Below are 144,179 nucleotides of genomic sequence, written 5' to 3' on the forward strand. Positions count from 1 at the left end.
ATATTCGACATCGCTTTTACGGACTTTCTCAATGAATCGACATTGTGACCGGGAGTAATCTCCGTCAATTGACATAGCGACCGCGAGTAATCTCCATCAATTGACATAGCGACCGCGAGAAATCTCCATCGACGGTCACCGCTGAAAGCAACACCAGCAACAAGGCCACGTATCTCATCCGCCGAAGTTTTGTCGGCGACAGTCGCGCGCAGCAAGAATACATAATTCTCCATTTAAATAAATTACGGGCCAGTCACGCGTGCAACTCCTGAACCTGCCAGATGGTTTTTTTAACTTTGCCAAGAAATGTTGGTGAATTTTTGACATGTTTTAGAATAATTTCACTCTTTTCAGGTAGAAAAGTTGACGGAATGCGGAATAGCTTGACTTGATAATGGTAAAAATACAATGTGGACGTTAAAATGAAAAAGATAAAAGATATTTATTTACATAAACATGTGTGAAAACATATTACAAAGCAACATGATTTGGTCTTACAGTTTTAACAGGTGATAGGTACAACATGTTTTACCAAGATATTGGCATGTAAATTATATGTCAAGTAAGAATGTCAATAATACATGAAAACCACTCGTCTATTTTAAAAAGTATGAATTTCAGACTTGCAATAACGTCTAGTCTAGTGTCACATGAAATGCCTTGAAATAAAGCTTTTGAAATAACATTCATTATCTAGTAAAACATATCAAAGCTGACAGCTCAATAATACTCCTTGTTCCGTAAACGCCTCAATTTTCAGCAAACACGTGTAAAAACCTTCAAATTTTGTAATCCCTAAAATCGCTGAAAATGCCTTCGCTCCGTAAACAATCTCCCATTGTGTCCAGAGCGCACCCCACAGAATGCTCGGCCACCAGCGGACAAGATAACCCAATGAGCGCGTCTTTGATCAGCCAGCCGCGCCACTATCCCGCTGGGGCATGGGGGTAGGGTGGCTATGCATTGAGCATTTTTTTTTCTTCAGAAATAGATCTCTATATTCACAATAAACAGCTTTTTTTTAAACTAAAGCCAAGTTAACTCTAAACAAAAAAAAAATATAAACTTACTACTCAAAAATAAAAGTATGTCCGCGAGGCAAAGAGGCGAGGATGTTGGCTGCATTTCCTCATCATCATCATCATCATTTCAGCCACAGGACGTCCACTGCTGAACATAGGCCTCCCCCAATGCTTTCCATGTTGATCGATTGGTAGCGGCCTGCGTCCAGCGCTTCCCTGCTACCTTTACGATGTCGTCGGTCCACCTTGTAGGTGGACGTCCCACGCTGCGTTTTCCGGTACGCGGCCTCCATTCCAGAACCTTTCTGCCCCATCGGCCGTCAGTTCTGCGTACTATGTGCCCTGCCCATTGCCACTTCAGCTTGCTAATACGTCGGGCTATGTCAGCGACTTTGGTTCGTTTACCGAAACTCCGAAACTGTTCACCGCTGCATTGGAAGACGCTTTCAAACTCCTGGAATGGAAAGGATTCGGCATAAACATTAATGGCGAGTACATCACTCACCTTCGGTTTGCCGACGATATTGTGGTCATGGCAGAATCGTTGGAAGATCTTGGCACAATGCTCGAAGACCTTAATCGAGTTTCCCAACAGGTAGGCCTGAGGATGAACATGGACAAAACGAAGCTTATGTCGAATGTCCATGTTACGCCCTACCCAGTTTCAGTTGGGAGCTCAATTCTCGAGATTGTCGACAAGTATGTCTACCTCGGACAAACGATTCAGCTAGGTAGGTCCAATTTCGAGAAGGAGGTCAATCGTCGAATCCAACTCGGCTGGGCAGCGTTCGGGAAACTACGCAACATCTTTTCGTCCAAATTACCTCAATGACTGAAGACTAGAGTGTATAACCAATGTGTGTTACCAGTGATAACTTATGGCTCGGAAACGTGGCCTCTCACTATAGGCCTTATACAGAAGCTCAAAGTTGCACAGCGTGCTATGGAGAGGGCTATGCTTGGTGTTTCTTTGCGAGATCGAATCAGAAATGAGGAGATCCGTAAACGAACCAAAGTCGCTGACATAGCCCGACGTATTAGCAAGCTGAAGTGGCAATGGGCAGGGCACATAGTACGCATTTCCTCGCTGGATAGTAATACTAAGCCTTTGATAGATAGGTAATTATTATATTTGGCAGAAGGTACATTATTAAGCAAGTAAACACACAGAAAAATAAATAAGAAATGTAAAACAACTGTTTAATTTGCCCCACTGACAAAAAGGCATGCAGACGTCATTGGAAGACACTGACTTAAAATTTTAACTATTTTTTAATGGCGACCATGCATCGGCAGACCTCCTAATCGGTGGTTCGACAACCTAGTAATACTCGGACTTGTCGTTGTCAAAATCTTTGGGGAGGCATTTGTCCGGTAGTAGCCGTCTTTAGATTAAAAAGATAGATTATTTCAAGTTTAAAGGGTGAAATGTCATTCTTGTCCAGTTTCTTAGCAATTAAAGAGAAGGTCAACATGTAACAAGGACATATTAAGTTGAAGGAGTTAGAACTTTTGTACCATAAGTAGTGGGTCGTCTAAGGAATTGTGCATGACAACAAACAGGATGGAGTTTTACTTAAAAAACGTAGGTACTTTGTCTTCCTTCCTTCCTTTCCTGACACTGCTAATCAGTTTGTATATTCACCATTTTTCAAAATTGTGGTCGCCCTACTCCCGTGTCCCGAGGCTGCACTAGCGATTTGGCGGGACTTTCGGGACTCACGCGACACCGACCTTGTTAATAAGATTGGGGTCGCTCGGTTTTTTGTTGTTCTATTTTTACAAAAAAAAAAAACACCATTTGTCGTCCGATTTAATTAAATTCGTGCCAAGTTAAGAAGTGCTTTGATGACGTTACTATTAATTTGTTGAATAGCAGCAAAGTATGAACAACATACAATGTAATTCGGCTATTTATTGTTATATTTTTAAAATTACGGAGCTCTGAAAATAATGAAGCTTTTAATTTAACTTTAACAGCGCCATTGTTATTTTAGTTTGTAAAAACTACAGCATACATGACTAAAGTCAAACGATTTCATGGTAAGTCACTCCACTCGAACCATTTTAATGAAAAACTCAGTTTACAGGTGAAATAGACGAATAAGTTGCGCATAAATCCATAAAAAATAACAAGGGCCAGGGGCGTACCGTATCTGCCATATCAATGTTACGGGGCCCATGGAATACAAGGGCCCCTGTGCCAGACTTTTACGAACAGACTGAGTATTCGTAGTAGGGTGTTGGGCTGGTTTTAGTGTCACGCGGACCGTCCGGTGCGGACCCGCTCCGCACGGCCAATCTGTATGAACTTCTAGGGAGCGTTTTAGAGTAATGTGGTCCGGAGGAACCGCTCCGCTCCCTAGCAGTTCATACAGATCGGCTGTGCGGAGCGACCTGCACTGACAGTTTGCGTGACACTAAAACCAGCCTTGAAGGTAGCGGGAGGTGCATTTTTTTTTACCCACGAAAATGGCCTATCCATACCTACCGCCGGGGGACGGCAGGTTATGTGGGGCTCGAACCCACTAAAAAGGTGGGAGGTGCCTGGATGCGGGCGGCGCAGGACCGGTCATTGTGGAAATCTTTGGGGTAGACCGTTGTCCAGTTGCATTGTGGACGTCATTTGGCTGAAACGAACGAACGAGTCGTTTAGGGAGTTCTATAATTTTGCAATGACATTATAAGATGAAAAGGGCCCCATGATCTAAAAGATCTTTTTGATATAGGGCCCGCCTAAGGCACGCTACGCCACTGGCTACCACCCAGTATTTACATAGGCAGTCCATACCACCCTCGTAGGCTTCTGCATCATTAACAGTTTTATGCTGGCGCACTAAACAGTTCCACCGCTTATGGCCTGAAATTGAGTCGTTCGAGGGCTTAAATGAATTATCGAGTGGTAGAAAATTGGTTAAACAGCGTTCGTGTGGTGTTTAAAGGTAGGTAGTGTTGCATAAGTTAGAAATGAGAATTACTAAGGACAACGATGTACAATCTATGTATCAAACGATGTCCAGGTAAATAGTTTTAAGAATGTAGCAATGCATTTTGGGCGAACTTTTAGCTGTATACCTCCTGTCCACATAGAAAGTAACATTCATGATTATTTCGGGCACAGTTTCGGGCGTGGATCAAAGGGCGTGCTAAAATGACGGGGTGAAGTCTAGGAACGGTTTTGTCTTCAGAGATAGCAATGCGAACGCGAAACCAAATCGATGACGATTGTTAGATTTTCCAAAATGCATAGGATTCGTTATTTCGTTCTATAGATCAATATTGTCGATAGTCAAATAAAGCTACATCATACATCTCTTAAATCAAGAAAATCATAGAAAACAAAGCTCTATGCTTACATGGACTAAGACGGAAAAACTTACGACACCCGTATTTGCAAACATTACTATGAGGTCTCACAGTACGCGTGGACGCATAGGGTGACAACGCTCTATTCAACGTTGTGCGTTTAATTTGCTGTGCTTCACTTAAGCAAGTATCGTTTGTGAATACGGGAATTAGTGACTTACTTACCTTGACGCGAGGCGGCAGCACTGCGCCAGTCTTGTTCCTCTATTACTGCTCTATACACCTGCTCGAGTTGAAGATCTAACACTGAAAACAAAGAAATTTGATCATGTTTATTAACAAAATACATGATACTTCTAAACTTAACACGTTTACTTATCATGTGAACTGCAATTATTGTGTAGAATTATTTATTTGTATTTTTCTGAAAAGTCATAACGGTTACCACTTTAAATGCATTCATAAGCAACTAATATTAAATGATTACCTTTTAACAAAAACAAAAACTTACAGGAGGTTCTTGATCTTGTGTATTTTGTCATTGATCGCATCAAAACTTCGGCACAGTATAATGTATAAAATTTTTAACTACTCTTTTGACACTAACGAGAAACTAGTAATTATTTCTTGTAAAACAAATGTAAACTTTAACGCATTAACAATTAAATAATTCCATAGCAATGAAGACCTAATGCAATATTTTATTTTACGAAAACATTATTTTGACATTTTCCTTTTTAATCTGTGGAAAATGCACGAAAAGCGGGAAGGTACTTTTCTATCGACTCTAACATTGGATACTTTACTATGTCTTGTCAGTTTCCAAAATGCGACTTGTTCAAATGTTTTGTAATAATTGTTTAGATTGTGTTGTGGATATTTAAATAATAATGTAAATTCCATAACAATAGATGGTTAGAATAATTGAATATTTTTAATAAATATTTATTTCTCTATGGGAATATGGAAAACTTACAAGATTAATTAATGCCTAGGATGGAAAACAATCAACGGATAAGGAAAAAAGAAGATTTTGAACAATGTAACGCAGCTTTTCATACTACATTCATAAATAGAGTTTGTTCAATTTATGTCCTCACTTTGCAGCCGCCATGTCTGAAATTAGAAAATGTAGGCATAGTTATATCGCTTTATCGATGTTTTGTTTTGCATTGTATGTCCAACCGCCCACTTTATGTCAAACTAAAATATTGAACGAGTGCAATCGAGCCGTAACCGTAACTAGCTTGTTTGCCGAAGAAAACGTTTTATTAGTTAACTGCGGTAATACGCCCCCTCACGTGTGCCCTTTCTTTTAGTGATGTCACACGTGTCTTTCTAATCGATTTAATGAAGATAATCGGAATAATCGATCACTAGTAAAATTTTGCTAAAAATAATTAAATATTGTAATGAGCATTGTTTTGCTTGTGGCAGAAAAAATAATTATATTCTTTTCACTTTTTTTCTGTAACGCAACATAATCCTTTAATTTGATTTCAGAATGATTGGCGAATTAGACATTGATTTAGCGTCTAACCGTCAGGAAGATAGAATAATATAATATCGAGTATCGAGTATTCAAGCATCACATCACTAGTAGGGAGGAACAGGAGACAATATACTTCGAATGTGGTAACTTTAACAACACTTACGAGTTCGCAAGTAGTTTTTAATTGGCCGCACGAGTCGGTATTGAACTAAAAGAACGAACTAAGTAATATTTATTTTATTTTTGTCTTGCAGTTCGTTTTCTGCCTTTCCTAGTTATGACGTTGAAAGTTTTAAAATATTTCGTTTGGCAACACTGAATAATTTCGTGATCGTTACCTACTAATATTTTGTGTTTATTGAAAATGGTCAATGCTCTAGCGGGTTTATTAGACACTCTATTTTGTAATCAGACTGCGTATAAAGTATTTCGTTGTTGTCTTTTGTCTTAATTTAAATTAATCCATGTTACGCAGATTAGCATTCATTTTTCAAATTCTTGCTACGTGAAGGTAATATTATTAAAAAAAAAACTTACGCTCAGTAACAGCAGGAAAAGGCAAAGGTATTATGCCATACAGCCTAATCTGCAATTATTTACTTACATACTACATCGAAATCGCTTGGGGCAAATTAATTGGCAATTTTTTTATGATTATGATTTTAGTGTAAACTAGCGGCCGCCCGCGACTTCGTACGCGTGAATCCCGTTTTACCCCCTTCATCTATCTTACGCGGTTTAGATTTTTCATACAAAAGGATTTTCCCGCTAATTCCCGTTCCCGTGGGAATTATTCCTAAGTATCCTATAACCTGCCCAGGAGTATGAAGAATAATTGTACCAAGTTTCGTTAAAATCCGTCAAGTAGTTTTTGTTTCTATAAGGAACATACAGACAGACAGACAGACAAAAAATTTACTGATTGCATTTTTGGCATCAGTATCGATCACTAATCATCCTCTGATAGTTATTTTGAAAATATATTTCATGTACAGAATTGACCTCTCTACAGATTTATTATAAGTATAGATATAGATGTGTCTAACTAAGTAAATAATTAATTCTAAATAGAATATTAACAAATCTGGTTTTACCTACTACTTTTTATTAAATTAGTGTGTACTCGTATTTGACGATTTACATTCTACCCGCTATATTTATAAAAAAAAAAATTTAAGTCGTCATTAAATGGAATAATTTTTTAGCCTTTTCTCGTAAACTTTCTAGTACATTTTATGAGAACTACATTGATACTGCGGTGCCGGCACTCTCATCATGTTGTTATCAGCTTGCCACCATAGCTGCTACGGCATCCCGTAGCACCGTGGTAACTAACTAAAAAGGCATTGATCAACCTCTGCTATGGCAATGACCGTAGCCGGCATTGCAATTGACCGCACCACGTGCAGACGAAACCTTCCTGCACCCTTCTCGCTCCCACCCACACGTCACCCCACAAACCACATTTTCCTACCCTCTCCAACGCGGAAAACTGTAAGGGCAGTTTGCAACTAGCTCAGTTTACGTCGCGATCGCGCGGCGGCCGCTCGTGTGGAACTCGGCGATTTTTTCCCTCGTCCCGCGTAACATTTTGCATAGTCTGCGTAAGTTTTTTAAACTTCACCACCGTGGCGAAGGCAGATAACCATACAGCCTGCCCATCGTCTGTAGGCACCTGAGTGCACTACGTGGACCGCTTGTGCATTGTGAAGGAACGCGTGTTGTATATTTTACGTGATAAAGATTCGACTTTTGAAACGGTTGTGTTGTGCCAATTCGTGGATTCCAAATTCGAATTACGAAAGTTTGAAAGTAGCGTCGGAACTAGATTTAAGTTAGTAGTGATTGTTGTATCAGTGTTATTAATCAGTGTAGTGACTTATCATTCTCCAAGTTAAGACTTTGTTAATTTGGTGAGTAATTTACTTTGTTTTGTGTTTATTGTAGCTCGGTTGTGGGGTAGTTTTGATTATAACCAACAGAAGATTTTATTTTTTATGGAACTTGACTGTTTTTGATTTTTTCTCATTGTAGGTTAGTTAAGATTTTTTTCTCATTGTACCTACTTACGGTAGGTCGGTATAACCTACCAGCATTATTTTTATTAGGTGAATGCGGTATTTTTACGAGAGTAATTTATACCGTACATTTGTCACATTCACAATATACCCACTTACTCGTATATCTTCTTAAGGAAAAATGCAAGGTTGATATTTCATTTTGAAAAGTTTATTTTTCAATTGCCTTTAGGAAAAGACCCATTATTATTTACATGGAATGTAAAACGTGTATCACAAATTTAAGTAACAAATACCTTCATCAGTTCATCCTACATACGATTCGACGATGCTAAGAATAGGGTATTCTTAGTGTTAACCCTGCTACTGCCAGATTTCGCTGGTAGACAATAAATTTTAAATGATTTTGGCTTTATACACCGAAAAAAGGTCATAATATTTTTTATTTTCGTTGTATTTTTGTTGATCAAATGTATCATTGCCTAGATACCCAGAGGAAAACAGAATTTATCTCTCACTATCCCATTGTAATCTTCGTGCAAGCCTTTGAATATTTTAGTATGAGATACTGAATTTCTTTTTCCAAAATACCTACACTTTGTTTTTCCAACTGGCTTTTGCCTGTGACTTCGTCCGTTTACAATGTTACTTAGCATCTAATTAGTATCTACCTTAGGTATGTCTCATCCTGGTCACGGCATCACTTTTTTTGTTCTTCAACATTTACCGTGCCATTAATGGTGGTGGTAAATCAACGAGAGTTCGAATCGCAAACCTTTTGGGACATTTACCATTAGGAATTGGTAGATCTTAGGTTTTACTGCAATTCGAGCTTTTACAGTAACATATACTAGAAGAAATAAATATTCACCGTACGTTTGATGATTTGCAGTTTTTCCAATATTTCCAAAATTTACATTGCTTGGCCGGCTGGCCGTTAAGTTGAAAGAGCATTAAGACACTTAGAAAACCCAAAGACTGCCGACGACTAGGTAGATAGGTACCTAGGTTCACAATCTACACTACGTGAATAGGCTCCGAAATCACTGGAAAGATTTTAAAAAATCTTTTACCAATTAAAATCCTCCATTATTTCTGATAATTAATAGTCGGTATGAAGTTCGCCTCCATAATTTTATTATTTTATTAGGTAGGTATAAGAAGTAGGTATACAATAGTTATGTTTAATGCATCTGGTGTAGGTAAAAATGAAAATTGGAATATTTCAGCGTACTATTAATGATAAATGGCCTTCTTTTGAGGCAATATAGCACAGAAAGCTATTTAGGAACTTTTGAAAAGCTCGTAAATTGGCCCATTTTACACTGCTTTAGGCTCGTAAAGCAGTTTATATTCGCGTTTTTCATACTGAATCAGGTTAATAGTGAAATTAAATGCATTCAAATTGACTACACAAGTACTACACATTCTTTTTGAACGGTAAATTAAATAAAAAAATGTACATTAGGACCTATGAAATTTGTTTTTTGTAAGTATGGGGAATTTAACGAAAATTGATTTTCCATACAAATATTTTTGAAAGTCAACTCCTGTTTTAAAGATATTCTCTAACATTAATTAACTAGTTGAGATTTCTATTAGATTAAGTCGCTCACAAAAAAAAATGTAGTGATAATGATCCGAAATCGAAATTGTTTGGTATACTCGTAGACAATACGACTATACCGACTGATTTCGATTTCAGATCTCTCAGAGACAAACTCGAAGCGCAAGTCGCAACACAAATTGCGCTCCTTCTTTTCCTAATAATTTTATTGTGAGTAAGATTATGGAAGTACGCTACTATAATAATAATAATAATAATATCATTTATTTCAGATAAACAGTATCCATATGGGTTAGTAACAATTTGTGCTTAAACAATAAATGGTTAGTAAAAATATTTCAAACAAAATTAAATTAAAATTAAAATGGGCATCAAACAATTAAAATTAAGTAATATCAAATTAAAATCAGATTAAATTAGAATCAGGAATTTAAAATTAAATGAAAATCAGAATCCAATCAAAAATAGAATTAAAATTAAATAATAAATAATTTATCAATTGAGATCACAACAAGGCGGGCAGGTTCCCGTGATCACTCTCTGCACGAAGCATTTCCATAGCGGAGATGTTAACCTGTCCGCTAGTGTCTTGAGTATGCTGTTGCGACTGCCTCGCACCCTGTTAATAAGGGATACTGTTTTTTTGCGGATGATAGCATTGAAGCCATCAGTTTGGTATTCCGCAAACATCCCCGATGCACTACAGAAACGTGGCAGCCCCAACATCATCCTAAAGACATTATTATATTGGATGCGAAGGGTTTCTAGCGATCTTTTGGTATGACTTACCCACAGGTTTCCCGTGTACATACTCTGGCAATATGCCTTAAAGAGCGTAATCTTTACTTCTTCTGTACAGCGGGAAAATCTGCGAGCCAGCATGTTACCACGAACTGCCAGAGCCCTTCGCTCCCTCTCAATATCAGCATTAGCTACTGTTCACGTGAAATTCAGTTTGCCACAAAATCAAAAAATCAAAATCAAAATTATCTTTATTTGTGTAGACTAATAAAATTAGTAGGTACTTACAAATCGTTAAATGCTCTTAAGGGCTGATTTTTCAACCGTCGGATAACTTTTAACTGAAGAATAAGTTTGGCATATTGACAGTTTCAGTATAGGAAATATATCAAAATGACAAGTATATTCTACAGTTAAAAGTTAACTGATGATTGAAAAATCAGCCCTTAGGAGCCTATACATGTCTCATTATTTTTTTGTCACAGATCGTTATTAAAGTTTCATGAAAATCCGTTAGTAGCTTTCGTGAAAGAGTAACAAAAATTCATCAAGCCTCACAAGCTTTATTTATTTATTTGTAACTTCTTCTCAAGCAATCGCGATATTTATTTATTTTTGATTCCGTCACACCCCTACCTTCGGCTGGGCTTGTCTAACTTCAGCCCACGGCTGGGCATAGGAATCCTCCATGTTTTTTCTCTTGACTGCTTCGACTGCTATTAATTAGATTTAAATTTAAATTATTTTATGGCTTTTATCTGCGTAATTGCGAGGATCTTGTGAAGGTCGCGGGAGATGCCTGGATGCGAGCGGCGCAGGACCGGTCTTTGTGGAAATCCTTGGGGGATGCCTTTGTCCAACAGTGGACGTCTTTCAGCTGAAACGAACGAACGATCTGCGTAATTATTTTGATGTTAATTGATAGACTATCTAACATAGGTATTTTTAAAATAATTTTATTTATCAGTAACGTTACTGGGTGTGTTTAAGCTATAATATTACCTAGAATCGTTCCATTCCCGGGAGGCGCGCGACAGTTTTTCCGATAGCAACCGAAATCTACCTGACAGGCCTAAGAGTAAGGTAGAACAAACTTAAATTATTTATTCTATTTTAGTTCTAGAAAAAGGTAGGAAATTCCTTGTATTATTTACCTAGCAAACAGCTCATATTGACATAAAACTATTCCTGAAAATGTTCTCTAAATCGACAGACTTTAAGGTTATCTGTAACTTTTCTTTATGTTACTAATATGGAGTTCGATCCTTTAGGTATTTTATTCTCTTTTAGCATGTCGTCCGTATTCACAAGCGATACTTGCTTAAGTGAAATAGAAAATCGAATGCACAGCATTGAATAGAGCTCTGTGATTGGTTCATGCGTCACCCTGTGCCTCCACGCGCACTGTGAGACCTCATAGTAATGTTTGTGAATACGGGCGCAAGTCTTCTAAGATTTATTTGTTTCTGAAAAATGTACGTGTATTAGCAGACAAACATTATACATCAACTGTTTAATTTATTTAAGGCGTACAAAAACAAACAAAGACACCGGGTTCTTTCACATTTATCCGATTAAATAGGTTATTTTGTCTACTTAGCCAAAGCGCAGACCACCGATAGTTAGGTCGGGCTGCTAATCAGTGACTTGATGTGACGTGATGGGGCAGAGGGCGTCCACAACAGTCTTCCATCGCGTTCGGTCTTGAGCTTCGCGTTTGATCTCGCTCCAGGTCTTGCCGATTTTCTTCGCCTCGTCTGCTACAGTGCGCCGCTAAGTTTGCTTGGGGCGACCACGTTTGCGTTTTCCTTGGGGGGGAATCTTAATCAGTATGAACAGCTATTACACCGATTTGGTATGTGCCGATTCTTCATACTAATTAGAATCGGGCCCAACTATCGGTCGACTAAGTCTGTATGTAGTCTTACGGGTAGGTAGATGTGTATTAGCACGGCACTAAAGAAATATATTCAAAACTGCGACGCGGTCTCATGTTAGATTGGAGTCTTAAAGGCCACGTTCTATCAACGGGAGCGCGTGGTAAGTAACTTGCTTCTGAATGTATTGTAACTTCCTACTTTTTATATTTTTAAACCGGCAGACAGTGGTGACAGGGCAAAAAAAGAATGAGACATGTAAGGCTCCTTAAGAGCATTTGACGATTTGCAAGTACTAATTTAATTAGTCTAAACAAATAAAGATTTGATTGACCTAATACTTAAGGATCTCACAAAATATCATTCATACAAACAACTAACTACCCTTAGTATCGGGAAGTATTACCTATTTATTTATTCAGATGTCGGTGCGTGGGAAAGATTATGTAACATACATATTTGAGTAATAAAATCAACCCTTCTCATGTCAACCGTTGTCATTTCATAATGGTAATAGTATTCTGGCCACTGCGACACAAGATTAGTATAGTGACCTAAAAATGTAAATCTCTAAGTCTGGGTTGCACTTGTGGTTGTACCATCTTAATTTGACTTTAATAAATGTAAAAAATCTTCCAAACTCCATACAAAAAACATCGGTTATCGTTATAGTCATTGTTAAAGTTAGGTGGTGCAACCCAGCCTAAAATGTAAAGACATCTTTCAGAAGTAAATAAATATTATTGTACTTCTTCATTTATTTAAAAGTTGCTTGCACATTGAACAGGGTACAGAAGGCAAACTTACGAGTAATTCCATTTATGGCATTTTTCACCAGTTCTACACGTAGTAGTTTCGTCGGGCTATTTAATTAGTATGAACATGTATGAAAGTGCAGACATTACACCGATTTGATATCGGCCGATTCCTCATACAAATTGATAGCCGACTAAACTATCGGCCGACTAAAATAATAAATAATAAATATCCTTTGACATTTTACACTGCGCCTCTAGTCCCAAACTAAGCAAAGCTTGTGCTATAAGTACTAGACGACGGGATAAACATACTTAAATACTTTTTTTTGTAAATACATACATATTATACATAGAAAACACCCAGACCGGTCACAGAAATTAAAACTCATCATTTAAATTTTTGCCCGGCCGGGAATCGAACCTGGGACCTCTCGGCATAGAAGTCCGTTCTGAACCACTACACCAAACGGCCGACTATGGTTTGTGGGGTATCTTAATTGAAATTAGACTAGCTGTATGCTTACTTAAATTTTTTATTACTTTAATTTCTTGTATCACTTAATCAACAGCAGACTCTTTATTAAAGAACTAATCAAATCACGTAAACAAGCCCCATAAGTATGGCGAACTCCATTACAATTTAACAGCAATATAGTATCGACCGGCCGACACTAGATACGGAAGCCCCTCTACCCTTTGAACGGAGACCCGAGTTCGATGCGCGGCGAAGACGCGAACAACTATGTATTAAATTGTTTAGGGCAATAAAGGGAAACAGAATTTGTGGTGTGATGATTAATTTGTGGTGGAGAACGTCGTTTTGTAATAGGGGCTAAAGTTCAATTTAAGATTAGCTTCAAATAAAGGCTACATTTGCAGTAAAAATTACTTGAAGCATCATTTTAATACAAACCTTATTAAATAGCTTTTTTTAAAATATTTGTCAGTGTTTCTTTACTATATTTTTCATGAAACATTTGAATTGTACCAGATTATCAACTGGGCAAGATCGCATCTGATCTGCATCCGAGATTAATGATCAGGGAATCATTTTAAAAGGGTTCATTTCATTACTTACATACATTACATCCTAAAGGGCTTCGTAGATTCTCTACATGTAATCATTGACACTTGGAACAATCTATCATACGAATACGAATTGTCTGATTATGACCTTCATAATTTTTGACTAGATCTATGCTATGAGGTCCTCTAGTTTTGAAACTCGTTAGAACTTAATAGAAACATTAAGTCGTACCGTCGCACTAACGCTTAAGTGACGAGCTTAACGTCGCGTACAATGTTGCAGTTGTTAAGTTGTTAGTATAGCCAGTGTCAGAATTTAGTTTTCTACACTATCTACACTAATATTATGAAGAGGAAAACTTTGTTTGTTTGGTTGTAATGAAGGCTCAAAAACTACTGGACCGTTTTTAAAATTCTTTCACCATTCGAAAGCTACATTATCCACGAGTAACAAAGGCTAAATTTTATTTTGGAAAAAAATAGGGTTCCGTAAAATATGTAGATAATGTAGTCCACGCGCGCGAAGCTGCGGGCGGAAAGCTAGTAGATAATAAACTCAAACAGAGATTAAACAAACATAAAGTCAATATTTTTTCAATATGCAATCTAAGGTAGGTTTATTAGAATTACTGGGATCATAGAAAGTTCATTGCTCTTCTTCTTTTATCGTGTGGATTGTGACAACTGAAGTGACAGCTAGTGTCAGACTTAATGAAACGCCAAGCTGTCAGACATAAGATGGAATTCTTAAAAGTAAAGTAGGTAGGTACATTCTAAATTTTTGGACTTAATTTTTTTTCATTGCACAGAACTTCAGCTGAAAAGTTTAATTTAAAGACGTGCATATATTTAAGGAGTGCCCTTGAAGATTCTAATTTAGCCGAGCCGGCTGTATTCGCAAACATTTATTAGTCTGAAAAACTGGAAGCAACGCAAAACAAAGTTGGAGAAAATAAAATCTTGAAAGCCTGTCTTGGACTAAGATTTCTCGTTGGGCCACTGTCACAGTCCACGTAAGCTTATTACAGAAGGTTCTGTAATTTTATTAATGCGTTTCAACAATTCTGGATTTCAGATAGTTAAAATCACAGATAAGTTTTTTTATGGCAACCAAAATTTACTCCACTTTGGGAGGTTTATTTCTGTCAATGTCGAATAGTTTCTTTAATATTTGTAATTTGTACAATAGAACCCCATGTTCTTTAGTTCTATTGCTTTTCGTGGATTCCGTAGAATTAAGTTAGCCTATCAGGGACTTTTAAGCGTGTGTTGAAACATGCCCTAAATGTTTGGTAGTCCCATTGGTAATCCACTGAATGCATTTATTATAGATTTAGGTTAATCTTTGACTTCAATCTTAGACTTCGTTAAACAAACCTAGATGACATGTTTTCTTACATGCCTCTTACTATCCTATGAGTTCTCTACCGTTCTTGGTTTTCTGAATTATAAGGGCACCCGGATTTTATAAACTGATTCTACCGTCAGTAACATTTGTGTTGTGGTGTCATAAAAACCTAAATTAACGAACTTGTCATCCTTCGGTAAAAAGCGAGAAACACGCGAACGTCATTTGGCATTCATGGGCCGCTTCGGTGGGCGTACTTCTAATGTTAATATCGGCTTCTTTCGATACTCTAATAAAATAATAAAGATACATCCCTTTGCAGTGTGGGGTGGGAACACGCACTGAGGGCTACCGCTGGCTGTTCGTGTACACTAAGGCTGAGTTGCACCATCAAACTTTGACCGTATCTACTAATAACCGGTGATTTTGTATGGAGTTTGACAGATTTTTGACGTTTGTTACAGTCAAAGTAAGATGGTGCAACCAATCCTAAGGCTTGTTAAGCTAAACGCTGTGGAATCTCGTGTAAATGAAATGTAATAAGATGCGATTTTGAAATTAAAATGTACTATACATTTTACAATAAGCAGGCGACCAGGTACTATCTGTTTCCACATGGCTGGTTCTCTAATCAATCATCATTTTTTTTTATTACTTGTAATGTAGAAAAAAAAAACCGGTCACATAGCAACTGTGATAGCAACTGTTGAGCGTTACGTAATGGAAGCCAAGCAGGTTGCTGGTTTTGTAGTTGCAGTGTGGGTAGGTTAAGTATAAAACTACACTTGAATTTGAAAAAATATAGCATTTGAGCGGTTTGTTATTACTTATTTTATTTTAACTTCATTATTTTCTGTACCTAGTTTCATTTAATACATAAATGAAACGAGCTTGTCTGTTGCGTGCACTTGCTGCTTAGTTATTATAAAGTGTATTCTGTATTTTTCTTATAAGTGAATATGATTGTATTCTTTTAGAAAAATAAATATCTAAAACCATAAAACCATCCAGGCAATTCAGATCGTATATTTGTGTCAGACTACCAGATATTTACATCAGTAACTCGATGGCTCCTACGTATAAGGGCGAAACTGCCGCTTACGCCTTTTTCCAATTATTTAAGCAATGATTTCACTTTGCTCTAATCTATAACTTCAGTAAGAAAAAAATTTTTTTTTTCCATTAGATACAAAATAAAATTTTAGGCAAATAGGCGTATGTGCAAAACTACGCCACGTATAAAGCCCAATCATACGACTCGTCAATCTATACGAGTAGTTGCTTACATAAACATATATTTTTTATAATCCAAATCTTAAATAAAGCCATGAAAATATTTAGCAAATTGTTTTATTTATAAATTATGACACATTATATAATTATTTAATTTTTAGCGTTAAGAGTCGCATCTCAAACTAATTTGAAAATTATAAATAACTTGAAAAAATCGAACTGCCTAAGGCATCGTGGGTTCAATTCCCGCCTTAGGCAATTCGATTTTTTCAAGTTATTTATATTTTTTAAAAATATGACACATTATGTTAAAAGACCTAACTAAATCTCGAGCACAGTATATGGGCGTATTTGCGTTAAAACGTAAAACGGTACATTAAACGACTTTTTCTAACTGATTTATTATTGATATAGCACATGATAACAATTAAAATAATTACATGCATAAATAAAGAGAGTAATCGCTTAAAATATTATATTTACGTTGTCATTTAAGTCTCTTTACGTTGAACAATATACATGAAATTATAGAAATATGCCGACGTAAAAGGGCAATGCGTAAAATCTCAAAATATATAAGAAAAATATAAAAATTGATAACAGCAGTAGCAAAAGCATTACATGTTAAGGCTAAATGTGAAATTTCATTAAATTCGTTTTAGTAGGTCAGAAGATATGACCCAAAAATATGGTTCTGGCCACTAAAATGGCTCTCCTGTAAAATTTACTTTTTTCACTTACGCCAGTATACGTAGGAGCCATCGAACTAGTCTCATTGAAAGAAGTTTTCCTCCTGATTTGACATTAGAATTAAATATTACAAAATCCTCTCAGAAGTTTTCCAGTTTCCAAGTACAGAAATGTATTTTAAAGTATTTTCAGCGAATCTTGTCACAATTACAGTTTTAAAGCAATTCGTTAGGTAAACTCAGGTACCTTCTTTGTTTGTTGTGATCCAAGCATCTCTTCCGAGGTATAGAAGTCTCTAACACTACTTATAGTTTTTTTTCTCGTGATTTTCCACGATTCCTTATTAACGTGACAGCCCTACCTCGGTGCGGGTTCGAGTCCTGCTTCGATTAGCTGCACGCATTCGATTAAGTATCGATTTCGGTGAAATGTTTTTGGAGTTAAGGGACGGAGGATCGCCCCGGAGTTTACTCGTTGGATTTAGGTATTGAGAAATAAATTCTGTGCTCACGGACTTGCGGTCAAACAGAGTTATGTGGCATTATGTCGAATAGAAAGTTTTTATAGTTTTATTATTGTATTACCGAGAATGGTTTGAAAATAATACTTTAGCTTCTAAAGCTTTCAGTGTTGTAATCTAAAACAGCGCAGTTAACGTGTCTGTTTAAAATTGTTTAGTCTCCCGGTTAGAGTGTTTTACACAGTAGTCGATTTGTTTCTTATAGCCGTGGCTTTGTAAGCCACATAATATTACTCGTTAAGGACGTCGCACATTTATCAACCCGGAAAGGGGTCGTAACCATAACAACTCGAGGCGGTCAGTATTCTTTGCGTGAAACTCCATACTGCAACGCACACGACTTATCCGCAACGTAACGTAAACGCCTCGCCTCGCAATTGACAGCGCGCGAAAGGCGATACAGTGTTGATCCCTTTCCGAGTTGATAAGTCTGCTATGACTTTAGAGTAGGTTTTAACACTAGTAGTGACGGTTTGATATCCCATTTACTTAACACCCTGTATTAAAAGTCTGCATTTTTGCTCCACTATTTCATCGCACAGGTTGACGTAGACATAGCGTAAAAATTGGTTATGTCTGAAAAACCGTGTTTTTCTACTAATATTATTACAAGAATACCACAACAATCAATATCTTTATGAGCAAAGCAAATTCCTCAAGTGCCGTGGTATGAAGCAATTCATAATTTCATAACCTTTTACCGAAATATCGTAAGTTATTAATTTCACTTGTGATAGCGAGAACAAAGATGAAAGTGAGCTGACAAAAAGTAATATTCACATACTTTCATGTACAGGGCGATTTATTTTATTTGTCATGTGACGCTTACGTAAGAATTGTACAGCCAAGAATACATCAGATATTACCTATATTTTTGTTGTAAAATAACACTTAATTCAATCATTTGATGACGCAGTATTAAGCTTCATTGATTAATTTATATCTTATAGCTTGGGTTACTCGTGTAATAATCTAAAAGGCGGCCAAAAGTAAACACTTCGTGTTTAGATATTGTTTCCGCACCTTTGACATTATCGGTTTATCATATAAATAAATATTGTTTACTAACAAAATATCGACTTTCAGCTTTATCAAAGGAAGTAGGTAGAGATACATTTATGGTGCTATATCGTTATTGTCATGTACAGTCACGGAATGAAAAGGTTCGTCAGTTTTCAAATTGATTCCTTCAACGAATCGCGAGCACATATTACCTTTTGAAACTATGTTACAGAATAATCTCGAGTTAGAGAAAATAATCTTTATCTGTTCGTCACTAAAGTTCAAAATTATTCAGATCAAAGTTGTTTGACGATTTATCTTGTCAAGAAGATTATTATGATTGATAAACTAAAACCTTCTTGTTGGTTCAACCTGCCATTATTATTTCTATTAAATAAAAAAAAACTTGTCAATTGGTCAATGTCATCATTGCATTGCACTGATGGGATAGAAAAATAAACAAGCAAAACCTTATTCGTTAGCAAACGTCATATTTATTTAAATGTTAGCAGCACTGTTTCTTGCACTGTTATGTTGGCAGGTTTGACTCTTTACAGTGTGCTTACCATGAGTTTACGTTCGGAGTGCTCGCTAGCGACTACGTAAAAAATTGACATTAAATGTATGACATATTGTACAGCGCCCCCTAGCGGCTACTTTCAAGAAACAAAATCTTCATAGATTTTTTTGACGTACTCGCTAGCGAGCACTCCGAACGTAAACTCATGGTAAGCACACAGTACCTACCTAGTGCAAGCGAAAACCGACACTAAGGTGACGAACCTTTTCATTCTGCGACTGTACTATATCAGTAAATTTCATTCCTAATGCCTTTGAAAAGTTATCAGGCATCTATTAGGCAGGCTTGTGCCATCCTAGACGGTTTCAAAGAACATCCCATGGTTTGAATATTATTAACTTGAAAAAATCGAACTGCCTAAGGGCTATATTTCACCGGAACACCATGGCGGCGCAACCAGTCGCCGGCTACCAACAAAATGTATGCAGCTCTATAGAGAGTTACTCACCTGGTGTCAGTTTGGTTGCGCAAAGCTGTATACATTTTGTTGGTAGCGGCGACTGGTTGCGCCACCATGGTGTCCCGGTGAAATATAGCCCTAAGGCGGGAATTGAATCCACGGTTATCTTTTTGCATTAGTAGAATATAGCGGGATAGAATTATACTGTCGTTCCTAAACTAGGCTAAGCCTGTATATTGGGAAACCAGAATGAAATAACTTTTTTTTCCACAATATCCGCCCTTCTAATCACCCTGTACAAAACAAGCCTCGTACTTTATCTCGAAGGAGTTGCTTAATCGATATTATTAATATCGCGGAATACTTTCGGCCGAAGTTATAGCAGCGTTCCAGCCGACCCGCGTAAATAAAGAAAATCGTAAACCTGCAGGAATGCGATAGCGTTAGGGTAACCTTTGCATAAGTTATGTTTTCCACCTGAAAACATAGTAGGTATTGGGAAAGTGTTACAGGAAAGGCTTTAGGTTTTTTATAATGACTGCTGAAGTGCGTGGAGCGCTCGTAACGTAGTGATTCTGCCAATGTAAGGTAGTTAGACAAATACATTGGTATTGAGCAAATTAAATGACCGATTTAATTATGTGGGTAGAAATTATTGTTTTGAGTTGTTATTATTTCTATACCTCGTCAACAAATACATATTATATCTGTCTAGAAGAGGCTTATTCGGATCTCGCATTCACTTATTTTCTTTGCAGGATTGACACAAGGTTTAAAAACTCAAATCTCTCTATCTTAAGTCTGTCTTTGTTTGAGGTAAACATTTTTGATTTTTAAGATTAAAGTTCTATTGGAACAATTTTTTTTAAATTAATAAATAAATTAAAAACATATCTCTCTCAAACATACCTAGATCTCCAAAAGATCCTTTAAAATATGAAGGCATGCATTGAACCGATGACTCAATTTTCAAAGTGCTTAAAAGCATAAATTGAGACTGTCGAATAAAAAAGCCAATTAAACAATCGACACAACAAAAATGGATTAAAATGAAAAACGTGAAAACATTAATACCAACGGATCGCACCGTGGCAAGCGGTATTTGGGTTCCTTGGGCAAATAAAAATCCCCTGCAATAAACATCTCAGTCAATGAGGTGACTGGAGGAATAGTGTGGATAGGGGAGGCGTGTTATTTGGTAGCGATAAATTTTTTTTTCTCTTTCTTTTTATTTTGTTGCACCCACAATTTGTGAATTGGAGAAAGTATATGACACTTTACAGTGACTTATTGCAATTATTTTGGAAGTCCTTGAGGAAGCCCTTGTTCAGCTGTAGACGTCATTTGGCTGAAAAGAAGGAAGACAATCATTCTCACAACATTGCACAGAGAAAGCACATTATGTAGGTACTTATTTGTGCATTTTTCATGATACTAAATTACAAACTAAAAATTACTCTATAGTAGGTATATTGCAACTACGAGTAATAAAATAGGTAAGTATTAATAAAGTCATAGTTCTATAGTATGGTATACCTAAATCCTATGAATACAGGGACCATGAAAATAGGTACAAAAATATTTAAAGTACGAATTATTACAACTATAACAGCAATATTAATACGGAACCCAGTGTCAATTGTTAAATCGCCATGTCCATTTTGCATCTGACGCCGCGAAACCATGAGATGACCGCCATTTTTCACCTCGCACATAAAGGAACGTGTGATTTAATTATATTTCAGTTTCAGTTGTGAATCCTTTGGGAGGTTATAATAATACGAGTAAATGCTATTTTTAATACCGGACGAAAAAGTTTAAGGGGCGTATTTTGTGTTTTTAGTGTTTTGAGTGTTTGTCTTTACCTCTATGGCTTCATAACTCTCCTAAGGATGAACTAATAATGATGTAACAACATGATGCAATAAACATTACAATGACTATGACTAATACCTACTCAAGTAACATCTAAACATTTAGTCTCAAAACCTTAACCAAATCAATATGACTCGCTATATTCCTTTGCAAAAGCTTTGTACTGTGCTTCACATAATATCTTATGTCAGAATTTCATAGCGCTATCAATAAAATACAAAAGATTAGGTTGAAAATGTTGAAATATCGGGCTACATTTAAATGGCAGCAATAAAAGCTATCAAAAAGCCAATTTTATCTCTGGCGTTTGAAATTTTGTGCTCGGTTTATATATCGACTATTTATTTGTTCTGCATCCTTTTTTCCATAGATAATTTTTAAACATCAAATACGAGGCTACTGTTTTGCATCTTTTGAATCTGTGATTTTTTTATGTTGTTTGGAAAAAAGAATTTAAGGACCAAATCATCGTAAATATCGGGCGGAATTTTATTTGTTGATCGAAAATTTTCTTACACAAAATAATTATGTTCCCACACTTTTATTTCACTAATAATTCCTGAAAAAATGTCTATATCGTGTGACAAGGCCTTTAGTCGTTGAAAATGCGAATATTTAACATGCGAATGTAAACAACCTGTGCGTGACATGTAAACAAAGTGAATTCCGATTGTGATTGCCGATGCCATGTCTCGATTGTTGACGATGTCAAACCTTTGACTGATACAGTTCACTTTATAAATATTCAATTTTAAACCTTACTCCATTGACTGACGAACTCATACGTTTAAGCGATTATGCTCCAATTTCAAGTTATTTAACCGTTTTTCAAATTGTAATAATTGTTTTTTATTGAGAAATTTTGAACGCTACGAGCCATTGGATTTCACTTCAGTTCTGGTACCTACGCGTACATACCTATTATGCTCGTTTGTTATCAATTAGTACAGTTGTGTTAAATAGTGAACAAAGGTTTTATCGGGCATAATTTGATAGTGAATTCGATTACTTTGATTTTTGTAAAACTAATAACAAAATAAAATTATATTTTTACATTCGAGTTACAGTGTTATTGTTGCATTCGAGCTTTGAAGATAGAAGACTTTTGGGTTACTTTAAAATTGTTCCGATAATCACAATGTTATGTAAACTTGTTTTGCCTCAAAAATGTAGTCAAATGCTGTCCACTCTATTATAGGGAATAATGGAGTGTCACACAAAAACACAAGTAAATAAAAGGCCAAAAGAGATAACAACAAATAAATTCCGCCCAGCTCCTCATCGAATAGGCCCACAAAACCTTACAAGCTTACTAAACCACTAAGCCATTCCCATAAAAAATAAGCACAGAAAAAGTTCGACCCTTTTTCATTGGTTCACATTATATGGCTGATAGTTTTCCTAAAATAACAAAACGGACACTATCGCAAGTCTCTCCGGCCGTTACCACAAGTTTGAGGTACAGTGGAAGTGAATAAAGTGAGTCCATTACTGTAAAGTCAAGAAAAATCTGCAGAAAAATATGATTCTGGCTCACTGTTTGGTTAACTGTTCTAAATTGTTTAAGTTCGTCTTACAGCTCTTTCTTTTCATTACTCCTAACTAATGTATTTGGGACTTGAGCAGAACATATGGTTTTTCTGGTAATTTTGTCGCTTTCGTGGTTTTTATTTTATGACAGAAATTAATATGGCGCTTCACGCTATGACCATCATCAGGTCATTTATGCCCGTTTTCACCATTAGGTAATCCCTTATTTTTAAGTGACCCCTTTGAAAACAAAATTCATGGTAGGTTATCATAGGGGTCACTTAAAAATTGGGGATTGATGGTGGAAACGGGCATAAGTCTCTTGAAACCAAATGCAAGAGGAAGATTTGGTCACACGCTGGCCAGACGGGTTGGGGTGGTCTGATGTTCACATATCTGTCACTTAGTCACTTTTACTACATCTACGTGAATAGAGAGTGTGGGCAGTGAAAAGATATTGCCAGACCACACAAACTTTACTACGTATAATTAGCATTATGTACAGTCGCGGAATGAAAAGGTTCGTCAGTTTTCAAATTGATTCCTTCAACGAATCGCGAGCACATATTACCTTTTGAAACTATGTTACAGAATAATCTCGAGTTAGAGAAAATAATCTTTAACTGTTCGTCAGTAAAGTTCAAAATTATTCAGATCAAAGTTGTTTGACGATTTATCTTGTCAAGAAGATTATGATTGATAAACTAAAACCTTCTTGTTGGTTCAACCTGCCATTATTATTTCTATTAAATAAAAAAACTATTGTCAATTGGTCAATGTCATTATTGCATTGCACTGATGGGATAGAAAAATAAACAAGCAAAACCTTATTCATTAGCAAACGTCATATTTATTTAAATGTTAGCAGCCCTGTTTCTTGCACTGTTATGTTGGCAGGTTTGACTCTTACAGTACCTAGTGCAAGCGAAAACCGACACTAAAGTGACGAACCTTTTCATTCCGCGACTGTACTTTAAACATCAAGTCTTTTAAGGAATCTCTCTTCCTTCATATACTTTTACGTGACCCAATTCTGACCCGTCCAAGTAGGTCTACTCTCCCCGTCCCCACTGCGGTAATAGTTTCCGGTCTATTGGGCGGGCTTATTGCATCTTCTTCCAGTCGGCTGCAGGTGGCCGCGGCGATAATCCATTACGGCGGTTAATTGGATACATGCCGCAATCAATTTTTCGAAACATTATATTAATAATAGGGGTTATAATGGATCGTGAAATGTTCATTATATGAGTTATAATAATCGTTATGTGTAATTATATGAAATGTTAGTTGTTTGTGTTGTATTATTAGGTAGTAACCTTTAGTGGTCGATGGGTCGATGGTTATGCGTAGGTTTTGTTTCGTCATAAATACATTTAAGCAATTGTACGAGTATTAGTCAATTATAGAAGATAACAGTCCAGTAAGCCTAGGATGCGCGCCGCGATAAGCGGTTATCACGCCATTTTATCGATTTTGCCCATACATTTTGACGTTGATAAGAGTATATCACGGCGCGCATCCTAGCCCGGCAGGACGTACCTAAATTCTTGGAAAAGTGACAAAATACTTCACCTTGGCGTGGAAACAAGAGTGATATCCTAATTTAAATTTAAAGACTGACTTTTGCTGCAATTTTCATTTCTCACCGTGTGTTTAAATTACTTTAACCATTATTCATAAAGATTCCACGTATTCATTAGAAACTATTAAAAGGTCCACCCATTCATTGCTTGGAATCCACGATTAAAAATAAAAGAGCTCAATTAATGTTATCTACTTACTTATCTGTAATTCCCATTGAATGCCCTTCAAGAACCGAGCTTTCGAACTAACTAGAAGGTGCTTTTGAGAGATGCTAAGCTCCAGTTAAGCCAACACTAATGGTACATTAACATTTCGTTCACCGCTCGATGCAGTTACTGGAACTTACTTACTTAACATTCGTAAACATTTGCGGCTGCGGAACCATAAACAAGCGCAGCGTTCCGGAACGCTTGTACTTAAAACAATCGACTGCACAACTCCGAACTAAGATTTAAGCCCAACCAAAACTGTGGACTCGACCTTTAAGGCTGGGGCTACAATGGTGAGGACAACTTCCGAGAAAGTTTCAATTTCTTGAACACTCCCTAAGTTATTAAAATTCTATCTTTCTCGAGCAATAAAAGTGGTCGGAGGTTCACAATTTTATGCAAATAAAAATATTATAGTGCAATTCTAGTGAAACTAATGTTTACTTACTTACTTGATGAAATTTAGCATTAGTGAACATTTTATGACTCCTTACTATAAATAAACACAAATGTCTTCTTTAAAACTTTCAACTTTAGCTCTAAGTAAACTATTTTTTTAAAACTATTGAAATACATGGAAGTCTATGGGAGACGGTAATCACTTACCATCGGGTGATGCGTCTGCTCGTTTGCCTCATATTCGTGAATACTTTCAGCAACCTTCGTTTTTTGAATTTTTTATACCTTTGTATATTTTTTTCTAATTCAAGACTTCTTGGCGGCTACGTTTTAGCTTGGGCAGTCCCAATAAACAGTTTTATTATAGGTAGGTATTTCACAATGCTATTAAATAATTAACAACTAACAAGTTAGTGTGCCCTAACCTTAAGTCCGAGTTGCCAGTGACTTGCACTTGCAAACTATTCCAAATATGGCGGGTATTTGTAATGGCTCCTCAAACATGGCCGACTGATATTAATCGGGAACCTGACACTTACTGATGGCACTTGTAACTTGTAAGCAAAGTTCTCGTGTAAACAGGGTTGAATTACACTCGTGTTGGCGGTGATTTGTTGATTAGTTACATGTGTATAATGCAGGTGCTTTGGGAAGTTTAGAAATGTTACGTTTAATTAACAGATTGTCAATCACATATTTTAAACAATAAAAAAATTACAATGTTGTGCTTATTTCGAAAACGTCGAGATATACTATATACCTATATCCATAAAAATATCCAAGCAACAAGAAAAAAAACCATTCTTAATTTTTTTTTAAGTTACAGTCATGTTCAATATAAAAAACCATACACATTACACACGCCTAAATACTCAAAATATATTTTTATAATAATCATATCCTTACCCCACAGTAAGGCTTTCCGTTCCCACGATCATAGCAAATACTATACACGTTCAAGCCCACACTTCAAAGTATTTCGGTTAAGTCAGTAACCCGCACTTATAATCGAGTTCATATTGATAATATCAACAAGATATCCCCGGGATCACGTACTTAATCCCGTTTCCATACGTCTTGGCAAAGGCCATATTACTATCGGATTGTTTATTCATAGCTATGATAACCGTGCCACCTGTAAGATTCGCGTTCACGCGAAAATATGCCTCTTTGATGTAAATGTTGGATTTCGTCACCTACTGTATGTTGTGTGGGACAAGTTCAAGAAATCTGTGTAAAGCAAATAAATTTGTAAACTAATTCACCAATATTTAATATTGTTAAAAAAATAATTAGATTATTAATCGAATCGAAATCTTATAACCAAATCTCCCATTATTATTGAAGCGCAATGCGCCACTAAATGGCACACAGAAGTGCATCTGTCAAAAGGAGTAAATTAAAAGTTAGTCTTCAGCTCAAAGCTACGAACGAACTCAGTGCTACGGCTCGATGTTATGAGCTCATTCAGTGCTACGAGCTACGTGCTACGAGCTACGATCCGTAGCGGGGCAGTCTTAATTCCGGCACCGCGCGGTTGATTTATTAACAGAGTGCAGCGCTAATCGCGAGTCATCTCACGTCTCGCTCTAATATCGGGGAAAAGCTTTCGAAAGAGTTACAACTGTTCTTGAAGTTTGTGGCCTTTTGCTTCCGTTTGTTTCTCGGCTGACGTTTTCATTTCATTTTCTTGGGGAATATAAACAGAAACAGTCTTCGTCTTCACCTGAATTATGTTTCTTTTAACTAAATTAGTTCTTTTGTAGTTTCGAAGAGCTCAAATGTTTTATTTATCTTTTGTTTTTGTTTACCAATTATAACATTTATTACCTTAGTATAGGTACTTGTTTCAATTGTAACGTATGTATGTAACGACAGTTATAATTACCACATTTTATCTACCTCAAATTATGTCAAACACAGCCTAACTTAACACCCTACCATAATATTTTCTGAAACATCTGTCTAGAGGTTTTCTTGCCTCTATAAACGCCAGCTTTCCGCTGGTTCCTTGAGCCCTGCCCGTGGCGCGTTATGAATATAAATGCGTGCGATATTGAGATTGTAACGATGCTCATGCGCCACTGATTTAGAGTGTCGCGGCGCAACCGAGAGCTATGGCGGAGAGAGCGCCTGAATGGACACGAGGTAATCGTCTTGTTAAATGTACCGTGTTTACGTAGGTAACTGGGATATATACTGCAATAAAGGAGCAGTTCTAATAATTCTTGATAAAGTTTCATATAGTTGTCTGACATAAAGATCAGCATCATCAGCCGGGCTAGGATGAGCGCCGTGAAAAAATCTTAAAGATGATTTTAGACGATAAATGTACTGGCTTAATTGTCATTAAAAATCGACAAAATAACATCCTAAGCATACAATTCATTTGGTCACTATCACAAGAGCAGGATCCTCTTTAACATACCAAAGACTATTAGAGGCTTTGCCTAACTTATCTAACAAATAAATGTCTAGCTGAGACAATAATGTTAGGCTATCTGACAGATACGTTCCTAATAACGGTTTCACTGATAAAATAATCCCTTCAAATTTTAGACTAAGCACCGGTTTTTCTACCAATCGGTATTATTAATTTTACCAAGGAATTTATCTTTCTTCCGATCAAAAATGAAACACACAACACGAACCATATTACAACATCCATCTTACAAATATTAACTCAACGTGGGCAATAAAACAGTAGCGAAAGGTGAATTCATGCACCTTTAGTATTGCAGTAAAGAATTTACGAACCGAACTAAAGTAAAATGTCTGGAGACCACAGACTCGACGCCGTAAAACCTAACCAAGTTTACTTCCAAGTTATTATGGAGGATTTTCTTCCTTCATGTGCGCACAGTCGAAACAGGTTCAGTATTCGTAACTCAAAATCTGTCACATTACTTACTTACTACATCATTCGTCAATGAGATTTATAAGTAGTATTTTATGCACTAAACTTTGTTATCATCTCGTTTAAATACATACACTTTGAATACGACCTACGAACTGGACACTATTGTAATTAAACTATTTAAATACTTGTTGCGAAGGTCTCTCTGAACCGTTGTTGATAGCATCAAATATTAATTAATGGTGTTGGTTTGAAAATTAATTCTATAATTATGTGATGTACGTGATTGGGATTCAATTTCAAGTATATTAATTTACTATACTTAGTATTTGCCTTTTTCTATACCAAGTAAATTAATACTTTTGTCTGTACCTACCCAACTGCCGTACGGTTTAATCATATTGTCATTTGGTATACCTGCTGGCGCCTATTTATACTGTGTTGTGGCTGTAACTGATGGCTAGAGTATTGTCCAATGTCCATTTTCAGGATGAGATATTTATCACCATAGAGTTTTCTACTTGATGTTTCACTTCCACATGTTTACTATTTAAGGTTTTTTGTTGTGGCCAGTTGCTTCAACCTGAGGAATAAATTTTAGTTCATTCGTTTCAGCCAAATGATGTCCACAGCTGGACAAAATTATTTTTGGTTATCGTCGGCTTGCCAATAGATAAATACATATAATACTAGTCCCATAATAATAAAATAAAAAATAAAAAAATATTTGTAACTAGTTACCAGTAAAGAGGAGACTTGCTCTTTTGGGTTGGTTCGCTTGGATGATTTTTCAGTGAATGGAAATATGTAGACCAGTTATGGTTATGTTATTTGTGTTTGTTGCCAAATTAATTTTTCCCCACTTATTTTATACTCGTAAGATGTTATTTTCTTGTCAAATTGCGCCTTATTAGAAAGTTTTCGTTATGGTTTAATCACGTATTTTCTTTCCAACTACTTCATATTCTAGGATTAAATGCCAATCACCATTTATTTCTTCAGAAACATTGAAACCCATGCCTTAAGACCAGCACGCGTGCCCCGTCACGCTCGACGGTGGCGTGTATCCCTGAATGTTCGATGAGGGGAACCCATCGATCGACAGCTATATTAGTGGCCGCCGGGCCTGCCTCTCGAGGTACATACTTGCCGGAATTCTATAAAGGAAGGGTAAATCCATAGAGGTATTGGGGCCATTTGATGATTAAAGAGAAAGGAAAAGTCTGGATCGAGTCTTGCCGATAAAAAGGGTAAATTGTATATTTACATTTTTGAGATACATAAAGTGTAATTTTAATTAATTTAAGGCTTTGCTTTGTTCTTAGTAGTTAAAGAGATGGTTAAGTAATTACAATGAAACAAAATTATAAGCAAGTAGCTTTTGCCCGCGGCTTCATCCGCGTGAAATTTCGTTTGTCACAGATCGTCATAAATTATAGCCTATATGTTATATTCTGGGTTATAAACAATAATACTGTAAAGTTTCATCAAAATCCGTTCAGCAGTTTTTACGTGAAAGAGTAACAAACATCCAGACATCCAAACTTTCGCATTTATAATAATACTAGCTTTTGCCCGCGGCTTCACCCGCGTGAAATTTCGTTTGTCACAGATCGTCATAAATTTATACCCTATATGTTATTCTGGGTTAAAGAAAATAATACTGTAAAGTTTTATCAAAATCCTTTCAGTAGTTTTTGCGTGAAAGAGTAACAAACATCCAGACATCTAGACATCCACACAAACTTTCGCATTTATAATATTTTTATAATATTACTAGGAAGTAGGATATTAGTAGGATTCTAGTTTCAGTAAGAATATTGTACTTCGCATGCATTGCATTATTGCCTCCACCATTATTTTTGTTGGCACCGAGTGCAAACAAAACAGTTGGTGAGCTACAGGACGCGGTATTCGATGTAAGTTCCAAGTGTAGCCAAATGTAACAGTAAAGGCACATTCACATGGGATCTAAAAGTCATTTATTTTCTGCAAATAGGTTTTTAAAAAGTTCTTTTACGTCGAAGCGAACATAATATTTTATTTTTTCTGTGAGAAATCCGTGGTCGTGCTAAAATGAAATATCATCTTGCTGTCAACATTACACCAGACTGGATCCTTGAATATTAATTTGGCCATAACTTTACACCTATTGATTGTGATACTATAGAGGGCGTCCTTCATAGTTCTAATACGAATGCTCACGTACTAGTAAACATACGCATTCATCGGTTGTTATGCCCGTATTCACAAACATTACTATGAGGTCTCACAATGCGCGTGAACGCACCCACATACGAACCCACATACGAACCAATCACAGAACTCTATTCAACGCTGTGCGTTCGATTTGCTACTTCACTTATACTTCGTTTGTGAATACGGGTGTTAGTATAGAATAGGGCCGGTCGTATGTGAACATGCCTTTAACCCATCCGCATGTTGTCTGTACGCAGTGCGGCCTAAGTTCCAACATTAACCTTTCAGCCGGCGGCGGATGTTAACCGACAAAGTTAATTTTAAACTGCTCCAACCCAACCTATTTAACTTAACGTTTAACTTCACAGATCTTGGAATTGGATCGCGTTTTATTGTATCTTCTTAATTCGTTTTGGATACTCCTAAGAGGTAGTTTCGGGTTGGGTAATTTTGTAATTCGTTCTTGAAGTTACGACGTTTTCAGCTCGGCAGCAGACAGGTTAATTTATGGAAATGAAATTCGTTATTTAAGACGTCTTTAGAGTTTGAAATATTCAATGAAGAGCTTCGTTGGAGATTTAATATGGCTCATAATATGCGTGTAATGTGACGCGATGCGGTGACAATTTTCAGTAGATTTATTAGAATACAATTTTCTGGCCGCGGCTATGCCTGCATGGACTTCTAAAATCAGAAATTATTTTTGAGTCGTATTAGGTATTCTCCTGTATTTTTTATGTTACTTTTTCACGCGTAAGCCGTTTCACTAATTTTCCTATTTTATGGTACAGAAACAAAGCTTACCTTCAAATTAGTCTTTGAAAAAGGTTATTATTTTAGAGACTAGCTTTTGTATCAAAAAATTGATGGGTGTGGTTTGTTAGGAGTTCAGCATATAATTCACCACTATGCTGATGGCAAATATTGTTTTTAGTTGTAAAAATTTTACAGCAGTTGGTGGTTTTAATCGTGGGACTAAATCCATGCGGGCCAAGTTATAGGAGTGTTGATTGTACGTTAGCGGTACGCAGGGACCCTAACAAACTTATTAACCAATACCGAACTCATTATCAAATCTCGGCACACGGCTGATCGAATGAGCCGCGCGGTTGAGCCGCTGTTTGCGCAATGGGCCGGCTCAAGTTTATTGGTTTATTGGTTTAGGACCGACCTCAAACAGAGCCACCAGCCGAGGCTTGTCTAATAACAGTTTACTGCTCAAATAATGTTCGAGTCTTATTGATAGATGTTGAGTTTAATATTTATACGTGTGAAAGTTATAGAGTAGGTATACCTTCAACTCAGTAATTATAGAAAGTAATATCCGAGAGGGTTGTCATTTTTTTAATAAATAATAACACCAAATGTCATGCCAATTACCTAGCGTCAAATTAACTCTAGATATTATAGTGGTAAAGAGACTATGTATATGAATGTTATATAAGAAAATGGTTGCATAAATTATGATTTACTCATTTACTAAAAACATCCATGAATTTGATATAATTACGGTAAATGATTTAATCGATAGCTTAGTTGAAAAGGCCTAAATTGAGTTAAAGTTATGTTTAACTCAATTTAGGCCGAAAATAATTAACTCGATTACGAGTAATTTTCTTTACTGACACGTTTATTAAGACATAATTCTGATTTGAAATTGTTTTACGGCCGTATTTACAAACATAAGGTCTCACAGTGCGCGTGGACGCGTGGACGCACAGGGTGACACATGAACCAATCACAGAGCTCTATTCAACGCTGTGCGTTCGATTTGCTGCTTCACTTAAGCAAGCATCGTTTGTGAAACAAAAAGTATTGTTATAATGATGTATCTACATCAATATTTCAACGTGTTTCGCAATTTATAGTTTTAAAGTAGTGCCCGGACCACAGCGGGGCTAAGTTCTACGGGCTCCTCCAATTATTTCTTAAAACTGCTCGTAACTTCATTTCATATTTATGAGAGTTTAAAAAACTTAGGAGAGCAGCTTCGGAGTTTATTCATGTAATAAGGTATCCAAGCTAGATTTTGTAACTACCGAAAAAAGGTAGTTATATCCAATTTAAAGAGAAAGAGTATGCGTCTACTTCGAATTGACATTTCGTAATAAACCTTTAATTCAGCTTGTGGCAGACTTACGGTTATAGGATAGTTACTTTTAAACTTATATCTTAAAAACAGAAGTAACTCTGTCTGATTGTTATTTTTTAACATTTTCATTTAAATTAAATTAGAACAAAAGGGAGAGAAACTCATAATGTATGCAGCATTATGAAAATTAATTTGTATATTATGCTGGATTGCATAATAGAGATTTACCGTAAAATACGATTCCGGAATCCATGTTAGTTAATTAACTAGACTACTTTTATAATAAAGCCTGCTAAAGGTAGGAACGGTATACATTTTATTTATTTATTATAAACGGCTGCAAGGTTACATACAGATGAAATATATTTTATTTCTATAAATACATAATTCTATTTCTAACTTGACCTAAGTATTTCATGTAAACCGCACTAAGTAAATGTCAGTTAGTTGGTAATCCCTTCATAAAAAGAAGGACCAATTTCTGTACTTCAGATTATGTCAAAACTCCAACAGAAATACGCTTATTCTAATTTTTGGTTGTAACTTTTATTTTTGTAACTGGAGTGGAGGCCACCCACAAGATGTACCGACGAACTCATAAAGATAGCGGGAAGGCGCTAGATGCAGGCCGCCACCAACCGGCCATTGTAGAAATCATTGGGGAGGCCTATGTTCAGCAGTGGACGTCCTGTAGCTGAAATGTTGATGATGATGATGAACTTTTATTTTTATAAGCTAGACATTACTTGGTTTTCTAAGGCTTATAATCAAACGTTCCCATCTTCACTTACCCATTGATTCGTACTGCAGAGCCTGTAAAATACTTCCCCAACCGGAAGTGCGATAAGGCAAAAAGAATGGTGTTGCCAGATAACGATCGCGGCCGGTGCTAACTGGCCATTATTTGAGGAGGCACATAATTCCCACTATCGGAGCTGGAGCGGCGGATATCTGCAGACCAATTTATAGTTTTATCGATTAACGGGTACAAAAACCGTGAGGTTTTACAGGTAGTTCGTAGATGGAATCTTCCTAGTTGTTATGGTATTTTTTCAGAGAATTTCAAAAAAACTTATGAAAGACTTTTTTTAAAACAAGGCTTATTCATCAGAAATATACCTTTCACCGACTCACTTGCATTCTTCAGGCTCAGATCGTATTCTTTTCTGAAACATCTAAGGAATTAAGCCATTTACATTGTCAATTTTGAAACTCTGCCGCGACCGGACCATTTTTTTGTGACATAAAAATAATATTTTAGCTTCTGAGTTCACATAAGTACGAGTATATGTATAACAAAGTTCAGCTCAATCAAACTAAGATAAATTTCGGGACAGCTGTAACTAAATAAAAGTAAATAAAAAAGCAATTTTATTCCTCCGGACGGACAAACGAAAACCATTCCAAATAGAAACGGCAAAAATGAATGTCAAAAATAGATTGGGTAAACTGACTGCGTTGGTGCATACTCGTAGAATAACAAGTCTCGTAGCACGCTACGAATGTACTACCAGTACTACGGCTACTACGCTGTAACATACCTCTCGCTCTCGCTATACTACGAAGTGTCGTAGTACCTACAGTGTGCTTACCATGAGTTCACGTTAGGTGTGCTCGCTAGCGAGTACGTCAAAAAAATGTATGAAGATTTTAGTTCTTGAAAGTAGCCGCTAGGGGCGCTGTACAATCTGTCATACATTTAATGTCTTTTTTTACGCAGTCGCTAGCGAGCACACGTAACGTAAACTCAAGCACACAGAGGGTTTAGTGTGAGTTTACATTAAAAGTCGTCACTAGTGAGCGCGTAAAAAAATCACATTAAATGTATGACGGATTGTACAGCGCCCCTAGCGGAAACTTTCAAGAACTAAAATTTGTATATATTTTTTTAACGCGCTCTTTAGTGAGGACGTTTGATGTATATTTACACTACGCCCCCAGTTATAATAGCTACTGCTCTAGCAGTCGCACTAAAACTTTAATAATGCAGCAGCTTGGGATTTCAGAACCAAATTTAATGAAAAAGAAGGAAGTTACATGAGATTGTTTCCCTGCAATTGTAATATTATATTCTAGTGTGTCGTTTATAAATATCTTGCTGCTCTGTTTCAAGCGAGAATACGAAAATATATCAATTTATGATAGACATTTTATAATAAAAGCAACCAAAAAATGATCCAACTGTGTGGCGTTGCATTGAATTGCAAATGGAAAAAAAACTTTTTCGTTTTCTCACATGCAATTTTAATGGCGAAATTACAGCCTAATTTCTGGTGTCAATTCCCTTCTCACAGTATGTTAATCAAAGTTATTTCTAAAGCTGATCCCAATCAATGAGTAGTCTTCGAAAAATGCAGGATTAAATTGAAGTGTAAAAGCTAATAAGTTTCCTCTCAATGTTTTCATTTCACATATCTCCCGGTCCAGGATAAATGGGCGGTATCTTTTCAATTATCTCCTTCGCCGTGATTAAGCGTTATTGGCGTTCGTAATTAATATCTTCCGTTGCTAACAATAGGAAGTAGTGAGAAAATGTTGATATTTTCGTGCTGGTGTTGATTGTTCTCACAAATTAACTAATCTCGTTATCAGATTGATTTGATTAGGAAAACAATATACGAAAATCTTGGCAGACAAACCATTAAGAAAGTGAACTTGTGAACCACAAAATGATTTCGCAAATAAAAATGCTTCGTCCGTTCGTTTCAGCCAAATGACGTCCACTGCTAGACAGAGGCCTCCCCCAAGGTTTTCCACAATAAACTGCCCGCATCCAGTCTCTTCCCACGACCTTTACCAGGTCGTCGGTCGACCTAGTAGTTGTTTAATAAAATGCTTGTTTAATAAAAAGAAGCTGCTAGAATAAACGGTATCTATTAAATTGTAGACAAGAAAACTTTTTAAAGAATGCACATCATAAGAACCCACACGATAGAGAAGAAAAGAGAAAATGACGACCTGATTAGCGAAAATTAATAATTTATACCGTTTTAAATCAATTAACGTTCACCAATCATCAAAATATCACAATGAGCCTACCAAAAAACTACATTAGTATAAATACGTTATTAACTCTCTCAATCCGATTACGCTCTCCGCTCGCACCGCTTAATTTCACGCGTCCATGTATTTCAACACTACTTTGCGATTGATTCATTGGACGGTTCGCATTCGGAAGCATTCGTGTGACATTGGAGTTAATTTATTTGTGGCTTTTTGGTTTTTACATTTCCATTATACAAGATGAATTAATTAACCAAAACTAAATCAGTTAAATAACCCATCCGTTCCAATTAGGTACGTTAGCGCAAATCCTTAGGTTGGATTGCACCATCTTACTTTAAAACGTGAAAAATGTGTCAAATTCCATATAAAAAAACGGTTATCGTTAAAGTTACGGTTAAAATAAGATAGTGCAACTCAGCCTTAGGGTGGGTTGCACCACCTATATTTAACGGTAACTATGACGATAACCGGTGCTTTTTGTATGAAATTTGACAGATTTTTGACGTTTGTCAAAGTTAAAGTAAGATGGTACAACCCAGCCTTAGTGTTCTCTTTCAGTGACGTTTTCAGTGTATTTACAAAGCAAGCGTCATCGTGTATGTGTTACACGACTGTGAAAAGTGACTATACTACCATGGCGTAAAGTTCATAAAATTTACCATAAAACCTTATTTATGTTGTTAATTTTTGTGCTGTAGTAACTTTTTATATTCTGTTAAGCTTAATTTTCATCTTTCTGTACAATAAATAAGAATAATGTCAAATAAATCGTGCCAGATTTCTGAGAAATACATTGCACATTACTTATGAATGACTGTCATGCTTAAGTGAAAGAAAATACGCCTTTTAAAAACGCGTTTCTAAACAAATAACTGGAAAAACTGTCCGTGAACAGAGACCATTATAATAATAGTTTGTTTATTCAGTGGCAGTTAGCATATTGTTATTCCCTAATGACAGTCATTACTGTCTAAGCCCTCGTCGAGCATAACTAAGCAGATTGACTGGCGTACCTATTACAAACTAAACTTAGCATTTTATTAGTAGACTAGCGGCCGCCCGCGACTCGTACGCGTGGATCCCGTTTTACCCCCTTAGGGGTGGAGTTTCGTAAAATCCTTTCTTAGCGGATGCCTACGTCATAACATCTACCTGCATGCCAAATTTCAGCCCGATCCGTCCAGTGGTTTGGGCTGTGCGTTGATAGATCACTATGTCAGTCAGTCAGTCACCTTTGAGTTATACAGGGTGTTAGGTAAATGGGTATATGAGCCGACACAAGCCTATGTTAACATGGGCATATAAATGGTATGGTGAAGTCAGAAAATTGATATCTTAATTTTAATTATTTTAATTTTCATATAAATCGGATTTTATAAAATTTATTTTGTATGAAAATTAAAAAAAATAAAATGATNTAATTATTTTAATTTTCATATAAATCGGATTTTATAAAATTTATTTTGTATGAAAATTAAAAAAAATAAAATGATGATATCAAATTTCTGACTTCACCATGCCATTTATATGCCCATGTTAACATGGGCTAGTGTCGGCTCATATACCCATTTACCAAACACCCTGTATATTTAGATTTTGTCCGTGGTTTGGTTTATGGAGTTTTATTTGTCTATGCAAGACTATGTTGCATTAAAAGAGAACAGTTGCTAATGTTACCTCCATTGAGTCAATTAGGTGCTTCTACTGAATCCAACTAAATTAACTCGCTCATTCAATTTATCGCCCATTAAATGTAGGTTAGGCTTGAAACCACAAGCATTAACAAGACTTTAAAAGGCAGGCAACCGAAATGTTGAATAATTCATCAAGTCATTAATGTTCATAAGACGACTAATAAATGATCAACGTCAAGAGTTATGAACACTTCCTAACTTCATTAAAGAACGTTCTCCACTCGAAATTCCTTTTTCATTCGACTATTCCGAAGATTAGGAGCCCCCTTTTACAAATGACCGACGATCTATGACCCTTCCGAATTATTATAATAGAGGCCTGTTTAAAATCTAAAACAGTCAATTTGGTGGGCCCTCGCACAAAAGGTTGGAGTTGGAGCGATTTAAACTAATATACGATTCGGAACGCGCCTCTAATTGTGCAATTAAATCGTGCTATTTTCGTTAATGGAATTATTATTCGTCTTTGCAGATGAGGCGATACCTTGAGGAGATGGGGATGTTGTGGAGGCTCCCCTTTTTTGGGCCCAATTAATGGACGAGCAAGATGGAGAGACGCGAGGAGGTGTACCGTCACGGCTGCATCGCGAAGCAGACGATCTTGACGACGCACCCGAGTGGTTTGCAGACGAGGGTGTCGGTGGAACTGGCGAATTTCGACGCTGTGTGCGTGCACTCTGAATGCAAAGGGAGTCCTCTTAAGAGACCGATGTGGGAAGGGAGTCCGTTTTTGGGGAGGCGTGGGCTGCTGGGTGGGGTGTCTGCTAACACTACACCGGTGCTTGGCAGACGGAGTGATGCAGTCAATGAGGGGAGATTGTCCCAGCAGTGCACTCCTGTTATGCGGAGAAGGGAGATGCTGGACAGCCCGGGGGGGTCTCCACTGCCGTCTAGAAGGGGCGAGGAGGAGTTTGAAGAAGGCTGCGAGGTGGACAACAGCGTCATCAGCGGGTGGCTCAAGTTCCGAGACAGCAAGCGGGTAAGTTATTTTTACTGATTTTAACCTAATTTTAAATGTCATACTATACAACTGATAATATGATACTTTACATAAAAACTAAGTGGCGTGTGCAGTTTTTATCGTTATTCAAAGACATTAAAATGGTTTAGAATTTATTGTAGTAAAAATAGCGTTCTTGCAATTTCTAAAACGATGATTAAAACCAACGGATGTTTTTTGTTTCAAAACTTCTACCTGAGCTTTTACAACGCCATATATTCGTAGTTTTCATCTCAAAACGCTCACGTGTAGTATGTATTAAGGTGATTTACTATTATCTCTCGCCTACAGCGCTATTGTCGGAATTATTCAGGGCTCGAGTAAGATGTACGACGCTGGCAACACCGGTTCGGATTAAATATTTGAATTTGGCAACACTGCTGGGCTAGGATTAAATATTAAAATGTTGAGAACATGTTCTGTCGTGTCGTCTGATTATAATTTGATTTGTGCCGAAATTAGTTAATTAATTCATGTAATTGCCTAAATGATGAAGATTAAATTAATTCACGAAATGCTCTAAATTAGGAATTCTAGACGAAGTTCTTGTTTAACTGAATATTAACAAGAGTTCATAACATTTAGGTGTACATTTAAGTAATTTTATAATCCAAACGACGATTTTGCAATAAACTATAGAATTCAGAGAATCAGTTACTTTAATAGGCATTGCGCAATTTTAAAAATCTTAAAAAATTTCGTTTAAGCACAGATAATATTTGTAATAAAAAAATATGAACGCCGAAATGCCTGAAGTCTAGAAATATGATATTCTTCTACATTTTCAAAACTAGAATCCACTAAACGTAACATTTTACGAGCAAGCGCTTTACAAATTTCGTATCGGCGTAGGTCATCGGCCAAGCCCTGCATTGCGCAACTCATTACCTCCGTTAATTACTACCTCTACCTCTTTCTACCTCGCCTGGGAAGGAAGCAATAGAGGCACAAAAGTATCAGGAGCTGAGACGAGAGCGTGACGAGAGCGCTGCAACTGGGCTAAGGGCTTTCCACCTCTAGGAGTAGGGATGTGCACGAGTCGATGTAATTGTCGATGAAATGGATGTAAAATAACTGTGAATTGGACAAAGGCATCCAAAGTCAGGAATCAAGTCTGACCTTGAGCGGCCTTTGGATTGGATAGTTGATATTCCAGATCAATTGGCGTATTTTTCATTATAAATTTGACAGTAGGAAGCTTTATTGACTAAATGTTTATTGTATTCGAAGCAAATTTAATTTTACTTAACATTTAATCGAAAAACTGAATTTAAAAGATTTTTTCAGTTATAGCTATGATGAAATATTTAAATTGTGATCACATTACCTTGCACTGTTACTGCAAGGTAGATATAACCAGATACATTTTCTGGGTAATCTGTGGGTCTAGACAAAGTGCAAATTATAATCGCAAACCAGTCGAAAAGTGGTCGAAAAGCCCCTTTTTTGTATGGAGTTTTGACGGATTCGATTTTCGATTCGATCAAAAAGTGCGTTTTGTCTAGGGGGGCTGCATGTGATAAAGCTATTAATTTAATCGCTGTAAACAGTGAGTTCGTAGAATTTACTCACTAGGCGAAATAATGTGATTTTAACGTGTCATAAACGTGCAGTCATCGAAGCCCAAATTAAAAACGGCACATCACTACGCCACATCAAAGTAATACCCAAGCATTCGGCGGGGCAAGGACTCACGTATGCCGAGTTATTTACTACAGTCGCCCGTGGGCTGCCGATTACTGTTGATGGCTCAACCATGAGTGTAAGTGCTCATGGTATTACAGCATGTTTGTATAAACTTCAGTTAATAAGAAGTATATTATTATCGTTAAAGGTCTAATAACCAACCAGAGATATTGGAAGTGAGTTAAATAAAAAGATGTATTTACTGTTACGCATTCGTAATAGAAAAATCGTACGCGAAGTTATCAACTCATTGTTATCAAGTTATCATCAAAGCATTGAAGTGAACATTATTTTTCGTAACGATGACATAAATGGCAGCTGGATTCAAATGTTCTAATATATCCTTAAACTAATGTTTCGCAATATGAGTGAAACATTACTTGAAAGTACAGCCTTTATATTTACTCATATATGGCCAATAAAACCATTATCAAGATAACGATCGATTGAGAAAAGTATGTCATAAATCGTTCATAACAAAACACTTCATATAAAACATAAAGAAAACGGTAGCATCAAAAAACCTATCAACGTAACAACCAATACACCTGAACAGCAAAATCGTCAGCAATTTGTCAGCGCCCATTGTTTATTGGGGTCATGTGCCCCTGATTCATGTCTCGGACAGCGTCCGATGATGTCCGAGATGGGGGCATTTGTCCCCAGCTTAGCAAATGTGGGGCCATAAGTCAGGGCGCTTTGTGCAGGACAAAAAGTGTCCGAGATAAAAACGTTGGACGTCTCGACCGCGCACTTTTTAGAGCATGTTTGTTTAACGCCCGGTTTTTTGAGATTTGCTACTTGATTAAACGGTTTGCGCTCGTGAGTGGGACAGTTTTTGTGACATATGTAAGTTACGAGGAGCTTGTTGTGTTTACGCATAATACCTACTTTATATGACTAGCTTTCTTTCAACTTCAATTTTTTTAATGAATTGGATCTTTGTGGTACGAGTACATCCTACAAGTGCAAAATGTTACTTCGAGTCTTAGACTAAGTTGCACCATCTTACTTTAACTTTAACAAACGTCAAAAATCTGTCAATCTCCATACAAAAATTACCGGTTATTGTTATATTTACGGTTAAAGTAAGTTGGTGCAACACAGCCTTACAGGCGCGTATTATGAAACGATTCTCATAACTCTATTTTAACTGGAGCATAGACCTGTTTTTGCAGATTGAAGCACAGATATTTATTTTCTATACCAAATTAGGATGTGGCATATCGTCATTTCCTTAAGGAAAACGAAATCTTTTCCTAGTTCCATCGCGGTATTTTTGACTAGCATTTAGAAATGTAAATCCATAGTAAAACTTCCACTCTTTCGCGTAGCCCCTCACCTAGCATGATAACGGGTTGAATCGCGTGCGATACCATCAGGGCAATTAGCCCCGATCCAGCGCCTTTGGGGTCATTAACAGTAGTTATTAGTACCGGGGCTATGCCTGTGTTTCATCTGCTTGTTCTATCAAAAACTTGACCTTATTACTCGCTAAAAGACGGGCTGAAATTTAACTTTATCCAAAATAGACCGCGTGATGATATCATTATGTAGAAAGTATGGTTTGTATGGGAAATATTTATTTCAACATTTTTTTTTTACTATGAGAGGACGCCTCACTTAGTAGAGAAGTAGTCTCACATAGTATAACCTGAAATCTGATATAGGATATACCTATAAACTGATTTAGGGTAATGATTTCATGCCAAAGTTTATCAGTCATAAATAACCCAGATTGTGTTTCTAGTGCCACATACTTACATCATAATTTAGAATAACGACTCGGATTAGCAGCAAGAAGTAGGTTATGAAGAATATTTTACCTTGGAGGAGCACAACAATACACAGCGGGAATATCTTTCCCACTAACTTTTTATTTGAGTGTAGTACGTCCGGACATCGAATTTACAACTGTACAACCGTGAACAGTCTTGTACATAGAACCATTTTTTACCTATTTTCATCTCAGAACGCATACGGGGATTTAGAATTAGCAAATTCTGAAATTCTTTGATTATTAAAAATAATTGAAAGACTTGCGTTTTGTAACTCCGCCAATACTATGAAAACAAGGCGGGGATCGAGCGATAAGATTTGCAATTAGCTTATTCCAGCGCCTTTGGCTCATTAACGGCTGTACTCATTAGGGCTGAGGGCTATCTGTGTCTTTAAGTATCTGTCAAGGGACAGAAAGGGCTGGGAAAGTTTTATAAGTTAAAATCTTTATGATGGGCTACTTCTTCAATTAATAGTTCTACAGCAGTGATTGGTGTTAAGAATTTGACTGCCCAGACACTAAATACAACAGTTTTATTGTTCAAGGCTCACCGGTGAGCCGCGTGGCGTCCAAAGTGTTAAAAGGAAACTCCACTAGCTCCATTAAGTAAATGTAGATAATTAATCAATTTCAAAGATTTATGGTGTCAAATAGGTAACTGGTCATAATAATATCACAATTCGTTACATATTTACCCGACTGCACCAGAAGAAGGGTTATTTTCATCTGAGAACTAAGATAAAAATAAGCCTCCTTCTTATATTAAGAGTACAATCACCAAACTGTTAGAACTCGTCAAAATTCTAGTTGAGTCTGTTTTCGATTAATTTACTGCAAATGCCTATCTGTCGCTACGCACAAAATAAACGAGAGCGTTTATGAAAAAAATAATGGTATGAAATAAATGCAATAAACGTTTTTCTTTTGCGAATTCTTGTGCGAATTTAATTCTTGCAATATTTATGAAAGGTCATTATCTTGGCTCGGGACGACGGATTATTTCAATAATTCAGGCACAAAAAGCAGGTAATTCGTCCTTAACGGGAGTGTGGTACAAACAATAGGCAGAATTAAAACAAAAGCATTTTAACTCTTTCAAAAACATTAAAATGTTTGATATTAATAAAAATAATATTTGATGCACTATCGCGTCAATCAAGCCTCAAAATAAAAGCTTGCACATTGGCTGTATACTTTGATGTTGCAACATCGTATTTTTTACAACCACACAGGGGGATACAATGTTTATCTTAATGTTTTGTCGCCTGTACTACAAAGATGGCCAGATAACAGACAAATTTTTTCATCTTTGTAGGAAGGAAGGATACAAGAGCACTTAATTCATTTACTTGTTTATACATACCTCAGGTATTCTATGTTCAAACCTGTGTGCTTACCATGAGTTTGCGTCAGGTGTGCTCGCGAGCGACTGCGTAAAAAAATGACATTAAGGCTGGGTTGCACCAACTTACTTTGACTGTAACAAACGTCAAAAATATGTCAAACTCATACAAAAATCACCGGTTATCGTTATAATTCTGGTCAAAGTTTAGTGGTGTAACTCAGCCTAAATGTATGACATATTACGCAGCGCCCCAAGCGGCTACTTTCAAGAAATAAAATCTTCATAGATTTTTTTGACGTACTTGCTAGCGAGCACACCTAACGTAAACTCATGGTAAGCACACTTGTCAATTGTAAAATAATGTTATCAACAAAAACTCGATTATATGTATTTTGTACACCCAATTTTAAATTTCCGACTCATTCAGACCACACCGTTTTGCTCTCCCGATTCCCCGGGAGTTCCGAAATATTTTATTCAGTTCAGTGGTAAAATATTTTTCTCCAAAGCGGTGTAGGAAGACTCTTAGAAGTAGTTTTCCGCCATAGATTATGACTGGCGCCGGGCGACGTGAAGCGACGTATTTCTACGTCTGTGAGACGTACAGTCGGAGAAGTTGATGGGCACTTTTTGTTATTGCTTGTATTCTGGGAGCACATTGTCGCGAGGTGTATTTTAACCAAAAAGTTGGGAAACTTGCTTTAAAATCTTTTTAAGAAACATTGTTTTAAAAAAGATGACACAACGAACGTGTAACTATTGTCCCAATATTAATGTTAGTCTATGCCGCTATAATTTTAATGAGAATAATAGGTAGTCTTTTTAAAGTGTAAACAGGAAATGTTATAAATAGGTTTTTAATATCATTATATTTCTGGGTAGTGGTTGCTAGAGATTAATTAAGCATTAAGATCAACAGAGTGGCCTATTGAGGGAGGTTTATATCCAACAGTGGACTAAGAAAGGCTGAAATAACAGTGTTTTCATCTCCAGAAATAAGTGTAAGATTACGTAATGTAACAAGATGTACTTTGAGCCGACTGTACAGATGGAATGGCGGGAATTTCTCATTGAACACCCGTAGGAGCCGGCTAAAGCGATTTTTAAGGTGCCCCTGAAAAGATGTCTTTATACCGCAGAAAAAGGAAGGAGAAACGTTGTCTAATTAATTTGAGTCAGCAAACTCCAGTAGTTTCGAAGGTTCAATAGAATTCAACGTGTGTGATGTGAAATGTTTCATTATGGATGGATGAGAGGCGTATTTCAGGTTCCTATGTGACAACGACACTTCGGAATCAATTCGGAGATTCGAGAAATAGGTCCTAGTGACGTGTACAAATCTATACTTACTCGTAAGACTGTTTCGAGTCTACAGGGAGTTTCAAGGCCCACTTTGTAGCCTTTCAAATTACCAAATAATTATTACCGGAAAACGGAGCGCGGGAAGTCCACCCATGAGGTGGACAGACGACGTCATGCAGATAGTAGGGAGGCGCAGGCTGCTATCAACCGGGCGCTGTGAAAATCATTGGGGGAGGCCTATGTTCATCAGTGGACGTCCTGTGGCTGAAATGATGATGATGATGATGATGATAAATGAGTGAGTGGCTATTGACCTAAATTATAAAGTTTCTATTTGTGACTATACCCATGGAAAAATGTCAAGACCACATATAACCCAGGAAAGAAGATGGCCGCCAAAATGTCTCCGTTTTAATTTATTTAATACATTGGCGGTTTGCGGTGTGTTTTACCTGCATACCCACAGTGTAGCGAGACATGCTAGAACGAGTTTCATCCAGACAGAGTTCCGCGAGCAAATACAAATCAGCAAAACGGACAAGATAATTAAATTAATAAATTAACACAACGCGGCCGCGTTTTGGAAAGTCATTATATCCGTAGCACCAGTAGAACAGCCAGTTAATTTGTGAGCAAATTTGAAATTTATGCTGAATATTAAGAAGGAATTTGTGTGTACATTTTAAATAATGCATTTTGAAATACAAAATGTAGAAATATAAAATTGGGAAATGACCCAGAACCAGAAAGAGACGCCTACACGCCTAATCAGTTGAATTCTAATCATGAGTGGGAGCTCTTAAAATTTTTTTTGAAGCACTATTGATATTCCAAAATATCCGTTTAAGAGGACTATTTACCGTCTTAAATTATAGGTAGATAGAAGTAAAATAATTTCATATGTATCCAGTCGACAGTGAAAAGTATTATTGTAATAGGCTGGCTGATCTCTTTGACCTTTCCATAGACAGGATGTCCAAACGGTAGAGCAACCAAAATACAGCGACATATCGTTTCTATTCCAATGCAATAAAGTTCAGAATGCCTTAGCTTTTGCAGTATTAATATTTATTAGTGCCCCCGGCTGTAAAATATAGGAAAACGTTACAAATGGCATTTCAATTTAAAATAAGGGCGCGCTCAGTTCAGATGGATGCGAGAATTTGTGAAGGCGCCTCTTGGAATAGATTTCACGGTGTTTTGGCCTGTATTTGAAGCCAGAAGCCATCGCTAATGAAAGAGGTACTACATTTTAAAATTATGCTTAGAATGAGAAGGAAAACAATGCCGTTGATTTATTTATTTATGAAAAGAACGGTAGTACTAATTACACTATTGAAACAAGTAACAAAGTTTAGAATAACAGCTGTTGTTCCTAATAAGACGTAATTATTAGTCAAAATAAGACCAAAGACTTCTTTAACAGGTTTCCTACCAATTGCCCATTGCAAGATTTGAATCTATGACTACTCATTCATATTTTGAATAAATAATGTCAATAACGATCTAATCATTATGATATTCATTCTACTTTTTCTCCTCTCTTTTTGAGAAACCTAAGAACTTTCACAATTCTTATTATTCATTTGATTACTTATAGGAGATTTTCATCCTGAAGATCTGAGTTGGACTGAAAATTACCTTACACCTTTGTGGATAATCTTCTATCTTACCCAATTTGATTGAAAGAAATCCCAACCACTGCTCGTTTAGGAGTTTTAAGTTAGAAACTACTTTTTCAATTGAATTACATTTCTGGCCCACAAGTCGTCCTCCGCTAAAAAGTTAAGAAAAGTGCGTTTTATTTTATTTACGACACTTCCACCTGGTATAAAATACTATGTGTAGATACGACTTTTTACGACTACCCTTTGGCTCGTTCCGCAGGCCGTTTTCAATCTTATTTCCTTATTTTATAGTTTGAATTTCCTTGGAGGTGTGTTAGGGTCCCGTAAATGTCCCCGGGGGACCCTGACCACGTGTGACGGTTCGTTCTATGAAACATTTATGAGGGATGGTCGGGTGAGCGAAGATGTCTCGGAACTGGGGTATTGATGTAACAAAGGTAGAAAAATAACCATTCGTTTGTGGTTGACAGAATGGAGGAGAGGAAAACGGTTAGTTGGACATGACGTTTTAGTTTCAATCATGTTCTCTTATCATGTTAGAGAGAACAACTTGATTGAATATTTTCTTTTTGGCTATTTTTTATCAGTCTTTTGAAAATACTTGAACTCACTTACTAGGCTACAAGTTGAGAGTATATTATTATTAAATACCTGTGTGTCTTGATCCCAAAATATCCCTGTTGATCTCATCATAGTCATTATACATTGTCAGTCGTAATAAAAAATTCTTAGCGAATGGAGTCGCTTTAAGTTTGTTTATTTAAAATTATGCCAGTCTCTACTGCCATTTCTAATTTTTAAGAAAAACTGTACATCTACACTCCTGCATGAAAGAATGAAAGAATTGACCTACATATCCCACTAGCCAGAACAAATTTTGTGACGGCTGTTAATCCCAGGAAGCTATATTGGTTAAATTCCCGTTAAGGGTACTAATAATAAAATAAAAACTGTCGTACGTCCACACGTCCGACAGTGACGGAGCGACGCGACGCGGCGATCACGCGCGAGCGCGGTTTAGCGGTAATCCTCTGTTGAAAGTGCGCATTTTTCACGGGGCTTGCTTTGGTGTTACAGATTTTGTTGCGAAGGTTCCGGTTGTAGGTACATTTTATTGTTGCTTATGAATTGTAAATTATGGTTTGTCATTTCATCTTACTAGATAGAATGCTAAGCATGCCTAGCTGATCACTATTTCATGAATTGATAAAAAGTAAAGAAACTGTTTCATCTATCTCAGCAATCACATAATAGATACGATGTAGGCTATCTGACCGTTTAGATTATGTAACGTTCAGAATATAGTACCTATATGAGCTCAAAACTATAAGACTCCAGGTATATTCCTAACGTATTGGTGCTAGAACTCATCACAATAGCATATTAATTATCATTTATCCAGAACTGGTACTGTACCAGCTACAACCAGTAAAAACAAATGCCTGTGTACATTTTCGCCACGCAAGATTAGAGCTTAAATAGAGCTTTAAGTTAGCGACCGAACGGTGGCGCCGCATCGCATCGCTCCGTCACTGTCCGTGCGAGTCGTGGGTCGATTAACTTGCTTCGGGTACGCTTCTAAATCTAATCAATTTAAATAATGTTTGCTTAGTAGCACTGTAATATTGTACCTTGAGTTTAATGGAGTTCATTACATAGCTGCATAGGTTTGCCTTGTCATACGCTTTATTTCACGATGAAACCTGTACACCATACGGTTCCTCAAAAGGAGCGCTGAAAGATGTTGAATATGAAGAGAGTTAAATAAGAGTTGTATTGAAAATGTGAATTTTAATGTTAAACTAATTAATTTTCCTATACAATGTATTTTGTTTTTGGAATAAATAAATGAAATTAAATAACCTAACTGCTCTTTAATTTGGTTGTATGTTGGACATACAGTAATAAAATTGATTCAATTCTCTAATGTTAAAGCATTGTGATAGCGAATGTTGTAAAGGTAGCATCGGAATATAAAATCTAGGTCAGGTAAAAATGCACTTTTATTTCCAGTTCGCCTGTACAAAATCAGAGGGCACTGTTCAGAGTCTGCGTTCTTTCCAGCATTATTACATTGTAGCATTGTTACACGAATGTGTAACAATGTATTTTAATGATTAAACATCTTTAATTGTTTTAGAAGTGGCACTTGTCCCTATCTCAAAGTTCCAAGCCTCAGATACGCATCGCATACATTATTTACCAAGAGAGTGAAGCAAACAGTCCCAAGATAATTCCAATTAGAATAACAATACGAAGCGCAGCGTTTCCTACCGAATCATGCGGACATATATAAATCACTTCTTTCACGAACATTTCCCTTCCTAAAACCGACTTTAGTCCTGTACAAATAAGCTAGCAATTAGCTGGGCACATCTGAAACAATGTCGCATAGTGATATGGCTTAACAAATGAATTATTTATTCAGTAGGAATTAACATATCAAGAGACTGCGGCGAGCTTAGATCGCTGACAGGGTTTATTAAAAATTTACAAATGCATTGTGTATTCTCGTGTTTTGTTTGCATTTAATTCCGTAATTTGGTGAATGAGGAATTTAGAAACTTGTGGGATTTTGTGATACAATAGTTGTTGAAGTAGTCCTTTTTTCCTCAGCCGTTCCATTTAATTGTCACTTCATTTGCTACTAATCGACCCGGCAAAATTTATACCGTATTTTTTTATTACAAATAGTTTTCTCATCGAATACCGTTCAATCATTTCCTGTACTACGAAAAACAGTATTAAATCAAAATCAGCTAAATCGGTCCAGTCGATCTCAAATGTTTGCAATATTAAAGCAAAGCAATTCATTTTGATTTTGTATCAATGACGGAATGTTATTTTAGAAGATATGATCCCAAACAAATAAGTACAAAATAATTTCTTGGTTAGTTAGTGTAGTCAGTTATGCTTATGCTTAAACAACCACTCCAACTCTCGGCACTTGTCCGCAAATGCAACACAAGCCATCTAAACCGAAACCTCTTATTGTTACTACGAAGACAATGTAAATTAATTCACCAGTAAATACCGGCTGGATCCGGTCTAAAGTTCCCGTTCCCGGGAAGGCCTCAGTAATCCCGAGCCCCGTGCGTCTAGGCGCGTCTGCCCAAATTGAAATTCGCTGTCGTCGAGCGTTGCGGTGGTGCAATTGTTTGCGAATGACTGGATGAACCCTTTAACTCTGGAACGTGGAATCCAAATGGTACAAAAAGTCGATTTGCATTAAAATGAGCAAGTTAAACGTTAACTAGTTGAGTAATAGTTGAGTAGATAGGTATTGAAAAGCATTAATTAAATAGGTAATACATTTTCTTTATAAACATTTCATTTTGTCTCTGAAGTTCCAGTCAGTTTTTAAAACTGAAGTACTGCTTTGAAGTCTTCTTCTTATATTTAATGGCAATGAAACTTATGTACTTTGAAATCAATAAGTTATTAATTTGATTACCGAAGACGTCATAGTTTTTATTCTATTAGAAGTTTAAAAGGTGATTCACTTGTTAAAAATTCATAACAAGCGTGAAAATGAATAGATGTGAATATAATTCTATTATTTTTAAATTTGTCAGTAGGTGGTAGTCGTAAGTTCTGTTCTGTCTAAAAAAAATCTGCTTATTTAAAGATCCTATACTTACGTAATTAATTATACCTTTGGTGGCGGTAGAGCAAAGAAAGATGGCCGCTACAAAACTTTTAAACGAGTTATTCACATGCTGAGGTCAGAATAATGGTTCTAGTTAACTGGCTGAGTACTTTGGATACGTTTAAAAGTTTTAACGGTCAACAAGGAAACCCATCACAATGGACGGATGGCTTGGTAGTTCACCTTATTGTATTTTAACGTTTAGCTCAAGTTTTGTTGCGGGTTCGAAGACGTCTATGGGGAGAAAAATGATAGCGATTGAAAAACTTGCTTAGAGCCATTTTTTATTATTTATTTATTTATTTATTTACATACTTTATTTATAGTTTTATTTATTCTGAAATATTTTAAGCACCTCAATAAAATGTAAGCCACAATAATAGTCATGTTATTATTCGTTACTAGGCTGGGTTCCACCATCTTAACACCGGTTATCGTTAAAGTTACTGTCAAAGTTAAGTGGTGCAACTCAGCCTTACTTAATGTCTCATGAGATGCTTTATGGATTTCGGTAAAACTGAATTTCAGACAGAGTCGCGGATAAAGGCTTATTAACCCACACATTATGACAATGCATTGAAATATACAAAATGTGTCTTCATAGACTTAGCACCGCATTGCTTTACCAAATTAGTTCACTAGCTACCTGTTTGATCCGCTTTCAGCCGGTTCAAACCGGTTACTAGGGCCCTCGAACGGCACTCCAAGGTGCGGTTTCCACAAATTGAATTTCGCTGTCGCTTCGACGTGCGACTGTTTGCGTATTGTTGCGAATTTTAACGAGACGACGCGTTTTTGTCTGTTTATCAAACGTTTGGTTAAACCGTACTTTTTTGCTGAGAGTTTTGTGATAGCGAAAGAGAGATACGTGAATATTTGAGAACGTGGTTGGCGTATTTTGTATTTTTCTCTATCAAAATATTCTATGAATTTTTATCACATAGCAGTTACTATTGTAGCTACGTCTAGTTTGTATCGTTTCTACACACTAGAGGCTGTTGTTCAAAACCTTCAATTTCATTTCATTGGACGAAATATACGCAATAATACTCCTTACATTTAAGCATTGTTCAATGGGCAACCTTTGTCACTGCAAAGACCCATTCCCCCTATTGTCTATGACTGCAATAAATATTCCTAAGCCAATATACAGGGTGCTATTTCAATATCTGTTAAAAATAATCCTCAGCTCATTAGAGCAGAAGGGACTGCCCTAATATTGGCAATATTGCCGCCACGTTGTCCTAAATTGCCGGGCGTGTGCACACGTCGTTAGCCCCATCGAGCGGTGTGTAATTAGCTTTACATCAATCTGTCGGACATGTTGGGAAATAATTGCCATGAAAAATGTCTTGGTCGTATTTAATTGTTATATTTTCTGTAAATTGTTTACTTTAGTAAGTCAGTCTGCTAGTTAGGGTTCGTACCCGCTGCAATCCAGTTCTGTGGAATATGTTAATGCAGTATCCCGCAAAACTGGTACACACATAATGTGTGTTTGATCAGTTTTTTGCAGGACACTGCAAACTTTACTTAACACGTGAATATTAATTTTAAAACGCGTATACACGTATACCTACTACTAAACGGCAAAAAAACGCGCGAACAAGCTGTTAGAGTAGGCGCACACCGTTGATTTTTAGTTGGCCGATAGTTGTGCCCGATTTCAAATTGTATGAAGAATCGGCCAAATCGAATCGGCGTAGTGTGCGCACTCCCATACATGCCCATGCTGATCAACTGCCCGACTAAACTATCGGCCGACGAAAAATTAACGGTGTGCGCCTACTCATAAAGTACTGGAATAAAGCATGTTTTATTTTTCCTATAAATAAACAAAAGCGTTTGCTACATACGATTAGTACCTACATCAAGCTAAAGAAGCATCTTAACTGGTTGTAATACAGACGAATTTGCAACAAACATTTTAGCTTGATGTCCTGTCCAATGTACATTACCACATTTTTTGTGTATCCAAATTTTCTCCACAGCATACACACGCTTGCGTGTACACTAAATTTTGTAAGCGATATTACAGAGCCGGCATTACCGAGTCTTGCTATAATTTCAAACGAATACAGAAGGGAACGCCCTAATTTATTCAAATTGCCCCATTTTGTGGGCCCCGGTTATAATTTGACCCTTTATAAATACATATTTCAGGGTTATTGGATATTTAATGAGTTGCAACACGATTAGCCTTTGACTTGGAAACAATGTTTCCTCGGACATGTGGGCCGAATATGGGGCATGTTGTTTATTATTATAGTCCTCAATCCACTGGATCTACCGAATGCTTGATGATCATAACAGTATTTGTATATTGTTTCACAGCGCCTTTTAGGCTGGGTTGCTACATCTTACTTTAACTTTGACAAACGTCAAAAATCTGTCAACCTCCATACAAAAACCACCGGTTATCGTTAAAGTTACGGTCATGGTTAGGTGGTGCAACTCAGCCTTAGTCTTATTCAAGTTTGTACTGTGGGTACCGATATAAAAACACTTTTATATTTTTTTTTTCATATATTATCTACACCTGCTTTTTTAGCCAGCACTCTACCCATGCATAATATTATCCTTTGACCATAACAATATCACGAATAATGTTACCATTTACTATTCCACAAAGATACTCGACATTCGTGTTCATTATGACTTTAAACAAATTGTTTCAAAAATCCCATTTTTCAGCTTAACTCAATGTGCTTCAAAATTTTCTGTAGCATAACATTCACAAACCTCAACCAAACAATTTACCGCTGAGCTTTTTAATTCATTGAATTAACCAACTTCACGTTATATTCGGGCTACGTAAACAAGAATAAAAACATAACGTCCCATACAAAATTGTGGAAACGTTGGCAATCAAAAGCATTTATTTCCATTGGCTTTCAGTCGGGACGTCCGGGGTATTGGCGGTCAAATCTAGACTCTATGGGGAGGGTATAAGAGTCACGTGTCGACCAAGATAACGTCAAGTTGCGAACAATAGTGCGAGCTACTCAGGGTTGTCACTGCCAGTACATATGACATTGGTATTTAGCATGAAATAGAACTCAGAATACCAAGCTTAACCGCTTACCAGTTGCAGTTTAATGAATACTTTATACTACTTTCCTGATATTATTGATAAGTAAATTACGAAGCAGCAGACAAGTTTCTTACATTTTATTCGATCCATCTTTAGCCTAGGCGCTGACCACTGTTTTTTAGTCGGCCGATAGTGGGGCCCGTTTCTATTTTGTATGAAGAATCAATCGGTGTAATGTGCGCACTTCCATACATGCCCATGCTTATTAACTGCCCGACTAAACTATCGACCGACAAAAATTGGTGGTCTGTACCTAGGCTTTGCCCAGACTAAAGTACTTATGCCTAATCAGAATATCCTTAAAAAACTACAGAATATCATAATGGAGAGATGGTCACGCTGAAAGAAGAAGACAGAAATACCAAAAATATATTTCACTCAATGGGAAAATAACAATCGTAGAAAATACCCACTGATTTGAATTGCAATTGGAATTTTAAACACAATGCTTCTGTGTCAGCCCTGCGTGACAAAGAGGTCCAAAATGACAGTCCAACAATAGGAGGTGACCTCAAATGCTTTGTGCGGGCAAACTGATGAGGTTTTTGTCTGCAAAATTATCATACGCAGACCTCAGCATGGCGGGTACAATGACGTATGACACATGACGCGTGACGGACCGGTTTTTAATCTGTCAACTCTGCGCACAGCCGGTTTTTAATTAAGATGTGTCTTTTTCATATTGCTGGGATTTATTTGTGAATAGAAATGTATTGTGTGGGAAATGTCGCAATTCTTGTATTCGTTATTTTCAGTTCAGTCTACTGATCCTATTTTACTTGCTGTTTTATTAAAAACTCTAGACAGGCATCTAACTCGTATAGAGAGTACCTGCCCTACATAACTTTAACCATACTAAACCTTTTAGGAATGAACATTAAGCCATGTATTCATCAGGCAACATTTGTTGATAAACTGTTTATGCCCATTTGTGATAGGTACAAGTTTACCATAAACACAGGTTTCTGACACTTCACACTTGCTCTCCACTCATAGCGGGGAGCACGGCAATATGTATCATAAACAATGTTTCATCACCTATCTTTATGGACTGTTTATAAACTGTTTACAGAGATGATGAAAAATTATGAAACATTGTTTATGAACAGTTTAAAAACAGTGTTTATCAACAAATGTTAATGAATACATGTCTTTACTGATAACAAAACAGACTTCATTGTGTATTAACTAGTAAGTTATAACTTTGAGGTTTTTTTTCTATTGTATTCTGTCCTATTTTGACGATTTGTAAATTGTATAAATCGAATATAGGCATAATCTCTATAATAAAGATATCTAAGTATTATTAATATTTTGCACGATGCATGGAAAGCATCAACGTATTTTAAGGACCCTCTTAAGTCAAGGCAAGTGTTAGTGAGCTGCCACACTGCCAATTTGTCAATCATTATCTACTCAACTATGGCAGAACGAAAACGGTTATTTTTCATGAATTTCATAGAGAAAAATAAAACTGAAAAATGACCGATCGAAAACCATACAATACCATAACATTTCGCGCCTAGGCATCTTGCAGCCATTCTCTTCGAGTGGGCAAACAGTGATTTCTTCATATAAATGTAAATGCAACAGTGTGGGGTGTGAAATTACCCCGGCAGGAATCACAATGGCTTTGATTTCCACTCTGTGGGAGTTGGAGGGAATTTTCATTGTGCTTTAGGGGTCCATGGGTTGATATTTAGTTTCGGTATAGTTTGAGTGAAATTAAACAGGGTGTTAGGTAAATGGGTATATGAGCCGATACTAGCCCATGTTAACATGGTCATATAAATGGTATGGTGAAGTCAGAAAATTGATATCTGCATTTTAATTATTTTAGTTTTCATACAAATCGGATTTTATAAAATTTATTTTGTATGAAAATTAAAAAAAATAAAATGATGATATCAAATTTCTGATTTCACCATACCATTTATATAACCATGTTAACATGGGCTAGTGTCGGCTCATATACCCATTTACCTAACACCCTGTATAGAAATTAATAATTGAATGGCATGTTAAGTTGTTTTTGGGATTCGATTATACTCTTAGGACATATTTTATAGGAATGTTTTATCTCTAGAAAAAAAAAGGAAAAAAAGTAACATGAAAGAGATTCACAATACCCAAGAATTTTTCCAAAATAGAATGTGTTTGCTTTTAATGTGTGCTACTGAAGTGAAAACTAAATTAACTGTAGAGGATGATGATGATGATTCTAAGTAGATTTTATGGAAATTTTTCACACTGGATAAAATAGAAAGTACCTATACGGGACCACAACATAATTCTTACCAGTCGCTCCTACTTCCTTTGATTTACAAGGGAAAAGTCGTTCGACTTTTCGTCATCTATATGCCATCTCATTCCTTTCTATGCACATGCACTATATTGCATCTTGTTCTTTTAAATCATTTCAAATGTACCTTTACTCTGGATTGTGTAGCTTATTCCCTTGTCATAAGGGTTATTTAAATTGATGTTTGTGTAGGGTAGAAACGTCTTTGATATTCAAACTAATGGATTTAGTGTAATAGGATCAAGGAAACGACATTATGGTGCGGGTCGCAATAGTGAATGTTAGCAGGTTTTATTGTGAAATGTGTTTTTTGACCCTTCTTTTCACTTCGCCCTCTATTTAACTTGCACCCTGTAGAATTTGTATTGATTTAGACTTTAATATCGTTTTAATACTAGAAAGGCCGCCGTCCCATTTTTGTCCCATTCGTGAGTTTGATCGTCTCTAACTTTTTTATTTTTCAACGAAAGTCCATGAAACTTTTTGACTTTTACTGAATTATTGAATTTTATCATTTTTTAATGTTTTTGATAATATAACATTAATAGAAAATGGGGCGCTTTTAGGGGGGTCGTAATCTTCGGCACTTCTAGTGTTAAATTGTACTTTATTTCAATTATTTACTATCTTTCATTTAAATTAAATATGTGATTCCTTATTGAGTAATGAGTATGTATAAGCATTACCAAAACAATTTGTCGTAAATGAGTTAAATATTTTCGTTGATTATGGAGTCTCCATATAAATAAACTACTCAATTTATATACGAGTATTAAAGAATTTAATGCCAAATTTTTAGGAATAATCCATTTAAAAAATGCAGTTCACATTTAATATTTTACTGCTGAAATAGTATATAAGTATTTTAAATTTTTATGTCATCCTAGAGGATAGGCTTAGGATCAATATTACCTACAGTTGGACTACAATACGTATAGACTAAGAGCCCTCGCCCACGGCGACTTTTTGTAGCGATGCAGTCGCGCTGCTGTAGCGCTTTAGTAGTGCGTTGGCATCACTTCTGTAGTGCGTTGCAAATGCGACTGACGCGCGTTAGTAGCGATGCTGTCACGCGTTTCGTAAACGTCGCCGTGGGCGAGGGCCCTAAGAGCTGGTGAACGACAGACCTAACGTCATTTTATAAAAACTGAAAGTTTGTCAAGCCACGATGACCTAAACTTCATGATAACACCAACATTCTAACCTACTCGTATATTGCGAGCATATGCTGGCAAACTTTCAGCTCTAGTCTAGTATATTATGTCCTCAAAACAAAAAGTGTAGGTATAATTTTCTTCCAGAACGTCTCTGCAATGCAGGGGCAAGTTACGGAACCTCACCAAATAAGAAATTCAATCAGTCATTCCCTCCCAAATATTACCACCGTATGCCAAATCATTAGGGCCCCAAGATGTGACCAGGGGGCCCAACCCTCCAACTGCGTTAGTGGAAATAATTGTTTCCGAAATTACTAGTTTTTAATACATCTTACAATGATCTATAATTCCACTGATCACGGGCCTTTGTGGCCAGCCATGTGGAAACTGTCACTGATAATTGTAACCATTTTGATGATCAATTTTGGACGTTTGAATGGGTATTTAGATGAATGTGCAATTTGTTAAATGTAGTGCGGTGATGTTTGATTACGACTTGGAAGTGAGTTTTTAATTTCAATGCGATTGTGTTGATTAAACTACGTGTAAAGTTACATAAAGAAATTATAAGTTTTAAGATAATACTTTCAAAAAGTCATGATCATTTTGTATTTTTTTTAATAACGAGTTAGTCAAAGTCAAAAGTCGAAGAGGTAACATTGTGTTAACGCATGGTCTTTCTACAGCCTAGATGGAGCAGTAATAGGGTTGGGACATGTAAAACTGCTCTTTTTTATTTTTATTATTTATTTATTTTTTAAAAAGATTATTAGCAATTTGTATTGCCCAAATTACTAACTTGTTAAGCTAAATAAGCTTGTGTCACCTCACCACAATAGTCGAGCGGCGGTGGGATTCGAACCCGCGTTCCTCGGATCTCGAGTCGGCCACTCCGACCCCTTCACCGTTCGTTCGGCTATCGTGGCTATAATATCTTTGGGAGCCTACTTGCAAATAAACCATTTTTGATTTTGGTTTATGAGCTTTGGCCGCACAAATAACACTTGTGAGCACGGCGTAGTAAGCATACACTTACTTGGTGGTATTAGTGGTTTCGTAAGTTGTAATCAACCCAAATGTCAAATAGGTCTAGCAGTAACCCAGTGCCTGAGGTATGCCAGCGGCACAGGAGGGGTGATATTGACATACTAAGACGTTACAGAACATACAAAATATAACGATATCTGAAGTGTCGCTAATGTTTGACAGCACCCTCCCGTGCCGCTCGCATACCTCAGGCCTCAGCCTCGAGTTTAGCGGGCAGCGGGGCGGGAGCGGCGGCGGCGCGGGAGCGGCGGCGGCGCGGGAGCGGCAGGATCTTATGCGTAAAATCAAATAGACCGGTTCTGGAAAACAGCGGCGCGGCAGCGGCGCCGGAGCGGGCAACGAGCGGGCAGCGGCGCGGGAGCGGGCAACGAGCGGGCAGCGCACTCCCTCTTTTGCCCACAATAAATCGAGCGTTAGGAATAAATTTGAATCGAAATAAAATTGACGCCGTTGTTCAGACATTTCGTTTGCGAATAAAAACAAATATCTCGACAACACAACCCCGAACACAACACTTCGCGGCTAAAGCGTCGCGCGAGCTGCCCGCTTGTTTCGAGAACGGGTCTGCGTTACCCGCCCCGCTCCCGCGCCGCCGCCGCTCCCGCCCCGCTGCCCGCTAAACTCGAGGCTGAGGCCTCAGGCACTGACTGAGTACGCGCTACATCTCTAATATTGTAAGTAACGGCATCATGTTTTGCATAAACTGGAAAATTCCCTTCACAACGTCAACCTCAACCTTCAGTTAAACTAAAAACAAAAAGTTAACCAGTGACGATCACTTTCTCTGCTCGGCATAATCGGATTTGTGCGAGCGTCGGACGGCCTCATCTTGAGATAAATTGGTAGACGCGACGGCCCGGACGAGTCCCGACGCCCGGACAAGTCCGGACGCCCGGACAGTTTGAGTGAAAGTCGCCTCGTTAGGAGAATTATTGCTGTTCGGTAGCTTTCCTACTTTGCTTGGCTCACTGTTTTTCTGTAATGTGGAAAATATTCGGTATGATAATATCTTGGCTCTTTACTGATATTCACTGGTTCATATTTTATTATGTTACTGAAAATAAAGTTTTTCATTGTAGTTGGAGATGTGTTTGAAAAACTATTTTGTTGAAAACTAGGAAATTCAGTTTTTAATTTTATTGATATTCGGGGGAGTAATAGATCTATCCGGCGTGACCGTATTTTTTATTTTGATATGTATGTGCATTGTGCATAGTGATCAACGCATTTAATATTTGTTCTTACTTTAGTAGTAAGTAAATATCTTGACTTTTGCTGCTTACACAACAACTAATGAAAAAGAGGCTTACAATAATTAAAAAGAGAATTAAATTATATTAATTCTAAACTGTGCCAATATCTGGGGTGGTGCAGGTATGCAAATACCTATCACAGGCATCAGTCACACAAACAACTGTGTTTTATGAATTTGTAATGTGCTTACCTAATAACTTGTGTCATTANAAGATTCGTCATCCATATAAAAATATAAGTAAATCTATAAAATACTCTAATAATAATAATTACACTAATTTAATTATAATAAAATATTTCAATATTCAATATTCACTGCACTCGGGTCTGCCGGTTTACAAAAGAGATAAAAAATTTGATCAAATCGAAACATTTAAAAGAAAGAAAAAAAAAATAGCTCGGAGGTACTCGACTTATTAGAAGAAATTATAAATAACAACACTTTGATTAAACAAGATTACAAAACTTATAAAAAAAAAAAAAATGTTTACGCGAAACGAAACGCACCTGAGTTTCCGAACGAAACGTACTAATGTCACATTGACAAACAGTAGTATTGTCAATGTCAAAATTGATAGGTGATGGTAAATAAATGGGTGTAGAAATATATTTTAAAAGTGGAAAGAAGTCATAAACGATAGGTAAACATTGAATTAAGTAAGAATAAAATGTGGGTATAGGTACCTCCAGAGCCAATACAGTGAAAACAAGTACTGTCGGGTAGTTATCATTTCCCGGCAACCAGTTTGGTGACCGTACGTTTGGAGCGCTGCGGGGCCGAGGTGGACGCGGTCTTGCTCCTCTTGTCCGCTGTAGCTGGACTCTCTCTAGCCGGTCCGGCAAGAACAGGCTGCTTGTCGCAGTCGAGATCTTGCACATTATGAATTTGGCGACGCATCCCACCCGGCAACTTGGCGTATATGTTGCCGTCAAGTGTCCAGCAGTTTGTGATGCCAAACCGCTTGCGTGCCTCCATAAAAAGTTCTTGCCTTGGACGTGTGAGGAATTCCGACAGTACAGTAGAGGTTCCCTTCAGGACAGTCTTCTTTCTCCACACCGCTGACTTTATGGAGTGGTCCACAAACCGGACCAAAATGGGTCGTGTGCGACCCTTAGATGCGGATCCAAGCCTGTGGCATGCAGCAAATGTAGAGGAGCTAATGTCCTTCATGTCAAAACGCTCACACAAGATGTCACTTATCACAGCGGTGGTCTGCTCCTTAGGATCCTCCGCTATACCACCAAACAGTAGACACTTTCGACGATGCCTCATCTCCAATGCATCTGTGACTTTAGAAAGCTCACATATTTGCTTGCGTAACAGCTGCAGGATGCCGTGAACAGTTTCCTTGAACGCCCTGAACTCTTCATACAGCCGTACAAGCGATGAGGGCTCAGCGGAGATCTTGAGTTGTGATTCGAAGTCACTCATGCGCTGGTGCAGTGAAGCCTCAAGAGATGACTGGAGCTGTTGCACATCGGATAGTGTGGCCATGGCGAAGATAAGTTGATGTGATGGAGAACCGGTACAGGAGTGCAGTGAAGTGCTAGTGTCACACCATAGAAGTGGTGACAAACGACAGTGCGTCTAAGTTGTTGATTTTTAAGTACGGTGGCAAAGCAAAAAGGTAANCCTAAACGTACGGCCTGTTGGCGACCGCAGAGGTAGGAAGCGAACCAATTCATAACGACAGGTGACATATTGTAGCGGGATAACACGGAAAGGAGGACTTCATGGTCAACTGTGTTGAAGGAGGTCTTGAGTTGTGATTCGAAGTCACTCATGCGCTGGTGCAGTGAAGCCTCAAGAGATGACTGGAGCTGTTGCACATCGGATAGTGTGGCCATGGCGATGATAAGTTGATGTGATGGAGAACCGGTACAGGAGTGCAGTGAAGTGCTAGTGTCACACCATAGAAGTGGTGACAAACGACAGTGCGTCTAAGTTGTTGATTTTTAAGTACGGTGGCAAAGCAAAAAGGTAATAATATTAACTTTTACTACTTTTAAATATAATTTTACGAAGAGAGTGTTGCGTACTTTTTTAACGCCTACCGCCGAAAAAAGCCAGTCATTGTAATGTTTGTGAAGAGAAAATAAATACTATTTATTATTATTATTAATAGTGACTGAGTTTCTTTCGCTGCGCTGTTTCTTCTCAGCACTGGCCTATTTATTGTCCCGAAGCAGTGCTGGTAGGGTTTATACTGGGACTACTTGCTAAAATAAAATTAATTTTATCAGTTTTTTACAACTTTTGCAAAGTAAGAAATGTAGACGGAATATTATACTCACTAAAATAGTTTATAGTGTTTTTTTTTTTCAGATTAATAAGCTTGTTATTACTTTTCAGCTTTGAGGAAAACTAGACTCTACCTATGTTATTCGCACACAAAACCAAGATACCCCACTATGCACTGTTGCACGCAGTAAAGAACACACAAAAGCCAAGACTCCTACGCCCTTGGGAAATCTTCCGCCTTGTTTTAACTCCAAATTCATCACTATACATATTTCAGCTTTGGTTTCTTATTTTAAGAATCCGAGTGGTTCGACGGGTGTGCATCGATTTACCCTTTGAATGATTTATTCGATTTTCCAGCGGATAAAGCGTAATCGGATTTTGGTTTATTCGGTTGTAAAACGATTTACCTCTGTTTGAATTTGGGCACATTGTGAGTTGTGACATGGTTAGAACGTCTATGTAAATTATTGTAAAATGTATTGTTTTAGGCTGGGGATATGTGATTCGGTGTAACAATTGCGACAGAAGTGTGAGGCAACTGTACATTCTACAGTATGCTAAAATACATGAATGTACTGCGATGCTATAGCTGTGATGAACAAAACATGTTTCTTCTATCTACACTAATATTATAAAGAGGAAAACTTTGTTTGTTTGTTTGGTTGTAATGAATAGGCTCAAAAACTACTGGACCGTTTTTAAAAATTCCTTTACCATTCGAAAGCTACATTATCCACGAGTAACATAGGCTAAATTTTATTTAAAAAAAAAATAGGGTTCCGTAAAATATGTAGATAATGTAGTTCACGCGCGCGAAGCCGCGGGCGGAAAGCTAGTGTTACAATAAACAAGTTAAATTATTATCAAATTACAATTTACATTGCTAGGTAACACCTAACTTTGACCGTAACTATACTTAACGATAACCGGTGTATTTTGTATGAAGTTTGACAGATTTTTTACGTTTGTTAAAGTTTAAGTAAGATGGTGCAATTTACTCAGCCTTAGAATGGTAATGTACAAAAGCCGGTGAACCAAAAATTATCCAAAAAGACAATAATTGAGCTATCCGATAACTTAATTTCTACCTTTGCGAATACAAGAACCGTAATTCGGAAGTGGGAACGACGTTCAAAAGTGGGAATGACCTCGTTACCACCTCTCAGTGTAATAGCAGTAACAGTGTTACAAGTTTTGAAGCGCCCCTCATTATCATCTCGGAGGTACGGTGGGAAAATCCATTCTGCGCGGTGAAAAAACGCTTTTTTTGCTGCGAGGCGACAATCCCGTCACTCAGCCCGCGTAACTGCGAGTAGTAAAACAACGAGATGTCGCCCGTGTAGAGTGCCCGGCGATGCAGACGAGCGTTTTTTTAAACGCCATCACTATTTTTTTGTGTGTTGTTTTACCGTGCCATAAAGCTTTCTGTAAATGCATTTCTTCACACTTATTTTTATATCTGTACATCTATGCATTGTAATAGTTTTAAATTAACTTTTTATTTATTTATATGTTTACAAATATTGACTCGTATTAATAAAACATTGTTTTGTTGCAGGTAAGCAAACATTTCTAAGCCTTATGAGAAATCCTTGTAAGTAAATAGTTAAGGTAATCTCTTTTATTTCATGTTTTACAAAAATTTTAAGAGTCTATTTTACAGATTAATTTGTGAGATAACATTTTTATGGATAGTAGAGTTTTTTCTTTATAAAGTAGATCCAAAAAGCGTTATTTTATTATCCTTTCATGAGTAACTTAACTATAGAAAGAAAAAAACCTAACCTAATCAAAATTTAAAATTTTGTGAACGCTTTATAAATAATATGATCGATTTTATAATCGCTCGTCTGCTCAGCCGCTCTTCAAAATGCAACAAAAGTGCTCGCACGCGCGCGATTTTACTTTTTAGTACTTTTAAGGCGATTAGTGTCCTCAATCCGCGCTAAATGGGCATTTTGTAAAGCCTACTCCTCTTTTACTGCTGGACAGAAATAGTTGAAAAAAATATATNTGCTATGGGTCACATCAAATAACATTTTAATTATGAAAATCGGTGTCCTACGTCGTCGTCGTTAAAGAAACTGTCCATAATCAGAATGTTATTTTCGTAAAACAGTATTTTGAAATGAATGATATATTATATCAGTCACTCTGGTTCTTCTAAGGATCTCCTAATTTCTGATTCGATCACGCAGGGAAACTCCGAGCATAGCACGCTCCATCGCTCTTTGGGTGACCTTGAGCCTTCTTATGAGGCCCCATAGTAAGCGACCACGTCTCAGATCCGTATACCATCACTTGCAACACACACTGGTCAAATACTTGACTTGAGACACTGCGGTATTTCGGACGTGTGAATATCGCGAAGCTTCCCGAACGCTGCCTTTCGGCTGAAACGAATGATATACTATGTCGCCCTGTTATGCCTTCGTCCTGTGACGTATACCGTTTTCATCAGGTATGCGAGCGCCACGGCCGAAGACTCCTCTGCCAGTTGGTGGGCGACAGTCTGCTGGAACCGTTCTGGCCGACCGGGTCTGGTTGCGCGCGCGGGTTCCTATCGGCGTTGGACGCCGCGTGGGCGGTGCGTGCTTGGGGACAGAACCCGCTACCGCATCCCTTGGAGGTCATCGCCGAGCGGGAGTCCATATACCGGCTGCTGGGTGAGTTGGATATACTAAAGCCTGGTCCGTGAGCACGTAGAATCCCGTCCAATGACCCCAAGCTACCCATCCCTATCGCTCGCGCGTGATTATGTTGCTGTCGCGCTCGTACACTCACTGCGGGCGCCCGTCGCACAGTCGCGACAGCAACATAATTACGCGCGAGCGATAGGGATGGGTAGCTTGGGGTCATTGGACGGGATTCTACGTGCTCACGGACCAGGCTTTAGTATATCCAACTCACCCAGCAGCCGGTATATGGACTCCCGCTCGGCGATGACCTCCAAGGGATGCGGTNACCGCCGAAAGGTTATATGCAGTATTTTTTTAACAGATAGAGTGATTCAAGAGGAAGGTTTATATGTAAACTTAGCACCCGTACGAAGTTGGGGCGGGTCGCTAGTTTCGCTAGTTAATAAATAATGTACTACACGGGAGATGGCCAATAATCTAGTGAAGGTCGCGGGAATTTCCTGGATGTGGGCAGCGCAGGACCGATCGTTGTAGAAATCCTTGGAGTCCTTTGTACAGCTGTAGATGTCATTTGACTAAAACGAAATAAAGTAATTCAAACATAACAATCTATTAAACGTCTTTTTATCCTGTCCACAAAACCACAAATGACTTGGAGTTAGTAGTAACACTCATATTTTAGCGCTTAGCGCTCGCAAAGCCGCGCTTTGTTGTGTGAGCTAAAAGACCAGTGCTAAATAAAGTATTGTTTTACTAACACATAACCGAGGTATTGCGTTAACTTATTTACTTTCATAATTTGTTTGTTTTTCTAGACTCCGTGTTTTTCCTTCATATAATGTTTTAAGCTGAGTGAACAATTTTATTGCGAAGGCGCTGGATGCAGGCCACTACCAACTGGTCAATATGAAAATTAACATTGGACGTCCTATGGCAGAAATAATGATGATGAGGAAACGCAGCGTTTGTTAGTCTTTTAATCCGTCAGTTAATCTGAGACAATTAGAGGTTGAACTGACATAGATTCTTCAAATCAAATCAAATAATTCATTTTTAAAATAGGTGACTGAATTCAGGTGGTACAAATAGTGAGGGAAGTCGAACCTTAATTTCGAACTCCTCCTATGTTCTTCTGATTAATTTCGATGCGGGTTTAACTTTCCCCCGGGACAAACTTGACCTTCACTGGTTGGGTTTTTGTGACGGTCAAGCTGTAGATCCTGGCTACACAGGAGTTGCAGTGGTGGGAACGAGAGGTTGGAATAGTCCCGTAAATAGTGAGTGAGCTTCATGTTTGGCCTATAGCGTACATTATTTGTCTCATATAAAGATACATACAAATCAATAATTACATTACACATGATAGTTTGTTGTCAAAGGTCCCGTTTATTGTTAAAGAAATAAAAAAAATCGTTGTGGATAAAAAAAATACCAGTTCTACTTATAGATGATCAACGCTGAACTGTCCCACCAAACTCAATGACAGGGGGGCGCTACCGTCGGTCAACTATATTGTTTCCAATATGGCAAAAATAGGAACCAGCGATCCGGTATACACGGTGGCGCCCCACTGTCAGTGTCATGGATATGACAGTTCAGTATTTTGGAACTATACCCGAACGATATATTGAAATCTTCAGCCTCATACACCAATATACAGGGTGTTAGGTAAATGGGTATATGAGCCGACACTAGCCCATGTTAACATGGTCATATAAATGGTATGGTGAAGTCAAAAATTTGATATCATCATTTTATTTTTTTTAATTTTCATACAAAATTAATTTTATAAAATCCGATTTGTATGAAATGGGCTAGTGTCGGCTCATATACCCATTTACCTAACACCCTGTACTTATATATTATCCGTATCTCTTCATTTTGTACGTCAACTGAGTGCGTCTTTTATCATGGTTAACATGCCAAAAAACTGTATAATGTTATCCCAATATGCAATATAGGGGGCGTTCCGCATAATTTGCGTTACGTCACAGTGAAATTTAAAAGTAAATCGTCTTCGTACATGTTTGCCATTTCTTACAAAGGCACTCGGAACTATTCCCACCTTTCGTTCCCACCGCTGCAACTCCTGTGTAGCCAGGATCTACATCTTGACCGCCAATAAAAACCCAACCAGTGAAGGTCACGTTTGTCCCGAGAGAAGGTTAAACTTTCATTGGACCCGCAACGAACGAAATAAGCTACTGTTGTATTATTTTACCCCTATTAAAGAATAATTTGTCTTTTTTTTCTTCTTCCTTCTTCAACGTATTATCTACTTTATTTCCAGCTATCGAAACTTATACCAAAATTGGACAAAAATACTAGTACCAAAAATAACACAACCCTGTCTTTACAGAAACTTAACTTAACAGAAAAGTCTTTCGTACCGACTCAAGTATACGGTCATTTTACTGTTCTTCTTTACTATGGTTCCATAGGCAACGCGGTGTGTTCCGTTCCACGCAATTTGTCCCTTCCACAAACGGTTGGTTTTAAATGCGAATGAAAACCTTTGTTGGGAGGACATTATTATTTATTGCAGGGTGGATTTTTGACGAATTTTTCATGCCCTTAATGGAAATGGACCGGGAGATGGGACGCCTACACAAATTGCGTCTTGGTATTTCTTCTCACCTTTTAAATGTTTGATTGAAATGTCCATTTTATAGAGGGTGTTAGGTAAATGGGTATATGAACCGACACTAGCCCATGTTAACATGGGCATATAAATGGTATGGTGAAGTCAGAATATTGATATTATTATATTCGTTTCAATTATTTTAATTTTCATACAAATCGGATTTAGTAAAATTTATTTTGTAAGATCTCTTATTTGTAGATTGTGTTAGATCTAGACTATTGACGCAAACTGGTGAAAATAATGTTCTATTGATTTTTAGCGAGAAAATTCCATGGCTACCCTAAAATTTTCGTCTTGTGCCTGAAAGTCTCAGCAATGCGTGTTTTTTGTTATCACTACATAATATAAAACAACATGCAGGCCGCTACCAACCGTGCGATGTGGAAGTCATTGGGGGAGGCCTATGTTCAGCAGTGGACGTCCTGTGGCTGAAATGATGATGTCTAATCACTCTTTATGAATATAAAACAATGTCGCTTTCTTGTCTGTCTGTCCCTATGTATCTATGCTTAGATCTTTAAAACCACGCAACGGATTTTGATGCAGTTTTTTAATAGAGTGATTCAAGAGGAAGGTTTTTAAGTATAATACATTGTATGTACCTACCTGTGCAAAGCAGAGGCGGGTCGCTAGTAAATAAATAAAAGATTTCACAATAAATTGTAACTCACTTGTAACATGCATCAACTAGAGGTATAAATAAACGGTCAATCATCATGACTCAGTCTAAATATACCCGTGGTCACATCACACTTATATGTATGTAATGTCCCCAACAGGACCCAAACCCTTAACCGCAAGTAGCCAAGTCAACGCATCTTTAATGTAACATCCTCAACATACAAACTCATTAAATTTCCCCAATCACGTATTTCAAGTATAAACCTCATTTGCCTGCACATTCGTTAATACCAACGATAAACAATTACCCGCATGGGATAATGGCGTAGTGTTGTGCCAATAATCGATATTAATTCAGGTGACATGCCGGAGCCGGTTCGATTTAATAGAGTCTGCACCGATGCAGGCTCGTAAATAGGGAGATTGCCTTACAAAGATGCTAGGGATGGGACACGTGTTTCGTTTATCGATAATCGTTTTGGATATTGAGTTACCTATAGTTATACTTCGTCGCTGCATCCTCGAGATTTTCATATTTACCAGGTAGTCCACTTCTCATTGTACTAGGCATCGGATGCAGCGACTCGTATAATTACGGTCAAACTTCACTTAAGGTAAGTTTGTTTAACCATAAATAAGAGCCATTACACATATCAGAAGTGTTGATACGAAGTTGCAGTAGTTTTCAATTCACGGATTCGGTTTTTTTTTACCAAAAGTCTATTTAAGCGTATTTCTTTATCTTTTATCCAGTCCAGTACTACTAGTATTTAACCTCTTGGCTTGTTTCTCACCTGATGGTAAGTGATGATAAGTAAGCCTAATATTATAAAGCAGAGAAGTGTTTGATTGTTATTGTTGGCTAATCTCAGGAAGATCTGGCCATCATTTATCGAGGAAGGCTATGACCAAGAGATGTAGAGCATAAATGAAAAATGTTGCGTAAACGGAAAAATATTTTAATTATTTTCACGCGTAGGTGTGCACAAAGCCGTGGGCACATCTAGTCAAGTATAAACGTGGCTTAGATCGGGGGACTGCACGGTAATCGTGTCAATATTTTGTGACTAGAATAGGTACATCAAAAGTCAACGTGGACTTTTTAATAATTCATTATTTAGGTACACTCGACACTTTAATGGCGTAATATCAAAGTATCGATAATTTCTGTCCCGTCCCTACCCACCATCGAATCGGGACAAGGTAATGCAGTAAACGAAGGAAAATATATCTTCATGTAAGACGGAGATCAACCTCGCTGTTGCCACATGAGATTTTATTCAGATTTTAATATGGACTGGATACCTTTAAGGATATTATGTTGATACAGCGGCCGTCCGCGACTTCGTACGCGTGGATCCCGTTTCACTCCCTTAGGAGTGGAGTTTCGTAAAATTCTTTCTTAGCGGATGCCTACGTCATTACATCTAGCTGCATGCCAAATTTCAGCCCGATCCGTCCAGTGGTTTGGGCTGTGCGTTGACAAATCTCTATGTCAGTCAGTCAGTCAGTCACCTTTGAGTTATATGTATGTGTATGTGATTTTGAGAAGGTTATGCAAGTTGATGACCTATGCAATTACAACACTGAGCGTTTTGAGTCCTTATCAAAAAAACAGTCTTGTAACTGTATTAATGGCCTTCAGCCCACTATAATACCAAAGTCTATTCAAACTGAGCCGGCGCAGGACATATTATTAATTGAATCCCAAACTAATGAAACTGCCTTGTCTAAAAAAATTAGTGATACCGGTAATGGAGGGAAAACCTTTATTTATTCTGATCAGCTTGGTCAGGGGTTAGGTTCTATGCTCAGGGAGCACCTGAATACACAGGTCTTGAATTATTGCTATCCAGGCAGGTTTCTGACAGAGATAATTTACGAAATTGGTAAAAACCAAGAATTAGATGAGAACTCCAATGTAATTATAATGTATGGTAATAGTTACTCTGTAGATAAAAAGAGTATAATTCAAAATATTGACCAACTATTAAATTTGCAAAATAGGTTAAAATTTAATATAATTTTGTGTACTTTACCCTATGTAAATTCAGGGTATAATCTAAATAAGATAAACAAGAACATATTTGATTTAAATATACTTATGTATAACTTGACTTATCGTCATAGCGACGCACTTTTACTTTTTGACGTAAATAAATTTATTTCTAGCTTTAAGTTGACTGTAGATACAATGTATCTCTCTAAAAAATTGAAGAATAAATTAGCCTCATTGTTTGCATACAATATTAAATGTAATTATATTCATAAAAATTAGCACGTCACTACCTTGTTTAATATACCACGCAATCTTGTATACCCATTCTTATAAGATACACCATACAAGAATGCATGGTAAATTCAGTGAACTGCTCCTGAATCGAATGTACCTACTACTACTATTTCTATTTATTTATATTAACCGGCAGACAGTGGTGACTGAGTTTGTTGCGGCGCTTCTTCTCAGCACTTGCCAAATGTTGGTCTCGAAGCGCTGGTAGGGTAAAAAGATTATGAGACATGTAGAGGCTCCTTAAGAGCAAAATGACGATTTGTAAGAACTATTTATTAGTCCAAACAAATAAAGAAATTTTGACTTTGACTTTGACTTTGATATCCATGTAAAAGTTTATGCAAATGCCTTGAATTGGGGCTTTGAGTTTTGTTAGTTGAGTAGGCAGGATGGCAGCTGGGAAACTAGAAGGTGATTCTCGCTGAATGGACGGACGACCTGAACAAGGTGGTAGGAAATCATGAGGTTGAAGGATCAAGGAGACTTCTCTGTTTTCTTCTTTATTTCTTTTATGGTGTGGATTTAAATATTTGGTGAATTTCTGCCCCTTAGTCGGATGACCTAACCGAAATTCTAGGTAATTGAGTAAAAAAAAACAAAAATATGTCTCACGCCCGTATTCACAAACATTACTTTGAGGTCAATCACAGAGCTCTATTCAACGCTGTGCGTTCAATTTCGATTGCTTTATTATTTGAATTTGTTCCACTACTTCTTCAGAGCACCAGCCAATATGTTGAAATCGCATCAATTCGAGAATCTTTTGAACCTATCATTCTTTCCTCATTTCACATACTTGATTATATGATTTAGTTTAACAAACGCAAATTCTAATAAAATATCACAAAAGTCGCCTCTACTTCATTTGTCATAAACTAATAACATTATCCCCATATTGGGCGAGCTATTCTATCAAACTCCCTAAAAACTTAAATCTCCCATTTCCTACTGTCAGTCCCATTGACAGAGCCACTTTGTCCCGTTCTTCTCCAGACAAATTATTTTAATAGACGCAGCCTAAGTTTGTTTTGAGCCTCATAAAAAGCTTAGTTTTAAAAATTTAATAACTTTTCGGGATATAGAATTACGTGTACCTACCTACTTACCCGCATTACACAAAAATGTGTAAAAGCTAATTTATTTTGACAGGCTTACTAAAGTCTCTACAGCCCAGAGCAGAGCTCAGTTAAACGAATTTCTATGAGTTCAAGATATATGTATTATTTGAAAAATAGCTCTTACTTATAGACTGGTATTTAAGATGCCATAATTCTAGTTTAGTATGAGGGTTTTGGAGTGGAGGCCGCGTATCGGAAAACGCAACGTGTGAGGTCCACCCACAAGGTGGACCGACGACATCATAAAGGTAGCAGGAAGGCGCTGGACGCAGACCGCTACCAACCACATGGAAAGCATTGGGGTAGGCCTATGTTGACTTCCTATGGCTGAGATGATGATAATGATGATGAGATTTCCCGGCTGGCGAAGGATATGACCTTACTTACCAATGGCGCCAACTTGTGATATCAATTTAAGGATACCGTCATTGCCGTCTGTACAATAAAGAATTTCTATCAATATAAACATATGACATTACAGATCACTCTATTCAGTGCAGTAGTCTATGCGTTTTCCGCTCGTCATAACACGCAAAGACAATGAAATCCTAAAGAAAGGAAAACAATCAAAGTTTCTGCCGAAAATGGCCGATTTTTCGGCACAATTTGACGTTTTCAAAGGCGGAGGTGACTTGATTGTTTTGCAACTTTGGCTCAGTGAACTTTTCAGCTGACTGTACTTTTGGAATTATTTTTGCAGTGATATACTTTGTCGGCAGAGAAAGGACTTATAGGAACACTTGCATTGCCCATAGAGTCGTAAGAGTCGACTAAGGGACAAATATATTTTTTTAGGTAAGATAGCCATTTCCTCTGTGGTTAAGGATTCCAGGTGAAGTTTGTCTTATCATTACTTTCCATCAGGTGAGATGCAGGCCAAAAGCTTGCTAGTTGTGGTTAAAATAGCAAACATCAGGTCTTCCTTACCCGTTTAGCCAGCGTGTAAGAAGTGTAGTCCAAATCATCAATTTGCCTCTGGTAAATTAGAGTCTTGCTCTTGAAGTAAAAAAAGAGTTAATGACCTGATGATGACGATTAAATGATGCAAGCTAACAGCGAATATTATTGAAGTTTTTTTATGCATAACAAGGCAGGTATTTGACCGCAATCGCACCTGGTGTTAAGTGAGATGCAGTTTAGGATGGTACATATCTGCTAATAATGGTACATAAGTGCTATATCTATGTATTATATCGTTGAAAATGGAGAAGAGCTCTACATTCCTTGTAAAGAAAAATGTAGGGCGTAAGAAATTGCATGCTTACAAAGCTTCTTGCATAATCGTATGTCTGGGAACATCGCATACAAAGAGGTTTTATTCAAAGGAAGCCATTTTTCTTACTAGGTATGTATTGAGAAATTAAGATTTTATTTTGTTGCATGCGTTTGTATGTTCTTACAGAAATTAACGTCTTTTGTGAGTCTTGAGTTTAACTATCGTCTCTTTGCAAGGCTATGGTAATTACAGTTTGCTATAATGCAAATAGTACAGCAAACTAAATAGTTCAAAAGCTGGAAATATAAAAAGTATAATCTACAAAGCAATTAGAACAACATCTAACACTAAAATTAAGTTCTATTAACCGCAGTACTAATTTTAGACTCAAAATTTATTCAATCTCATAGTTTGTATTGTTCAAATTATTAGTGGATGCATATACAGGGTGTTAGGTAAATGGATATAATGAGCTGACAATAGCCCATGTTAACATGGGCTTATAAATGGTATGGTGAAGTCAGAAAATTGATATCTTCATTTTAATTATTTTCATTTTCACACAAATCGGATTTTATAAAATTTATTTTGTATGAAAATTAAAAAAAAAACTAAAATGATAATATCAATTTTCTGACTTCACCATACCATTTATATGCCCATGTTAACATGGGCTAGTGTCGGCTCATATACCCATTTACCTAACACCCTGTATAGGATAGATTTGAACCTGAATCGAAATCCGCCACTCAAAGAACATCGTCTTTTAGCTGATTTAAATTATGTATTTCCAAAGCGGTGTAGAACTAAGAATTTCCCATGAATAATATTTCCTTTCAATATCTAATGAGTTCAATTTCATACAAAGATTTACTCGAGGAGACAATAAGAATGGCATTACATTCGTTCCTCTTGGAGCTGTCTGTTACGCGCTACCTGAGAAAGTTGTTTAAGAGCTAGACTTCTTATTTTATTGGAGACTATATTTTTCCCGTTTTCGCAAAATTTCTCAATGATGCTCTGCTCCTTCTTGGGTTTCATGCCTTTCTCGATAAATGGGCTAACCAACACAAATAGAATTTTTCAAATCGGAGACTAATATAATGGCATGTAGATGATAAAAAAAACTCATCTGTTCTGCCTATTCTAATCCATAACAACAGTAGGCTACGTAACTTAAATTAAGAAGGACTCAGAGCTGGTTTCTAAATTGAGAGCTTGAGATTGCTCATTCTCTACATTATGAAACCTAATTATTCTTCATAATTCAAAACAATTTCAGAAACGATATACTTATTTCAGTTAGAGCTGGACCGGTCTTTGTGGAATTTTTTGTGGGAGGCCTAGAAGTCCAGCTGTGGACATCATTTGGCTGAAACCAACGGTAATACTTCATCATCATCATTTCAGTCACGGGACGTCCACTGCTAAACATAAGCCTCCCCCAATGACTTCCACATCGCCCGGTTGGTAGCGGCCTGCATCCAGCGCCTTCCTGCTACCTTTATGAGGTCGTCGGTCCACAAATCGGGATCTCCTATGTTCTTCTGATTAATTTCGTTGCGGGTCCAATGACAGTTAACTTTCCCCCGGGACAAACTTGACCTTCATTGGTTGGGTTTTTGTGGCGGTCAAGCTGTAGATCCTGGCTACACAGGAGTTGCAGCGGTGGGAACGAGAGGTGGGAATAGTCCCGTAAATCGGAAGTCAGTCCCCTAGACATTCAGTTTCTTAGTAGTTCCTTCTCAACAAAGACACACAATCGATTTTCACAATTCAATTTAACCTATTCCAACTCGGATGAATGCTTTCAGGCTATTTCCTTCGCACAAAGAATAATGTGAGAACTCGATTGTTTTTATTTGTAAACGATTTAATATACTTAATGTAATGGAAGTGATTGGTTTAGAAGTTAAAGTAGGCAACCATCACTATACTTATTGCATTATAGCACCTTTTACAAGTAAATAAGATACTGCAGTGTTTAGGTTGATGTGCCTGTATCTTACTGATGATAATGTGTCTATACAACTTAACTATAGACTATAGACTCGTCTCAAGAAATTAAATTGCATCATGGTACACGACATATTTGGAACTAGTGCCCTAGAACATAGTGTTACAAAAAACCGGCAATGCAACATAGCCGTATATTTTTACCATTTAACGAGTATTTATTGTTCAAAATACGCTGTTTGATTTTCTTGATGTTGTTTTATATCGTGTAAAGACAGACTATTGTCAACTGTGCAACTACAAATACTGAAGTTCTTTGGTCACGTCTCTAGAAATGAGAACTCAATGGAGAGACTGGTAGTTCAGGGCCAGATGGATCACCAACCCGCTGGATAGACGCCATCACAAAGGCCACTGAGTCTACCATGGTTCAGTGTACTCGCGACGCCTCTAACCATGACATCGCCAGGAGAAATGGAAATGGAAGCACATCGCCAGGAGAGCTACCCTCGGAAATAACATCACCCCACCATGTACCTCGTCAGCGCAACCACGACCACTCTGACAATAGTGCCCGACTAAGAAGAGAAGTTTTGTGTCACTGAATAAAATTTTTATTTCATTTCAAACATCATTTTAATGTTTTCTCGTGAATATTAGCCTCAGCAACACAGTATTTGTACATCACTGTAAAAACAAGCCGCGGTACAAAACTATCTTTGGTTTGTGTATTCAACCTGCTCCCATCGCATACATAAACTCATCTCTTTATGTTCCTATCATGTTCATGAGCGGAGCTGATTTAAAAATAACTGTTGAATTTTTTTAAGCTATTGGGCATTCTTTACACCGATTAAATTATACTTAAAGTATGTCATCTTTATCGATATTTAAGGAGTAATGTGACCTACCAAGGGTCTATTCGACTAAAAAGGAATTAAGGTTCAGTAATGGAACGCTACGTACCGGAAAAGCCAACGTGTTACGTTTCTTGTTCCATTATTATGTGCCACTGTCATGTCTATGTAATTGCCTGTATTTATGTGATGTCCATTGTAATAAATGTATCTTTCTTTCTTTCTTTCTTTACGTCCGCCCAAAATTTGGACCTTATAAAGTTTGTATAATAAATAGGAAAGCGCTGGATGCTGGCCACGGCCAAGCGGCCAATCTAGATATCATTGAATGAGCCCTATCCTGAGTTCATCAATGACCGTGCTGATCACTGGACGTCCTACAACTCAAAGATGATCATGAATGATGTGCTTGTCACATCAAACCCCAAGCGGTCGCATAAGATTGCGAATATTTGATATTTCTTGTGCTTTAATTCGCGGGGCTTGAAGAGCTACTCCGCTACCTCTTATGACCACACCTTCACCCGTTTAACTCATTTCTTTGTTTTCCAATTTGTTGTAAAGAGCCGAGTTAGCGGGCAAAGTTTTAAGTAAACATTTAGTGGAATTGCACCGCAAAACAAACTGGGAGCCACTGTTGCTAGTTCCAACTGCTGGAATAAATTCAGGTGTCTTTTACCCCTTTTTGTAAATGTGGAGACGGTAATAGCTTTCTTTTCTTATTGATTTGTAAAATAAGTAAAAACGTCTTTTTGTTTCTGACTGAATGTGAGTAGCACTTCTAAACAAATGACAGAGTTGTATGTTGTCTTTCACTTCAAATTCAAATTCAAATATTTATTCGCACAATTTTGGGTAAACATAATGGTCTTAAAACTAGTATAAGTAGAGCGCCAAAATTTGCTGTATAATTAGTCAGCGTACAAATACATATTTAAATAATTTCTACAAGAATAAATTACAAATATTATTCAGTTAGAAATTCGCGTCTCTACATTATAGGATTATTCATAGCTTGCAGTGAAGAAGTTTAACTTGTTCTTAGTTGATGCATCTTGGATTTTCGAGTTTTGTTCACAAAGCGTATCGACATGTAACTTTTCATCCTTCTTCTTTGTTCCTTCTGTCCTTACGTTGGTCTACACCACTAAATTTTTATCACCGAAAAAAAAAATTCTGGGTAATGAGTTATTGATACTGATCCCATTTGTGTAAAAAAAGAAGTTAAATAAAGTGACTCAAAATTTCCTCCTAAAATTGGTAATTTATGGACACACGCGTCGCTAGCACTATATAAGTACGATAATGTAACACTTATTAGAATTCAAAATTGTCTAAGTTAGCTAAGTATGTAATAATGACACTGGAAGCGTGGTCGAGGCGTGAGCGAGACAGACAGATCGATGCAACGTGCAAGCGCGTACGACTACTCTAGCGAGCAGCGGAGTGACAAAGCTGTGACGCGTAAAATACGGACTAACGAAAATTTAATAAAAAAATTAACTTCATGAAAACCATTTCTTTTTCTTTTGCTTTCAATATTCCACACGTTTCTACATAACCTGTTAAATTTTTTTCGGTGATAAAAATTTAGTGGTGTATAATAAGGCTGTATCTTATGAACTAGAATAGACTGTATAATTAATTCGTTCGTTCGTTCGTTTCAAGGGAAAGACGTCCACTGCTGGACAAAGGCCTCCCCCAAGGACTTCCACAAAGACCGGTCCTGCACCGCTCGCATCCAGGCGCTTCCCGCGACCTTCACCAGACCGTCGTTCCCACCTCCCACTAGGTTTAATTAATTAAAAAAGCTAATTTATTAATTTTATGACAGTAAAAAGGGGTTTATTATCACTAAAGAAAAAGTACAATCTTGTACAATGATATGAAACCTTTCGAGTCATGCATCCGAAGTGCTCTTGGCCAGTTTTTAGTTATTTTATGTACTTAAAAGTACACAAAAGGTACTATGCTACCATTTCTAAATATTCTATTTCCCTACTGATTCCATAGTGAGATGAACAATAGCAATCGGATCGTGCTCGTCTCGTGCGCTTTGCGTGAGACCGCGGGATATTCATTCGGTGTAATGTTCAGGAGCTGCGAATAGAGGACATGTGTGTTATTATTTTAACTTAAAAGACTATACTTACTGTGCCAAAAACGGGACTATTCCCACCTCTCGTTCCCACCACTGCATCTCCTGTGTAGCCACGATCTACAACTTAACCGCCATAAAAACCCAACCAATGTAGGTCAAGTTTGTCCCGGGGGAAAGTTAAACTGTCATTGGACCCGCAACGAAATTAATCGGAAGAACATAGGAGCAGTTCGAAGTTAAAGTTACTGTGCCAAAAGTCGTGGATTTGATTCCCGCACATTGCAATCACCAGCATCAGACTATACAAGTACTTACATGTTTGATGCAAAATAGCCTGTATTATAACGATAACACTGTTTTTAGATTGATGTTCTGTCGTCCGTAAAAATTGATTTATTTTCATTAATCTTTTGCACTTTACACATCTCAATATTTTTTTAGCATTAACTCTACCACTGCACCATTAATTTTATGGATGGACATGGATCCCGTTTTACCCCCTTAGGGTAAGAATTTTCCAAAATCCCGTCATAGTGAGCACCTACGTTCTAAAATGAAATTTTGAGACTCCTAGCACTTGTAGTTTCTGAGATTTCGTGATGAGTGAGTGAGTCAGTCAATCAGTGACCTTTCGCTTTTATTTATGAATTAATTTAGACACTATTTACTAAATAGTAGGTACGCAGCTTGCAAACATATAATATGTAGTAAAATAAAAATAAAATTGATCACACCAACTTTACAGTTACTTTTCCTTCATTTCCAAAACCTCTAACTTTCAGTGTAATGTGAAAATGCTATAAATACTAAGGTAAATTATTGAACTGAAATTAAATGAAATAGTTTATTCAGTGCATAGGCCCTTTCCAGGGTACTTATGCACGTCCCAAATATAGCTTGCCCTACCACCACTTCGGGACTACATATGGGCTGGTGCTGGGAAGAAGTGGCGGAAGAAACTCAGTCACCTTTGTCTGTTACCTTTTCTAAAATAAAGAAATATTAGAAAAGGAATAATTCAACTTATTATTTTGTATCTTCAACGTTCAATATCACAAGGACATATTTTCCGTGTTATCTGCCCATTCCTAGTCCATGTGCTGATGTATCGCGCTCTGAATTATTCAGCTGTGAACACCGATACCGGCGCGAACCGGTTCGAACCGGTTTACTCCGCCCTACTGAACGATTTTTTGAATACTCTATTGTCTATTGTTCAATCGTTCTATCGGAAACCGGTTATTCAAGAGATGCGTATTTCAGCGATTTAGGTTTACGCGTTTTGTGAATACAACCTTCGTGACGCTACACTAGATTTTCTGCATCATCATCAAGGTGGACTGACGACCTGACAAAGGTAGCAGGAAGGCGCTGGATGCAGGCCGCTACCAACCGTGCGATGTGGAAGTCATTGGGGGAGGCCTTGGTTCAGCAGTGGACGTCCACTGCTGAACATAGGCCTCTCCCAATGATTTCCATTTGCCACACAACTCAGGGTTCGTATCCACGGCAATCAGCAAACGGGACTGTCGTGTGAACACACACATGAACGGATCGTTTTTTGCGGGACACTACAAACGGGATGTTCGTGTGAATATTAATATTAAAGCACGTACTTATACTACTAAACGGAATCCTGCAAGAAACAGTTCCTGCAAAAAACGGGATGTCTCCATAGGACCAAGCCCTTACATCAAAAATAAAGTTAAACATAAATTCCTTACGGGGCCTACTGCCACTTTATCAATTACTTTTAGAACGTGCCTTAATTAAAATATTTGTTCAGCACTACATAATGTAACTACATAATAAACTATTTTAGTCACGTAGTGTCATAGTTTAACATAAATTATAATTTCTGCGTATTAAAATCTAAAACGTTTATTATTATTATCTACTACGCCTTATACAGAGATAAACTGATGAATTCTGTCATATTATTATATCACACGCTATCACAGTATATCTGAAACTATTTGAAAAGACCTGTTTTACTAACTTTTCTTAGTACGATCGCTATTCGTTCGTTTCAGGCAAATGACGTCCACTGCTGGACAAAGGCCTCCCCCAAGGTTTTCCACAATGAACGGTCCTGCGCTGCCCGCAATTCCAGGCTCTTCTCGCGACCTTTACCAGATCGTCGGTCCACCTAGTAGTAGGCCTGCCCACGCTACGTCTTCCAGCCCGTGGTCGCCACTCGAGAACTTTTCTGCGATCTCTATTAAATCAATAAAATAATAAGTAGAGTAATAGAGCTTCTTTTCAGCACATTAGGATCCTGAAGCAGTGGTAGGGTTAACATTTAAAAATTATAGGACGTGTAGGAGTGGTCTTCAAAAGTCATCCTTTTGGAAATTAATGAATTTTACGAATTTGTTATTTCATAAATAACCAAATTGACCATTTTAACCCACAACTTAAATTTTTCATGAATAGATGATATTTCTAAGCTACATTTTTTTCACCCACGATGACCCACATTCGAATCCTTAAACAGCGCCATCTATCGAAAAACAATGACAACAAATGCTACCCTTGCGTAGAGGTTCCATGGGTTTCATGGACTGAAAGCAAACAAATTCGTTTTATTTCTACCACACAAGTGCTAGACTCGTGTAGCTTATTATTATGATAATTTGTTTTAGCACTATTCTATTGTAACAAGCTATTTAGCAACGCAAATGGGACGTTAACAGGTCGTTAAATTTCTGTATTGTGTCTATTTTAAATTCGAATATAGGTACGACACAGAATACATTTTAGTTTTTCTAAGGATCTTCTATGTCTGTAAAGAATCTTTATGTAAGAACAGAAAAATAATATAATTTGCGTCAAATGGGCACAAATTTTAACGAACAGGTGATCTGGCTCTACCTATATTTTTAAAGTAATTTCGTCTATATTACAACTACATAAGAGACTAGTTTAACTTGCTTTGCTATCGTCTGATGATCCAGATAAACATCCATCATCAGGTCATTAATTCACCACTGCAGACCTCCTCAAACCCAGAGGAACTGGCTATCTTACCTCTAACCACCGAAACACAACAATGCTGTTAACATTGTTGTTATGGCGACAGACTTAGGCCCAGTTTTTTGATTCATTAATAGTTAAAATAATTAATTGTTAAATTTTGCTACTAATGGTTAAATATTAACAAAATGTAAACTTATAGTTAAAAACTGTACTAGAAGTCAAGCTAACCATACGAGTATTTTAACCACTTGTCATTTGACAGGTCCAGTTTTTTGATTCGTAGTTAAAATAACCAATTGTTTTTAATGACAAGTGGCCTTGACTTTTAAACTGGGTTGCACCATCTTACTTTAACTTTGACAAACGTCAAAAATCTGTCAAATTCCATACAAAAACACCGGTTATCGTTATAGTAACGGTCAAAGTTAGGTCGTGCAACTCAGCCATAGTTTTTAATTATTAGTTTACATTTTGTTAATATTTAACCATTTATTAAGAAAAATTTACAATTGTTTATTAAGAAAAACTGGTCCTTAGTAAGATCACAAGATGGTAATCAAATTAACTGGATTTTTAAGTCCATTGAACTTCTTTTGATCAATAGATAAAGTAAAGTTGATTCAACTGAAAATTAAAACCAGTTATTTTTCCTTAAAAGTTAATTCCACAAACCTCAAATTGCGATTTTGGTTTTTAGCGATTTAACATGGAGAGACAATTAAATAAACATTATCATAACCGGTGTAGCAACTACGGTTAGGGCAAAACAAGAATGTGAACTTCAAGGTTTTACTACTTCAAAGGTTTTTCTAACAAAAATAGGAACCTTGTGTCTCACCTGGGATTGAACTGCAGACTTCCGAGTTCGCGAAACCATCTGTGTCCACAAGATCACTGAAGATTCTACTATGCCTCTATAATACTATCGCCCGTACTCACAAACGATGCTTGATTAAGTCAAGCAGCAAATCGAACGCACAGCGTTGAATAGAGCTCTGTGATTGGTTCGTCTGTCACCCTGTGCGTCCACGCGCACTGTGAGACCTCATAGTAATGTTTGTGAATACGGGCGTATATGACTATAGCTACGTCAAAATAAAGGTCAGATTGCAATTTCATAATATTGTGCACATTAATTGTGCACAATATTATGAAAAATATGTATTATTTAATACGCAGTTTGACTATGTAACATAATTATATCGTCACAGTTACAATAATAACATTTTATTAAAATAAAATTACTACGCAACAGTTTTCATAAGCTGAGTTGCACTGTCTTACTTTGACCTTAACAAACGTCAAAAAACTGTCAAACTTCATACAAAATACACCGGTTAACGTTATAGTTACCGTTAAAGTTAGGTGGTGCAACTCAGCCTTACTTTTTAGTCATAAATATAATCCCACTAAAAACATTCTGTAAAAAACTAGCCAAGTCTCGATGGAGCTGCTTGTTTATCTCTAAAAAGTAATGAAATCTAGACAAAGTCGTGCCAAGTCTATGGTTCCTTACTGCGATTTCTTTATTATTATAGTTAACTAGCGGCCGCCCGCGACTTCGTACGCGTGAATCCCGTTTTTCCCGCGGGAATTTCGGGAATTCCTTTCTTAGTGCACCTCTAAGGTACCTAAGCTACGTCCCTTCCAAATTTCAAGTGCCTACGTTTAGCCGTTTAGGCTGTGCGTTGATCTGTCAGTCAGTCAGTCAGTTTCTCCTTTTATATATTTAGATGTTGTGTGACTTGGCCGTTGAAGGGTACAAAACCAGGTGCTCCATGATACCATTGCACCAATCTGTCGCCAGAACCGCTACCCATTGACGATGGAAAATTGCCACTTGNAAGGACTGAACAGGGGGTGAAGTGAAGTATGTGAGCGACAAGGAAGCGGTGCGTGGCGGACGCGCCGCGCTTCAGGCCGCTTGCTATAATAAACCATGCGCGGGACGCGCCGCGCTTCAAGCCGATTGCCACTCTAAACTATCGGTGTGCACTCACACAAATGCAATTCTCAGCTTAAGTTGAGAGGACTGTAGCACGGTAATACTATCATACAGTATTGTAACTTCATATAAACGGACGAAACGCGAGCTTTCCTTCGAAATTCAAATCTCGGTATGCGCTCGACATGCAAAAGTCGGGGGTGTCGCGAATGTGCCGCAGTAATAAACTGACGATGTGTTGTTTTGTAAACAGTAAGTAAGTGTCTTTTTATAAAAATAATTACAAGTACCTATTTATACAGGGTGTTAGGTAAATGGGCTTATAAGCCGACACCTAGCCCATGTTAACATTGTATGTAAATGGTATGGTGTAGTTAGTGATATCATATTTTTTTAAATTTTCATACAAAATAAAATTTATATAATCAGATTTGTATGAAAATTAAAATTATTAAAATGCTGATATAAATTTTCTGCCTTCACCATACCATTTATACATTTATTTATACACGTTAACATGGGCTAGTGTCTGCTTATAAACCCATTTACCTAACACCCTGTATAATAAATGAAGCATTTTGAACGCCTCAGTCGAGGCGCATACATTTTACGGTTATTTGTTACTAAATCTTAACACAAATAATTTTTTTTAGTTAAATCTACTAATGACAAGACAACATGCATTTTTATCTTATTTTATTCACAAAGTATTTTGTTTGTCAAAATAAAATAAAAAATTACAATCACAAAATACACACACCGGCAGATTTAGCGGAACGCAAAAAAAAGTATGAAAATAAGGAAAATTACTACTGATCTATGAAATATTTATTATACAAAATAAAGAGATAATTAAAATAAAATAAAATAACATATATTTTTTAAATATTTAGTCGTTTTTATTTAATAAAAAATCATCGAAACGAAATTTCAATTTTTCAGTTTTGAACAAAAATTAGAAATTGTGGCCAGATTAAAAATTAGGGTAGCTTATCACTATCCAAATGAATGAATTAATGATGGGTATTTCCCCCTCTTGCTCTGATGATGGTTTCCATTCATCTGAGCATGCTGCAGTTAATGATATGAAGGGTATTTTGGGGCAATGTCTGCCATTCCTCTAGTAACGCGTTTCTCAACACCACCGGTGGTATTCTGAGTTTAACACATCTTTTAAGAAAGTCCAAGACATGCTCTATAGGATTCTTGTCTAGGGATCTTGCCAGCCACTGCATCATGGGTATATCCAAATGGTTTAGATGTGCCTGTACTGAGCGAGCACTGTGAAAACGAACATTATCGTGAATTAAACTAAAGGAGTCCACAATAAATGGAGTAAATGGCACATCATGTTCTTCTAAAATGTTCCTAGTGTACCATTCAGAAGTCGTATTTCCTCCATCACCCACCACTAACTCCGTGCGAGCTCCCAAAAAAATCCTTCCCCACACCAGAATTAAGCTACCTCCATAAACCACGATATTTTCAAAATTAAGACTAAATGTTACGTTCTCTTTGTGTCTCCATATTCGCTATCTTCCATCGATCTGGTTTAAGAGAACTCTGCACTCATAAGTGAAGAGATCATGCCTCCAGTCGTTCAAGACCCAATCACGATATTCACGTGAAAAGTTCAATATGTTTTTTCGGTGCTGTGTCACAAGTTGGAGCTTTCTCGGGTATGCACGACCCTATACCAACTTCAGTAAATCTCCTGTGAACTGTGGGCTCAGTCACTCTTACTCCTCGAGTGTCTTTAAGGTTATTTCTGGCTTGAACAGCAGGTAACCGCGACTTTCTGAAAACTCGAAGTTGTAAAAAACGGTCATCCCGTCGCGAAGTACGCCTTTTTCTGACTTGAACCCTCCTCCTAACGACAGAAATGATCAATCTGTACCGTTGGTTACTGCCATGGGTGGTCGATACTGATCAACGACGTCTTACGGCAGCCGATTTGTATGCATGGCCGTTACTTCTCATTTCATCTGCCTTAATGATTTCTGACGGTGCTAAGCTGGGCATAATAAACCCTTATAAGTAACTGAATGCTTACACAACAAAATTCTCAGAAAAAAACATCTTTCACGTAAAAGAAATCCAAATTAGCAAAAGCTTCATTCAATTCAAAACACTCAACGAAACTGTTGATGGGTTAATTTAAACAAAATAATTAAAAAAATATAATGTTGGCAATTATTTTTTTCATATTTAGAATTAAATTAAAAAATAATGTCATAATTAGGCATTTTTTTCCTAAAATAATGATGATATTGATGCTTTTTTTCCGTTCCTCTAAATCTGCCGGTGTGTGTACATTCACCAGACTAGATAGAAATTCTAAGTAGGCAGATGCAGTGATAATAGGGTCTGCAGGTGGGCAGCCCTATCGCATGTTGTCATACGGTGACGTACCGCGCGGCTGTTGACATTTATTTAAAAAATAAGGCCGAGTTGGAATACTGTATAGATAGTATTACCGTGACTGTAGGTATCTAGGCGTGCTATGCGTGTAATTAAAATCCTATACCTATTTAGGCAACTGAGACAACAAAGGTTCTTAACACATTTTTAATATTAATTTGTATTTTTTTATATTCAGGTTAATTTTCTCAAGTTAACAATTTCTGTGGAAACACAATATAGCGCCGGCCCCACGTTGGGCGCCACTTTTAAGCGGTATTACAGACTAGTTTCATTTATTCAGGACTTTCGGCTATATTTAACTTCACAGATATTAAAAACTCTATTATAATCTAAATATACTCTAGTATTAAGGTTATCGATTAATGTCGAGTCAGAATAAACAAATCTCTTGCTGCCGTAACTAAACAACTGTAAGCTGGTTGAGATTTGCATTGAACTAAAGTGCTACGTATGCTCGCAATGCTCCAGCCGATTCAAATGACCTGCATTTAAACGCACAGCAGATTTCTAGTTACCATTTGAGCTACATCACTTCTACACTCACGTTACCTATGGCGTTACTACAAAATCGCGTTGAGGAAAATTGAATTTCGAACGGAAGCAGCTTACGCTTTACTCTCTTCCAACGATCGTTTTTTTCGCAACGATGCTCACGCGTCTCGATATCACACAATATTCATTTCGATACACGTGACGGTATTAAAATTGAAATATACTCTGATGTACCGAAGACATCAAAAGTAGGTACCACTGGTACACAAAGATAGGTACTCACTATAGCTCTTATGTAGTTGTCATAAAAGCTATTATCCATGATAAATGTTTAGTAATGCGCTGTCAACTGTACAAATGAAGTTAATTCTTCTTCATTCATCTGTAACCATTCTGGCTTCAAACTTTGAAATATAGCACCTTACTTAATCAGACCGATTGGCTTGAATACAAAGAAAGAAAGAAAAATTATCTATTTGACAGATAAAAAAGTACAAAAACAATGAAGAGAAAAGAGGAATAATTAACTTTTTTAAAAAATAAAACCGACTTCAAATGCGTGAACACAAAAAAAACTAAAAATTAAAAATATTGCGTATAAAAAAGTTCATCCCCAATTTTCCACCCTTAGGGGTGAAATATTTTCTTCCAATTCGCATGAAACCACCCTTTTGATAATACCTATTCAACAAAATTATCGTTCAAATTGATTTATAATCGGCGGAGATATTGCGTATAAAAAAGNCACAAAAAAAACTAAAAATTAAAAATATTGCGTATAAAAAAGTTCATCCCCAATTTTCCACCCTTAGGGGTGAAATATTTTCTTCCAATTCGCATGAAACCACCCTTTTGATAATACCTATTCAACAAAATTATCGTTCAAATTGATTTATAATCGGCGGAGATATTGCGTATAAAAAAGTTCATCCCCAATTTTCCACCCTTGTGGTTGTTTTTTCTATTATTAAATTTAAATGGGACCACCCTTGAGGTATTACCTATACGCCGAAAAAAGATTTGTTCAAATCGGTTCATAATTGGCGGAGTTATCGCGTAACAAACATAGAAAAAAAAAACGTACGGGTCGAATTGAGAACCTCCTCCTTTTTTTAAGTCGGTTGAAAAAAATGTTGCCGAAGTGCGTTTTTTTGTAATAACTAATCGAGGACTTCTAATCAACTCGTAATTGAGTAGATTCTCTCAAAACCATATTGCGTTTACTTAGAAAGGGTCTTATGGTTAAGTAAGATCAAGCTTTGTTCACTGTTACAAAGGAAATTTGGTCTCCGTCAATTAAAAGAGACCACAACTAATTATAAAGGAACCGCTCTTGCAAGAGAATTATACCTAATCACTTTTAATTACTTGTTTTATAGACAAAACCTTGTTATGTTATATTTTATTGAGTCAAAAGGTAAATTACCTTATTTATCGAGTTAAGTCAACAGCATTTAAATGTATTATTATAAGTACCGTTCATATTTCACAGTCACAAAGTGAGATATTCACAGCAAAAATATTCATAAAATCATTCATCAACTCATTGATATTCATTACATAAAGCAATCTAGGTCAATCAAATTGGAAATGCCGTTGCCAAATGTAGCCGTAATGTAGGTAATTCAACAACGCATGGAACTATTATTAAGAGAATTTATTTCTATAGCAAATTCGGACATATTACATCTTATGAGAATATTACATCTTATGAGTATAGTAACTTGCCACTATTTTTGCTTACATTTTCTACAGCGACTGTTGATCACGTTTACTAAAGTTTCTTCATATAGAAGTTTGTGATTCATCGACCATTACTTGACTGTCAATCAAGCCATACATAAGTTAACACCGGCGATGATATTATTCCGTTCGTAGGTAACCCAGCTGTCTCCTCGCTCCTGATATTTCATATTCATGACTGAAAGCGTACAAACGGATTGAATGTAAATCTTATTCAGCTCGGTTTAAGGTATAAGTATCGCACTCTTTTCCCTCTAAATGGTGGAAATAATGTCGAATGAGAAAAGCGCGTGGCCTCATGTTCTATGGATGAGCTAAAAAATGTGTTTTTGGCAGGCTGCTGATATGTGTTCTATTTTGAAGGAAATACATAAAAAGATGTACCTATTTGGAGAAAAATGTTACGAAACTTATTTACGTAACGTTAGGTCAGTTCAAGATAATTTGAACCGTATTAATTACTGGGTACTTACATTGGTAGCCAAATATATTTGTGTAGTTCAGTGATTGGAGCGGTTTTCTGATTAACAAAAGGTTAAGGTAAATTCTTAGTAAGTAATTTCAATTAAAAAATCCTTACCTCTTAAAAGTTCTTACCTCCATATATCTTACTACTCCAGTTATAAAGCAAGTGTGGGCGTACTATCTCATACCTAATGCTGGCAGTTTCAATCGATATCAACGCCACCTGCAGGGAAAAACCGATATAAATAGTGAAAAGTTTTCGATAAAGTGATTGCATTTTTCAGTAGCTGTTAGGCGAGATGAGATAGCAGAGAGTTATTGTAGAAATATTCTTTGGTAGGTAGTAACTAGTTTGTAAAATATCCGCATTTTTTAGTTATTTCCCGCCACTTTGTGGAATAGATTTCTATAAAAAAAACTTCACCAATTAGGCAAGCCTACATGATAGATATTCTGATCTTCATCATCATCATCGTCATCTCAGCCATAGGACGTCCACTGCTGAACATAGGCCTCCCCCAATGATTTCCACAAAGGCCGGTTGGTCGGAGGTTGTCGGTCCACCTTGTGGGTGGACGTCCTACGCTGCGCTTCTGATCATACGAATTGCCTATATGATATTCTAGTCTTAATTTTTATAAACACATTTTATAAGTACTTAGCAGTCTTTGTCAAATAAGTAGCACTCGTACTCAATCCGCAGAGTTACCAGAGCAGAGAGGAAACATGTTAGGAGACTGAAACTTTATGCGGATTCATTTCCTAAAACTAATTTTAGTAATCCAATGAGTATTTGAAATGTTTTAGCTTGATTGTTTAGTGAATTAAGTTTTGGAAATAACTGACAATGACATGGAAAGTAGGTACGATTAATCTGCTCGTATGGCTAGAAAGAAGTATAGCATAAACGTTTGTGGATTTGTTTGTAGCAAGGAACTATTTATTGTTTGATATTCAATACATAATTGAATCGATTTTGAAAATTCTTACAAAATAACTTAATTGAAATCCACGCGGTCGAAGCCAAGGGCAAAAGCTAGTGAAAGACAAAACAAGACATTGTCTTTGAAAATATAGAGATATTAATTATAACAAAACCTGTTCCTGCCCTAAAGTCTCACGCAATCACAATATCCAATTCCCTCGAGTGTAAGTTACAAAATGCTATTTTTGGCTTTAGTGCCGTACCCTTACCTAAATATTATAAATACGATAACATTTTGCACAAAGGGTGTCGTTTAATATAATTAATTACTGTAATAGGAGGCGTACACCGTGAAGGTGAGAGTAGTTTGGACATATCGGCGGACCTTAACGAGCTGGGACGCAGCAAGACCCTGGTGGTGTGTAGCGGCGTCAAATCCATCCTTGACATTGGGAGGACTTTGGAATATTTGGTAAGTATTATCCTTAAGTTTACTAATTTGTAATTAACTCTATTTAAATCCTAGAAGTAAGTTACAACTAGTTTTGCACCACAGTTACTAACTAGTCCAACGTGCAACGGTCGACGGGAATCGAACTAGTGTTGCTTAAATCTCGAATCAGCAGTCCTGTTATGCTATTGTCGCCTCATTTTTAAAATTCCCAGAACTGTTGAACAATACAATTCTTTCTTTCTTTAAAAACTCAATAAAGGATGATAATACGGCACAACTGTCCGGGTAATCTTCAGGGGTGTGTACTTAAATTAGTTCTAACTCCACTAAAAGAAAATATAAAAATTTCACGGCAAAACAACACATAGCTCTCTAAGTACAACACATAGGGTACACTAACTCTAATATTTACAATTTCCTGAATATGTAAACATTTTTAGGAGACCCAAGGCGTGTGTGTATGCACTTTTGGGAACAACACGGAATTCCCCGCATTCTACACGGTGCGTTCCGGATTCCGCGCCCCATACAATGTGGAGAACGCGCGGCGAGCGGCAAAAGTTCTAGGTGCTGCTAAATCGCTGCGATTGCAGTCAGGCATCATCATAGCAGTGCCAGTGCCAGAGGAGTATGCCATGGACGGTAAGCAGTTTTAACCCATTTTAAATTAAATTTAGAGTTTACTAGTAGGTACTTATCATCGCTTACCATCTGGTGAGATGCAGACCAAGAGCTTTTCTCGTTGTAAATAAAAAGTTAAGATACTTAAAAATGCTTGTTATGGAGGCGGGGCCTATATTGAAAACTCCATAGAGATGTTTAGACTAAGGTTTTCAGCCCATTATAACGAATGCCCGCTGCTTAAAATACATTTTTAGTTGGAATATGGCAACTTACCTCTACTTTCACGATGCTGTGTATTAGTAATGTCTTTTACAAAGGCTTTTGTGATACCGACTTCAATTTGTTGTATTTCGTTTTTTTTTTTTTTAGAATCAATAATAGATAAGGCAATTAACACCGCGCTAGAAGATGCGAAGAAAAAGGGTATCCAAGGCAAAGAAGTAACACCATTCATACTTTCTGCTGTTGCCAACGCTACCGGCGGTGATTCTCTCAAATCCAGTATCCTTTTTTAAATAATAAATGTGACACAACTAAGTACAACAAAATAACAATAATTATTTACTAACCTTCCTGCAAGTAACAGTAGATTTACTTCAAATACAGATGTCAAATCAGCAGCTTAAACGTTTCCCCTACCTCCCTTAACCTTAACACTCCATTACGCAGTTCCAGCCCTATCTAACACCTTCGATTAATGGCTCTATAAAAATGCTTAATTAGAAGCCGGACTGCTCGTAGCTGCGTAATTTGACTGTAAATTAAACGAGCAGAAACGGCAACGATCCCAGAATGATGGTAGTGAACATAATTGCCACAATTTCTTTCCTTAACGACTCGCAGACATCGCGCTCGTAAAGAACAACGCGAAAGTCGGCGCCGACATCGCTGTTGAATTTAAAAAGCTGGGGAATGCCGACAATTTGACTGCTTCGAATATTGGATTCCCGGGGATGAGTTCGCCGAATGCGGCGAGACGGCTCCATACCTCGTGCGCGACGAGCAACAAAATCGATAGCGGTTACGACTTGCCGCGGATCGCGAATCCGGATGGCGACGTGCTCGTGATTGGCGGCGCTAACGTGGACAGGACGTATAGAGTCGCCGAAGACAAAGTTCAGGTCAGTAAAAATAAGTAAACTCGAGTTATAAAACTTTGATAGTCGCTGTTATGAACGAACAAATGTCGGAATAAATTTTGTAGTAGATTTTTTTAAACTTACCTGGAATTTGACTCGGTCGAACGATTACGTACCAGAAAAAGAATCTTTCAGGTTGCCATATTAAGCACAGTTATTGCAACTTTGCATAATATTGAATATTTTTCATGCGAGACTATTTCGTGATTCCTCTTTATTCTTTTGTTAGCTTACTCATATTATTTTAGTAGTTAACACTTTTTTAATTTACCTACTACTACGGATGTAAATAAATAAAAATCGTTAAATTTTAACAAACTCTTTATTTAATGCATTTATTATGATAATATTAGCTCTCAGTCGCCTAGTGCGTACCTTCGGAAAGTTGTAACAACTTTATCTTAGTAAAAACACGTAATGATGAACACATAAACCAATATTGATGGTAGAGAACTCAAATATTCGTACAATCCAACAAAGGAGCTTCATAGCTCCACATTGGAATGCGTCGTATCCACCATTTCATGACGAAGTTTAGCTAAAATTGTGCCAAAACTTTATTAGAAACCGTTCATCATGTAATTGCAGAATACGAATATCCCGAATACAAAACTGTGCTCTTCGTAAGATACAATTTATAGATAAGAAACATTAATCTCTACAGTTACAGGGTCCCCATAACAACGCAGTCACCTATAATAAACAAGTTGTATACGATGGTCGAAGGAGTAGGCAGCACATCAGAGACGAGTTTAGTACTTCATATCGATTAGTTTACAATAAACATAACATCAGTTATACGATTTTATAAGCCAAGGCACATGTTATTTTACCGTTTTTTTGGAAGAAATGCAGGATTTAGATTGGATCCTAGCTACAAATTATTCAACTTTCCGAATATAGGTACAAATTTTAATAAGATTGGTACATTCATGTGACAACAATATTAAAAAACTATTTTTCTGCATAAATTCCCAAAATATTATACCTACTCTAAGCGAACATAATTCATACTCGTTATTACAAACAATATATCTATAAATTTACGTCGTAATAAGTACAAATATGTATGTAGGTATTCAATCGTAAGTTTATACAGCGAGTACTAGTTGACTAGTAGACTAGGGCCGCGCGTGCGATTGCGGCGCTCTCTTGGTAGGTTTCACCTAAACTCGACACAGCCTTTTATTCACCTACATTCCATAACTTTATTGTTACTGGGTTCGCTACCTAACCGCGCTATCTCTAGTCAGCATCCAATGTTTCTCTCATTCAAAACTAATATTCAATGATAAAGTGTTATACGAAATCTTTAATTCGCCTGCCTTTAAACGTAAACTTTATGCATTCGTTCGCGTTATATTGTTTACAAGCATATAATTGTAGGCACTACGTCGTTTAAGCTCATATCAGTACTATTTTTGTCGATCTGTCCATGCACAAATACTCGCATACTACACATACAAATTATGATTATTATTTACATGATACGACAAAAAGGTTTTACAGTCGAAAAGGTGTTCTTGATTTGGAAAGTCCGCGTCGGCGTTACACAATACGAAACCTCAGGAACTTAATCTGTAGTGTGTTAGCGCTGTAGCTAATGAAAGCGGGGGCAAGTATGGAGTATTCCTAATCTACACCTATGAATACTGGTCGGGTCTCGTGCACAATTAAAACAGATACCTACAACTAAATTACCAAAGGTACCTAGTGAATACCTACTTGGTCTATGAAAAAGGAACCTCTCAAAATTCATGTGGATGTACACGGGCTAGGTTTCAGAATTGGTATCCTTCCGTTTGGCCAAATTACTTTTCGCCAAATTTCACTTCGCAAACAACTTATCGCCAAAGTTTCATTTCCCAAATGAACTTTTAGCAAATGTACTTTTCGCAACTATTTCATTTGGTCAAATTATCATTTGGTCAAATTTTACTTGGCAAATGTTTATATAGCAAATGTTTTATTTTGCCAAATATTATATCCCAAATAATTTATTTGGTCAAATTGACACTTCACATGCTTACCCACCGTTACCCACAAATCAAAGCACAAGGCAAATGATCATGGTTTTCACAAGAATTTTATGTAAAACAAAGAGATTGCAGAAAATAGTATGGATGCGAAAGTAGGTTTTGCAGAAAATAGTAGGTTAGGTTAGGTTAGAACAGTGACCCTTAACGCGCGAAGGCGAGCGAAGCGTGCCGCGGCAGCGGCCGCCGAGCGCTAGAATCACCTCTATTGTTAATTAATCATTTAGTTTCGATAAAAATAATGAAATATGAAAATAAATTTAGAACAAATTTTATATTAACTACCCACTAAACAAAATAATAACCACAAGCTAATTTGTATTCCATTCTATGCACCAATCAAATTATTTTGTAAATAATTTATCGTGATATATTTTTGCCAAATGAAACATTTGGCAAAACATACTTTGCCAAACAATAATTTGCTAAACAATAATATGCCAAAAAAGACATTTGCGAATTAAAAGTTTGCAATAAGTTGTTTTGCCAAATGAGAATTTGCCAAATGAAAATTTGCGAAACGTTGTTTGCCATGTGATAATTTGGGAAACGTTTTTTGGCCAAACATTAGTAATCCTTCAGACTTAGATATATTTGTGTTCAAAGCCTTAGTTAAAATATTACGAATCCTAAATAAACGTTGTAGACATAGACAATTATTATGATCGACCTTACGTATATTGGTATGTTCATTAGTCTATTGGTATACAGTAAAAAGCATTTTAAACTTACGGCTAAACATAATACAGTCAATCGTTCAGTAAATTGTTGATTTCAGTAACTTGGTGCATTATGGTAGGGGAGACCTAGGAGAGTTGTGACAGAGGTGAGTTGTGACAAGGGCGATTTCTCCTTACTTAATATAGATAGGAAGGTGGTAAAAACGCTTGTTTGTCGCTTTTAAGACGCTCTTCTTGACTAAGTACCTGCGGGCGGCGCACGAGACACGGTTACGTAAATATGACGTCTGTGTACAAAAAAATGCGAAAAGTAAGTTTTTCTTCAAAACTTTATTTCAATTTATATCATGTTTTAGTATATGTGCACTATTGTGTTATTTTTTCTCAAGTTGCATGGTTATTCAGGTCTCAAAATGTAGCACTGATCTTTTGTGTGCGCATCGTGTTTAGAAAATAAAAATTATTATTCGAACCAAGTCGTCATTTTAAACACCTAGGAGAGTTGTGACAGTCTGTCACAACTCTCCTATCTTACTTAATTTTTCTGATGGGCCATTTCCACGAGTTTTTAGATTTTTTTTGTGTGTTAGTAGGTTCATAATTTGTATAATTACATGCTGTTTGATGACTTTTTTGATTCAGAACGCCTAATGAAAGCCATATAGAGGAACTGCTTGCTAAAGTCGGAATCTAGGACCTAGCTTATGAAGTGATTAGGTTAAAGGGTTAAAGTTTAAGATATGCTGCGACCTCTTACAATCTAAACTAGTCAAGATATATTAAGAAGAAAGAGGCTTATCAAGTAAACCCAGAAGGCGAAGCACCGTCTATGGATTATACCTACCACCGCGACTATTTTATTTTTATAGAAGAGAAAGAAAATACTATAGGTATTAAGTGACTATAATATTAGCTAAAAAATATAATTAAAAAAATCCAGGGTCGTGGGAGAAAAATGAAAGCTGGAGAAATGTGGCTCAATCTGTGTAACGACATCCTATAACTATTTGTTTTAACTGGTAGGTACTAAAGGACGATTAAAGTACTTTTTTGCTAAAAATCATCTTTGATTGAGTATTATGGTATTTTTTATATCTAATAGATGAAATACAATGCTGTCACAACTCACCTCGGTACCTGTCACAACTTACCTCGGTGCTAGGAGAGTTGTGACAGAGGGAGTGGTCTAAGATTTTGGTGATTTTCTTAGAAACCCTAATACTTTAGTTAACTTTGGTGATTGTTTTGAAAACAGAAGGAACGGCGCTACATTAATTTGTATGATTCATAGCTGTGGAATGTTTTTTGAGCGAGATATGGCCCCTAAAGTAAAAATTGTCACAACTCTCCTAGGTCTCCCCTAAAGAAGAAAGAGGCTTATCAAGTAAACCCAGAAGGCGAAGCACCGTCTATGGATTATACCTACCACCGCGACTATTTTATTTTTATAGAAGAGAAAGAAAATACTATAGGTATTAAGTGACTATAATATTAGCTAAAAAATATAATTAAAAAAATCCAGGGTCGTGGGAGAAAAATGAAAGCTGGAGAAATGTGGCTCAATCTGTGTAACGACATCCTATAACTATTTGTTTTAACTGGTAGGTACTAAAGGACGATTAAAGTACTTTTTTGCTAAAAATCATCTTTGATTGAGTATTATGGTATTTTTTATATCTAATAGATGAAATACAATGCTGTCACAACTCACCTCGGTACCTGTCACAACTTACCTCGGTGCTAGGAGAGTTGTGACAGAGGGAGTGGTCTAAGATTTTGGTGATTTTCTTAGAAACCCTAATACTTTAGTTAACTTTGGTGATTGTTTTGAAAACAGAAGGAACGGCGCTACATTAATTTGTATGATTCATAGCTGTGGAATGTTTTTTGAGCGAGATATGGCCCCTAAAGTAAAAATTGTCACAACTCTCCTAGGTCTCCCCTACATAGCATGGTGTAGTCGCTCGATACAGCATCGACCGCGCTAAGGAACCTCGCATTGGTGGTATATCACCGCAGTTTTACACGTCTGCACTCCATCATACGCACACTAGGAAACTCAACGTATTCACCGTTTCCCTGTATAGCATAAATCAAATGTTTAATTACTCCCTCTATGTCATAAAGTAACTTTAACTGGCAAGCGTAGGAACTAAACACAAGCTTTGCTCGTGGGATTCACTTTGTCTATTACACACTACACTTCACGTCCGATGCACTTTCACATACTCAAAGTTCAAAACGTTATTTGTAAATAACACTTTAACACTGACATTCGTCGGCGGAACAGTCTGAACTGCACTACGACTAGTAAAACATGTAAAGTCACACCGAAGGGCTTCGGTAATCGCAATTGACAGGCGACGCTCAGCTCCGGGCCCGGTGCGGCGCGCTCACAGCTCGAACTCGGAGCGGGTGTGGCGGCGGTGGTCGAGGCGCACGCGCGCGGCCGAGCGGCGCACCACGGCGGGCGGCGCGCGCGCCGGCGGCAGCTCCGACTCGAAGCCGGTCGCCGAGAACGACCGCCAGCGCCGCCCGAACAACCGCTCCAGGTAACATCTTAGTCAGATCCGGGTCGCCGCACTGTCCGCCGCCAGCGGCCTGTACTCGCCGCGCGCCAGCTCGCGCATCTCGCAGTTGTTGTTGCCGTTCACCGTCTTGGGCCCGAGCGGCTCGTCGTGCGTGCTGCGCCGCGGCTCCGACGCCCGCCCCAGCAGCGCCTCCCGCTCGCCGGCCCGCTCCGGGCTGCCCCCGTGCGCTCGCACGCCGCCGTTCGCGTTCACCGCGTTCACTATCACCGTCTGCGACAGGGGCCCGCCGTGTATCGGGCTCCCGTCGAGAAGTTCGCCCGCCCCCATTTCGCTTCGTAATATTCTAATTTTCTGAATCATCTCCTTTATTTCGTATCGGAGGATTCCGAGGAAGCACAATTTTAAGAATGCTATAACACAATACCCTAACACGAACAACGCGTCTGCTGTCCGTCGAAGCCAAACGAGGAGCCGCTCCGCGCAGGCGGCCGAATGGGGGGCGCAGTGGATCGGGGTGAACGGCACCGGCGACGACGCGGAGGTCGCGGCGAGCAGCGTCGGCGTCACGGCCGGCGTGTGCGCAGGTATTCGGCAACAACTCGGCGGAAGCGTGGTGCGGTTAAACGCGGCGAAATCCGCCGGACCCGTCACCCCGCAGCAGCGCTGCTCTCTCTGAAGCCTATCCCAGGCTTCGGCGAAGTCTAGGTCTGTGTCGTACTCCTTCGCGAGGCGTATCCGAAGTTGGGGCCGCAGTTCCCTGCAGACGCGTTCGAACCGAAACGCCCAGTAGACCCCGATGGCGGCGTCGCCGACGAGCAGCGCCAGGAGTGCGAGCCAGTAGGCGTTGAGCATTCGCTCGGAGAGGCGGAGAGCGGCGAGACAGCCGAGCAGCTGAAGCAGGCCCGCCTGCGCGGGCAGTGCGGCGTACCCGTAGAGGAAGCCGGGCTGGGCGGCGCCGAGCCCGGGCACGAGCGCGCGGCGGTAGTCGGAGAGCGCGCGGCCCGCCGCCGCGCAGAACGCCAGCGCTCCCAGCAGCAGCGCGCCGTTGCACGCGTAGATCCAGATGCGGTAATAGCGCATTGCGCGATGCGCGGCGGGGTGCGCGGGGCGCGCGGGCGGCGGCAGCGTCATGGTGGCGGGCGCCGCGTCATGGCGCCGCCCGCGCCCGCGCCGCCGCCACGCGCCGCGCCCCACGCCTCTGCAACACAAAAATTCACCCTTTAGAAGAGGAGAACAAAAGAATTTGCCCCGAAGGCAATGAGGAAAACTTGACGAAAATGCGAAAATTACACTCCTCTTAAAATCAGATGAAACTGCCAGTTACCCAACTACTGATTAGATTAAATCTTCAGATTTATTAGCAATAACTTTGCATTTACGATTTATTTATTTACCTTCTACAAATCGATGCTAGTCAAGTCAACAAACGACAATAGAATCCCTTAGAAAACTAGCTTTCTATATTTTATTCGTGCGTATCCCTATAATGACATTAGGAGAACCGTTGTTTACACACTACTTTATTGTACAAATATCCCATCCTATCCAACGTAACGACGTTGCTGACTTCTCTCTCATTATTTATTGCTCATTTACTCCCTAGAACACACCGAGCTGGAATATATTCTGCGTAGAAACCGTTTCCTGCGTCATACAGAGGGAATTTTACGAGTATCCCATTCAAACATTGAACTCGTTCAACTTTAACGTCCACTAGTCGCCGAACACGACTCTTCGAATAGAGAGCTTCTCACATTGACATAAATTGGACTTGCTTCCGAGATTCCTTATACCTGAAGCTAAAACACATTTCAGTCTTCTTTGCATCTTCTAATGTAAATTACCTACTTATAGCAGAGATAGACCTAATCTTTAAGCCCTTCAATGCTTTCAACTGATATGAAATATACCTGCTGAATTGACGAACACATTTTAAAACACAAAACTAAATGTGCTTGGTTTAATCAAATTCAAAAATATTTTTTTACATAACTTGAAGTGACTTATTATGTAAACAAAAATAGTGGTAAAAGACTGTAATTTCATCCAATGGGTGTTTTTATAACGTCATAGCTTCCAAATATTTGAGTCGAAAGCCATAACCAAAGAAAACCCATTTACGCATTGAGAAGTAACTACACGGTCGGACCCATATAATCCCCTAATCTCAAAATAAATCAGGAGGAATTTTCTTTAGTATCCAAATAATCTATAATAAACACAATTTATATGTTGTGGGTAAAGACCATTGGTGTTGTTTAGTAAAAGAAAACGGTTAAACTTAATTTGTTTTGCGCGATAGTTGAACTAATTTAACTGTTCATTACTCGTATGTTTTAGTAGGTATTATTAGACTATAATTGTAACGCAATTTTGGTTGCAACGGTCCGCGGATCAACCACGAATTCAACTTGAATCACTTCCTATTCACACATGAGGGGCTACAGTGATTCGAAGAGAACGCAAATATTATTATGTATCTGTGTATTGGAGTGGAAATTTCCCAGCGTTGAGCGAGTTTTCCACAAGCCACAACCTACATTCTGTATGTGGAACATATGTACGAAGGAATTCGCTGAGAACCTCTCAAATGAAATGTATCACAGCTCGCTCGACACGGGTCTCAATATCACCAGTCGAAAACAGATTTCCAGTGAAAATCAAAATAAATTGAGTAATTCAACCAGCTCGTGCGTTATTTAAAAAGTACTCGTACAGTACAGGGCCTCTACCATGAGTTGCCATCGAAAACTTGTATTCGTATACTACAGTCGATAGAGTTTAAACGTGGATCGATTAAGTTTGCATTAAAATCATACCATGAGTTCAATTACCGTATACTTTACTCGCCAGCGATAATTCGATGGTTTTGTGATGTCATGTTGGTGAACATGTTAACGTATCCAACTTCACACTCTATGAATGGATGAATGAAAGAACGAATGCCGCTCCTTTCTAACTATATAGAAAAGATAGAGTAGAAAATAACAAAAATGTCAAAAATAACACTACAAAATTTAAGTGTCCTAGAACAGTGCTTAAAGCTGAATTAACATGATGATTTTAAATTTGTATTGTTTATTTCTTGTCATTGCGACTTTGACGCAGCTGTTGTCATGACAACAGATAACAAAACATGTTTTTTGAATGATTATTGATGAATAATTTTCCACAAAAAATTGGATTTTAACCACGATAGGAAAATGAGAACCTGCGCCTATCCGTCTAAACCGATTGTAGAATTTATGGAAAGGTAAGTTAAGTAAAAATGAACATACTATATAGTGGAGGAATTTCGAAATTAAACGAATAATTTTGAGCTGGTTTTTTTGGAGAAATACAACCTTTCCAGCATAACTTCCACGTGCCTAGCTAAAATTCAGTAATATGAGTGCTAGATTTATATTTTCTAGTTACAATAAAGTTGTTTTTCTATAGATATGGCGATCTGAGTATGCCCACTGAAGGGCCCCAAGAAAGAGCCAACAATAGTCAACGGTGGGTGGAACTAACGGACACGCGAACGTGAAATGCTGATGCCACCGGCGACACGAAAACTACTGAGAAATTGAGAAAAGTGTGTATAAATACCTACTACTTTATTCATTTTGATTGCTTTTATCTTATTTCGTCATTATTATTTGTAATGTTTATTTGTTAAGGTGTGGAGTGACTTTAAACAGCAAGAAGAAGGCAACTCGCAGACACAGAGCTGCCAAGGGAACACTGGACTGGTGGCGGTCCAGGTTCTTCCCTGAAGCCAAAGGATTTAGAGCAGAGTGCTTGTAAATAACTACTTGTAAATTAAATCCATAATAAAGACCTAGGGTAACTGGATGGATATACCTACCTTATTATTGTAAAACTTAAGATATTATAATTAATTAAATACATTATATTGTTTTAATCTTTCATGGTCACTAAACATACATGGTAGCAATCTCGTCAGTAATAATAATTAAGTAAATACATATCCTACTAATATCCTACTTAATATTAAAAATGCGAAAGTTTGGATGTCTGGATGTTTGTTACTCTTTCACGCAAAAACTACTGAACGGATTTTGATGAAACTTTACAGTATTATTGTTTATAACCCAGATTAACATATAGGCTATAATTATGACGATCTGTGACAAACTAAATTTCACGCGGACGAAGCCGCGGGCAAAAGCTAGTTGAAAATAAAATGATTAATTTTTATTGACTATTTATTTCACAAAACCTAATACATAATACACAGACTGATTAAAAACAAAAGTAAATTTCAACTTATGAAAATACATATTCATTGTCGGATTAGCTTTCTATCATGATCTCGTAAGGCTGCGTTTCCACCAGAGATGTGCGAGGATGCGTAGCGAAGGATGTGTTTGTAAAGAACCAATAGAATCGCTTCATTTACCTCGCCTCGGTCAGCACATCTCTGGTAGAAAAGGCTCAGGCTGTACAACACTAATGAGCATTTTCAAATCTCTGCTACACATCCTCGTACGATACATTTTCCTCGCACAGCTTTGGTGGAAACCCGCACACATTTTCACAGCACAGCTAGACATCTTCGCACGACACAATTCCCTCGCATATCTCTGGGAAACGCAGCATCCTCTCCCTCCCCCAAGGATCTCCACAATGTGCCCGCATCCAGGTTCTTCCCGCGACCTTCACCAGATCGTCGGTCCACCTAGTGGGAGGTCTGCCCACATGCTGATAACATGTTCCATCGTAATAAACTTCTTTCCGACATAATTTAATAAAGAAAACACCTAAAATGACCTAAAACCACAATTTTATTTTGCTTTTCACACGTCAATAAGCCAGTGAGTTACGTTACTGTGACAGCTAAGGTATTTTTCGATGACATCTTTGAAAATTGCAACTCATGGTAAGTTATTTGTATGAAACTTAATAAAAACTTTAGTCGCTATCGTATTCATTTAGATAGGTTTTTTACCTAACGATTTGAGATGAACTCATGGTAGTGTTTTTAGTTTTGCTGTGGTTCAGCTACTAACCGCTAGAGGCGCTGTACAATTTGCCATACATTTTTTTACGCCCTCGATAGCGAGATGCTCGGTAGGTAAACTCATGGTAGAGGCACAGATTACAAAAATGGAATGTGTAATGGAAAACAGGCACATATCTGTATACCTGCATAAAATATACATTTTTGAGGCTTTTAGTCTATCGGAGCATGACAAATTGCATTTTTACCGAACTTATCCCGTCGCTGGTTCATTACCGTACCTAAATGTGAAAATCAAACTAGAAGGCTTGACATTCTGAAAATCACATTCGGTTTTCCAAAGTTCTTTGATCATCATGTTTCTTAGCAATGGGTTTAAGAATAAAATCAACAGATTTTAGAAAACATTACTGTTTTTTTAATCTAACTGGCCTGGGTCAGCTATTGGCTAACAAAAAATATCCAATAACGTTATTGGTGGACGACTCAATAGTGACATGTAACAAGGTAACTAGGAGAAACCACGTGAATGTGGGCCCTGAAAGGATATGATGAAGAATAGCGTCAACCATTGCCCAGCCATGGGGTTTAAGTAAATGGTTCTATATAATTAATCTATTTTACTTACAATCCGCCGCCCGTTCCGTTCGCGAGAGCCCTGGCTAGTCACAGGAGGGGCCGCGCGACTCTGAGCAGCACGCCTACCACGCCTGTGCGAGGTCTGAAACAAAACAGATTTGATTAAAACCAAGTAATTTGACGCATATTATGAATACCATTCATGACAGAAATAGAACACATACTACCATTTACGTACAAAGAAACATTCTGGGCCTAAGAAAAAATATTAATTCCCTTTTCTACCTTTCTAGGTACCCAATTTAGTTTCTAACATTTCATTTTCAAAAAGTAATACAAAAGATAATTATAATAAATAGTAAATCCAACATTTTTTTATTCATTTTACATTCAGTAGAGTCAGTAATCCAAGCTCAATCAGTCAAACGATCGCAATAGATTGAATTGTCAACAGCTTTATGGGGGTTTAATACGAGGCTTGTGCCTAATCGACTTCGTATTGGCTTTTATCGTGCCATAAATTATTCACTTTTTATTTACCCACAACATGGAACAAAGCTCGTGTAATGTGGCCAAAGTGGACAAAAAACTAGATAATTGCCTGTTTTCAATAATAATATGCGGTTTCAGTTGAAACGCAGCTTAATCGTATTCTGTATTTGGTTATTTGTTGGATACACGCATAGTGGCGGTTTCCACTCCACTGGGGCAGATAATAATTTATTATTTACTGTATCACACCTTTCTGAGTTTAATATATTTTGTGAAACGAGTATACCTGGCTACTTTTTGGCAGAATGGCAGGTACAATGCAACACAACCTCTAACGTATCTGCAGAATACCAGTGGCCGTAACGTGCTCCCGAGTATGTATGGCCTTATACTGAGCAGTGACCAATTTGGTACAAATAATTATTTTTTTGTTCTTTATATTTATTTGTATTGTTATATCTTTGATACCAAATAAATATTTTTTCTTTCTTTCTTTCTTTCTTTCTTTCTTTCTTTCTTTCCAACGAGATGTAGCAATAATATAGCTACGCGAGGTCTCTGGTAACAGTTGAAAGAGAACAACCGATGACCGACGGTAGATGATAACAAAACGTAGGTAATAGAATTCCGAATATTGATTCAAATACACAGCAGACCAATATTGGAATTCTGTGAACCTAAACGTCCGCAAACTAGTTGTAGCCTTGTTATCTTCGGCAAATTGTTTGAGGCTGAACTTTTGCAGGCACTACGAGCATTCAACGGGCGGAATGTGCAGAATATGTCGCAGCATAATGCTGAAGTCGCTAACAATGCAACGCCGCTACAATGGCCGCTGGCGGAGTTGCCTGTCCCACGAACAATGTTGTGGTGCCAAGTGCCGTACGCGATACTTGTTCTACGCAATCTAGAGGCGATAGCCTATGAGCCTAGCTATTTCTGGCTGGCCTCTGGTGATTTTAACTACGAGTAGGTATCTATCAAACCAGACTCTCACTTTAACTTGAATCTTTATCTTCGGAATCGAGTGTATCCCAGTTGATGAGTTAACATCAGGAGAGTCAGATTACCAGTGGGTGCATCGGAGGCACGGCTTCCTCACCTATCGTCTGGTGCAGGTGCTAACTGGACACGGATGCTTCGGTTGGTACCTGCATCTGATCGGTAGAGAGCCGAGCCCTGAATGTCACGAGTGCGGCGCTGCGGAAGATACGGCTCAGCACACCCTTGAGGTGTGCCCAGCATGGGTCCAGCAGCGCCGGGCTCTGACTGCGGTGACTGGTCCGGACCTCGCGCTCCCCAGCGTCGTGGTTGCGATGCTCCTGGGCGAGAGCGCGTGGAACGCCATGGTCTCCTTCTGCGAAGAGGTGATGTTGCAGAAGGAGACCGCGGAACGGGCTAGGGAAGTAGATCCCGAAGCCCACGCGCTCCGGCGCAGATGGCCGGGGGGAAGAAGGAGGAGATTCGCTCGCCTCCTTCCGCCTCCCTAGGTAAGACCAGTGGGTGTTAGGCCGGGGGGCCCATCACCCACATTGCACGGTCCCACCCTGTCTGGGGGGGTCTGCCAGTGTACCGGCAGACCCCCTCTTTAGCGCGGGAGGCCCGGCAAAGGCTGGGCCATGCGTCGGCACGGCGTGGTCTGAATCTGTAGGACCCCACGTCGTGCCAGTAAAACGCAGAGGGTGCACCGCAGGTTTTTAGTGGGTATACTTGTCGGGTGACAGCCGCTATTGCTGCCACCCGACAAGGGAGTCCCACATAACCCGTCGCTTCCCCCGAGGCGGCGGGTATACGCAAAGTATTTTCCTGCGCAAAAAAAAAGGAGAGTCAGATTAAGCCTTTAGATAACAAAAAAAATCCAAAGAGAAGAAAAGTTATCACTTGATTAAAATAATACAAAAACTATCGACTGCGTAGTAACCTTAGTTCTACAACAGCAAAAAATAAACTCTTGCTCTATCGAGTTGAAAAGTTCTAAGTACCACGTTATTAGTGGGTTTGGTTTCCAGTCGAGCAATTAGGAAAATAAAGATAACCCCGGCAAAGAAGTATTCTGGTACGAGAACGAGAGCGCAGTATATTTATTTACCCGAAATTACTGTGGATGCATTCCCCTCCACATTCGAAGCCAGCGAACTTTATTCACCTACACAGCTCAGGTTTTCTGTCGCACAACTTTGTGGATTTCGTGATTAGATGTGCGCCAGAGTAATTTGAGTATCTCGCTTTTCGAATAAACATTTATAAAGGAAAATTCAAATTCCGAGGGTTTAGAAGGACTCGGATTAATTGAAGTAAATAATGGTTTTTGGGGATACAAAATTTTCAGCAGCTCAATTTTCAGAAAGGTATACCTACTTTCATAATTTTGCAAGTATTACCAGTATTACGCCGTATTGTTTACTTTCTGTAAGGCTTGTATGCGATAACTGTATTGTTATTTGATTTTTTTTTTATAATCCAATAAAATATTTTTGTCAAATAACTACAATCTAAGCTACGCCTACTGATATGATACTATTAAGCTAGCTAGATGCTGCACCTCATTATCGCAGAGCACTTCTGATGCTAGAAAACCTTTGTCCTCACTCTTTTATAGCTCTATTTTACCTGCGGAAAAATGGCTTTGTGCCAATATTTTCTCAACGATATTTTCTGAAAAAAAATAACCGCGGTACCGTCTGTATTGGTATATCGGGAAGTCATGTCAGTCAACTTGAAAAAATCCAGTAGTGAGCAACAAAGCCGTAGTGGCGAACAAACCAAAAGCCCAACAAATAGTGACAGTGAAGTCATCAAAATTTAAATGGATGGCGACACAAAACGAAGGTATTGGACACAACGAACCGTGATCCTCGCGAGCCGGGATTGCGTTTTCGAATATATGTTTTGCTTTTGGGACTTCCAGTTTGTTAATTTTTTATTGGTGTACGTTTTTGCAAAACTTCACGAACAGGTTTTCAGCTTAAGCTTTGATACGATTATATAATCCCCGCTTTATGCTGAGAGAACTCTACACTGCGTTGCATATTAGGTAATTAGACAAAGACGGCCTATTTCCAAATAAGTCTAACTAGCTGGGCTCGTTAGTTTTTTCCAAATGTATTTTAACACTATGAACACTTCATTACAAATTATTTGTACCTAGAAACTTTTTTATAAGCGTGTTAATTACATAACGGTTCTATAACGTTTCACTTTCATGACATAGTTTTGGCAGTATATGGGAAGCATGGAAAGGAGTGGTTGGCACGTCCTTGCTCTATTTTGGATAGCGTTATGCAATAGAAACTCTGTGCTTTTTATTTGGCAACATCCTTCATAAATAATACTCGCTTTCTTTCAAGAATAGCACTCATTATTTTGGATAACAAAACTAATTCATGGCGGCCGTGACAAATGGTACATTAGTGCCACTTTGCGCATTAGTGTCCCCGTTACTGTCACAGCGTCGCCGTGTCTTCTCATTAATTCGGGGAGTAGTTAATTTGCCGCTAACTCTGGTTAGTTGAGCCAAAGTTGTTAAAAGTGTTTGAGTGAGCAGAGCTCAAAGTCTTATCGAATCTTCAGATTAAACGCTTTAGAGATACGGTTTAAGCTATGTCACTGAAGTTTTAGATCTCTAAATGTAAATTCGAAACAAAACTGCTGCCTAGCTTGGTGATTTGCGTACCAGAATATAGCCACCAGCGGTTGTTGGGTCCATTCACGCCCAGATATAAAATAGGTACCATGTTTTTATCCTTAGAGATACTCTGAAGTGTTTATTACTCTTATGCATTCTTTAGGAATTCCGACACATTCTGAGACTTAAAACTTATTACTTTCTCAACTTTTCACTGTCTTATAAAAACGAGTGACTCCAAGTTTAGTAATTAATATCCGTAAAAAGTGTCCAAAGAATTATAATTTCCCAAATAAGTTCAAAACAGGTGTTTTAATAGGACAAACGGCTGAAAATTATAAATTATTCACGGCGATGAATTCCAAACATTTCGAGATAGTAACACTAATTACGTTAGAAGGTGATCTAAGGGGTTCCCAAATTATTCATTAAGGCTTGGTATTTCTGCTAAAGTAGGTATTTCGCGCTGTCAAAATCTGCGCGCGCAATACTTCGCCGAAGACAGCGCGCCAAAGAGCTCTCGCGGCTACACAGTATAGAAATACGCAGTTGGTTAGGTTAGGTTGACTTCCTTCCGTTCAAGCGTCACACTCACAGCACTTTCTAATACAAATCATATCCAAATGATACAAATTAAAACAACTTGCAAAATTTGAAAATTATAAATAACTTGAAAAAATCGAACTGCCTAAGGCGGGAATTGAACTTTTTCAAGTTATTTATAATTTTCAAATTAGTTTGAGATGCGACTCTTAACGCTAAAAAAATTTAATAACTTTCAAAATTTTTGGGAATATATTTTAGAATCGAATAAATATAGAATATAACTGCCAAAGTAAACACGGTTCAAAGAGGCGTGGCGTCACCCGACCTTCCGGAAGTTCCGCGCCGGCTAAAAGAATTTCAAGATTACGTCACCTGACCTATCGGTAGATCCTCGGGAGCTTGAGCGATTGGAAAAACATTTTATGATCAGTTACTCGTAGTAGCGATTATTTAGAGCTTGGATAATAAATTATAGTTGTTGCAATTCATAAAGCTTTGCATGTGATTAATTACATTAATCAGTAGGCCTAAGATGCGCGCATCGACAATGACATGATATGATAAGACAATTTTCGATCACGTAGATAATTTTATCATTTTCCCTAACATGGGACCATCGATAGAAAAGTCTATCGACNTCTACACTAGTCTACACTCCTATAAGTCCCTTAGACAGGTATAGGTGTAATTAATTGCAATAATACAGCTTATACATCACGAGTGAACTGTACTAATGCTTTAAGTACACATTGGAACTAAATGTGAACTCTTAAATGGAGTAAAATGTTACTTGGGTTAGATACTAAGGTTGGTATGCTTGCACCATCTCACTTTGCAAAAGCAAAATGCAAAATGCCTGTCTTAAATTAATTTAATTGAAGACAGGCATTTTGCTTTACAAGCTGTATCGACACGTATCGTGTATCGTTTTGGGTTATCTTCCAGAGGTTTCTAGTTCATGTTTTTCAATAAGGAAGGTTCATTTATAAGACAGTAACTTTAAGAAGGATCTCAAAAAATATCTGACTTTAGGATTGAGTCTTTTACAGAGTGAAAACTATCATATCGTTCTTATTCAAATTTTTTTTTTCATTTTTTTTTATCCACAACGAGGAAGCTCTTGGCCTGTATCTCACCTGATGGTAAGTGACGATCAGGCCGAAGATGGAAGCGAGCTTTCCCGGAATTTTAATTCATTTGTCATCAAAAAATAAAACTATTTATATTCCCTTGTAAAATAAAATAAAATAAATAAATAAATAAAATAGTTTTAATTCCAATACTTTACTAAATATCTAATCATAATCTTTCAAATTTTTACTTATTAATACAACACACTTTAACGTTTATTTTCAATTATATCACATATGAACACGTAACAAGATAAAATCCCTTTTGAATCGCTGAACTCAATCTCGTACGCGTATCTGAAAAAAAAACATGATTTATAGGACTAGCACATTTTAACTCAGTCAATGTCTTTTTTGAGTAGTTTTTTTAAGTTTTTTGTTAGAAAGAAAGAAATCCCATCAAAAACAATACTTGTCAAAAAAACCAAGTCTCGCAACTCAGTTGTTCTAGATACGGTAAAAAGTTGTGAGATCCATGTAATACCAAGTCCAGGCCAGGAAATCTTTAACATTTTNTATACGCAATCTTTGATATGTATCGCCCAAATATAAGCTTTCCTAATCTTTTGGCTATGTCGTCTTTATACTTCAGTATTTTACCCATCATCATCAACATCATTTCAGCCACAAGACGTCCATGGCTGAATATAGGCCTCCCCCAATGATTAATAATTTCCACATCGCCCGGTTGGTAGCGACCTGCGTCCAGCGCCTTCCTGCCTCCATGAGGTCGTGGGTCGTCCACCATTTACCAATCGCTGACTGAAAAAGGAATTTGTCACAGAGTATGTCAAACTGAGATATAAGAATTCAGAATCAGAAGGATCTACTTGACCGCAATAAAAGGCAAGCAGTAAAAATTGGATAAACCCAGGGTTAAGGATGATGCTTAAGACCCGTATAATTAATCGGAAGTACCTACGGAACTAGGACTCTGCATTAACTTTTAAAAGGTTCCGTTTAGATATGTATACGATACGATACGATACGATAGTGCTCACCCAGCCAGGACGAGGCCTGCTCCGGTCAAACCGGCATACCAGGAGGCACGATTTTAAGGAAAGACACGCTCTGGGATGGGAGAGGACGGCCGACTAGCCGCTGCGTCTTTAAACCGCAACCGGTCGACCACAACCAAGTAGATATGCATCCTGAGCCTGGTCTAGGAAAATAGGTAAAGACGGGTTATCGTTGATAAGACTGAGCGTTGATGCGATGAGATGGGCGGTTCTGGCCTTTGATGAGATGGTTTTGGTTGTTCTTGGTTCATGTACTGCTGCTAGACTAGCCTCGTTGTTCTCTTGATATCTGCGGTACTACGTATTTGTCGTCTCTGTATCTTCCAGATTAAATATTTCTTCTACTTCTTTTCTTAATGTCGTTGGAAGGACTAAACGCGTGGTGCGATGAGATGGGCGGTCTAGCGTTCGTCCGTTTAGATATGTATACAGAACAAAATTGTGTGTAAATGTTGGACCAAGATACATTTTTTTGTCAAAAACTACGTATTTTAAGCACAAACTTGATATTTAGTCAAAATTACCACGAATTAATTAGAACTTTTAGGTTCAAAGTTAATTTTAGGGTATGACGACGATAATGATATCGTTTACTAAAAGGATATGTTTAAAAAATACAATTAATTAAGCAAGTGTTCACGAAATTTTTATAAAATAACCAATTAATTATAATTATACAAGAAATATCGTCAACAGTATAAAATTAAGTAGGTCTTTCGCAGTTTTTTTTATTAATTTTATCGATAACAATATGCCCATTGTTCAATTTACACAATAACTTATTCTTTAATTAACGAACATAGTAACAATTCACTTCTCAGCACCAGCCCATATTTGTCCCGATGTGGTGGTAGAGCAAGGTATATTTGGGACGTGTATAAGCGCCCTGGAACGGGCCTATGTACTGAACAAACTATTTGATTTGATTTGACTGGCATCTTATGTCCTTATAAATTGTGCTACTTTGCAACATAAATATATGGTCTGATGTGCTTTTGTTTGTATCTGCAAGATAAAATTATTTTGTACCCAACTTTTCAATTATTTTGTCTCTGGCCTCCGTGTGTTACGTCAATAAGACAGAAAATAAAAGATACTACAGCTGTTTTTTCCTTGAAACAGGCAGTATAATATTATGTATATCCATCTGTACAAATATTCATATAAAGTTATTCTTGCCGAACAATAACCCCGTTGATCAATTATTATGGAACAATCAATAACTTATGATAACGATTTTAAGAGATTTAGCGCAGTGGCTGAGACATCCAGTTTGCCTTGAGTAGCGGGTTTGATGCCTGCACAATAGAAATATTAACGTTTCAGCCAAACTGCTGGACAAAGGCCTCCCCCAAGGATTTCCATAATGACATCCAAGTGCTTCCCGCGACCTTCACCAGATCGTCAGGAGCATAGGTGCATTTGAAATTGTATTAATAACTTAGTACGGTACTATTCCCACCTCTCGTTCCCACCGCTGCAACTCCTGTGTAGCCAGGATCTACAGCTTGACCGCCATAAAAACCCAATTAAGGTCAAGTTTGTCCCGGGGGAAAGTTAAACTGTCATTGGAACGCAACTAAATTAATCAGAAGAACATAGGAGGAGCTCGAAGTTAAGGTTCGACTTAAGGTTCGGACAAACCAACGCGATCACAGCGCGATCAGCCGGCGTGCAGCGATGGCGATCAATGCATTTAGGTCTGGTCGCCATCGCTGCACGCCGGCTGATCGCGCTGTGATCGCGTTGGTTTGTCCGAACCCTTATAACTTAGTAAAGTAAAAGTATGAGTACACCATAACTTACCCAAGTCCTAATTGTAGAAAATATCTAGGTACTTTCAAATACGTATTGGGAATTCTAAGGTATACATTCTACGCAATATACCTTCCGATTTTCCTACTACGCGCTCTAAAGTGAGGTTATGTTACCCTTATCAGTAATTTGAGTCAGACAGTCCGATTCGGAGTATGAATAAAGACACAATGCAGAAAAAGACAGTATCCTTAATAAGTCCTAATAATATGGCAGCAACTGTAATTTTAAAGTCAAAAGTTCGCAAAACAAAATAATTATGTTTTCCGTTTCTTCTGTGCTACTGAAAATGAGTTTTTTAAGTGTATGATGTTCCATTGTTTTTCGGTAAAAAGTATTACCAGGCCTGTTCATCTCCGCGAGTTTACATCGAAAACAAAACACGCACGATGGCCCACCTACAGGATACTATTCGACAAGGCCTCACATACGAGCGAACATTGACTCACGCACGCGTATTCTTGTGAATGATGGAAGGAAATAAAGAAAATGGTGTACTAAATACTGTGCAGTATTTAACTGCCTAAATAATAATAAAAACACAAAATGTACTTTTTTAAGTTGCCTCAAGACACTGAGAGGTAAATAAGTAGTTAATATTATTCATGATAATTCATGCTAAATCATGTATTTCCTCCGCCATTTTCCGCAGTTTGGCACCTCACGTCACATCATTTTACCGAAGTCAGCCCTATAGCTTCGGCGCAGTGCCGATCACTGACGTTTGTCAACAAAATGGTGCTTGACTCTTGAGACAGGCTAAATTACACCATATTGTTAATGACATTGAGCATACATTTTTTTAAATACCTTCGCGAAGTAAAACTTCTGTACGTAGTACTTATTATTATTCTGTGGTATTTCAAGGTACACATCTAATTAGTTGATTAGGTTTGCATTACGTAAAACATTTCCACACGTTTCATAAAATATCTTTTCAGATTTAAACTTGGTTGTCCAACTATTGCATTTAATTCTACTTTAGTTTGCCATTCCTATCCTATCCTACCGTCTCGTAGAGACCAGATCTTAGTTGCTCGTTTCTACAGGCTGACTTTGAAATCGTTGGCATCCTTTTAAAATAAGACTACTCATGATACATTCCCCAAATATGAGACAAATCCAATGAGTTAAAATGTTAATAGGTATTTAAATTCTTTTACAGGCGACATCAATATTTCTATGTAATAAGCGTTATGTTGCAACAAAAAATGTATGGGCTGATGTGCTGTTGACTGTACAATAGTTTAAAACTCTTTATAAGAGCACACTAATACAAATACATAGTAAAATAATGACATTGGATTTGTCTCACATTTTGGGGAATGCACTATGTATCATGAGTAGAGTCTTATATTAAAAGGATGCCAACGTCAATTTCAAAGTCACCCTGTATGTTTTTTATGTGGCATTTTATTTCCCACGAGACTTTGCCCTATGCGGTCCTACTGTTTAATGCTTAGATGTGCTACAAATGCCTTGAGCACGAATCTTTTCAGATAAAGGTCGTTCAGTCCGCTTGTCTGTCAGTCAGTACACGGCCCGCGTTCAAGCCGCTTAGTGTAATTGCATTTATAGTTATTTTAATTTATTTTTAATTATTTTGTGTTAGTTTAGGAGATAATTTAGGTGAGTGTTTATTTTGGTATTATTAGCGATTTTTAAGAGTTCAGTTTTAGTTTTTTTTTTTCTCAATTGTTGAAGCAATTATGGTTATGACAATTTTTATTCTATATTTGTCATTACTGGGTTGGATGTTCTCGTAGATTACAAAGCCGGTAGTCGCGGGTTCGATTTAGCAAGGTTCTCTAGGTAATCTACAATGGCTGAAAAAAGTACTTGATAGAGTAAACAGTATTATGTCGAAAATAAGAAGCCTACACAAATTAATTAAACGAATTCAACTCTATTGCATGAGTTTATAAGGGAGAGTCCGCTAATTTGGACCAGTTTTTTTCAATCCCATTTTACACATAGTTTTCTTTTGTTTTTGCTAATGTCCATGGTATATAATAAAAGATACATTATTCAACTTACTATTTCATAAGTATTAATTAACATGATTGTTGTATATTTAGCACAAATCAACAAAGTACGAGTTCAGAGCTTCGGTCCAATTTAGCCAACCGGTTTGATAATTTGTACCACAGGGTTACTAAATTGGATTTCAATAAATTTCAAGCCTATAAAAAAACTATGGCAAAATATTATACGATACATTTTTAACAAATTAGGAAACGAAAAGGAACAGTAGTTAATAACATAGACAATCGATATTGTTTTACACGTTATCACGATTTTGAGTATAAGTTTTGTAATTCCAATTATCGTAACGCATACTTGTACCTAATCTACTTTGCCAGTCTTTTGCTTTCATTTATTGTTAGTCAAACATAACTACGCTATTATAATTGCAAAATATGATTTACTAAAAAAAATTTCAAAATCCTTTGGTAAAGTTCCATACAACTTGATGTGGTACAATTTAGCCGACTAGGTGATAGTGCTTTTAAAAAATCGGTTTAAAATATAGCTTATAAATACCGAAAAATGTTTCAAATAATTGTAATCCACACTAATTTACGCTTCTAAATAATATATTAGAAACACCCTGTGATTAAATTTAACAAAATTACAAACTAAACATGTATTGTCAAAAGTTACTTGAAAACAATGAAAAAATACTTTTCAAAATAAAACACACGTGTTAATTGTCACGGCAAAAACCACATGGCCGATATTAATTGATTTTAGTTGTGTAACGCTGAGTGTTGCAATTACAGACATTCAATAAATACTTTACGAAATATGAGGGTGGTACAATTTACCCGGCGGTACAATATACCGAACTCTCCCCTACATATTTAAAGTAGCTAGAAAAGTAACCTATGCCTTATTTTTAAAAGCGACTCTATACGCTAAGAAATTTTTTAATAACCTATGCCTTTATTCCCTACCTCTATTTGTGAAATCAAGGAATTAATGCAAGCAAATGATTTTTGATTTTTTTACAGTGTAATTACTTTATATCTTCTTTTTTATCAATGCTGAAGACTTTAAATGAGAGCCATGCAAGACCGCCATGACAAATTAAATGAAATAAGTGACCAATTGTGTTTGAAACAATTGTCTACGTAATTTTATATTTTCACGCCATGTTTTCCTTTACATAGAAGTTGAATCCTTGAAATAAACAGATTTTCATAGTAAACATAACATGCTCATCTTCCTCTCATGTATAATTTTATAATTTTAATCAACTGGCAATATATTTAATAACTAGCTGTGCCCGCGACTTCATACGCATGAATAGTTTGAATGATATCTCCCGTTTTTGCAACATTTTTCTTTACTGCTTCGCCCTCATTGACTGTAGGATGATGTTCATCAAATCATCTTCTACTTAGTCATCATCATCATCATCATCTCAGCCATAGGACGTTCACTGCTTAACATAGGCATTTATAACTGAAGAATAAAATGCAGTTTTTACATGTTTTGTTTTACACGTATTCGTCATCGTCACCATCGCCATCGCAGCCACAGGACGTCCACTGCTGAACATAGGCCTCCCCCAATGCTTTCCATGTTGCCCGGCTGGTAGCGGCCTGCGTCCAGCGCCTTCATGCTACTTTTATAATGTTATCAGTCCACCTTGTGAGTGGACGTCCCACACTGCGTTTACTTAGTAATTGATAGAAAAATATTACGGCATAAGCACCGATGATTTCACAGTTATTAATAACAGATTAAGTTTAGATAGTAACTGAAAGTAAATAAAGATTGTGCACGGTCTTTTGCAATTTGCATTAAAATTGCATTGAACCAGTTGTAACGAGTGTCAACATCCGTATTATTGAAATGAACCAACAACAAATTGTGTAATCGACTGTCAGTCAAGTCATAATTTAACAACTAAAAAAACTTCAACCTGTCTGTCAAGTCATAATTCAAGACAACAAAAAAAACTTAACTTTTACCTTTGTCTGGTTTGCGGTTCGCATTTCCTTCTTTCAATCGTTAAAACGTGTCAAACTAACTCCAGCATAAAACGTATCTGACTGCAGCATAAATAGTAAGCAGTCATGAATGTCTGACATGGCTCAATCGGACCTGTAGCCTATCTGAAGTACGTAATATTAATCATCATCATCATTTCAGCCACAGGACGTCCACTGCTGAACATAGGCGTCCCCAATGATTTCCACATCGCCCGGTTGGTAGCGGCCTGCATCCAACACCTTCCTGCTACCAGTTTATTCGTGTATTTTCCAGACTGATTGAGATAGGGACAATATTATTTGATCCTCTAAAAACTAATTGATCTTTTTTGTATGTGCACTTTTAAAAATAAATGATGTTTTTTATTATATTTTATCTTTATATTAATTATTGGGTCTATATTAGTTGATCTACGAATAAATTATGAATGATCTTCATTTAAGGTAACATATTATTTATGTTTAACATACTCTTTTAATATTTGGTAAACAAAAATAATATTTGATCCTCTTTTTTAGTTAATGATCTTTAATTTTGTTAATTTGATGATTTTTATATCAAGTTTGCCTTTTAATATTGATCACCTAATAAATACATTTCGATCTAAGTACCTATAACTTAACTTTAAAATATATTTGATCTAACTAAAAATATTATTGGTTAATATTTTTAATTAAAAAATATCTTTTAATTTACGTGGTACTTTGTGGTTGAGTGACAATCGTCCGTCATTGGTCGTTTACTGAGTTGGCCAAGGGCTTAGCGGCCAATAAGCAAGCAGAATGGTACATTGCCATGTTTGTTTAAATTACAAGCTTTGCTTAGTTTGGTTGGGATAATTTCTTACTTCTGGCATCCCTGAATCCGACATCATAATTTTTACCTCTTTATTTTTTTTCAAATCGCAAGGTAGATTTTCTCTTAGTATACCGATAACGACCGTGATCACTGATCAGTGACCATAGAGTCATCTGTCAACGGGTCGATTAGACCCGATAAAAGCACTAAACGATATTTTTTTACTTTTAGTGCGACATCGGGTCGCACAGTATGTTATGAGACTGTATAATCGGACATTCTCATTTATTTGATGAAACGTATAGAGCTCAGTTATACAAACATGATAGTAAAACTCCCGTTTGAAAATTCCAAGTAGTTTTCGCGGTATAAAAATTCAAAGTTACCTATTTTTTTACTTCAAAATTATGCAAAAATATTCTCACTCGTTAACTAATAACATTTAAAACAGAATTGTTATAATACTTCATAGAGCTCTTAAAACTACACGTAATAATCGTATTAAGTGCTTCGTAAACGCATTCAATTAATTAGGAAAAATGATTTTAGTGATTTTTGTTTTTATTTTTTTTCTCAATTATACCTTAATATATGCAAACATTTTTAATTGCAAGATATAGTCTGATATTTAATCTAATTGTATAAAAAAAATCAGCCTTAAATTCCGTGATATATTTGAGGAAAATCAAATTGAAAATATGCGAAATATAGAATTGTAAATTTACCATCACTTTTGAACCTTCAACACTATGCACATAACAGGCGGGATTTGAAACTTTTTAGACATGAATTATTCCTTCCAAAATTGTCGACCCTAGACGCGTAAAAATTTTATTAAGACGTTTTATGTTTTTTCTCAAATATATCACGGAGCTTAAAGCTGATTTTATTAATACAATTAGATTAAATATCAGACTATATCTTGCAATTAAAAATGTTTGCATATATTAAGGTATAATTGAGAAAAAAAATAAAAACAAAAATCACTAAAATCATTTTTCCTGATTAACTGAATGCGTTCACGAAGCACTTAATACGCTTATTACGTGTAGTTTTAAGAGCTCTATGAAGTATTATAACAATTCTGAATTAAATGTTATTAGTTAACGAGTGAGAATATTTTTGCATAATTTTGAAGTAAAAAAATAGGTAACTTTGAATTTTTATACCGCGAAAACTACGTGGAATTTTCAAACGGGAGTTTTACTATCATGTTTGTATAACTGAGCTCTATACGTTTCATCAAATCAATGAGAATGTCCGATTATACAGTCCCATAACACACTGTGGGTCGTAAAGACCTGATAAGTTTTTTTTCCAAATTATTACTATGTTTGACGAAACAATTGCAAAATAATATTTATCTTCGTACTACTGAAAAGACCGAATATATCCATCCCGCACCAACGCATCCAGCACCTAAGGTCAATTCGACCCGATAACGCAGGGTGAACCTTAACTTACTTAACAGTATGCTTTTTTAATAAAAAATAAATCTTTGAACATCAATTGCCTTTAAATAGTTTCCATCCTTTGACTACAACTTAATAAAAATAAGTACCATAACATAATTATTTTGAAGATTAATTGATATAGACAAAAAAAAATTTATACAAATTGAATTATTTAAAAAAGTATCACAATATTGAATATTTGGTGCTCATTTCTCTTATTTTTGAGGACCAACAAGTAACAATCAGATATAATTTTTACATCTCAAAAATGTTTTGCGTAGTTCAAAAGAGGTTAAAATATCGATCGATTTCATTTATTTTGTATCTCAAAGAAAGAGGATCAATCATTAAAATTGATGACCATTTAGATTTTTTTATTTGCCATTTTTGCTAATTTAAAAAGATCATTTAAATACATGCCATTGAGATACCTGTAACCAATTAAGGATTTATAAAGCGTGTCCCTTCTGAGATCCAGATCAAATCTCAGAAGGGACACGCTTTATAAATCCAGGTCCAGTTTGTCCAACTCTCAAACCACTAGGCCAACCGGACTATACTGTCCGCCATAATAAACCTTATTCGCGATTTTAAACGACAAATAATATGGCCTTATCGTGAAAAATCGACAAAATACCTCGATAATGTTTATCGTAGCGCTCATCCTAGGCCTACAGGCCGTTGTTCGTTCGTTCGTTTCAGCCAAATGACGTCCACTGCTGGACAAAGGCCTTCCCCAAGGATTTCCATACCGACCGGTCTGCGCTGCCCGCATCCAGGTACTTCCCACGACCTCCAAATCGTCGGTCCACCTAGTAGGTGTAGTGCAGGCCGTTATACTTCGTAATAAAGCCTGACAAGGTCGCCGTAATTTGTCTGTTTGTACCGCGATTACCGAGTTGTAAAAACACGTCAATTCTTTCAAGAAGTCTTCGCTCCGTTGCTTCTTGGACCTTGGTTTTTCATTTCCCATCAGTGATAAGGATTGTGCCACGTTGATTTAGTTCCGCTTTGATGATAAGAATTTGTTTCGTACAAGTAAAAATGAATTAGAAAATGTTGTAGATGTTGACGCACCCGCTCGGTCTATTTTATTTATTACTAGCTTTTGCCCGTGTCTTCACCCGTGAAATTTCGTTTGTCACAGATCGTCTAAATTGTAGCCTATATGTTATTCTGGGTTATAAACAATAATACTGTAAAGTTTCATCGAATTCCGTTCAGTAGTTTTTGCGTGAAAGAGTAACAAACCAGACATCCAAACTTTCGCATTTATAATATTAGTAAGTAGTAAGGGTTTTAGGTAACCATTTAAAAGACCCCCATAAAGCGACTATAAGCTATAGCTACGCTAAGGGTGGATTCATTGATGTATTGTAAATCACTAATGAACCAACGACAAAAAGGTAAAAAGTTAACTAAATTCCCTAAATTCAAAAACATATTGCAGTTCCTGCTTTTGTAGAACACTCCGTTAATTACAAATAAGTTTTAATAGCAATATCAATTTCAAACTTAATCATCAACCGCAAATACCACAGATCATAAAAACTAAACAAATACGTACACCATTTTTAGGTCAATAGTGCTCTAATAACTTGCTCAATACAAACATATTAGTTAAATTGGAATGCTTTTAATTTAGCCTTCATTTGGGTACAGAAAGTGACACTCTTCCTGAAAACTTAAAGTAGCCAAATGCCCGACTCTGACTTATGTCAGTTTATTTAATTTGGATCTGGGGAATTTGGTTGCGAAAATATTCTGAAATAAAGATTCTCACCGAAACGCCCGCTCGGTCTATTTTATTTATTACTAGCTTTTGCCCGTGTCTTCACCCGTGAAATTTCGTTTGTCACAGATCGTCTAAATTGTAGCCTATATGTTATTCTGGGTTATAAACAATAATACTGTAAAGTTTCATCGAATTCCGTTCAGTAGTTTTTGCGTGAAAGAGTAACAAACCAGACATCCAAACTTTCGCATTTATAATATTAGTAAGTAGTAAGGGTTTTAGGTAACCATTTAAAAGACCCCCATAAAGCGACTATAAGCTATAGCTACGCTAAGGGTGGATTCATTGATGTATTGTAAATCACTAATGAACCAACGACAAAAAGGTAAAAAGTTAACTAAATTCCCTAAATTCAAAAACATATTGCAGTTCCTGCTTTTGTAGAACACTCCGTTAATTACAAATAAGTTTTAATAGCAATATCAATTTCAAACTTAATCATCAACCGCAAATACCACAGATCATAAAAACTAAACAAATACGTACACCATTTTTAGGTCAATAGTGCTCTAATAACTTGCTCAATACAAACATATTAGTTAAATTGGAATGCTTTTAATTTAGCCTTCATTTGGGTACAGAAAGTGACACTCTTCCTGAAAACTTAAAGTAGCCAAATGCCCGACTCTGACTTATGTCAGTTTATTTAATTTGGATCTGGGGAATTTGGTTGCGAAAATATTCTGAAATAAAGATTCTCACCGAAACGATCAGACTCTACTTTCATCATTTGCGCCGCAAGAGAATCAAACTCTCTACCAATTTATCTCTTCCTGATCTTCAATAAACTGGGTGTCTTTAAGACTCGTGTGAATAGATATTTACTAAGCTTGCTCTATCATAGAACTCATCATCTTACCAACGGAACTATTCCCACCTCTCGTTCCCACCGCTGCAACTCCTGTGTAGCCAGGATCTACAGCTTGACCGCCAATAAACCAAACCAGTGAAGGTCAAGTTTCATCATCATCATCATCATTTCAGCCATAGGACGTCCACTGCTGAACATAGGCCTCCCCCAATGCTTTCCATGTTGATCGATTGGCAGCGGTCTGCGTCCAGCGCTTCCCTGCTACCTTTACGATGTCGTCGGTCCACCTTGTAGGTGGACGTCCCACGCTGCGTTTTCCGGTACGCGGCCTCCATTCCAGAACCTTTCTGCCCTATCGGCCGTCAGTTCTGCGTACTATGTGCCCTGCCCATTGCCACTTCAGCTTGCTAATCCGTCGGGCTATGTCAGCTAGTATAAGGTCAAGTTTGTCCCTGGGAAAAGGTAAACTGTCTTTGGACCCACAACGAAATTAATCAGAAGAACATAGGAGGAGTTCGAAGTTAAGGTTCATCATCTTACCATCAAGTGACATCAAACGACTCAGTCTCAATTTATTTCTTCTTTTTTTAAAAAGGATTGCAATCTGTGTTTCCAAAATGTATTCCGCCGACACCTACATGGCGGGATCTTTAATCAAGTTTTAAAAAGGAAGTTTTAATGGGCGAAACTTGCCAAATGTCAGTTATATCCTAAAACTTTCGACCGTCAATTAACGATTGTGTAATCCAAAAAAACAACTTTTACTTTCCGTAAGTTCCTTCCAAGTTCCTTACGACATTTGTGTTAATTAATAAACTAAATCACTGGCCTCCATTTTAGTTGTTGTTTCTGATAACTTTATCAAACACGAGACTGTCCCGTGCTGGGAACTGGATTTAACTGGATTCCGGGACCATTTACGTCAATGGTGAACTTAGGACCTGCGGTTTTTATGAAATGCCAGGCGCCATCATTTTTTTGAGTTATGCCACTGTTCTTTGCCAAATACCTCCGTTTTCAGGACAATTTCGCGACATCATTTCAGCTAGTCTAGACTCGAAGTTCAAGGGCAATCTTTTTTATTATTTTGGCTTTCATAAGGGCCAAATATTGGTCTAAAAATAAGTAAAGACTTTTCATTTTTATCTTCAAGCATCGAGAGTGGGATCACCACATATCAAAAAGAAAAATATGTATTTTCTTAACTTTTTTCGAAACTTCATCTCTCAATCAATAGTACAGTTGGTTTTTTAAATGAACGATGATTTGTTCGTATCTTTTTTGCGTGAACACTTCTTCTGTCAATAACAGTAAGTTTTTTAACAACTATAATTTGTTCGTAACTTTTTGCCCAAAGTTTTTATGAAATTATCGTTTGTCTGCGATCGCAAAAACGTATCTTTCTTTAATTGTCTGAGGAAGTTCACCAAAACAAGTTTTTTTGTTCAGGTGTTACTGACCGTACCGCTTTGTTATTAATAAAGATTGGTTTTCTTGTTACTTAAATTACTATAAAAACTTTTGAGTGACATCATTAAAAAGTTTAACTGACAGCCTTTTTAACAAAAAAGTTTAATAAACTGACAGGCGTTTTAACAAAATACGTCAGTCAGAGTTTCAAGTCAAACTTATAAGAAAAACTATACAAACAATAAAATCATTGCAAACTTAATATGGGTGTATCCTTAAATAGTTATATTGTGAGTATATTTTTTTAAATAATAATTAACAAAATGTTTATACGTTCATTCGTTCGTTCATTGCAACCAAATGACATCCACTGCTGGACGAAGGCCTCCTCCAAAGATATCAATAGTATTTTCATTCAATTTTTTTTTATCCACAACGAGGAAGCTCTTGGCCTGTATCTCACCTGATGGTAAGTGATGATCAGGCCGAAGGTGGAAGCGAGCTTCACCCGGAATCCTCAACCACGGAGGAACTGGCTATCTTACCTTTAACTACAAATACCTAACTTTTAGCTATGATAGCTAATCTAAGTGCTAAAATATTAATCAAATTCACACATTTAGCATATTAAATAGAGTATTTTGCGTCAAACTATATTAATGAATTGCTTAATGAATTGCATTTAACCTGCAGGGTTCATTTCAAATGCCAGTCATCCGAAAGATGCACTCTGTTGCTTAACCTCTAAAATGTCATGTTAAATGCCAAATATTCGAATTCATCTCTACTAATATTGAAATAACTCTGTGTGTTTGCTAAGTCGGAACTTAATTAACATTATGCTTATTTAAAAAGTTTCAGTAAAATACAAAAAAATGTGAATAGAATAGAACCAGTCCCACTCTTCCCATGGATGTCGTAACAGACTAACGCCCGTTTTCACCATCAAACCCTATTTTTTAAGAGACGCCTATGATAACACTTAACAGGAATTTTATTTTCGTAGGGGTCACTTAAAAATTAGGGATTGATGGTGAAAACAGGCATAACGTTCGTATTCACAAACGATGCTTGCTTAAGTGAAGCAGCAAATCGAATGCACAACGTTGAATAGAGCTCTTTGATTGGTTCTTGTGTCAGCCTGTGCGTCCATACGCACTGTGAGACCTCATAGTAATGTTTGTGAATACCGTACGTATTCACGACAAATTAGGGACAAATTCGAATATTGATTTTTACCACTACATTAAAATTAAATTTGCTTACACGATTTATTGTTAATTTAACTAAATAATATTTTTCGTGACAAACATTTTAAGTTGTTATGTTATTAAATAATATGTTTTCGTTTTCTTTAAATACATAGCTTATTTAAGTATTTACGCACGTGTGTCTTATTTGTAAAATAATTAGACTAAATTATTAAAAGTGCCTACCCAAAGTCATTATTCCACGCGGACGAAGTCGCGGGCAAAGCTAGTCTTGCTATATTTACAACACCAATCGCCCCGGTATGCCCGCAGTATCGGGTGCGGTATGGCGGTATATCACATTCGTTATGCACTTTGTATTACGTCCACATAAAAATGTCTTCATGAATAACAACCTGCTGCAGATAATGTAGAAAAATGCACGGGATATTGCATTGCAGATGTACAATTATTGAAAAGAAGGCTACAAAATAATGAACATGCTTCATTTCGTAGTCTTTAATAGAGCTTATATTATTATTATCTTCAATAGCAACTGCACTCAGGAGGATTTGATGAGTGCTGCTGACAATGCCACCCTCGTGGCGGAGTTTTGGCTGACACTGTGTAACTGTGTAGGTTTGTTGTCGACACGAAAAGAAGAATAGAGTTTATGATTTCGTAGTCTGGAAAGAAGCTCTTTGTTTAGGTACTAATATCATCATTATCTTCATCATAAACGCAGCGTGAGACGTCCACCCACAAGGTGGACCCACGACATCATAAAGGTAGCGGTAAGGCGCAGAACGCAGGCCGCTACCAATCGTTGGGGGGGCCTATGTTCAGCAGTGGACGTCCTATGGGCTGAAATAATGATAATGATGATGAATCGAGTTGACTTAGAACTGCAGAAAAAGTGATTAAAATTGAGCAGGCATTAAAATTGATGTATTTACTTAAGGTAGACTTGTTATTTGTGTGTTATAAAAAAGTCATTTATTCTCTGCTGATGTGTTTTTGAAAAGGTTATTTGTGTGTCAACGATAAGATTTTATTTAAAAAACCAATAAATAAAAATGTTTACTCTTAATCTTAATTGATAACTTAAAGTATGTAATGTAAACACACGAAAACATATTTTTATTGATTGTCAAAGTTTATCAAAAACTTGATAGGTAAATGACTCAAGAAGACATGAGTGATAAAGCCACGTGCCTCTTATCAATGAGTTTTTAAGCTTATTTTATAATTTATGTCAAATCCGCGAGGCAAGGCCTTAAAATAAATAACTTGCTGAAAGTAGTTCGTGTTCTTAGACATAATAAAATTTTACTTCCTATTTATTTAAAATAAGTATAGTTGTTGTGATAAAAATCTGTCAATCTTGCAAAAAATTGACTAACAACTGACTACTTTATGGCACTAAGTACAAGATTAAAATCAATAAACATCGACACCGAACGTTTTAGAAAAATCTATAATCTAAATATACAGGGTGTTAGGTAAATGGGTATATGAGCCGACACAAGCCCATGTTAACATGGGCATATAAATGGTATGGTGAAGTCAGAAATACCCATTTACCTAACACCCTGTATAGTATAACTCAAAGGTGACTGACTGACTGACATAGTGATCTATCAACGCACAGCCCAAACCACTGGACGGATCGTGTTAAAATTTGGCATGCAGGTAGATGTTATGACGCGACGTAGGCATCCGCTAAGAAAGGATTTTACGAAACTCCACCCCTAAGGGGGTAAAACGGGATCCACGAGTACGAAGTCGCGGGCGGCCGCTAGTTAGTACATAGAAGTGCAGACATCGCTCGTCAAGGTAAACTCTGTGGTGTCTTATTTGGTTGGAATAAAGACAATTATCAAATAAACCTCTATAGTGTACAAGAGCTTTAATTTTCTTTTTCGCAGAACAAGGCAGGTATTTGACCGCAATCGCACCTGATGTTAAGTGAGATGCAGTCTGGGATGGTATACAGGGTGTTAGGTAAATGGGTATATGAGCCGACACTAGCCCATGTTAACATCTATACTTATAATAAATCTGTAGAGAGGTCAATTCTGTACATTAAATATATTTTCAAAATAACTATCAGGGGGTGATTAGTGATCGATACTGATACCAAAAATGCAATCAGTTAAATTTTTGTCTGTCTGTCTATCTGTCTGTCTGTCTGTCTGTCTGTCTGTCTGTATGTTCCTTATAGAAACAAAAACTACTCGACGGATTTTAACGAAACTTGGTACAATTATTCTTCATACTCCTGGGCAGGTTATAGGATACTTAGGAATTCCCACGGGAATGGGAATTAGCGGGAAAATCGTTTTGTATGAAAAATCTGAACCGCTTAAGTTAGACGCTTGAAATTCGGCATGTCGGTACCTTAGTAAACTTAAAGCTTAGTTACAACATGATATTGCAAAATTCCCACGGGAACGGGAGTTAGCGGGAAAAAACATTTGTATGAAAAATCTAAACCGCTTAAGTTAGACGCTTGAAATTTGGCATGCAGGTACCTTAGTAAACTTGAAGCTTAGTTACAACAGGATATTGCAAAATTCCCACGGGAACGGGAGTTAGCGGAAAAAAACATTTGTATGAAAAAATCTAAACCGCGTAAGATAGATGAAGGGGGTAAAACGGGATCCACGCGTACGAAGTCGCGGGCGGCCGCTAGTGGTCATATAAATGGTATGGTGAAGTCAGAAAATTGATTTCTTCATTTTAATTATTTTAATTTTCATACAAATCGGATTTTATAAAATTTATTTTGTATGAAAATTAAAAAAATTAAAATGATGATATCAAATTTCTGACTTCACCATACCATTTATATGACCATGTTAACATGGGCTAGTGTCGGCTCATATACCCATTTACCTAACACCCTGTATATCTAGACAATTTTATGCAGCTTACTATTTTATTTATTTTACCAATGGTCCGTGACCCTCACTCGCCATCGGGCACACTGAAAACCAGCGCCGTGGCCTTCGTCACCGTGGGCCACGGCATATGCTGAGTGGAGTCCTGTTGCAGTGGGCATCTTGTTGGTGAATGGGTGGCACTGCTCAGTTTACTCTTGTTTTTATTTTTTCTTCTTCCATTATTATGTGCCACTGTCATGTCTATGTAATTGCCTGTATTTGTGTGATGTCCATTGTAATAAATGTATCTTTCTTTCTTTCTTTCTTTCTATATCAGCCCTGTAAGTTCACTCTGAAAAGGCCCGGATTTTAGGGAAAAACTACAGCAGAATTTTAGAACGCTATTTAGTAGCTTCCTGTTTTATAGTTTATTTACAAAAGAGAACATGCCCAGTTATCTAACGCTTAGCACATATATTCTTCTTAACGTATGTACAGATAGCAAGAGTAAAGTTCACAAATAGATACGTAACCAGGCCATTTCCTACATATACGTACTCATAGATGTATTAAAATAGTTTTAGATAAACTTAATTTAGATCATCATCATTTCAGCCACAGGACGTCCACTGCTGAACATGCCTCCAATGATTTCCACATCGCCCGGTTGGTAGCGGCCTGCATCCAGCGCCTTCCTGCTACCTTTATTATGAGGTCGTCGGTCCTTGTGGGTGGACGTCACATGCTGCTTTTTCCAGTACGTGGCCTTCACTCCAGAACCTTGCTGCCCCATTATATTGGATGTCTTCAATTATTGATAAAAAGTAAACTATATATTTGTTATGTAGGTACAGAACACACAAAAAATACGAATTTCGTCTCTTATATTATACAGTGTGTCCGGGCATGTAGTAATCAAACTTTAAGGGCGTAATCTATGGACAATTTTATCGATGAAAATACTTCAAATTTGGGGCCTGACCCATTTCTCAAAAAATTACATCGATTTCAGTTTTTAATTTTTAGTTTACACCTCTGTTTTAAAAAACAAGTGAAAGCGTGGGTAGCTTAACATTAATAGGCAAATATTTTATATCATGCGATAGCCAATAAAATTATCAATTAGTAGAAGAAGAAAGCAGACACAAGTTTCATACATTTTATGGGAGTAAGAATGGATTTAATTAGAAAAATACATTACTTTTTTCACTTCTTTTTCAGTTATTTTCCAACACAAGAAAAACCAGGTCGTTAAGGTATGTTTTATTTGCATTGTATTTTTAGTATTTAAGCTATTCTACAAAATGAATGTAAATTTATTAGTCTACGTTTATTAGTTTCGACGTAATTGTTAAACAAAGATACCACTTCCCAGCGGTTTCCATAGTAATCGGAATATGTTGTGTGATTCTTTCAGGCAGTGCATTTTCGCATGTCGCGTGCGCTATGGAAACCGCTGGGAAGAGGTAGGGGAGACCTAGGAGAGTTGTGACAGAGGTGAGTTGTGACAAGGACGATTTCTCCTTACTTAAGATAGTTAGAAAGGTGGTATAAACGCTTGTTTGTCGCTTTTAAGACGCTCTTCTTAACTAAGTACCTGCGGGAGGCGCAAGAGGCACGGTTAAGTAAATATGACGTCCGTGTACAAAAAAATGCGAAAAGTAAGTTTTTCTTCAAAATTTTATTTCGATTTATATCATGTTTTAGTATATGTGCACTGTTGTGTTATTTTTTCCCAAGTTGCATGGTTATTCAGGTCTCAAAATGTAGCACTGATCACTTGTGTGCGCATCGTGTTTAGAAAATAAAAATCATTATTCGAACCAAGTCGTCATTTTAAACATCTAGGAGAGTTGTGACAGGCTGTCACAACTCTCCTAGCTTACTGAATTTTTCTGATGGGCCATTCCCACGATGTTTTTAGATGTTTTTTGTATGTTAGTAGGTTCATAATTTGTATAATTGCGTGCTGCTACTTTTTTGATTCAGTATGCCTAATAACTATACATGAAAGCCATATAGAGGAACTGTTTGGTAGATTCGAAATCTAGGACCTGGCTTATAGAGTGATTAGGTTAAAGGGTTAAAGTTACAGTTATAGTAAGTTACTTACAATCTAAACTTGTAAATAAATTAAGTTATTGTAAATTAACTAAAATTGTAAATCTAAATATATTAAGAAGAAAGAGGCTTATCAAGTAAACCCAGAAGGTGAAGCTCCGTCTATGGATTTTACCACCGCGACAATTTTATTTTTACAGGAGAGGAAGAAAATATATCTATAATATTAGCTAAAAAATATTATTAAAAAAAATCCAATGTCGTGGGAGAAAAATGAAAGCTGGAGAAATGTGGCTCAATTTGTGTAACGACGTCCCATAACTATTTGTTTTAATTAGTACTAAAGGATGATTATAGTAAGTTTTTGCTAAAAAATCATATTTCATTGAGTATTAAGGTATTTGTATATCTAATAGATGGAATACAATGCTGTCACAACTCACCTCGGTACCTGTCACAACTTACCTCGGTGCTAGGAGAGTTGTGACAGAGGGAGTGGTCTAAGATTTTGGTGATTTTCTTAGAAACCCTAATACTTTAGTTAACTTTAGTGATTGTTTTGAAAACAGAAGGAACGACGCTACATTAATTTGTATGATTCATAGCTGTGGAATGTTTTTTGAGCGAGATATGGCCCCTAAAGTAAAAATTGTCACAACTCTCCTAGGTCTCCCCTATCTTTGTTCAACAATTACGTCGAAACTAATAGACGTAGACTAATAAATTTACATTCGTTTTGTAGAATAGCTCAAATACTAAAAATACAATGCAAATAAAACATACCTTAACGACCTGGCTTTTCTTGTGTTGGAAAATAACTGAAAAAGAAGTGAAAAAAGTAATGTATTTTTCTAATTAAATCCATCCTTACTCCCATAAAATGCATGAAACTTCTGTCTGCTTTCTTCTTCTACTAATAGATAATTTTATTGGCTATCGCATGATATAAATTATTTGCCTAATAATGTTAAGCTACCCACGCTTTCACTTGTTTTTTTAAAGAAGAGGTGTAAACTAAAAATAAAAACTTAAATCGATGTAATTTTTCGAGAAATGGGTCAGGCCCCAAATTTGAAGTATTTTCATCGATAAAATTGTCCATAGATTACGCCCTTAAAGTTTGATCACTACATGCCCGGACACACTGTATTTGAGGCTCTATTTCTTTATTACAAAGTTAATATTTGACTGTACGCAAAGTAACCGTGTAAACACATCAGTAACTTATTATTAGCATTCTTTTATCACTCTTACACAAAAATTAAATACATTTAGTGTAATAAATTGTTATCATTTAAACCTGAATTTCTTGAAAACAAACAAGTTTCAGTTCTCTTTAGTTACCATTCAAAGATTGAAGTGTGTGGAGTTTAAATACGTAATTGTTTTCCTGTGTTTGAATAAATAAATTCTCAAAATCAAAATTAATTAAACATTTCAAATTATTTCCTACAATCGTCACAAAACGCAAATTAGTTACGCACTTAAATTCACGGTGTAATTAAGCTATCAGTAATCTATTTATTTCATGTTAATTATACCACAAAATTACATGTACTCGTAAGTACAGTACTTAGAACACCGGTTTACTCGTACTTCGTTCCGAAGATGTTGTTTGAATCAAACTTCACTCATATTTGAAAACGTATTTTACGTTGAATTCTGTGAAAAGTTTTACTTTATTGGACCTCTGTGGTCCAGGACTTGCTTTAGACCCAGAGGACCCAGATTCGGTACCCAGTAGGGACAGATTTTTGTTCTTAATCCGCCTGGCTAGCTACCACCATCTCACATAAATCTGTCGCCATAACAACAATGTTAACAGCAGCATCAGCAACAGCATTGTTGTGTTCCTGCAGTTGGAGGTAAGATAGTCAGTTCCTTTGTGGTTGAGGATTCCGGATGAAGCTCGCTTCCACCTTCGGTCTGATTGTCATCTTTCTTCAGGTGAGGCGCAGGCCAAGAGCTTCTTCTTTGTGGATAAAAAAGGTTTTATTGATCACTAGCGGCCGCCCGCGACTTTGTACGCGTGGATCCCGACGATCCCGTTTTACCCCCTTAGGGGTGGAATTTCGTAATATCCTTTCTTAGCGGATGCCTACGTCATAAGATCTACCTGCATGCCAAATTTCAGCCCGATCCGTCTAGTGGTGTGGGCTGTGCGTTGATAGATCACTATGTCAGTCAGTCAGTCAGTCACCTTTGAGTTTTATATTATAGAAATGGTTACACAGGAGTTGCAGCAGTGAGAACGAGAGATCTAAATAGTGCCGATTACTAAAAGACTCCAAAATATAATAAAGAGATATAAATAACACGTGATTGTGTTAATGATGTTACAAATTACGTAACTCAAATGATATTTATAATTTTCGTTGATAATTCAATTTGTAATTAAGTTAATATCAGCGTAAGATCACTGGGGCACAGTGTAGCCACAATTGAAGTTTAAACAGTGATTCACTAGGTCTTGTAATATACGAACGAGCAGGCCGCTACCAACCGGGCAACATGGAAATCATTGGGGGAGGCCTATGTTCAGCAGTGGACGTCCTATGGCTGAGATGATGATGATGATGATGAATAGAAATGGATCTAGGCGATAACTGTGTTCTGTATTCTCTGAATAAACTCTTGTCGAATAGAAGTTCGAAAATCAGTTTTAAGCCGGGAACAAGCTGTCGCTAAGTCTATGCTTATGATTGGTTGTTTTTAAGATGTATCCATAATAGAAACCTTATTATGGTCTTTGGTTCCAATGACATACCTGAAGTAATCCTACTCCGTTAATAACTTGTATTACAATATTGTGAACGTGCCTTATCGCTCCGTCATGGTCTAAATACGTGGGTCGAATATATCAATTGTCTTTCATATTACTGTCAAAGGCAATTAAAACAAAGATAATTTTAGGTGATGCAATTACATCATTCATTCCCTCAACAGGTTCTCTGTTATGTGAATAAATAATTATTTTAATTTAGGTAAATTATTGCTAGTCCATAAAGGGCAAACGGATTTTTGAGTGGAGGTCACATCTTGGCAATTATAGTGTAGGATGTCCCCTACTTAATGGGCTGACGAGTTATGGTAGATAGTGACAGGATGAAAAACGCATCGCCCTTGAAAGAAGCTTACGTTCAGAATTGCACTAATTCTTTTTATTCATTTCGCTCTTGGCAGATCGGTCGTGGTCACGTTGAGGATTTGTTCACGTCGGTTGTATAGGCGGATACAGCTCTCTGCCTGCAACGACCAAATGATTTCTAGTTTGTTCATTATCACCTTTAATAACTCTCCACTACAATAACAATTTAAGATCCTCCCTAATTTACCCGAAGTAACTATATGGAGTGAGTATTTTGCGTACACTCCCCACGCAGGGTTGGTTGGCCCAATGTTCGCATATTTCTCATGGTGCAAGTACACTATGCGGGAAATTGACCGAGACATAGTGTAAACACCATCTCGGTTACTTTCTCCTTCCCCCACTCGTGTGTCGTCCATTACCCATACTTCGGTGTACGGGCTCGCGCTTCGGCAAATTTTAATAGTGTACTTGCGCCATCATAGTCTCCTTTTACGACATCCTAGAAATCCTAGAAGACACTTTACTGAATGTTAATAAAAGTACTTACGTTTTGTTTCAGAACCATGTTCCAGTATTTAGGAGTAGTGTGCCTTCTGGCCGTCGTGGGAGTATCCTTTGGGATCCCAATTGGAAACGAGATCGTGGAAGACCAGCAGCTAGTCCTGGCTTTCGTGGTAAGTCAAATGGGCAGGGCATATAGTACACAGAACTGACGGCTGGTTCTGGAGCGGTGGACGTCCACCCGGAAGGCGGACCGACGACCTTATAAAGGTAGCAGGAAGGCGCTGAATGCAGGAAGGACGCTACCAACCGGTCATTATGGAAAACGTTGAGGGAGGTCTGTGTTCAGCTGTGGACGTCCTATGGCTGAAATGATGATGATGAACAAAGTTCGTTCGTTTCAGCCGAAAGACGTCCACTGCTGGACAAAGGCCTCCCCCAAGGATTTCCACAAAGACCGGTCCTGCGTCAACAAAGTATTTGAGAAAAATAAGTTAAGGTTCCTCCCATTCGGGGACGGACGACCTAGAGAAGGTCGCGGATGAGGGCAGCGCAAGAACGGTCATTGTGGAAATCCTTGAGACTTTATAATTAACGGAATACAATAGTGACTGAGTTTCTTGCGCTGCTTCTTCTCAGCACAGGCCCATTTTATGCCCGAAGGAGTGGTAGGGTTAATACTGGTACGTGTAAAAGTGTTTTAAAGCCTACTTGCAAAAATAAAATGAGTTTATTTATGTGTTATATGAGAGGATATAATGCGTCGCCAGCTTCGATGATGTGGTCACGTATGATGGAGGAGAGAGTGGCGAAGCGCATCGTCTACTCTGAACTTGAGGAGGATAAGCGGAAACATGGCGGTCAACTCCTCAGGTACAAAGATGTACAGAAGCGGCACCAGAAAAGATGCAACATTGAGCCCTCTCAGTGGGAAGGTTTGGCAGCACAGCGTCCAGAATGGCGGGAGATTGCGAAGAGGCAGGTCCACGAGTTCGAGGAGGAGCGTACGACTGAACTTGACGCGTAGCGCGATGACTTGCAAGGCCCGTCCGTCTGCCGCCATTTAATATAACTATGTTGGCGGCGTGCTCAGATGCCCTCAATGGGCGAGGGGGTTTGCCGCAAAAATAGGCTACGTAAGCCATCTTCCGGCACACCAGCGCCGCCAAGACACCTAGAAGTCGGAGTGGTCACCATGGCCGAAATCGGTCGTATGGATCATCATCCTCATCATCACCATATGAGAGGAATTAAAAAAGCTTGTCTTGAACGTAGACAGATAAATGAATAGCTAGAAGCAAAGTCAGGTCACAAGTGATCCTACCCTCTCTTTGTTTAATTGCTATTTTAACTGTTAATTGTCTAGTTCGATCTACATCCTAGTTAAGATGAAGTAAACAACTCATTAGTTCAAGTTTATCGTCGATAAAACGATGTTTTCATTGATCAGATGTCAATATCGTGAACCGCGATTAAATCTAGTTTCAAGTTCTTTGTCATATTTTACTGATACTTCATCAAAATTTATCAAAATACCTAACATAAGCAATTTTATGTGCTTTTCTTTTGTAGACAAAAATAACACCTTAGAAAAGGATTCTTTCAGCTATGAGCCTTTGAATTTGTAGGTTGATAAAGATTTATGGCTTCTACTATCGTGTGGGTTGTACTAAGTGACGTCAGACATTATAAGCCAAGCCAGACATTATAATACTGACTATAATTCAAGCAGTTCAATGAGAAATGGGTAGAAATATTACGATGACAGTTTTTCAGTAGGCGTTCTTTCACAATCACCCGTGCTAAAATTACATTTATAATGTGAAATGAACTTTCTGTCTATTAACTTTTCCAGACCCTTTTGTTGAGTTGTCTAGGGACTATTCTCACCTCTCGTTCTCACCGCTGCAACTCCTGTGTAGCCAGTATCTACAGCTTGGCCGCCAATAAAAAACCTTAGAGCCTAAGCACACGAAGCTTGCGGCGCCGCACGTGTGCCCGCCACAGTAATTTCTATGTAAGACGACCGCAGAGACATCGCTCCCCCGCGCCGCAACGCATCGTGTGCTTTAGTTCTTAGTCGTTGAATCGTGATTTATCTTAAAGTCTTGACGTGTCACGTCCGTTACACGAGGAACCCTGCCCACAATCAGTGCCATAGTCATGCAAATGGCACCCAAACAAAGCTGCCAATGTTTACAGCATAATTGAGGTCAATTGTTCTGATGACCCTCTCTAAACTCATCTATTGTGTAATAGAGGAGCAGTGATAAGACTTGCGTCTTACGCTAGATTAACTGATTTGAATTGCAAACAAAAGACGGTTAACAATGTAGGGTGTTTGTCAACGATCGTAGTAATTATTTAGACCTTATGGAATTCATTCATTTTATCAACATTTAAGCCATAGGACGTCCACTGCCGAACATATGCCTCCCCTATGATTTCCACAAAGGCCGGTTGCATCCAGCGCCATCTTGATACCTTTATGAGGTCGTCAATAAAGATTGACAAAAATTCTGTAATCTTTTTAATATCAATAATTAACTAATAGTCTTTTTGTTCCAGGTAAACAGACACGGAGAAAGGACCCCTGATGCTGACGAGCTCTCTCTGTCAAATGAACAGGAGAAGCTCAAGAACCTGACCGCTATAGAAGGGCTGGAAGGGCTGACCAATGTAAGTTGAACCCGCCAAGTGACAATCAACCTCGTAGAGAAAGGTTCCACACCATTATACAATATGGAAAAACCATGCACTATATCCATTTAGGCATTTTATCTATTCAATATTTTTGCTAATGGAATAGGCAAAAACGCCCAATTCAAATACCATTTAAATTTTTTAGCACACAACAGACCAAGCCCTCTTACGCCATATAATATTAACGGAACTATTCCCACCTCTCGTTCCCACCGCTGCAACTCCTATGTAGCCAGGATCAACAGCTTGACCGCCGATAAAAACCCAACCAGTGAGTGGTATTTCGCTTAGATGTAAGAAGACAAAATTAATTGATATTGATAATGTGGACTAATAAAATAATAATTTAATGCTGTTGAAACATTGTTAAACAAATAAAATAAAAAATAAAATAAAAAAAATAAAAAATAAATAAATTACATAAAACAACAGTTCAAACGTATTCCGTTAAATCCTCTTCAGACAAGAGAATAGTGCTTTTTGTTAGCCGAAACTGGTTTTAAATCATAGTAATCGCTAACTATGAAGTATTTATCTTGTTACACACTGAATAACACAGAATAGGGGAATACCCTCAGATCATAGAAGGGAATACCCTTCTTCAAAATATTAATTAAAATCATATTAAGTTATGTAAAAAATGTGTTTACACTTAAGTTTAACAAAAAACGTAATTGTTTCATGAAACGCGAAACTTCACCTAACTAATAGTCAGGCAAAGTATAAAAGTAACCAAGTTCTCTGCCATATTTTATCAGAATAAAGAAACTTAAGGCTACACTTTTAATGCAAACACAATACCCAAATAATACAGTAGATCTGATTCATTTTACTTTATCAGTTTAAATTTATTCAGTTTTATTGAAACTTCTCTCAAAACTCCATTCAGGTTGTGTTTTAATTTTAATTGGAATAAAATTGAAAAACTGTTTTGTGTATGAAATGAAATTAATGTCTCTTACCAGTTTTGTTATCTACGTGTGTAGTAGCACCCAGTTCATAAGAAACTTTTTATTGCAGTGACTTTTAAATAAGTTTAACAAGCACCAAAAATTTATTTCAGTAAAAGTTAATTTTTAAGTTAATAATTAAATTAACACAAAATGTAAATAGAAGAATCTTCTTATAAATAAGTGTTCTTATAAAAAAACAGGAAACAAAAACCCGGAAACAGACCGGTTCTGTTGTTCCCGTTTCCTGTGTGTAGCAAGTAGGTAAAAAAAACAGGAAAATATGGTATTTTCCTGCAAACCATCATTATGCAGCACGACCAAGTAGCTTAGAATGTAATATCGGCGCCGTAATTGTATTGTATTAAATTTTGAGCTACCTTCTTAAAATTACTTAGAAAACAAGCAGATTTTTCCTATGTTTTTCTTGTGGTTCCTGGAATTTTAATATCGACTGTACTTTAGCTAGACTGTATTAGGGCTGATCTCAATCCAGGCTTATTATTACAAACAAAATGCGTTAGTCAATCTGTGTGTTCAGTCCGTTTTCTGTCTAGGCCACGAATATTGTTTTGTGATTTTTGATATGTTTTATATTTGACTAGCGGCCGCCCGCGACTTCGTACGCGTGAATTCCTTTTTTCCCGCTAATTCCCGTTCCCGTGGGAATTTCGGGAATTCCTTTCTTAGTGCACCTCTACGGTACCTAAGCTACGTCCCTTCCAAATTTCAAGTGCCTACGATTAGCCGTTTAGGCTGTGCGTTGATCTGTCAGTCAGTCAGTCAGTTTCTCCTTTTATATATTTAGATATTCGAGATGTTACTTTTTAGGATTTGAAACCTCTTAATTTTATAAACTTTTAGTAATAAATAATAATGAAGTAGGTCTAATCAATAAAAGATACGTAAATCTTTACCCATTTCTTCAGCAGCACTTCTTCTCATTGCTTGACAAATGTTTGTCTCAAATGAAGCTTTTTAAACCCCAAGGGAAACCTTTTGATTTTCTTTTTAATTTTGCCTTTTTGTTCTTTTTCTTTTAATTGGACTTTCACACCATCCAACTTTCTTTTTAAGTCAGTCTTTTGTTTTTACTGTTCTTTTTATAAACTTTTAACTTTGTTCTTTCCCAGGTCGGCAAAAGGAGAGCGTACCAAATCGGCAAGTTCCTTCGTCAGAGGTACGGGTCCCAGGGTCAGGATATCATCTCCAGTTTGTACCTGCAGGATCAGATCGCCATCAGGAGTACTGATAAGGAGAGGACCAAGATGACTATACAGGTATGTGTTACATTATATTTTATGTATAGTGCGTAAATTAGTCAGTGCCTGAGGTACGGGAGGGGTGAAATTGACATAATATCATGACGTGACAGGGCATACAAATCTGAAGGAGATCTGGGCCCCATTTGCGCTAAATATTTTCAACTACAACGCGACTAGACGACGAACGAAAATCACAAAGTATCGCGGTGTCGCTGTGACAGCTAGTTCAAACGAAAACAAAACGCAACTGCTTCTTTGTGTAAAAGCTGAAAGAAAGCTACTTTTTCACAAACTCAAGTCAAACGCCTTCACGAACATTTGCTGTTTTTAGTGAAAAAATAAGGTGTTCTGACTTTTATTGGAAAGTGATTAAATCCGTTGTTTCGTCTTTGTTTGCGCGTGAACTTTACCGCGATATCGAATTTGTACCTCAGCTAGACTGAAAAACGAAGCGCAACTGGTGAAGAAGCGGTAATGAATTGGAGACGTTAAAAATTAGCGCAATCGGGGCTCTGAAGTTTGACTGCCGTTTGACCGTCACAAAATCACCCTCCTGTGCCGCCATACCTCAGGTACTGACTAAGTTAAGCGCAGTTAATAGAATAGAAGATTTAAAACGATCCAATATAGCTTGATTAGAATGACAGCTGCCATCAAAAGTAACGACATAACTTTGTAGTAGCGATCAATGAGAGCTAAATATTGGCGGACAAGAAATAATTCACGTCTGACCTACAAACAATATTTTCGACGACAGTGCTTCCAATAAAAATGTTAATTTCGTGTAAATGCAGCGTTAAATTACACCAATAAGTAGTAATTCGAAATTATAAAAATCAAGCTAGAGTATTAACGACGTCTCTACAAGGTTATCTCGAGTTACAAAAATGTTAGTGATGGGACATATCGACAAATGTCATATTAAATTAAAACTAATTTTTTAACATATTTAACAAATTTTTTTTCTAACTAATTTTTTTACATATTTAAGTCAAGTTATACGTTTATCTAAATGTTCACTATTAAAAACCAAAAAACATTTCATTCTTAAATAATCAAACATTGGAAATCAATCACCGGTATTTTTTTGGGTATTCATAGCACCGTTGCTCTAGAAGAGATGCCCACCGCCCCTCTAGCGAGAGGAAAAAACCACTGAAGAACACTGATGATAATGACTACGACTTAGGTTGTACACCCTTGACATGAATTTTAAATTGTACTGTCTTTAAATTTAAATTATAATTGTCATTTTTATGAATAAAGATATGAAGAAAAAATGGGTGCATTTTTTTATATCATTTTTTCGAAAACTTATCGATACATCTATGTGAACCGTACGAAACATACCCAGCACTAGTCACATTCGTTTGATAGCTGTCATTCTAATCAAGCTATATTGGATAGACTATAGACACTATCAGTTGACAATAATGACATATTACTGTAATTCCTTCCTCTAGTCGTGACATTTTAAATCTCGTGTGAAAAGCGTTCCATTCCATAATGTAGACAGTCGATAGCACTTCAGGCTTTATATTTTTGGTTGCAAAATAGCTTGTATTACAACGAGATAAGACGCTACTCTGTCTAGGTTAGGCTGGGTTGCACCATCTTACTTTAAATTTGACAAACGTAAACTCCATACAAAAAACACCGGTTATAGTTACGGTTAAAGCTAGGTGGTGCAACTCAGCCTTAATGTGCTACAACAGAAGAGAGTAAACATTTTATGAGAGCTTTCGAACACTGTAGAACTATCTGTCAGATAGGAGATATCCAACACGAGCAGTCAGCAACCTTATTAATTAATCTGAAATTGCTTCAAGAACCCATAAAAGTGTAAGAACGTACATTTCAGAGAATTCACACCACGCAGAAATAACTATAATAGAAATAATAATAACTTATAAGTATTTTATATAAATACTTGTACAATTTCTTCGGCATTCTAAAAATAGACAGCTATTAGGTTTTACTCGTGCTCTTAGATTATTTATTTCCATTAAACACACAATATTACAAAAATAATTTCTGACGGGTCCTAACCAAATAGAACTAAATGTTACACGTAAAGACGAGCTAAAAACGTATAAAAATACCATCCGATTGAGGGTTTGCGCGATTGAAAAATCCGCCAGATGGCAATACGTAGACGCGAGGTCCAAATGCTGCGTGATTGGTGGATTTTGACATATCTGTCAATGTCATGTCAAAAATAACCAATCATGCAGCATTTTGACCTCGCGTCTACGTATTGCCATCTGGCGGATTTTTCAATCGCGAAAACCCTCACTAAGAACCTCCTTTTGCTGAAGTCGGTTAAAATGTACTAAATGACCTTTTACCTACTACACTGGTTGGCAAATTCTGATAAGTCTACGTCTACTAAAGATTATTTCTTTAGTTTCATGATAATTTAAGTTCGTTTACATTTCACATTCAAACTGAATGATAAATACGCTGATAACGTGTTAAAAACCTTTGCATTAATTATAATAAAAATAATTACACATTAATTTACTGTATCGATAACCGCCCCTCATTTAACACCTTCGCTGCCAGCCTAAAAATGGCACTGTTCCGTTCGGGCCATGGGGGACAATGATGGGCGACACTTTAACTTTCCGTTCGGGCCGCGTCGGACAATGATGACCGCGAGTCAGACCTATGTTTAAACCTCTGTATTGAGCCGATGGACAGCATTTCTTCAATAATTCTCATATAAGCTGACCCGCGCGGCTCCCAAGATTAGTGTACGTCACTTGGTTCTCAGGTAAAGCTCGGACTTAGAAAAAAAAATGTGGATAACGGTAGCGCAATGAAACATGGTAATTATACAATGCATTTTTGCAAATTTATCAACTTTTTAGCAAGATAATAACGGTTTATTAATTAAAACATATCGTTTACTTATTTTAAATAATTTATAATATGCAGGACAATAAAAAAAATCACTTTCATTGTTAAACAACCACTTTGTATGAAGGGTTGGTACAGGTACTAAGTTCTTTGTACAGCTACAAAAATTATGCCATTTAAAACCTTATTAGTGGCATAAATTATTGTACTTATTATATGCTTACACCTAGCAGGATTGTCGAGAAAAATAGATTTGTTTAATGTATGAAAAAAACATTTTTTCTCTTATCAATACTCTATTCTAGAACTTTTTTTTATTATTCATGTTGGTCAAAGTATTGGCATGTTAAATCAGCTATGTCATTATAATTATTTTTAATTTTAAGTATATTTTTAAATATTATTTGTAGATATATTGACAATTCAATATTGTTTTGAAAAAAGAACCGATCGAAAGTGACACTACAGTGATGGATGAAAAATTCAAAATACAGTCAAACAATTTCTAAAACGTCAAGTCGCAAAAATTGGATTAATAACCCAGTTGTTAGCAGCACCTTCCTGTAAATTTCATAATTATATGGCTGTCCAACGAGGCAAAAATGGGAACTAATAGTTCAGTATTGATAGTAGCGCCTTCCTGACAATGCCATAGCTGGGACGGCTCAGTTTTGGACATTTTTTATACGAATTATTGATAAATTCAATTTTTTAAATAAAATTTAAACCTTTTTTAATTAAAACAATTTGAAAAAAATCACTTTTAGCGTTCCTTTTACGGTATCATCGATTTATTTATTATTATTTTTAATCACTATTTAAGACTTATCCTGCTAGTTTCGTTTCTCATTTTATACCTTATAATATTCCTATTTATGCGTAATATAATATATCAAAAACCTACCAATGTACAACTCTTTATTTTTTTGGTTGTTCTCCTTTTTTTTTTGGATGCGAGCGGGGATGGTCGACAACATGACCGCGCGGCCCTACGGAACGGATTTTCGAATTTTCGCTCGCTGGGGCCATGGGGATCAATGATGTCCGACGCTTAATAATTCGATGTAGAGACTCAAAAACAACTATATGTTAATAAAATCCTTTATTTATGTTTATAATATAACGATTTAACAAAAAAAAACAATCGACGAAAATTGAAAAAAATTGAAATTTTTACTTGGCCTGGTAGGAAAGTGCAGTGTCGGACAACATTGACCGCGTTGGCGTTCAATGTGTTAAGTTGATGGACAAATACGAAATACAGTCTTAATAAGTACAAAACAACGTTTCACAAACGATACTTGTTTAAGTGAAGCAGAAAACCGAACGCACAGCGTTGAATAGAGCTCTGTGATTGGTTCGTGTGTCACCCTGTGCGTCCACGCACACAGTGAGACCTCATAGTAATGTTTGTGAATACGGGCGTTAGTTAGGTACTTAAGTATACTCGTATAGTTCATAATAATATGTGATTGGTCTACACTGTATAAGAAACAACCGCTCTGTAATAGAACAAGGTATGCGATGCCACCTGAATCACCTGATGTATATTATTAAAGATTTAGATATTTCTCCCCATGAATTTTCTGTATGTCGCAGGCAACATTCACACAATGAACTGTTTGTTACTGGTACAGTGAAAAAGTTTTTCAAAAAATGTTTTTTATCCAAACACAGGTGGCTATGGCAGCTCTCTACCCCCCAGAAACAGAGCAGCAGTGGGACGAAGGTGTGGGCAAAATTTGGCAACCAGTACCCTACTTTGCTGTACCATTGAGCGAAGACTATGTAAGTATCAAATATTAAGGACGTAGCACACTTATCAACCTGGAAAGGGATTGTAACCGTATCAATTCGAGACAGTCAGTATACTTTGTATGAAACCTCATACTGCAACGCACACTTATCCTGACCGTAACGTAAACGCCTCGCCTCACAGTTGACAGCGCGCGAAAGGAGATGACAGCTCGCGAAGTTCAATACGGTTGATCCCTTTCCGAGTTGATAAGTCTATCTCAGAATTGGGAGCACTCAGTTTTGTCATTTTCAGGCTACTTTAATTGTAAAATAGCACCAAAAAATACAGTATCTTTTTAGGATCCACAGTAAAGTTTGATAGTAATTTATAAAACCCTACTAATATTATAATTGCGAAAGTTTGGATGTCTGGATGGATGTTTGTTACTCTTTCACGCAAAAACTACTGAACGGATTTTGATGATACTCTACAGCATTATTCAGAGTAACAATAGGCTATAATTTATGACGATCTGTGACAAACTAAATTTCACGCGGGTGAAGAAGCCGCGGGCAAAAGCTAGTAAATATATATTTTTATTCCTCACGCCACGTGGCGTATTAATAAATCGTTAATTATAATTAAATACCTCATTAAAATGATAAATCAACATAAACAACTCTGAGATGAGCTAATGAACAAATAAATAAATCATTAAATGATAATCACGCTTACGCAACCGTCTTGAACTTATATCGATATTTGCGTGTTATATAAATATAATGATCTATAATTGAGTTAAAAATACAATAATCATGCTATTTGACATAAGGTTACGTGAACTATAATGTTGTGTAAATATTGAAACATCGCATTAGTTATTAAAACACAAAAATATTGTTCATTTTGGTAACTTAACTATCTGAATATTTATAAATAAATATAATATGTTTTCATAACATCATATTTAATTTATGTTTCAAAAGTTAATGAACTGACCGACGACTTGATAAAAGTTTTAAAAGCTTTTGTATGCAGGGAGCTTCCTGGTTAATGAATATTAAAGTTTCTTTATGAAATCATAATTACAAATCCATATTTAATACTGTTTACGGTTCAGCGTCCTATTATGCCTACGTTTACCTTTTTGGTGAATTTTTTACAGCTTTAAACTCTTAATTCTTCTTAACTCTAGGTATTTTGGGAAAGCTCTTTCTTAGCGAATATGTGTTGATAGATAAGTAAATATTGATTGATCTTACTCTTCCTTTATCGTGTAGGTTGAACAAATGGGGTGTAAGACGACAGCACTGGTGTCAGACATTATGGCATGGCTCAAACGGATCAAAATAATATTATTACTTCAATTGACTGGGAGTGGAGGCCTGTGCTCTAAGGCATAGGCAATCTTTGCCTACATTATACACCTGTCTCCCACAAATTTAGTTGTAATTTAATATTAATCTAATTGTAAATACACTTTTGTACTATGATAATTTGTGGTGAGAAAATAAACTTATTTGTTATTATTAATTGTCAATCTTTCTCCAGCTCCGCTACTACTCAAACTGCGTCCGCTTCTCCAACCTGATGAAGGCAGCCAAGCAGGAGTCCGTCTTCGAAGAGTTCAGGCAGTTCGACGACCTCATCCCGAAGCTGAAGGCTCTGACTGGAAAGAACTTCACGGAAAACCCTTTGTTGTTCGAGACCCTCTTCGATTTGTTGAGGAGTCAGGTAAGGATCGTTACAGAAAGTCTCTTTAAGATATTTTCCATAATTTAATGCCTTGACGATCTGGCGAAGGTCGCGGGAAGAGCCTGGATGCGGGCAGCGCAGGACCATTCATTGTGGAAAACCTTGGAGGAGGCCTTTGTCCAGCAGTGGACGTCATTCGGCTGAAACGAACGAACGAACGAATGCCTTGACGTACCGGAAAACGCAGCGTGAAAAGTCCACCCACAAGGTAGACGAACAACCTCATAAAGGTAGCAGGAAGGCTTTGGATGGCTGGTTGCTGGCAGGCTGCTCCCAACCGGGCGATGTGGAAATCATTAGGGAAGGCCTATGTTCAGCAGTGGACGTCCTGTGGCTAAAATGATGATGTTGATGATGAATTCAAAACCACGAAAACTACTTGAGATACTTATCGCGTTCCTTTATCAATAAATAGTTTATTTAGGAGTAAATAAATACATAGTTTATTTAAATAGGCAGTCTTCTTCTTCCGTATAAAGTGGTGATAACTTTTATACACTAACATTTTTAATAGCTGATCATATAATTACAGGTCGGTCTTGGTTTAGACATTCCTGAATGGGCCAAGCCTCTCCTGCCCAGGCTAGGAGAAGCAGCCAGGCTAGCTTATAGGCTGTACTTCAGAACCGATGAAATGAAGAAGATTGGTGGAGGTAAGTTTCCACGATTGTTACTTTGGTTCTTAAAATAAGACTTCAATGTAATTAAAAATACAGTGGTTCGAAGCTTAGTACGGGCTTTTTTTAGCATTACCTAGTATCAAGTTAAGTTACGTTTCACAATACATCATCTGTTAAGGATTAATCACACTTATCAACCCGGAAACGGATCGTAACCGTATCAACTCGAGCTCAGTATTCTTTGTATGAAACTCCGTACTACTTTTTTTATTCAATATTTTTTTTTAATTAACCATTACAGAAATATGTACTTGTCCGCACCGTAACGTAAACGCCTCGCCTCGCCACGAAAGGCTATACGGTATTAATCACTTTCCGTGTTGATAACCGGTAGTCTTCACTGCAGGAACATAACCTCTTCTTAACCAAGTTCAAATGGAAGATTTGAGGCCTGATGTTCGCTTATTCTTCCCTTATCTTATGATTAGCTTTCCGCCCGCGTGGCAATTTGTCTGAAACAGAAAAACTTTATCGCGCGCGTCTCTGTTTCAAAAACCGAGATAAAAACAATCCTATGTCCTTTCCTGGGACTCAAGCTATCTCTGTGCCAAATTTCATCAAAAAGGTTCAGTGGTTTAGGCGTAAAAGCGAGACAGACAGACAGAAAGAGTTACTTTCTTAGATGTTTTTATAGTATATGTCATTGGTTACTTTAGCATTTATAATATTAGTTTAAATAGTATAGATATAGGAGGGTCGTGTTCCTACAGTAGAGACAATACAACACACCTGATGATGAATGATGCTGACATATTATTTCCAGGTGTCCTCCTCAACAACTTCGTGGAAGCCGCCACAGCCTTAACCAAAGGCAAGAGTATCACCAAGCCTCTCCGTTTATTCTCCGCCCATGACTTCAACATTGGAGCCCTGATGGAGGTGGCCAAGGTGAAGAGTGACCAAAGCATCCCGGAGTACGGGGCAGTATTCGCTTTGGAACTGTACAAGTCGAGGAGCACGGGAGAGTTTAGTGTTATGGTAAGTCAACGGCATAAAAAGTACACATTTTTTTAACCAAGGGAATAAAGTTCAAAACATGGTGGGAACTATATTTCTACTGCCGTATAAAGGATGATTAGTTTATGGATGTTGAACCCATGCGAAAAGCTGCTGTGGGAATACCACAGTTCCTTCCTATAAGGTGAGTGATGGAGCACCGTGGTCGTTTTGATGGGTGAGCCTACATAACCTACCCTGTCACCGGAGGGTAAGTATTTGAACACCAGAGTAACTCACGAAATGCTGACCATAGGTACCTATACATAAACACTATAAATATTTAAACAAATACCATGACTATAGCTCATAAGATGATGGCCATTAGGACAGAGAAGTTCTCAAGTAGCGCCCATACACCGAAAGACGTAGGTGTAGCCTGGTCTTCCTCTCGGTTGACTGATGACCTGGGGAGGATGAAAAAAATCTGCTGTTGTTGTGAAAAACTTCGGCCTGATCATCACTTTCCATCAGGTGAGATCCCGGCTAAATTCTTCTTCGTTGAGGATTAAAAAATCTTAGAGCATCACCAACCCTCTCCGTCTGTTCTCCGCCAATGACTTCAACATTGGAGCCCTAATGGAGGTGGCCAAGGTGAAGAGTGACCAAAGCATCCCGGAGTACGGGGCAGTATTCGCTTTGGAACTGTACAAGTCGAGGAGCACGGGAGAGTTTAGTGTTATGGTATGTTAGACAGCTGATTGATTGGTTTATGTGGGTGTTGATCGTATACAAAAAGTTGCTGTAGGAACCCTACAGGCGAATGACGAAGCACCGGAGCCGTTTTAGTGATTCGTACCTATTCCTTTTCCTTCTGACTTGGTGAGCCCGACATAACCTAGGCCGTCCTCGCGTGATAGGTATGCAATTTAATGCATTTTCCTCGACAAAAAAGTACAGTGTAAACTCTTTATAACGTTACTCGATATTACGCGATAAATTGCTTAAAACGTGTTATTTCTTAACTTTTTTGGTTTGCCTTATTTTATATCTGCTTTACCGTGTCACTCCATTTAACGACCTTTATCTATAAACGTTGAAAAATGCTCAGTCCCTTGAGTGTCGTAATTCATGGACGACCACACATCGAAAGGCGTAGGCAGGTCCACTCGGTAGCCTGATGACCTGCGGAAGGTCAAGGAAATTGGCTGTTGTGGAAAACTTAAGGGGGAGGCCTTTGTCCAGCCATGGCGACCATGTTTCAACTCAGAATAAAACATTGTACAGTTGGAAAGTCCAAAAGCATCTTTGACCCAGATTTTAACCCAAAGCGGCGCTGTAGTGTCATAGTGATGTGAATACATTTTTATCGTCATATTTCTTTTTCAGCCGGTGTACCTGCCACAGGCTGGCGAGTTCCCAGCCAGTCCACTCCACATCTACGGCTGCGAAACAGAACAGTACTGCAATTTCGAGAAGTTTAAAGAAATGACCAAGCAGTACCTTCTGCCTGAGAGGGAATTCTACACGCTATGTGGCATCAAAACCGAATTATAAGACAACTTGAGTATTATTTGTGCTGTGGTTTAGTTAGTTTAATTTTATGTTAAAGTTAACTACGTTAACAGTAGGTAAATAGTGTAATATCAATGAAATTAATATCGCCAAAAATACTTATTTTAGTAGAATTTATGTACTAATCGTTTCGTTTTCTACTATCTTTATCGCATAATGGAGACATAATTGGGACAATCAGTATTCTTTGTATGAAAATCCGTACTGCATTGCAACGCCCACTTATCTGCACCGTAATGTAAAAGCCTCGCCTCGCGGGTGACACCGCGCAAAAGATGTTGACAGTGCGCGAAATATGTTGACAGTGCGCGAAAGATGTTGACAGTGCGCGAAAGATGTTGACAGTGCGCGAAAGATGTTGACAGTGCGCGAAAGGCGATACGGTGTTGATCCCTTTCCGGGTTGATAAGTCTGCTAAGACCTTTAATTTTCTTTTATTGCCTTCTAAATATTATGCGCCATTATGTGCATTTCGCTTTTGAATGACATCGTCTGGTAGCGCCACTTGGAGCACAGAGGCGCATTAAATATTTTAAACGCCATTACTGTCACCAGTAAGCGATTACAGTTATAGAAATAACACTTCTATCATCTTACGAGTTGGTAATTTAATTAGTAAAACATGTAACTTGACCTAAATTCCTCTGAAATGCTTCAATTAAATTTGAATTACGAGTATAGGAATTAAAATCTACTTTAATCTGAGGTCAAGGTATTCGTATATCTACACTAATATTATAAAGAGGAAAACTTTGTTTGTTTGTTTGGTTGTAATGAATAGGCTCAAAAACTACTGGACCGTTTTTAAAAATTCTTTCACCATTCGAAAGCTACATTATCCACGAGTAACATAGGCTAAATTTTATTATGGAAAAAAATAGGGTTTCGTAAAATATGTAGATAATGTAGTCCACGCGCGCGAAGCTGCGGGCGGAAAGCTAGTAAATCATATAGACGAACGGTGCATCAAGCTAAACGCTATGGAAATGGAATCTTAATGTTTTTGTAAATAAGAGCCATATTGCAATGATGTACTGTCGACTGTACATAGAAGAAAAAACATAATTTGAATTAAATTATCCAACAAACAAGTATTTTCTGGGATATTGTTTTTATTGCTTTTGTAAAACTTATAGGAAATTCTAAAAA

At 37.3% G+C, this 144,179-nt stretch overlaps 6 protein-coding genes across 6 annotated transcripts; 4 read left to right on the forward strand and 2 right to left on the reverse strand.

The window, feature by feature from the left end:
* Window positions 1-7,409: 7,409 nt before the first annotated feature.
* On the forward strand, window positions 7,410-38,277 carry LOC114354157 (uncharacterized). The gene is made up of 3 exons (XM_028306415.1): window positions 7,410-7,733; window positions 37,498-38,004; window positions 38,251-38,277. Exons 2-3 carry the CDS (start codon window positions 37,573-37,575, stop codon window positions 38,275-38,277), a joined length of 459 nt encoding a protein of 152 aa, XP_028162216.1. The 5' UTR covers window positions 7,410-7,733; window positions 37,498-37,572.
* A 20,698-nt stretch (window positions 38,278-58,975) lies between these two features.
* Window positions 58,976-60,323, reverse strand: LOC114354165 (uncharacterized). The gene is made up of 2 exons (XM_028306423.1): window positions 60,026-60,323; window positions 58,976-59,672 (listed from the first exon to the last, which is right to left on the reverse strand). Exons 1-2 carry the CDS (start codon window positions 60,115-60,117, stop codon window positions 58,997-58,999), a joined length of 768 nt encoding a protein of 255 aa, XP_028162224.1. The 5' UTR covers window positions 60,118-60,323; the 3' UTR covers window positions 58,976-58,996.
* Window positions 60,324-62,939: 2,616 nt separating this feature from the next.
* On the forward strand, window positions 62,940-89,428 carry LOC114354158 (pseudouridine-5'-phosphate glycosidase-like). Its single transcript, XM_028306416.1, has 5 exons — window positions 62,940-63,180; window positions 87,271-87,404; window positions 87,827-88,028; window positions 88,380-88,511; window positions 88,854-89,428. The coding sequence occupies exons 1-5, from the start codon at window positions 62,940-62,942 to the stop codon at window positions 89,147-89,149; spliced, it is 1,005 nt and encodes a 334-aa protein (XP_028162217.1). The 3' UTR covers window positions 89,150-89,428.
* A 4,386-nt stretch (window positions 89,429-93,814) lies between these two features.
* Window positions 93,815-95,527, reverse strand: LOC114354168 (CD82 antigen). The gene has a single exon (XM_028306427.1). It carries the CDS (start codon window positions 95,525-95,527, stop codon window positions 94,430-94,432), a length of 1,098 nt encoding a protein of 365 aa, XP_028162228.1. The 3' UTR covers window positions 93,815-94,429.
* Window positions 95,528-100,738: 5,211 nt separating this feature from the next.
* Window positions 100,739-101,923, forward strand: LOC114354159 (uncharacterized). The gene is made up of 2 exons (XM_028306417.1): window positions 100,739-100,745; window positions 101,472-101,923. The coding sequence occupies exons 1-2, from the start codon at window positions 100,739-100,741 to the stop codon at window positions 101,921-101,923; spliced, it is 459 nt and encodes a 152-aa protein (XP_028162218.1).
* An 8,146-nt stretch (window positions 101,924-110,069) lies between these two features.
* Window positions 110,070-143,808, forward strand: LOC114354166 (venom acid phosphatase Acph-1). The gene is made up of 9 exons (XM_028306424.1): window positions 110,070-110,197; window positions 128,625-128,739; window positions 131,135-131,245; window positions 133,353-133,499; window positions 138,024-138,134; window positions 139,636-139,818; window positions 140,372-140,492; window positions 141,283-141,497; window positions 142,845-143,808. The coding sequence occupies exons 2-9, from the start codon at window positions 128,629-128,631 to the stop codon at window positions 143,010-143,012; spliced, it is 1,167 nt and encodes a 388-aa protein (XP_028162225.1). The 5' UTR covers window positions 110,070-110,197; window positions 128,625-128,628; the 3' UTR covers window positions 143,013-143,808.
* The last annotated feature ends 371 nt before the right edge of the window (window positions 143,809-144,179 follow it).

This window comes from Ostrinia furnacalis, unplaced genomic scaffold (assembly GCF_004193835.3).
Source record: "Ostrinia furnacalis isolate ACB-3 unplaced genomic scaffold, ASM419383v2 OfSCF1928, whole genome shotgun sequence".
NCBI classification, from domain to species: Eukaryota; Metazoa; Arthropoda; class Insecta; order Lepidoptera; family Crambidae; genus Ostrinia; species Ostrinia furnacalis.

Bases quoted from the DNA above. Each gene is read 5' to 3' on its own strand.
- LOC114354157 (XM_028306415.1), top strand. From the start codon at position 37,573: ATGGAGAGACGCGAGGAGGTGTACCGTCACGGCTGCATCGCGAAGCAG. The intron at 38,005-38,250 runs GTAAGTTATTTT...ATATATTCGTAG, and splicing joins AGTTCCGAGACAGCAAGCGG to TTTTCATCTCAAAACGCTCA.
- LOC114354165 (XM_028306423.1), bottom strand. From the start codon at position 60,117: ATGGCCACACTATCCGATGTGCAACAGCTCCAGTCATCTCTTGAGGCT. The intron at 59,673-60,025 runs CTCCTTCAACAC...ACAACTCAAGAT, and splicing joins TTCGAATCACAACTCAAGAC to CTCCGCTGAGCCCTCATCGC.
- LOC114354158 (XM_028306416.1), top strand. From the start codon at position 62,940: ATGCCTTCGTCCTGTGACGTATACCGTTTTCATCAGGTATGCGAGCGC. The intron at 63,181-87,270 runs GTGAGTTGGATA...TTACTGTAATAG, and splicing joins GTCCATATACCGGCTGCTGG to GAGGCGTACACCGTGAAGGT. The intron at 88,512-88,853 runs GTATCCTTTTTT...AACGACTCGCAG, and splicing joins CGGTGATTCTCTCAAATCCA to ACATCGCGCTCGTAAAGAAC.
- LOC114354168 (XM_028306427.1), bottom strand. From the start codon at position 95,527: ATGACGCTGCCGCCGCCCGCGCGCCCCGCGCACCCCGCCGCGCATCGC.
- LOC114354166 (XM_028306424.1), top strand. From the start codon at position 128,629: ATGTTCCAGTATTTAGGAGTAGTGTGCCTTCTGGCCGTCGTGGGAGTA. The intron at 140,493-141,282 runs GTAAGTTTCCAC...TATTATTTCCAG, and splicing joins AATGAAGAAGATTGGTGGAG to GTGTCCTCCTCAACAACTTC. The intron at 141,498-142,844 runs GTAAGTCAACGG...TTTCTTTTTCAG, and splicing joins CGGGAGAGTTTAGTGTTATG to CCGGTGTACCTGCCACAGGC.